Genomic DNA, 129,957 nt, shown 5'->3' on the forward strand with positions numbered 1-129,957 from the left:
GTAATATATTTAAAAACTGTGTCTTTTCTTCTGTTAATCTGTCTTCTGTCAATTTAATTCACACACTCCCAGGAACTGAACATAACAGGGTAGAGGAAGGTTTCTCCTTAACAAATATAACACTTAACAATAAACAGTGAATATAACATAATTTCACAACTCTTCTCTCATCCTAAAACATGGCCCCCAAATCCTCTAAACATTCCCACTGAACGTCCCTAAAAAGCTACCATTCCTTTTCCCTTTCATATCAACCTTCTAATTATTTTTTTGTTTTGTTTTATTTATTTTTGAGAGACAGAGAGAGGCAGTGTAAACAGAGGAGGGTCAGAGAGAGAGGGAGACAGAATCTGAAGACAGGCTCCAGGCTCTGAGCTAGCTGTCAGCATGGAGCCCGACGCGGGGCTCAAACCCATGAACCACGAGATAATGACCTGAGCTGAAGCCGGCCGCTTAGCCAACTGACTCACCCAGGCACCTCTCAACCTTCTAATTATTTTAAATGTTTTAAAATTTTATTGTAATTTCAGTAAAGTTCATGTACAACTTTATTTTGCTTGGCATTATAGTCTCCATGGATCCATCTGTGTTGTTGCAAATGGCAAGATACTATTCTTTTGTATTGCTGACTAATACTGCATTTGTGTGTGTGTGTATGTACACACACAGACACACTACTTCTTTATCCATTCATCAGTTGATGGACACTTGGGCTGTTTTCATAATTGGCCAGTCGTTGGTAATGTTGTGATAAACATAAGGGTGTATACATCCTTTTGAATTAGCATTTTTGTATTTTGGAAGTAGTAGTGTGATTACTGGATTGTAGGGTAGTCCTATTTCTCCTATCCAAGTACTAACCAGGCCCGACCCTACTTAACTTCTGAGGTCAGACAAGATTGATGCATTCAGTGTGGTATGGCTGTAGACAGGGTAGTTCTATTTCTAATTTTTTGAAAAACCATACTGTCTTCCACAGTGTTTGCACCAGTTTGCAATCCCACCAACCATGCACAAAGGTTCCTTTTTCTTCACATCCTTGCTAACACTTGTTTCTTGTGTTTTTGATTTGAGCCATTCTGACAGGTGTGAGGTGATATCTCACTGTTGTGATCGGCATTCTCTTAATGATGAGTGATGTTGAGCATCTTTTCCAGTGTCGGTTGGCCATCTGGATGTCTTTGGAGAAATGTCTGTTCATGTCTTCTGCCCACTTTGAAATTGGATTCTTTGGGGGTTTTTTGGTATTGAGTTATTTAAGTTTTTTACATATTTTGGATACTAACCTTTTATTGGATATTATTTGTATCTTCTATTGTGTAGATAGTCTTTTGGTTATGTTGAGTTTCCTTTACTGTGCAGAAGTGTTTTACTTTAATGTAGTCCCAATAGTTTATTTTTGCTTTTGTATTCCTTGACTGAGGTGATATATCTAGAAAAATGTTACAGTATATGTCACAGAAATTATTGCCTATGCTCTCTCCTAGGAGTTTTATGGTTTCAGGTGTCACATTTAGGTACTTAATCCATCTTGAGTTTATTTTGTGTGTGGTGTAAGATATTGGTCCAGTTTCATTCTTTTGCATGTCCAGTTTTCCTGACACCATTTGTTGAAGAGACTTTTTCCCTTTGCATATTCTTGCCTCTTTCTCGAAGAGCGACCATATAATCATGGGTTTATTTCTGGGTTTTCTATTCTGTTCCATTGATCAATGTGTATTTTGTGCCAATACCATCACTGTTTTGATTGCTATAGCTTTGTAGTATAAGTTGAAATCTGGAATTGTGATACCTCCAGCTTTGTTTTTCTTTTTCAAGATTGCTTTGGCTATTCAGGGTCTTTTGTGGTTCTATACAAATTTCAGGATTGTTCTAGTTCTGAGATAAATGCCATTAATATTTTGATAGGGATTGCATTAAATTTGTAAATTGCTCTGTGTAACATGGACACTTTGACACTCTTTGTTCTTCCAATCCACGACTGTGGAATATCCTTCCATTTGTTCCTGTCATCTTCAATTTCTTTCATCAATGTTTGATAGTTTTCAGAGTATAGATCTTTCACCTCTTTGGTTAAGTTTTTCCTGGGTATTTTATTATTTTTGGTGTGACTGTAAATGGGATTGGTTTCTTAATTTCTCTTTCTGATGCTTTATTATTAGTATATAGAGATGCAATGAATTTCTGTACATCGATTTTGTATCCTGCAACCTTACTGAATTTATTTATCAGTTCTAGTAGGGTTTTTTGGTGGAGTCTTTGGAGTTTTCAATAGATAATATTATGACAGCTACAATTGGTGAAAGTTTTACTTCTTCCTTACCAGTTTGGATGACTTTTATTCCTTTTTCTTGTCTGGTTGCTGTGGCTGGAATTTCCACTACTATGTTGAATAAAAGTGATGAGAGTGGACATTCTAACTTTAGGGGAAAAGCTCTGTTTTTCACCATTAAGTATGATGTTGGCTATGGGTTTTTCATACATAGCATTTATTATGTTGTGGTATATTCCCTCTAAACCTACTTTGTTGTGGGTTTTTATCATGAATGGATGTTGTACTTTGTCAAATGCTTTTTACACATCAGTCGAAATGATCACATGTTTTTTATTGATGATCAAATCACATTGATTGATTTGGGAATATTGAACCATCCTTGCATCCCAGGAATAAGTCACACTTGATCATGGTGAATGATTTTTTTAGTGTATTGTTGGATTTGGTTTGCTGGTATTTTGTTGAGGATTTTTGCATCTATGTTTGTCAGAGATATTGGCCTGTAGTTGTTTTATTTTGTTTTGTTTCTATAGTGTCTTTATCTGGTTTTGGCATCAGGGTAATGCTGCCTCATATAATTTATTTGGAAGCTTTCCTTCCTCTTCTACTTTTTGAAATAGTTTGAGAAGAATAGGTATTAACTCTTTAAATGTTTGGTAGAATCCACTTGTGAAGCTGTATGGTTCTGGACTTTTGTTTCTTGGGAGGTTTGTGTTTTTTTGTTTTTTTGTATGTAGACTGCACATCCAACATGGGGCCTAACTCATGACTCTGAGATCAGTAGTCACATGCTCTGCTGACTGAGCCAGCCAGGCACCCCTTTTGGGAGTTTTTTGATTACTGACTTAATTCCATAGCTGGTAATTGGTCTGTTCAAATTTTCTATTTCTTTTCTGATTCAGTTTTGGGAGGTTATATGTTCCTAGGAATTTATCCATTTCTTTTAGGTTGCCCAGTTTTTGACATATAATTTTTCATAATAATTCTCTTACAATCCTTTGTATTTCTGTGGTGGTGGTGTTATTTCTCCTGTTTCATTTCTGTTTTTAAAAATTGTTTTATTTATTTTGAGAAAGAGCAGAGTGCAAATAGAAAGGAGCAGAGAGAGAGAGAGAGAGAGAGAAAGGGAGGGAGAGAGAGAGAGAGGAGAGAGACAGAGAGAGAGAATCAGAAGCAGGTCTCATGCATTGTTAGCATGGAGCCCAGTGTGGGGTTCGAGCTCATGAACATCAAGATCATGACCTGAGGTGAAATCAAGAGTCTGCTGCTTAACCAACTGAGCCACCCAGGTGCTCTTCTTCTTATTTTTTATTTATTGAGGTGCCTGGGTGACCCATTTGGTTGATCATCCATCTTCAGTTCAGGTCATGATCTTGTGGTTAGTGAGTTTGAGTGCTGCATTGGGCTTGCTGCTGTCAGCCTGGCAGCATAGAGCCTGCCTTGGACCTTCTGTCCCCCTCTCTCTGCCCCTCCCCTGCTCTCGTGCGCGCTCTCTCTCTCAAAAATAAATAAACATTGGGGCACCTGTGTGGCTCAGTTGGTTAAGTGTCCAAATTCAGCTCAGGTCATGATATCAGTCGTGGGTTTGAGCCCCATGTCATGCTCTGTGCTAACAGTTCAGAATATTTTATAATTTTTTTATTTTAAAATGTATTTATTTATTTATTTGTTTGTTTGTTTAGAGAGTGAGCAGGGGAGGGCCAGAGAGTGAGGAAGAGAAAGAGAATCCCAAGCAGGCTCTGCAATGTTAGTGCAGAGCCTGACATGGTGCTCAGTCCCATGAACTGTGAGATCAAGGCCTGAGCTGAAATCAAGAGTCAGACAATCAACTGAGCCATCCAGGTACCCCTCTCATCTTTCATTTCTGATTTTGTTTATTTGAGTCATCTCTCTTTTTTTGATGAGCCTGGCTAAAGGTTTATCAATTTTGTTGATCTTTTCATAGACTCCTGCTCTTGGTTTCACTGATGTGTTCTATTGGGTTTGTTTTTTTTTTAAGTTTCTATTTCATTTATTTCTGCTATAATCTTTATTATTTCTTCCCTTAGAATGGTTTTAGGTTTTGTTTGTTCTTTTTTCCTGGCTCCTTTAGGTGTAACATCAGGTTGTTTATGTGAGATTTTTCTTGCTTCTTGAGGTCGGCTTGCATAGCTATAATCATCCCATTTAGACATCTTTTGCTGCATCCTAAATAAAGCTTTTGGACCCTTGTGTTTTCATTTCCATTTGTATCTATGTATTTTTTTTTATTTCCTCTTTGATTACTTGGTTGACCCCATTCATTGTTTAGTAGATGTTATTTACCTCCTGGTATTTATCTTCTTTCCAGATTTTTTCTTGTGGTTGATATCTAATTTCATAGTGTTGTGGTCAGAAAAGATGCCTGGTATGACTTCAGTCTTAAATTTGTTCAGGCTTGTTTTGTGGCATAAGATGTGTGATCCATTCTAGAGAGTGTTCCATGTAGTTGAAAAGAATGTGTATTCTGCGGTTTTAGGATGGAGTGTTCTGAATATATCTGTTAAATCCATCTGGTCCTTGTTGATTTTCTGTTCAGATGACCTATTAATGTAAGTGCAATTTTTTAAATGTTTATTTATTTTTTTATTTTTGAGAGAAAAAGAGAGAGGTAAGAGCAGAGAGAATGGGAGACAGAGAATCCAAGCAGGCTCTGCACTGTTAGCACAGAGCCTGATGTAGTGCTCAAACTCACAAACAGTGAGATCATGACCTGAGCCAAGATCAGGAATCATATGCTTAACTGACGGAGCCACCCAGGAGCCCCTGTAAGTGCAGTGTTAAAGCCCCTACTAACATTGTATTACTCTCAATTACTTCCTTTATGTTTCTTATTAACTGCCTTCTGTATTTGAGTGCATAAATGTGTATAACTTTTATACCTTCTTGTTGTAGTGTTTTGTTTATGATTAAATATTGCTACCCTTTTCATGTCGTTTTTTTTTTTTTCATTTCTAGTTTCTTTTCACTTCTAGTTGCATAACAAATGCTTCTCCATCCCTTTGTTTTCAATGTGCCTGTGCCTTTAGGTCTGAAATGAGTTTTGTAGGCAGCATATAGATAGGTCTTATTTTTTTTAATCTAATTATGTCTTTTGATTGGAGCCTTTAGTCCATTTACATTCAAAGTAATTATTGATAGGTGTGTATTGCCATTTTTGTTACTTGTTTTATGGCTATTTTTGTAGTTCTTCTCTAGCCCTTTCTTCAGTTGCTCTCTTCTCATGATTAGTTGGCTTTCTTTAATGATATACTTGGATTGATTTCTCTTATTTTTTGCATATCTATAACTGGGTTTTAGTCTTTTTAATTTTTTAACATTTATTGATTTTTGAGAGACAGAGACAGAGCATGAGTGGGAGAGGGGCAGAGAGACAGGGAGACACAGAATCTGAAGCAGGTTCCAGGCTCGGAGCTGTCAGCACAGAGCCCCTTTCGAGACTCGAACCCACAGACTGTGAGATCATGACCTAAGCTGAAGTCGGATGCTTAATCTACTGAGCCACCCAGGTGCCCCTATAACTGGGTTTTTGATTGATTAGATTTATATGTAACATCTTCTGCACAGAGCAGTCTATATTAAGTTGATGGTAGCTTCAGTTTGAACTCATTTTTTACTCCTCTCCCTCCTTCCCACCTTTCAGATATATGGTGTCATATTCTACATACTTTTATTTTGTGATTCCCTTGATTGATTTTTATGGATATACTAATTTTTACTGCTTTTGTTCTTCCTACTTATCTTTTACTTATGGTCCTTCCTTTCCACTCAAAGAGTCCCCTTTAATATTTCTTGTAGGGCTAGTTTAGTGGTCCTGAATTCCTTTAATATTTCTTTCTCTGGAAAACTCTTTATCTCTCCTTCTATGTGAATGATAGCCTTGCTGAATACAGTATTCTTGGCTGCAGATTTTTTTTTTTTTTTGAGAGAGAAAGCATGAGTCAGGGAGGGAGGGAGAGAGGGAGAGAGAGAGAGAGAGAGGAAGAAAGAATCCCAAGCAGGCCCTGTAATGTCAGCACAGAGCCCAATTTGGGGCTGGAACTCACAAACCATGAGATCATGACCCAAGCCAAAATTAAGAGTAGGACACTGAATTGACTGAGTCAGCCAGGTACCCTTTGGCTGCAGATGTTTTTTCTTTCAGCACTTTGAATGTATCATGTCACCCCTTCTGGCCTGCAAATTTTCTGCTGAAAACTCAACTGACAGCCTTATGGAGCATGTATGTAACTGTTTTCTTTTGCTGCTTTTTAATGTTTATTTATTTGGGAGAGAGAATGAAGAACGAGCAGGGGAGGGGCAGAGAGAGGGGAACAGAGGATTCAAAGTGGGCTTTCTGCTAACAGCAGAGAGCCTGATGTGGGGCTCAAACCCATAAACTGTGAGATCATGACCTCAGCAAAAGTGGGACACTTAACCAACTGAACCACCTAGGTGCCCCTGCTCTTGCTGCTTTTAAAAGGCTCAGTCGGTTAAGAAGCCAACTTCGACTCAGGTCATGACCTCACAGTTCCTGAGTTTGAGCTCAGCGTTGGGCTCTGTGCTGGCAGCTCAAAACCTGGAGCCTGCTTCAGATTCTGTGTCTCCTTCTCTCTCTGCCTGTGCCGAAGTCGGACGCTCAACCGACTGAGCCACCCAGGCACCCCTCCACTCTTTTCTTAAATCCAGTGAGGATCTTTACTCCAGTGAGTATCTTTATGATCTTTGCTTTATATTCTCTATCAGGCATTATTATTTGTTTTCATTTCACTTAGGTCTCTTGCTGTGATTTTGTACTGTTTTTTCATTTGAGATATATACCTCTGTGTCCTCATTTGTATAACTCTCTGTGTCTGTTTCCTATCAAACTTTTTAAAAGATTTTATTTTTAAGTAATCTCTACACCAAATGGGGCTTGAACTCACAACTCCAAGATCAAGAGTCTCATGCTCTTCTGACTGAGCCAGCCACACAACCCCATCAAACTTCATAAAAGTAACTAGCACATCTTGCTTTCAGAATGAACTCTTCAATCCATAGAGCTTCTGTTCTCCACATCAAGTAACCAAAGAGCTTTCTCCAAAACCAGTGACTTCTTTGGGTCCTTTGCCCGCGCTTAAATTGAGTTATTTATCTTTTTTTAAAATAATTATATATCTTCTTTTTTAATGCTTATTTATTTTTGAGGGAGAGAGACAGAGTGTGAGCAGGGTAGGGGCAGAGGTAGAGGTACACACAGAATCTGAAGCAGGCTCCAGGCTCTGAGCTGTTAGCACAGAGCCTGACATGGGGCTTGAACTCATGAGCAGTGAGATCATGACCTGAGTTGAAGTCAAATACTTACCTGACTGAGCCACCCAGGCGCCCTGAGTTATTTATCTTTTTATTATTGAGATGAAGATTTCTTTATATATTCTGGATACAAATCCCGTCACATCTATGATTTGCAAATGTTTTCTCAGAAGAACATTTAGAAAACATGAAGAGATGCTCAGTATCGTTAGTCATTAGAGGAATAAAAATCTAAACCACAATAAGATACCTTTCTTTTTGGAACCACAAAATGTTCTAAAATTAGATTGTGGTGATGGTTATACAATCCCTGCTAACAAATCATATACTTTATTGTTATTTTTTAAATAGGTTCCACACACAGTGTGGGGCTTGAACTCATGATCCTGATATCGAGAGTCATATGCTCCAGGGGCGCCTGGGTGGCTCAGTTGGTTGAGCTGCCGACTTCGGCTCAGGTCATGATCTTGCAGTTTACTGATTTGAGCCCCACAATAGCGGATTGCATGGCTATACCATGTTTTATTTATTCATTCATCACTGCTCTGAAGCAGTCTCCCTCTCTGCCCCTCCCCTGCTTGCACTCTGTCTCTCTCTCTCAAAAATAAATAAACACAGGGGCGCCTGGGTGGCTGAGTCAGTTATTTTTAAAAAATAAATAAATAAACATAAATTTTTTTGAAGTCACATGCTACAATGACTGTGCCAACCAGGCACCCCCTTTTTAAAAAAAATTCTTTTTTAACATTTATTCATTTTTGAGAGACCGAGAGCGAGCTGGGGAGGAGCAGAGAGGGAGACACAGAATCCGAAGCAGGCTCCAGGCTCTGAGCTGTTAGCAAAGAGCCTGATGTGGGGCTGAAACTCACTGACCTTGAGATCCTGACCTGAGCTGAAGATGGATGCTTAACCAACTGAGTCACCCGGGTGCCCCATTCTTTTTTTTTTTTTAAGTTTATCTTTTTTATTAGTCTCTACACAATCAAATCAAGGGTCCATGCTCTTTGGATGAGGGAGCCAGGGGTCTGTATATACTTTAATAGTTTTATTACTATTATTTTTAGTTTATTCATTTATTTTGACAGAGAGTGCACATGCCACTGGGGGAGGGGCAGAGAGAATGAGAGAGAGAAAATCCCAAGCAGGTTCTGCACTATCAGTGTAGAGCCTGATGTGGGGCTCAAACTCACAAACCGTGAGATCATGACCTCAGCTGAAATCGAGTCAGACACTCAACTTACTGGGCCACCCAGGCACCCCTCCAACAAAGCTGTTTTCAAAAAAAGATTCTTTAATACCCAACTCCAAGGACCCTATTATTCCTCCTGTCATTCAAACTGCAGCTTCTGACATAGTTGACAGCACTTTACTTATTGTCATTTTTCAATAACAAAGTAATACAACCACAAAAAGTATTGAAAACTAGAGTAGTGACAAAACTAGTATTGAATATGAATTTCCCATGGATATATTACAGAAAATTGAATTAACAATAATAATTCACTTTTAAGGTTAAAGCACCTTAACATGTATGCGCTTTTCTATACTTGGTTGTTTTAAAATCGTAATTATATTTGCAACTACATGGATGGAACTAGAGGGTATCCTACTAAGCGAAATTATTCAAAGAAAGACAAATATCATATGACTTCACTCATATGAGGAATTTAGGATACAAAACAGATGAACATAAGGGAAAGGAAGCAAAAATAACACAAAAACAGGGAAGGGGACAAAAACATAAGAGCCTTTTAAATATATGGAACAAATAGAAGGTTACTGGAGGTTTGTGGGAGGGCAGATGAGCTAAATGAATAAGGGGCATTAAACAATCTACTTTCAAAATCACTGTTGTACTATAAGCTAACTAACTTGGAAATAAACTTTAAAAAATTAATTAAAAAATCATAATTATTTCTTTAATGAGCCTCTTTTTTAGTACATATGCTTTTTTACTCAACACTGACTCTGCTTGTAAAAAGGTAATAGTCATTTATTGTGAATTTGGAAAATATATGAGAAAATTAAAAAGACCATTTTGGGGGAATGATTTTTTTGTACCCTACCAGTCACATCATGTCTTCCAGTTATATTTTTGTAAAAGTCTTCTTGCCAGTTATTTTTAGAAATGCATAATTTCCTATGTAGGACTGGAAAACATGAAATTTCTGTAAGATGCAACTATTTGACATAACTTTAGAAATTTATCATAAATATTGTTGGAGAGAAGGAAATTAATTCCTTTATTCTCAGAAGTTCTTCTGGTTGGATTAATAATTGACATAGATTAACAGAAGGGGAAAAAAAACCAAAATTCAATTACATGGGCACAGAATTTCAAGAATAAAATTGAGACCAAAAGAAATGACAAATGTATGTAGTGTGTCTACATTTTAGACAAATATAAATCTGTGAGGAATTGACAGGACAAAGGAAACATGTTTGGGAGTTTCAATTAGTAAGGAATTCAAACCAGTATTTGGGCTGGGGTAGTAAATTAGTAAAAATGACAAGATTTGTTTATATAGGTTTCTTCAGCCCTGAATTTCCACATCTGGTGATAAAGATGCTTCTCTCAGTCTCCAGGTGAAGTGGAGGGCACCTTTCACATGGGCCATTTATTTCCTGCATTCAGGGAGATAATGGATCAAGAGGCTCTTCTTGCATTGCTGCTTTTTGAGTAACTTCAATTTAAAGCAATAAACATTCCAGTCTGGCATATCTTGGGCCAGACTGCACTCAGGTCCAACGTTGAATCTATCCACATGGCTTTATAAACAACAACAACAACAACAACAACAACAACAACAACAACAACAAAGATGCTCTTGGGGCACCTGGGTGGCTCAGTTGGTTAAGCGTCTGACTTCGGCTCAGGTCATGATCTCACAGTTCATGGGTTCAAACCCTGTGTCGGGCTCTGGGCTGACAGCTAGCTCAGAGCCTGGAGCTGGCTTCGGATTCTGTGTCTCCTCTCCTCTCTCTGACCCTTCCCTACTTGCAGTTTCTCAAAATAAGTAATAAACATTAAAAACAAGATAAAAAAATAAAAAGATGCTCTTAAGACAAACTCTTAGACAAATTCATTACAAGCACACATCAAAGTTTTATTTCAAGCTTGTGTTTAAACAGGTTAATTTAAAGGACCCACTTCTCGGGGCACCTGGCAGGCTCAGTTGGAAGAGCTGAAACTCTTGATCTCAGGGTTGTGAGTTTGGGCTCCATGTTGGGTATAGAGGTTACTGAAAAAACTAAAGGATCCTCTTCTCAAAGACATTTTGTAGGGGGTGTCTGGGTGGTTCAGTTGGTTAAACATTTAACTTTGGCTCAAGTCATGATCTCTCAGTCTGTTGGTTCGAGCCCCATGTCTGGCTCTATGCTGTCAGTGCAGGGCATGCTTCGGATCCTCTGTCCCCCTTTCTCTCTGAACCTCCCCTGCTTGTGTGCTCTTCTCTCTCTCTCTCAAAAATAAATAAACATTAAGAAAAAAGACTTTTAAGGAAAAAGCATGCTAGGATCATTGTTATTAGCCTGGATACAAAGTAAAGCATCATTAGATATCTTTTATGTCTTGTTAAAGGTCACTGTCCTCTGCAAGGCTGATAGTCCTCTAGAGGAATTTTCTGGACTTTATGCCCAGTATAGTCTCTCAGAAATGGTTATAATATGTGCCTGGGTGGATCAGTCAACTGAGCATCCAACCTCAGCTCAGGTTATGATCTCACAGTTCATGAATTCAAGCCCCACATTGGGCTCTGTGCTGACAGTGCAGACCTTTCTTGGGATTCTTTGTCTTTCTCTCACTCTGCTCTACCAAACTCTCTCACTTTCTCTCTCAAAATAAATAAATACACTTAAAAAAGAAAAAAGAAATGGTAATAATGTCTCAAAAGGAATAGCTAATGACATCAGACTACAAAACTCAGGATTCAATCACATTTTCTTCCACAGAACAAAAGGATATTCAGAAAAAGTCCTGATTCCTGCTGCTGGCAGAGCTCCCCCTGCCCGAAAGCAACCACCATGGTGATGGCCTTTAGAAGGCTCACACTTTGGAAATCCATCTTGATTAGCATGCTGCTTTGCCCCTAGACTGTACAAATAGTCTGAAATGGGACTTTAGCTCAAAATCTAGAGTGGATTTTTTTCGTTCTTTTTCATCTTTAAAGACCATACAAAAATCCATTGCCCTCGCCTAGATTAACCAAAACCCCCTTACCTCAGGCCTTCTTCCCACCCTGTAAGCTGCCTTTTTTTTTTTTTTAAGTAATCTCTACACCCAACTCAACCTCTTGACCTGGAGATCAAGAGTCCCACACTCTGCTGACTGAATCAGCCAGATGCCCCTCTTTCTTAAACTGCCTTGAAAAACTTATTTCTCATTAACACTCCAGTGTTTCAAAAACACTCCATTACCTTAAATTGTCCTCTAGTGTGCGTCTAGGTCCTAACTCTCTAGACAGATCAGGGCAAATTTGGGCATTCTCTTTATTTTTAGAATTAGTAGACTCGTTTGATAAATAATTCAGTGAATAAGAGATAGGTATAGTCTGGGTGAGGGGAAATGTGATCAAAAACAGTATAAATGCTGTTTATACAAAATATTACAAAGTATTTTCAAAGCTATTACCTCCTTTAATCCTCACATCAACCCTGGAAGTGGATATTATTACCATGCTGCCTCTCTCTTAACTATTTAGATCTTGAACTAGGAAAGGGGAGAGATGAGATGACACTCAAAGCCAAGTTATCATATAGAGGTAGTTATTGTGATCCACAACTCATTGATCCATTGATGTAACTCATTGATGCAAACATTTCTTGCATACCCAATAGGTGCCAGGCCTTATGGCACACAGACGGTTAAGCATACAGTATCTGGAGCAAGACAGAACTCTGTACCAGCTCTGTAAACTTGGACAAGATACTTCACATTGCCATGTTTCCATTTCTTCATTGTAAAATAAGAATAACAATAGTACCTAATACCTAGCATTTCAAAGAGTAAAACGGTTAACACATGTACAAATAAGGAAAACACCTTAGAGTGAATGCTGATGAACATTAGCCATTATCATTAACTATAAATACACAGTGGTGTCCTTTCCAGGTGTTTAGCAAAAGAGGTGAGCAGGTAATTCTAAAACAACACAGCAAATATTGTTATGATATGAATAAGGTGGTACTCCGGAAGGTAATACAACTGACTACACCTGCGGAAACTGGGCAGGTTTGACTCAGGAGACATTTGGGAACGAAGACAGACTACACAAAGGGCAGGAAAGGGCCATTCTGGAATAGAGAGACAAGTTGATGTTGGAGCCACAACCCTTGAAAGGTATGGGGAATTTAATTATTATTTTTAAGTAAGCTCTATGTACAATGTGGGACTTGAACTCGGGACCCTGAGGTCAAGAGTCTCGGGCTCTACAGGCTGTGCCAGCCAGGCACCTGGGAAAAGGAATTTATTGGCCCAAATCACAGAGCCAGGGTGAGAGGCAGGGAGCACTGGAGGCTATGGGAGATGTAAGTCTGTGGGAAAATTAGTCAGCAGAGGATCCAAACTTTCTCTGCTTCCCAAGGTATTGAATTTTAATAGTAGGCCACTGGTTTCAGAACTGTTTGTCAGGAATACCCAAAGAGGTTTTTAAAAAGATCCCAAGACCCCACCTTTATAAATTCCAAGCTTTTGTATGTGGGTGTGGCCCAGGTATACCTTTAAAAAGCCCGTGGGGTAATTCTGTAGTTAAGAGTTGGGGCTGCTTCCTTGGGTCAAGAATGAGCCAAACAGGAGAGTGGGATACCTTTCCTGAGGCAGGTAACTGTGCAGGATGCGTCTTGGTCTCCTTCAGGTCTTTGCTCAACATTAAAAATAATTCACCCTGGGGTGCCTGGGTGGCTCAGTAGGGTGAGCCTCTGACTCCGGCTCAGGTCATGATCTTGTGGTTGGTGGGTTTGAGCCCCATATCCGGCTCTGTGCTGACAGCACGTGTGCTCTCTCTCTCTCAAGAATAAATAAGCATTAAAATAGACTTATAAAATAAAATAAAAAGTTTCACCCTTTATTTTTCACCTCAACAGTTATCTTCTGACAAATTTCTTACTATAAATTTACTTAGTATATCATTTGAATTCATTCATGAGGATGCAAACCGAACAAAGGCAGTGGTTTTTCTCTTTCCATTTCTAGTGATCCTCGGATTCTAGATGAGGCTAGGACATAGAAGGCCACAAAAATATGTTTTTGAATGAATGAATCAATCAAGGAGTAAGGAGAAAGAATTTAGCTAGTACAGAACAATAAGGAGGTTGTGGAAGAAATCTGTAATCTTGATGTTGGCAGTTTGCTTAAAAAGGAAAAGAGAGACGGGGAAAGAGGGGTGCAGTTTTATTTTTTTAATTCCAGTATAAAACCAGGGTTAACGTACAGTGTTATGTTAGTTACAAGTGTACAATATAGTGATTCAACTATTCTAAACATTACTTACTCTCTGCTTAGAGAGGGGTGCAGTTTTTTTTTAAATGTACTAGGATGGGAAGAAAGGCTAGTTTTCCTTATTCTCAAGTTTCTTTCTGATTTCACTCATACTTCCGGGTGCATAATAAACTCAAAATAGCCAAAGCTCCCCACTTGGCCGCCTTCACCAGCGATCCCAGCGGTCCATTCACCTGGATTCTTTGAGGATGCAGCAAACGAAATCTCCGCGACCTGAAATCTTTTAAGGATGGCTGTCTGCCAGGGTCGGTGCGCGACCTAGGCTCAAGCATGCGCAGTAGACAGAGTTACCAGCGTGCGGGGGAAGCTGGGCCGCGTCGGTTTATGATTGGTTGCCGCAGCAGACTCCCACCCACCGAAACGCAGCGTTCGGTGCTGATTGGGTGACTCCGCAGAGGCCGGACGTCGCACAGGAGGGAGGGAAGGGAGGCGGGAAACAGCTTACGGGGTGCGGGGTCGCGCTGTTTTTTCAGGCAGGCGGTGGAGAGGTTCCGAAATGGCGGTGCTGCCGAAGGAGACGCTGCAGCTGGAGAGCGCGGCCGAGGTCGGCTTCGTGCGCTTTTTCCAGGCCATGCCGGAGAAGCCGACCACCACGGTGCGCCTCTTCGACCGGGGCGACTTCTACACGGCGCACCACGAGGACGCGCTGCTGGCCGCCCGAGAAGTGTTCAAGACCCAGGGGGTGGTCAAGTACATAGGGCCGGCAGGTGAGGGCGGGGAAGGCGAGGGCTCCGGGATACCCCGCGTAGTGGGCTCCCCTTAGGCAGGGGGCGGCGTGCGACTCGGGCGAGGAGGCACCGGGGCGGAGACGTCGGTGCCTCTCGGGGATGGCGCTTTCTCCCCCGCCCTCTGGCCAAGTGGGGCGCCATCCGCCCCTGCCCTGCCCTGCCTCCGCCTTAAGTCTGTCCCTCTGCAGCGGCCCCAGACCTGAAGTAACAACGGACACGGCTGCCAGGCGTTGGACGAGGCGTTTTAATACATTTTTCTTTCTTAATGCCCAGCAGTCGCGTGGGTGTCTGCCCCGCCTTGGCCCTGTGGATTTCCCCGCAACTCCCGACCAGGAGTGAGATTTAAAATAGAACGTGGTTTGGCAAACCGTTTTATGTCACCAGTGTGATTTTGCCCACACTCCACTTGTACCTCTGGTTCAGTGCAGGGATTTGAAATGGGTTACTGTTGATGGGCACTAACTGTTGCCAAGAGGTCAGAACCTTGGCGTCGAGCCTGATTGCCTGCATTCAAGTCGCAACTCCTCCACTTTAGTAGCTGTGTGACCTTGAGCTAGTCACTTATGTCTGTGTCTCTGCTCGTCATTCTGTGTCCTCTGTTAATCCAGTCCCATCTCTCCAGCATCAGGCTACAAACTCTCCCTTTAAGGCTACAAACTTCCCACCCTATATGAGCTAGATGTTCTAGATGTTGTATGTTGATCTTTACTACCTGACTCCATTCTAATGATGGAAAGAGGATTCCGGGAGGGGTGAGGAGTCGTAGCTTCTAGTGCTGCCTTTGCCACATGCAGATGGGGGGAAAAAAAGAATGTTTCGTTTTTCGGACAAAAATGTATCCAGTGCTGCTGTATCAGGCAGGGTTATGGACCCTGGGAAAAACAGTATCCCTGCCTTTACAGAGCTCTCTCTAGTGGTGAGCAAAGCAGAAATAATAAATAATTCAAGGTGAAAAATTGTAGAGGTGTGTTCCATAGCAAGTTGTTGAGGAGGCAGGGAGGCAGGAATGCCAAAGATGGGAGACCTCAGAAGAAGCACTGCATGAGAAGTTAAATTCCACTTGAGTCTGGAAGGACTGGGTGTTTGCAGCCGAGAGGACCTGAAAAGAGGCAGCTTGCTATTGCTGGAGCCCTGAGAAGGTGGCCCAGGGGATGGGATCAGATGGTGAAAGAAGGGCTTTTTATGTTGTGCCGAGTTGTTGGAATTTTCTGCTGTAGGCTCTGAGAGCTTGGATGACTTAAGTAAAAGTGAAGAGGTGTGTTGGATCATTTGGCTGTAGGGTGGGGGTTGTTAGAAGGCACGAGAGAGTAGAGGTATTGGAATCAATGAAGACGAGCCGGAGATCATTATGGATGGCTTCATAGTTAAGGGCGGTCTCAGTTGCTTTCCAGTTTTAAAGTTATTCGAGGCTAGTGCACTTAACTCTCTTATTTTTGTGTTATGCAATGTAGAGTAGTTTAAGCATTTAAAATGATGTGAAAAGTTCTAAATGTGCTTGCATGTTTGTGTAAACTGAATTACTGATTTTTCTAAGCACCTGTTAAAGATTCTAATGCTTTCATTTTTCTATTTTAGATTATAAAGGAATAATGGATGCTAAGCACTACACCATTTATTGGGAAGAACATTTAGTACAAATATCCAGGAATCTTTTATACTGGAATTAGACTTTTAAAAAACAGAAATTTCCCTTTCATTCCTCTTGAAGGTTGAAATGCGTTTATTGGGCGCATTTGAATAGAGTAACCTAGACTGTCACCTCCTCTTAGTCACGTTGAGAATGGCAGTAAAGGTGAATTTAACTTGGGGTGCCTGGGTGGCTCAGTTGGTTAAGCATGTGACTCTTGGTTTCTACTCAGGTCATGATCCCTTGGGTTCATGGGATCAAGCCCGGGTCTGGTTCTGCACTGACAGCATGCAGCCTCTCTCTCTCTCTCTCTTTTTTTTTTTTTCTTAAAAATTTTTAATGTTTTTATTTATTTTTGATAGAGAGACAGAGCACGAGAGGGGGAGGGGCAGAGAGAGAAGGAGACACAGAACCGGAAGCAGGCTCCAGGCGCTGAGCTAGCTGTCAGCACAGAGCCTGATGCGGGGCTCAAACCCATGAACGTGAGATCTGACCTGAGCCAAAGTCGGAGCCTTAACCGACTGAGCCACCCAGGCGCCCCTCTCTCTGACCTTTCTGATTGTGTGCAGGCGCGTGGTGTCTCTCTCTCTCTCTCTCTTTCAAAGTAAATAAACTAAAAAAAAAAAAAAAAAAAGTAAACTTTTCAGAGATTAGTAAATGTGAATTATTCCTAAGGATATAGTTCTTATGTTAGAAATTTATGCCAAATACACATTTTAGGTAAAAGATTGTCCTAATATATGTTTGGGTAGGCTAATAATCTTTATAAAAAGATGGATTTGTTACTAGAAATGGGCTGAAATAACTGAAAGAGGTAGAGACTTAAAAGCAAAAATGTACTGTAGATCTCTACAGCTGGTATCTTGCAGTTTTCACTGTGCCACGTTAAGTGTAACTCAAGATCTTTTTTAAATAAGGTTTCATTTTTTATCAATTTTTTAAAATGTTTATTTATTTTTGAGAGAATGAGACAGAACATGAGCAGGGGAGGGGCAGAGAGAGAGGGAGACAGAATCCAAAGCAGGCTCTAGGCTCTGAGCTGTCAGCACAGAGCCCAGTGCAGGGCTTGAACCCATGAACCATGAGATCATGACCTGAGCTGAAGTCAGATGCTTAGCCGGCTGAGCCACCCAGACGCCCCTATTAATTTTTTTTTGAAGTTTATGTTTATTTTGAGAGACCCAGAGACCGAGCAAGGGAGGGGCAGAGAAAGAGAGAATCCTAAGGAGGCTCTGTACTGTCAGCCAGAACCCAGAGTGGGACTCAGACTCATGAACCATGAGTTCATGACCTGCGCCGAAACCAAGAGTCAGATGCTTAACCAACTGAACCACCCAGGCACCCCTTAATTCTTTTTTAAGTTTATTTATTTATTTTGAGAGAGAGAGAATGTGCATGCAAGCCAGGGAGGGGCAGAGAGAGGAGAGAGAATCCCAAGCAGGCTCCGTGCTGCCAGCACAGAGCCTGATGCGGGGCTCAAACTCAGGAACTGTGAGATCATGACCTGAGCCAAAATCAAGAGTCAGATGCTTAACCGATTGAGCCATCCAGGAGTACCAGTAATGTGTCAGTGTTGGTGTAAGACTGCCAATTCTTGTTCCTTGGGAGGAATTTTCCTTCATTTTAATATTTTGCCATAACGGTAAATAAAGGGTTAATAAAACCTTTTCCTTTGCTTCTCTCTTCCACCTAGAAACCTGATCAAGTTAACGTTAGGTATGTTTCTAGGCAGCATTGCTTGTTTCAGAAATAACCCTAGATTGGTAAATTATATCTGGCCTGTAACGCATGATGAGGACCCTGTGTTTTGCACTCTATGCAAATCTTGGACCCTGTGACCTTTTCCCACATTATTTAGCAGTTGAACTTGCCTCTGACTAGAGAAAATAGAAATCATTAGAAGAGAAGTCCCTCAATTTGCTGCCCATAAACCTATATTTTAAGTAAAACAGATTTGTTGAGATATTAATCATAGACAATATGATTCACACATTTAAAGCATACAGTTTGTTTTTTTTTTTTTTTACAAATCAGTGGTTTTTAGTATAATTACAAAGTTAAGCAACCATCACCATAGCACATTTTATTTATTTATTTATACTTTCCAAAGTAATTTCTATACCCAACATGGGGCTCGAACTCAAGACCCTGAAATCACTAGTCATATGCTTTACTGACTGAGCCAGCTATGTGCTCCCACAGTAAATTAAAAAAATTTTTTTTTAACATTTATTTATTTTTGAGAGACAAAGAGACAGATCATGAGCAGGGGAGGAGCAGAGAGAGAAGGAGACCTAGAATCCAAAGCAGGCTCCAGGCTTTGAGCTGTCAGCACAGAGCCCAAAGCAGGAATCGGACCCACGAACTGTGAGATCATGACCTGAGCTGAAGTTGGACGCTCAACCGACTGAGCCACCCAGGCGCCCCCTCTTTCCCCCCTACAGTAAATTTAAAACTTTTTTTTGTCAGCCCCCCAAAGAAACCCTGTACCTATTATCAGTCGCTTCGCCTCCTTCCACCCTCTCCAGTTCTCCCGAACCTAGGCAAGTAACATGCCTTCTCTCTAGATTTGCTTATTCTGGACATTTCATAAAAATGGCACCGTAAAATATATGGTCTTTCATGACTGGCTTCTTTCCCCTAGCAATATTTTCAAGATTTATCACTGCTATCAGTACTTAATTCCTTTTTATTGCCAAATAATAACCCATTGTATGGACATATATCTTATTTTTATCCATTTGCTAGTTTACAACATTTGGGTTATTTCCTGAACCTATACTTTTTTATTTTTAAGTTTATTTAATTTTGAGAGAGCGAGAGCGAGAGAGCATGCGCATGTGAGTGAGGGAGGTGCAGAGAGAGGGAGACAGAATCCCATGGGCTCAGACCCTTGAACCACAAGATCGTGACTTGAATCAAGTTGCTTAACCGACTGAGCCACCCAGGCATCCCTTGAACCTATTCTTATTAATCTGTACCCATTCTTTCCTTTCCTGTTGTGTCAGTGAGCAGGTGAGCCTTTTACTGTGGTCTGGATCCCAGCCCCTCTTCTCAGAGGTGGCTTTCTGTTGATCTTTTCTTCTCTCTTCTATCTGGTTCATTCTATTAGCATTTAGACTTATTTGCATCTTCTTAGCTACTTTTAATCTTCAACATCTAGAGATAGTATTATTGTAATAAAGCCCTATGAGATGGGTTAGTACCTAGCTCCAATTTGTAGATAAGGAATCTGAATTACTGAAAAAGTTACTTAAACTTTTGCCTCTTTTGCTGTCATATCTCAGTTTAGAAAGCATCTCCTTTTGGAAGGGTTTCTTGATTCCCATGTTAAGACTGCCTGGTTAGCTGTGCCTCTTAGGTGTTCCCTGCCCTGGTACCGTCTCCCTACCCTAGACAGCGTTTATTCTACCCTGTGGCCCATCTATCCCAGTAGACCAAAAGCTCCTAGAGGGGAGGAACTTTGTTGTAACCAATGTCTGCCTCTGAAGCACAGCACTTGGCACAGTGCCCACCTGTAGCAAACATGTGGTAATTGTCAGCTGAATGAGGTTGGGGCTTCAATTTATTCTTGAAGAGAAGAATCTTGTATGAATATGAGGCTATTCCTTTTGCTGTATCTCAGGTGGAAACAGAGCGGCTTTCTGTTCCTGTACCCTTATTTCATATTAGGAGATCAGTTTTACTTCCCACTGGTTAGACAAAGGATACAATGCCAGTCTCTTCATTGGGAACATAGAGTTAGCTGTATTTATTTTTTCCAATGTTTGTTTATTTAGAGAGAGACAAACAGTGAATGGAGGAGGGGTAGAGAGAGAGAGGGAGCTGCAGAATCTGAAGCAGGCTCAAGGCTCTGAGCTGTCAGTACAGAGCCTGACATGGGACTTGAACTCGAACCCGTGAGATCGTGACCTCAGCTGAAGTCAGATGTTTAACTGACTGAGTTACCCAGGTGCCCCAAGTAGCTGTATTTCAGATGCCTGTCAGTAAATAAGACTTAAAGTGCACTGCCACCCAGTATGTCACACAAACTCCTTTGAGAGAAATAGTATTTTTGGAGGATAACCTTGGCAGTTGGGCAGCCTGTCCATGCCTTAGCTATGGAAGTAGGGGAGGCCATGAGGGGAGGGGAATTACCTCATTTGTCTCTTCACCCCACCCGCTCTTAAGAAATCACCACTGTTGTGAACCTGTGTTCTGTTGAATTTGTCAGCTGAAAGACAACCAGACTGCTCTGGATCCCTCTATCCAGAATCAAGTAGATAACATTGATGTGCAAAGTAGCTGGTAATAGGGAGCGGTGGGGCTTGTGGGTCTGAGAGTGCTTGTTCATTCAATTCAATTCAGTGCTTGATAGCATTCAATTTCAGATACTTTAAAAACCCTGTACTGGGCAGACAGTTCTGCTGGCACCTGTACTGGATTGATATTTAAGAGCTGTTTCAGAATTTTGCCAGACTAATGTTTTTTCCTCTCTTAGAATTGTTTTTGCTGAGTTAGACTTTACATTTTGCCTTCTAAAATTTAAAGGATGAGGGGCGCCTGGATGGCTCAGTTGGTTAAGCGTCTGGCTTCGGCTCAGGTCATGATCTCACAGTTTGTGGGTTCAAGCCCCGTATTGGGCTCTGGGCTGACAGCTAGCTCAGAACCTGGAGCCTGCTTGAGATTCTGTGTCTCCCTCTCTCTCTGACCCTCCCCTGCTTGTTCTGTCTCTATCTGTCTCTCAAAAATAAATAAAAAACATTAAAAAAATTTGTTTTGAAATTCTTTGTTGTGTTCATTGGAAGTTGCTGATAATCTTCACAGTGGCGTTATAAGTGGCTTTGGAAGAGATTCCTCTCTGATTTTTGTATCAGTACTTTCCTTGAGCAAGTTTTTTTCTTTTTTTTCTTTTACTTTTGAGAGACAGAGTGCAAGCAGGGAGGGGCAGAGAGAAAGAGAGAGAGACCAATCTGAAGTAGGCTCTAGGCTCTGAGCTGTCCCTGTAGAGCCTGACGCAGGGCTTGAATTCATGGACTGTGAGATCATGACCTGAGCCGACATCAGATACCCAACCAACTGAGCCACCCAGGCGCCCCGTTTTTCTTATTTTTATATGTATGATGTTTTATCATATGAATGTTACTCATGCAGAATTCAGCTGGATAGGTTGGTAGGGTGACCAGTCATTCTAGTTTTCTTGGGATTGAGAGGGTTCCTGGAACAGGAACTTTTAGTATTAAGAAAGAGAGAGGGGACATCAGAGATCAGGTCATGATCTCTTGCTTGGTGGGATTGAGCTCCATGCTGTCAGCACAGAGCCTGCTTGGGATTCTCTTGCTCTCACTCTTGCTCTCAAAATAAATAAGCAAACTTAAGAAAACCCAGAGAGTCTTAGGCAGAGTGGGATGAGTGCTAGGCAAAACCAGGAAATAAGTTAAATGGGACCTACCATTCCACTCTGAGGTTCTCACGGTGAGCCAGTGTTCGTTGGGAGATAGGAGTCTATTGCAGGCTGGAGGCCTCGGTTCTGGAGCATGCCTCTGAGCAATCTGAGTACAGGGCTTGTTGAATGGGAGTCTAGAGTAAACAGTTTTCATGCAGCTTGCTTTCTAAACACAAAGCTAAAGAAATAGCAATTTATTCAAGTCTGTAAGAAAATGTGACTGAGTTGAAGACTGGTGGCCTAAATAGTGTTTTACTCTAAGTTTAAACTGATTGCCTGTATTTTAAACATTGGGAGATTTCATGAAAAAAAAATTCATTCTTGAGCTGCTTTTGAAAAGTCTACACAGTTGAAAACTGGGCATGAATATCCCCACAATTCAGCAGTGGGTTCAGAGCTGAGCAGCTGCTCTTTGTGTAGTCTAGGTTCGTCCTTTACCCTGATAGGCTTTCCTTGTTTTGTCACTGTTCCCACCACTCAGTGGTCTCTTTTGAAGCCACCTGTCCTGTCAGCTCTGTTGTTCTCTTCCTTTGCTCATTTGATACCTGGTCTGGTCCTTGTAGATACTTGTCAGTCCTGGGTGAGATCGTGAGGAATGTTCTAGGGAAGAACCTTAGGCAAGATTTGAGCCCTTTTTCAGGGTGTCAGACAGTGGGGATTCTTGTTAGTACTTATAACTAATGAAGGAATATTGGAAGTACCAGCTCTGTTTAGTTGTATAAAACAATTGAACTGTCATTTAATCTTCATGCTGATTTATATTTAATATTTATACTTGACATGATCTGTTATTTGAAAGAATTTTTTAAAATATATGTTTATTTTTGAGAGAGTATGAGTATGAGCTGAGGAGGGGCAGGGAGAGAGAGGGAGGCACAGAATTTGAAACAGACTCTAGGCTCTGAGATGTCAGCACAGAGCCCAACGTGGGGCTTGAACCCACAAACTATGAGATCATGACCTCAGCTGAAGTCAGAGACTTAACTGACTGAGCCACCCCATTATTTTTGAAAATATTTATTTTTAAGAGAGAGAGAGGGAGGGAGAGCACAAGTGGAAGGATGCAGAGAGAAAGAGAGACAGATCTGAAGTGGGCTCTTTGCTAAGAACTAAGTGCTAGATGCAGGGCTTGAACTAAAAGGTGAGATCATGACCTGAGCCTAAATCAAGAGTTTGGATGCTCAGCTGACTGAGCCACCCAGGCATCCCTATTCTGCATTACTTATTTTTTTATTTGAGAGAGAGAGTGTGTGAGCAAGGGAGGGAGCAGAGGGAGAGAATTTTAAGCAGGCTCCATGCTCAGTGTGGAGCTTAATGCAGGGCTTGATCCCAAGCCACTGGGATCATGACCTGAGCTGGAATCAAGAATCAGTTGCTCAACTGACTAAGCCACCCAAGGGGCCTCGTAAATACCTTTAGGTGAATAACTGGTATTACCTATTATTATATGAAAATTGAATTTTTATTCCATTTGGTGTGAGGGGTTTTATTAATTTTGTAAGAAATTTATAATTGCAAATCAGAACTTAAGGTGAGACACTGTTTTCTAGTAAGAGTTCTTACTCTTGGCAGTGTTGATATTTTAGACTGAGTAATTTGTTGTTGTGAGAGACTCTCCATCCTGTGCATGTTAAACAGCATCCCTGCCTTACCCATTAGCTTCCATCAGTACTCCACTATCCTCCCTCCCCCAGTTTACAACCCAAATGTCTGCAGGCATTGACAAATGGCTGCTAGAGAAGCAAGGTTGTTCCCAGTTCATACCCAGTAAACTAAGATGAAGTCTAGAAAGTTTGAAAACTCTGTGTTAATTGGATAGGGGAAATAATGGCACTCATACTTTATAGACGATAGTGTTAATTTGCATAGCCAACCAAGGGGAATAGTCTGGCAATATTTAGCACAATCGCTGTATTCTTCGATACAATCAGTTTTGGGACTTTATCTTATAGATGTACTCATATTTGGAGAATGAAGCATGTACAAGATTATTCATGCAGCGTTGTAATAACAGAGACTGGAAACAACCTGCATGTTCATCAGTAAGAGACTAATTAAATTATAGTACATCCTCAGTTGTTGGAATGTTTGTAGCTGTCAACATAAAGAATGATTATGTACTGATGAAACAATCTCCAAAATATATTAAAGTCAAAAAAAAAAAAGCGAAGATACAGAACAGTGTCTGTAGTAAGCAACCATTGATGTAAGAGAGGAACAAAGTAATGTTTGTGTGTGCAGAGCCTGTGTTTGGAAATATATTTTAAAAAATTTGTTTATTTTTGAGAGAGAGACAGAATGTGAACGGGGGAGGGGCAGAGAGAGATGGAGACACAGAATCCAAAGCAGGCTCCAGGCTCTGAGCTGTCAGCACAGAGCCTGATGCGGGGCTCGAACCCATGAACCATGAGATCATGACCTGAGCCGAAGTCAGATGCTTATCTGACTGAGCCACCCAGGCGCCCTGGAAATATATTTTATAAACTGATAGTACTTGTCTGGTGAACTTGATGTAGAGGGGATCAGTGTGAAAGAGAAGTCTCCTTTTTGCTGTGCTTTTTTAAAAAATTTCAAACCAAATTAGTTAACATAGTATAATAATGATTTCAGGAATAGAATTTACTGATTCATCACTTATATATAACACTCAGTGCTCATCCCAGCAAATGCCCTTTTTAATGCCCATTTAGACCATCCCCTCACCCAATACCCTTCCAGCAGCCCTCAGTTTGTTCTCTGTATTTAAGAGTCTCTTGTGGTTTGTCTCCCTCTCTGTTTTTATATTATTTTTGCCTCCCTTCTCTTACGTTCATCTGTTTTGTATTTTAAATTTCACATATTAGTGAAATCATCTATTTGTCTTTCTCTGACTGGCTTATTTCACTTACCATAGCTCTCTAGTTCCATCCACATTGTTGCAAATGGCAAGATTTCATCCTTTTCGATTGCTGTGTAATACTTCATTGTATATGTATACCACATTGTTTTTGTCCATTCATCAGTCGATGGCCATTGGGCTCTTTCCATACTTTGGTTATTGTTGATAGTGCTGCTATAAACATTGGGGGTGCACGTGCCCCTTTGAATCAGCATTCCTTCCTTATCCTTTGGATACATGCCTAGTAGTGCAATTATTGGGTCAAAAAGTAGTTCTAATTTTTTGAGGAACCTCCATACTGTTTTCCAGAGTGGCTGCACCAGTTTGCATTCCCACCTTGTACTTTTTTGAACCTTTGAATTTTGATCTATGTTGTCTAGAATATTTTGCAATGAATAGTGACTAATTTGTTTTTGTGGACCTTTTTGGGAAAAGTTTAATTTCATACAAATACTATGTAGTTATAAGACTTTTTAAAAAAATGTTTATTTATTTTGAGAGAAAGAGCTAGTGGGAGAGGGACACACAGAGGGAGACTCCCATGTAGGCTCTGCACAATCAGCACACAGAGCACAACATGGGGCTCAACCCCACAGACCACAAGACCATGATCTGAGTTGAAACCAAGAATTGTCTGCTCAACCGATTGTGCCACCCAGGCGCCCCATATAATTAGCTATAAGACTTTATTCAGACTAATGAGAAACTAATTTTAAGAAAGGACAAGTGGGGCACCTGGGTGGCTCAGTCAGTTAAGCCTCTGACTTCGGCTCAGGTCATGATCTCACATTTGTGGGTTTGAGCCCTGCGTTGGGCTCTGTGCTGACAGCTAGGAGCCTGGAGCCTGCTTCGGATTCTGTGTCTCCCTCTCTCTCTACCCCTCCCCGCTCATGCTCTGTCTCTCTGTCTCAAAAATAAATTAAAAAAAAAAACATTAAAAAAAAAAGGACAAGTAAGTTTAGCTATAAATGTATTTACTTATTCTTTTTTCTTTCTTCTTAATTTTTTATTTTGATATGTAGGTTCCATAGAAGCAGGGAGGCTATATCTGTTCATTTTATGCCCTTCATCCACCAAAGTCCTTGGGACATGTAATAAGTGCTTGATAAACAGTTTATTAAAGGGATGAATTACTGAGAGAAGAATGTAGCTTGGGGGGACCATTCTGTTAAGTACTTGAACCTTACTACTTTAAACCCTCAAATCTGTAACATGTATTTATATATATTTTTTTTTTTAGGAACAAAGACGCTGGAGAGTGTTGTGCTTAGTAAAATGAACTTTGAGTCTTTTGTAAAAGATCTTCTTCTAGTTCGTCAGTATAGAGTTGAAGTTTATAAGAATAGAGCTGGAAATAAGGCCTCGAAGGAGAATGATTGGTATTTGGCATTTAAGGTAATTATCTTCCTTTTTAATTTGGTTATTTATTTAAGAGTAGAAAAAATAAAGATGTGAGGGAATTCTGTGTGTTTAATATTTTAACCAGGTTGTGGCAATAAAATACTTTGAGAAACTATTCTTTCTTTAGCATATGGTTATTTTAAATCATAGTTTAATAGCGACTTTGAAATTCACTAAATCCTTATTATGAGTTTGCATACTCTGAGCTTTGTCAGTATCCCTGAAACCTAAATAATAACATAGACTTTACATAAAGTTGAATGCCAGCATTAGACAGAGATTTGATTTTACTGTTTTTAAAGCAATATTACACAGATTTACTGTATCCCAAATATCTCATTTAGACACATTGTAGTATGATTGTATCTTTGTACATGGCTTTCTCTTCCATTGAATTTATAACTTTTCAAAAGTCAGGTACTTGGTTTAATGGTGATCATTCCTTGGTGTCCCTAGAAAGGCTTATTGACATGCATGCGTCTGTGCCTTCTTGGAGATAGGAGCGCTGTTTTATTTTATATGATGACGTCTTCATTGCCAGTCTGTAACGTCCTGTTTTGGCTTGTTCGACTGCAGTGCCTGTAGAGTAGGTTCTCAGTAAATACTGGAATAAATGAATGGCTGAAGTGTTGTTGGGGAGTTGTAATTTATTCTTGAAAGGGAGTAAATGTGTGGTAAGGGAGACGATGTTCTGGGCTTGTTCTCAGCATATTTCTTTTCTTTTTTCCTCTGTCCCTCTGGATGTCCTTGGTGAATTTCCCAACCTTCTCCTCTATCTGTTTCTCTGTAAACAGTAAAATTAGAAGGTTTTTAATGGTTTCCAACATGAGAGTCCTGTGAGTTTTTCCTTGTGAGGTTTCTTAGAATATCTAAACATTTATTTGATCCTCATACTACCCCAGATATAATATTCAGTCTTTGTTCCATATTGTGTCCTCCTTCCCCCAACTGCCTTTGTAAATAGAGTTACTGAAGATTATATCTGGGAGAATTTAGCATTCTACCTTGATGGAGTTTACTGGGAATTTTCATTGGTGGTTTACTGAGAAAAGTGGGGCAGTTACTAAGAATTTTAGCCTGTGTCTTGAAAGATTTTGGTAGAAAATTGAGGCACCACCAAGTGATGTTTTCTATCTCATTTTCACGGAACTCAATTAATAACACCGAAATGTGAAATCCTGTTTAAGAGATGACCATGATTATCATCATGTCTTATGTGTCTAATCAGAATCCTTCAATATGAATTCACTTTAACTCCTACCTTTTAAGTAAGGGGGAAATTTTTTCAAATATATATCTTTATAAGGTTAAAAAGGTGCTATCTTAATCCTTACATTTTAAGAAGTTCAGATCTAAAATTGTAAAAACTGATATATCATGACATTTTTAAGCTTATTGATTCTGTTGTAAAGTATTAGTGATATTTAAAGTAGTTTCTATGATTGATTTCTTTTCTGTGTTCTCAATGGTATGTGCAAAATGGGAAAGGATCTTGGATACAATCTAGTTCACAGATCACCAATCTTAATCATTTTCAAGGACCCTTAAGAACCCAATTTTATTAGCTACTGTTCCCCTAAAGTTGAAAGGTGTGCTTCGTAATCTGTATGTGCAAATATAAAAAATATATGTAAAAGTATGACGTTTACATGTGCAATTGAATCAGTGCTTTTAAAATTTGAGTGCAAGATAATACTGTTTTTCCATTTCATTTTTTAAAAATTTAAACATTTTAAGTAATCTCTACACCCAGTATGGGGCTCAAACCACATTCCTAAGATCAAGAGTCACATGCTCTACTCACTGAGCTAGCAGGCACCACCCCTCCATTTCATTTTTTTAAATTATTTTTTTTATTTTAGAGAGAGAGAGCACTAGCAGGGGAGGGGGCAGGGAGAGAGAGAGAGAGAGAGAGAGAATGAATTCCAAGCAGGGTCCGCGCTCAGCATGGATCCCAACATGAGGCTAGATACCACTACCTTGTAATCATGACCTATGCCAAAATCAAGGGTCAGATGTTCAACTGACTGAGCTGCCGAGATATCCCCTTTCTTTTCAATTTTGATCCAGATTTTAATCAACAATCCATAGTTATAGGATATTCAGGATCATATTACAAAAAAAAATGATTATCATGATTATGATGCTAAAATCCTTCAAAAACTATTGGGGCACCTGGGTGGCTCACTTGGTTGGGTGTCTGACTTTGGCTCAGGTTATGACCTCATGGTCCTTGAGTTCGAGTCCCACATCAGGCTCTCTGCTGACAGCTCAGGCTGGAACCTGCTTCAGATCCTGTGTCTCCTCCTCTGCCCCTCCTCCACTCATGCTCTGTCTCTCAAAAATGAATACATGTTAAAAGAAAAAAAAACTATTGAACTACTGATGGTTATTAGTTCCTTAAGTTTGGCTATCACTGTGGTCATTTGGACTATTTGTGACTCTGCTGGTTCCTGGTTCATACCATGGGTGGTCAGTTGTATCAGAAAATATCTCATGTTAACTGCTTCCTATCAGCTTCTGATCCGGTTGAAATATGTATTGTCACCCACTGACTTGACACCAGTCCAGTCAAAAGTGAGGAAACTTGACCCTTTAGTTGACTTGTGTAGTCTTACGGAGAGATTTCTAATCTTTTTGAAATATTGAAAATAGGTCAAGGACCCTTTATTTGTAAATGACTGACGTAAAGCAGTTTCTGCATTTTACAGATAAATATATTGATAGAGAATTGACTTTCCAAGGTCAGCATTTTTAGCTAATAATACTGCTCTCCTATGTTGTATAGCTAGTCAGCGAAAATACACTATACAGCCAATAGGTCCGTGTTTTGACAGGATGTAGAAATTTAAGCATACCATTGACAAGATTGTCATTTTGGATACTTTAATGATTGTGTGTGTATAAATCCAGCTGCCACATTTCAAGTAGGCTTCATGCCTGGTGCAGAGCCCAGCATGGGGCTTGAACTCAACCACCCTGAGCTCAAGACCTCAGCAGAAATCAAGAGTTGGATGCCTAACTGACTGAGCCACTCAGGTGCCCCTCCAGCTGCTAGATTTCAAATTGAAAATAATTGGAAAAATAGGGAAGGGAGTTTATAGAAAATAAGGTAATAGTAATTGGAATATATTGTTATAAACAATTTTTTTGGGTAATTCTTGTTTGCTATTAAAATTTTAAAGTGCATTGAACAATTCTTAAAATTTTTGTTTATTTTTGTTAAGGCTTCTCCAGGTAATCTTTCTCAGTTTGAAGACATTCTCTTTGGTAACAACGATATGTCAGCTTCCATTGGTGTTGTGGGTGTTAAAATATCTATAGTCGACGGCCAAAGACAGGTCGGTGTTGGGTATGTTGACTCCATACAGAGGAAGCTAGGACTTTGTGAGTTCCCCGATAATGATCAGTTCTCCAATCTGGAGGCTCTTCTAATTCAGATTGGACCAAAGGAATGTGTTTTACCAGGAGGAGAGACTGCTGGAGACATGGGAAAACTGAGGCAGGTAAGGGAATCAAGTCTAGTGATGGAGAACCTAAGCCTAGGCAAGGTTCTAACTACCATGCTGTTGTTTTATTTAAGGAGAAAAATAGTTTAAAAGTTAAATTTTTTGTATTTAATTACAGTAATTTTTTATTTTGAGGATTATCTTGATGTTTATCTTTCACAGAAACTTTGTATCTTTAAGAGGACTATAGAACAAGCTGTTTCTTATTCTTATTTCTTATTCTACTTCAGATCCCTCCCTCCCTCTCTCCTTCCTTCCTTCCGTCCTTTTTTCCTTCTTTCCTTCCTAAAAGTTTAACAGAATGCCATCTTAAAGGGACCACAGCTAATGAAAGGAATGCTTTCACAGTTGTGAGGGGAGATAATTTAGGTCCATTAAAGACAAACAGTTTATTACTCTATTTAGCATGGATTTATCAAGTAAATAAGATGTAGATCTTCAGTTTAAGATAGTGTAAGTGGGACCTTTAGCCTCTTATTTCATTGAGTCTTTTTAAAAAATTCTGTTTATACTGTTTGATTATATCGTTTGTGTAAGTGTATGGTTTATTTAGGTATTTAAGGGATGTTGTAGCCCTTAAGGATTCTTCTTGTGGGCTTCAGATACCGTAAGAATGGCTTTGGGAAGTAGCAAATCTGTAATGGGCATTGTTAGCAGAGATAGTATCTAAGCAACTTTCCACAGTATTATTCTGTTAAGTTTATTTTTAGGGGAGCTCTTTTTAAAAACCTTTATATGAAGATACTTTTAAATTTCCAGGAAAACAGTTTATATAGATCTGAAAAATATGTGTTAGTATGTATATCTCCCCAATGTCTTACACATTATGTAAAAGTTTAATGTAGGTTAATAATATGTTGTTCTTACTATACTTGTCAGTGAAATAATTTTTTTTCACTTTTTTTCATTCCTTTTCTCAAAGTAATTTAAATTACTTCTTATAAAATAGGTTATTCAGAGAGGAGGAATTCTGATCACGGAAAGGAAAAGGGCTGACTTTTTTACAAAAGATATTTATCAGGACCTCAACCGGTTGTTGAAAGGCAAAAAGGGAGAGCAAATGAATAGTGCTGTCTTGCCGGAAATGGAGAATCAGGTATGTAGATGATAATGTGAATTTACTCTTAAATTATAATCATGGATTTGGGAAAGCTACTTCTTCCATATCTCTCAAAAGTCTAAATTGTGGATCACTGATATTAATTAAGCTTATTTTTACTGTAAAAGTACTTTTATGGGATAGCTTGAGCTGTATTTTACTGTGCTAAAACTTGTGAAAAACTTAAGGAAATGAGTAGGAAAACTGAAACATAACCTTAAATATAATTGCATTATATTTACACAACAAATATCCTTGGGGCAAGAAGGAGTTTCATTGATTTCACAGGAAAGAGCCTGATTAATGTCACTTAAGTGGATGAGAAAGCATAGCAGATGTAGGGTGGAAAAAAGATGTTTCAGAGCTTTATAATGTACAAGTTGCAGAGTCTTTTATAAATTACTTCATCTTTCTGAGAGGCAATTTCATTATTTGTTAAATAGATGATCTTGAAGGATTGTTGGGGAGATCAGAAAGTAAGAAGAGTAAAAGTATATATATACATCTCACTACTTTTAAACAGTTTGGCTAAAAAATTGGCATTGATTATGTATGTGTAGTGATAAAAGTGAATATAGAAACAATGTAGATTTTTATGGGATTTTTTCAGTGGTTGAAGTGTTTCTTTGTTCAAATCTTTGAGGTCGGTATGGCTTGAGCTGTATTTTTATGGTAAAATATTGGAAGCTCTTGACAGGATATTTGTGGGTCACTGATCAGTAAAATGGAAAATTCTGTGGTATACTTAAAAAGACAGGAGACGCTGTATACCTTAGAATTCTCAAAGTAGATTTCAAAGTAGAATGGGACTATTATATGACTGTCATGATTTTGCGGTCATTGCTTATCATGTAATAGTTTGATTCTTATAAACTACATAATTGTTTTACTTTTTGTGTGTTTAACATAATCAAAAGCAAGTGTGTATGAACAGTAATGCTAATATTAGAAACTTACCTCTTGAAAATGTGAAGAAGCTTTTAGGGCTACTAAAAAGTTTTTCTCTGTGCTTCATGATGACAACTGCAGGAAGTTTTTATGACAACCTTATATGTGAATTGGAGTTTGGCAGGGACAGGTAGATGACTGTTTTCAGTTAGGGAAAACAGGTACAATTCACAAGGAAACTAGTCTAGTCTCAAGTAGATTTTTAATATGTAGGATTTGTCATTGGGTTGTTGGTTTGATGTCCTGAACTACTATAATAGTAATAACATAGATTATTTAAACTTTTTATTATTTAAATGTACACGTAGGAAAGTGCATATATCCTAAGTGTATAACTGAATTTTCATGAATTGTAGATCCCCAAGTAACCAGCATCTGTGAAGCAGTATAGTATCAAGGCCTCAGACCTTTTTTTTTTCTCACCCCATCAAGAGTAACCATGGTTCTTACCTCTTGCTAGCATAGACTTGTTTGGCTTATATTAGTGGAATCATATAGTTTATACTCTCTTGTGCCTGCTTTCTTTTGTTCAGTATTGTTTATAAGACTTATCCATATTATCATATGTTACTGTGGGTCGTTTGTGCTTACATCTTTGGTTGGGTAGTATTCCCTAGGGTGAACATACCAAACTTCATTCATTTTACTCTTGGTAGGTATTTTGGTCATTTCCACTTTTGGCTATTATAAATAACACTACTCTAACAGTAAATTTTCACTTTCTAAAACTATTTTATTATTTATTTATTTATTTTTTAATGTTTTATTTATTTTTGAGAGACAGAGGCAGAGCATGAGCAAGGGAGGGGCAGAGAAAGAGAAAGACACAGAATCTGAAGCAGGCTCCAGGCTCTGAGCTCAAACCCACAGACTATGAGATCATGACCTGAGCTGAAGTCGGACGCTCAACTGACTGAGCCACCCAGGCACCCCTAAAACTAATTTTTTAATCTTAAGAGATTTATTTAAACTTTATCTGATTTTCTTGGTTTGGATTGGGAAGGAATACCGAGGAAAATTATAATGTTCAGAATTTATTTTCATTTTGCCATTTGTTTTTTAAATACCTCTCATGATAGAATCTTTAATTTTTTTCAAAAGTTTGTTTATTTTTGAGAGGGAGGGAAGAAGGGGCAGAGAGAGGGAGACAGAATCCAAGGTAGGTTCCAGGCTCTAAGCTGTCAGCACAGAGCCCGATGTGAGGCTCAAACCCACAAACCATGAGATCATGACCTAAGCTGAAGTTGGATGCTCAACCAGCTTCGCCCCTAGAATCTTTAATAAAAAAAAATTTTTTATTTTTAATCTTAGGTTGCAGCTTCATCATTGTCTGCAGTAATCAAGTTTTTAGAACTCTTATCAGATGAGTCAAACTTTGGACAGTTTGAACTGACTACTTTTGACTTCAGCCAGTACATGAGGTTGGATATTGCAGCAGTCAGAGCCCTTAACCTTTTCCAGGTAAAAAATAACATGTATTAAAAAGACTTAATGGTTAAATAATGTTTCTTTTGTTCTATACTGAAAAATATTATTAAGGAGCTTAAATATTTTGAAATATTATGCTGAGATATGCAGCTTTAAATTACTATATTTTTCTAGTTGCAAGGTATATAAATAGTATTTGTCCTGGCTTTATGAAAAATTTTATTATATAACAGCAGTTTTTAAAAACTTAATTTTGAAAAGTTTTATGTCTAAAACTACAGTAATTATAAAGTGATTTTGGTTTGGGGAAAAATACATAGCAGAAAATCTAGATTAACAGATTGAAAGTTTGATTTTAGGAGGAGGAAGTTTTTTATAAGAAAAAATTTTTTTATTTCTTTATACACATTTTACTTAAAAAATAACAAAAAATATATTTTTAAGTTTATTTATTTTGAAAGAGAGAGCATAAGTGGGGGCAGAGAAAGAGAGAGCAGGGAGAGAGAATCCCAAGCAAGCTCTGCACTATGCAGAGCCTGATGCAGGGCTGTAATCCATGAACCATGAGATCATGACCTGATGCTAAACCAAGAGTTGGGCTTAACTGATTGAGCCCCCCAAGTGCTCCCCAGAAACTTTTTTTTAATAGCTTATTGTCAGGTTGGTTTCCATATAACACCCAGTGCTCATCCCCACAATTGCTCTCCTCCATGGCCATCCCCTTCCCCTTTCCCCCTCCCCCTTCAGCCCTCAGTTTGTTTTCAGTATTGAAGAGTCTCTCGTGATTTGTCTCCCTCCCTCTCCCCAACTTTCTCCCCTTACCCTCCCCCATGGTCCTCTGTTAAGTTTCTCCTGTTACACTTATGAGTGAAAACATAAGGTATCTGTCCTTCTCTGCCTGACTTATTTCTTTTTTTTTTTTTTTAATTTTTTTTAATGTTTTATTTATTTTTGAGACAGAGACAGCATGAGCGGGCAGGGGCAGAGAGAGAGGGAGGTACAGAATCCGAAGCAGGCTCCAGTCTCTGAGCTAGCTGTCAGCACAGAGCCCGACGCGGGGCTCGAACCCACAAACGTGAGATCTGACCTGAGCCGAAGTTGGACACTCAACCGACTGAGCCACCCAGGCGCCCCTCTGCCTGACTTATTTCACTTAGCATAACACCTTTGAGTTCCGTCCATGTTGCCACAACTGGCCAGATGTCATTCTTTCTCATTGCCATGTAATATTCCATTGCAGATTTAAACCACATCTTCTTGATCCATTCATCAGTTGATGGACATTTAGGCTCTTTCCATGATTTGGCTATTGTTGAAAGTGCTGCTATGAACATTGGGGTACATGTGCCCCTCCCTGTGCATCAGGACTTCTGTATCCCTTGGGTAAATCCCCAGCAGTGGTATTGCTGGGTCATAGGAGAGTTCTATTGTTACCCAGAAACTTTTTTTTTTTAAGTTTATTTATTTTGAGAGAACATATGCAAATGGGGAGGAGGAGAGACGGAGAGTGAGGGAATCCCAAGCAGGCTCTGCACCGTTAGTGTGGAGCCCAATATGGGGCTCAGACTTACGAACCGTGAGGTTATGACCTGAGCTGAAACCCAGAGTCAGATGCCCAACTAACTGGGCCATCCACACACTCTTACACTTTTTACTTTAATAGCCACCGAAACAGTGGTTTCATTTCCTCTATTTCATGTGCAGATGATCACTGGTTTGCTTTACTCAAAACTTTCCATGGGTTAGTCTGGCCATTAGTCCCAGTTCCCCAGAGTGGAGTGAGGATGACAAAATGGGTCACCACACTTTGGATATCATAAAAGAATGGAAATAAGGGTTGCTAGGCTAACCGTGAGATGGCATCTTGGAGGCCTCCATTTTGACCACATGGATTCAAAATACCCAGGTGCTGTAGTGTAGACTGACACCCAGCCTGACAGTGAGCCAGCTGAGGAAGAGGAACTTCTGTGCAAATATCTCATTTAATATCTGAAGAATATTAAGTGTTCTTGTTCCCAGAATTATTTAATTATTTTTCCTAGCATAGTAAAGGTTTCACTAATAAGCATGCTCTTCTTCCTTTTTCTTTTTTGTTTACTAGGGTTCTGTTGAAGATACCACTGGCTCTCAGTCTCTGGCTGCACTGCTGAATAAATGCAAAACCCCTCAGGGACAAAGACTGGTTAACCAGTGGATTAAGCAGCCTCTCATGGATAAGAACAGAATAGAAGAAAGGTATATTACTAATGTACACTTCTGTAAACTTTGAGTAGCTTCTAATTACTCCACAGCATTATGCCGTTTACTCTTATATGCACATTTGCTCCTGTATTTTAGCATCTGACTGCACAGAGAGCTAGCTACATAGTGATAGAGTAGTAATGATTTATATTTTATTTATTTATTAAAAATTTTTTTTAATGTTTTATTTATTTTTGAGAAACAGTGTGAGCAGGGGAGGTCGGAGAGAAAGGGAGACAGAATCTGAAGACAGGCTCCAGGCTCTGAGCTAGCTGTCAGCACAGAGCCTGACGTGGGGCTCGAACCCAGGAGCTGTGAGATCCAGACCTGAGCCAAAGTCAGATGCTTAACTGACTGAGCCACCCAGGCGCCCTGAGAGTAGTAATGATTTAGATTGATTTGATAACTTACTTTATTAATAATTATTTTTTTCCACTGTAAAGAAGTAAAGTTCTGTCAGAGAGATGGATGGTGTCAGAACATAAACTTAGGAGCCTGAGTACCTTGGTGCAAATTACATCTCTAGCACTTATTAGCTGTGTTATCTTGGGATAGTTACTCAACCTCTGTGTTGCAGTTTCTTCCCTTTTAAAATGACAGTAATGACACACCTATTTTGTTGAGTTGTGAAGATTGGATAATTTAGTATATATAAAGTACTTTGATGAAGGTCTGGCACATAGGAAGCACTTCCTATTAATTATTTTAGAAAGGGTTTAAGGCAGCCTAAACATATATTTCAGAAAAATCACTATAATTGAGAAAAAGAAGAAAGGTTTTATAATTTTGCTACTTGAATATGCTTAACATTTGGGTAATTTTATTTCTATCTTTTGTTTTAGATAAGGGTTTTAAGACTTTTAAAAGAAGTATACATAAGAACATAAATGCTAAGTGTGCCCCTTGGTGGATTTTCACAGTGAACACATCAATGTAACAACAGTCTAATCAAGAAACAACATAAGTAACATCCTAGTAACTCTCCTGGAATCTCCTGTTAGTTACTACCCTCCTTCTTCAAAGTAACCACTGTCCTTCTAACATCATAGATTAGTTTTGACTGTTTTTGAACTTTATATAAATGGAGTAATCTTAAATGACTAATTTTTTTAATGTTTGTTTTTTGAGAGAGAGACAGAGTGCAACTGGGGTCTGGGGGCAGAGAGAGGCAAACACTGAATCTGAAGCAGGCTCCAGCCTCAGAGCTGTCCACTTACAGCCCGTTGGGAAGTTTGAACTCCCAAACCGTGAGATCATGACCTCAGCTGAAGTTGGATACTTAACCAACTGAGCCACCCAGGTTCCCCTAAATATGTTATTCTAGATGGTGCACTCTTATATTACTCTTTTTTTTTTTAACATAGTTGTATATCTTAATATAGTTATGTGCCTCAATTTTTTCCCACTTACACTTAAATTATCATAAGTATTTTATACTGTTGCTGTTTTATCTTCTCGTTCAACATTTTCTTTTTTGAAGTTTATTTGAGAGAGAGTGTGAGTGGAGGAGGGGCAGAGAGAGCAGGAGAGAGCATTCAAAGCAGGCTTATAGCATTAGTGCATAGCCAGATACTGGGCTAGATCTCCTGAACTGTGAGATCTACCTGAGCCGAGACCATGAGTCGGTAGCTTAACTAACTGAGCCACCCAGGCATCCCTAAGTACACAATATTTCACGTTTCTCAGTAATAAGGTTCTTTTTTGTGTAACGCACTTATTTTTATTTTTTGAGAGAGAGTGAGCAAGCTGGGAATCGGTGCGGGGCGGGGGGGGGAGGGGCGGTGGGAAGAGTGAGAGAGCGAGAGCGAGAGCCACTCAAGCAGGCTCCATGCTCATCACAGAGCCTGAGCCTGATGCAGGGCTGATCCCATCACCGTGGGATCATGACCTGAGACGAAATCAAGAGTTAGATGCTCAACCGACTGGGCCATCCAGGTGTCCCAATAATTAGGTTATTTCTAATGGCCTTACTTTGTTCCTAATGTTTTCTATTTGGCAAATTAAGTGACATTGCCAGAATAGGTAAAAGATTCAGTATTTTTGTGGCTATGATGTCAGATCTTTAAGAATTTGTTGAATACCTATTGAATGCTGATGATATACAAAAGTATAATGATCTTTTGACTATTTGGTACATTGCCAGGCATACATAAAACAGTTGGTCAGTATGATAAGACACCCTGTAAATAATTACCAAACTGAATGTTAATCTGTCCGGTCTAGCTAGTTAGTCGTCGCAGGTCCTGAGAGGGGGGTGGTGAGAATAGGCAGGGCAGGGAGCACAGAGAGTGGAAGGCAAGACAAGTGTTTCTGATCAAGCCTCTTTTTATTGAGAAAATACCGCCTCTTATAAAGGGTTCGAGGCGGGAAAACTAGGCAGCTGACCTAGGTCGGTTGCTAGGAAACAGAGTTAAGAGATTAAGGCTGGAGTAAAGGTGGAACCAAACTAAGGTTTTTAGCACAGCGCCTGAGGGGCTGACACTACCCTGCCGCAGGCGGTTGATCTTTGATCTTCTGGCTTCTCCTGACCGGGAGTGGCGCTTCCCTGCCTATAGGCGGCTAATTTCCGTTTTTCTGGCTCCCCACATTAATCCTGTAGATTCAAAGAGCCTTATAATAAAAATAACTCAAGAGGTTAGTGGTTTGTGGATGTCCTGGTATTTTATTGAAAATGCCGAAGTTGAGGGACGTCTGGGTGGCTCAGTCGGTTGAGCGTCTGGCTTTGGCTCAGGTCATGATCTCATGGTTCATGGGTTTGAGCCCCATGTCGGGCTCTGTGCTGACAGCTAGCTCAGAGCCTGGAGCCTGCTTCGGATTCTGTGTCTCCCTCTCTCTCTGACCCTCTCCTGCTCACACTCTGTCTCTCTCTCAAAAATAAATAAACATTAAAAAAAAGTGTAAATTATGTTGCTGTTGGGTGAATTCTGTTACGGAAAGCAAAAATTTCTCTTGTTCTTTTTTCATTAGAGAAGAGGTAGGGACGGATGTGACTAGATCTTTGAGTTTGGTGCTCATATCTTATCGAGGACAGTAGCCCAGTCGATAGGTTCAGGAATAATGAAAGGGGGATTATTTTTAGATTATTGCCAAGCTGTCAGGAGGAGGAGTAGGATAAGGCTAGTGTCTGCTTTGTGCCTGGCGCTTTGTTAATAAGCATCTCCCATTCATCAGCTCTGTTGTGGTGGGGACTGGATTTAAAGGCAGGCTGGCCTGACTCCACAGCCCTTGCCCTGAATTGCTGCACTGTATTTATTGCTTCTATCAATGGTGCTTAATTTGATCCAAATTGGATTTTTAACATCAAAAATGAAACATCTCATTTTGGCTTTTATTCAAGCTATAGCCATGGAATCGCTTTATATGTTGTCATACTCATGATTTCATTCACTAAAACCTACTTGTACAGAGACTACAAATATTTTCATTTTCAGCTAATGGGTAAGTTAAGGTAATAACTTCTCATTGGAATATCTAGGAGTATCTAGGTATTTCTCCTTTTTTGTACTTATCTAACAAATTAGGAATTATAATAACTCTGCCACCTTTTGCCTTGTTGCTTCTGAGAGAGCAAGAGGGATCATTCTACTGGAGTCATCTAAAAAACAAATTGGCCAGGGGTGCCAAGCAGGCTCAGTCGGTAGAGTATTTGACTCTTGATCTTAGGGTAGTGAGTTCTAGCCCCACATTGGGGATAGAGTTTACTTAAACACACACACACACACACACACACACACACACAAAAGTATATATATATATAGAAAAAATTCAGCCAGGATTCTCATCCTTGCCACACTTGCATAAACCATCATGGTCTGATACCACCAGAAATAGGGCCTCAATATGTGTCATTAGTGTTTCCATCAGTATGTAAAGGATATGGGCCTCATGAAGTTGGATTAAGTGAACTTCCTTTAGTGGGTCATCCAAGGGACCTATCTTACCACAGATGTCCAGGATATACACCTACCCTAGTGCTAGCTCGCTTTTTGTGCGTAATTTAAAAATACTTGAATTTAAAAAAAGAACTAGTCATATTGTTATTTTTTCACTTGTTCTCTCTTTTTTTTAAGTTTATTTATTAGAGAGAAAGAGTGCAGGGGAGGGACAGAGAGAGAGAGGGAGAGGGAGAATCCTAAGCAGGCTTTGTACTGTCAGCGCAGAGCCTAACGGGGGGCTCAGCCTCAAGAACAGTGAGATCATGGTCTGAGCCAAGATCCGAAGTACGGTGCTTCACCTACTGAGCCACCCAGGTACCCCATCACTTGTTTTCTGATATGTCCCAAAAGGAGTCCTCATCTTTGCTCAGATACAAGGACTGTTGCTTATAATCTTGTAGGTTTTTGTTTTTTGTCTTTCCATAGATTTGTATGAAGCCTTGGTAATTTTAAAGTTATAATTCTCTGAAGAACATTAACTACATGATAGTGAGCATATGAAATAGTTCACTCCTAAGAAATTGCTGATTGGGGAGCCTGGGTGGCTCACTCCGTTGAGCTTCCAACTGTTGGTTTCAGTTCACATCATGATCTCACAGTTAATGAGTTCTAGCCCTGCATTGGCCTCCACACTGATGGTGGAGAGCCTGCTTGGGATTCTCTTTCTCTACTCTTCACCTGCTTGTGCTCTTTTCTCTCTCAAATAAACTTTAAAACAATTTTAAAGACCTTGCTGGTGAAGTATTTTGTTTATATTGACTTTGGTATTCTTACTGCCTTCTAGTTTAAAATTGAATTATTTCTTTTTTACATGAATTTAGTATGATTAATGTAACAGTCTTATTTGAAACCTAAGTCTGTAGGGGCGCCTGGGTGCCTCAATCAGTTAGGCATTCGACTTTGGCTCAAGTTATGATCTCGTGGTCTGTGGGTTCAAGCCCTGTGTCGAGCTCTATCGTGACAGCTCAGAGCCTGATGCTGCTTCAGATTCTGTGTCTCCCTCTCTCTCCGCTCTTCCTCTGCTTACGCTGTGTCTCTCACTGTCTCAAAAATAAATATTAAAAAAGAAATTAGAAACCTAAGTCTCTGAATAAAAGTATTGGTCCTGTAAGTTTAGGTAAACCATGCTGATGCTTAGGTGATAGTATGTCCTGCTTTTTGAGGCGGTGTACTCCTAGGCTCCCTAGACTTCTTTCCAGGTTATATTATCTTTTTGTGCAAAAGCAACTTTAGTTAATAGCGCGTATTTTGTGGAAACAGTGGTTTGGAGGTCATACAGTGAGTGTAGTTTCTTCATGATTGTGAAGCATTGCTCTAACCATTGAAGAGCCAGAGGGCTTGCACTCCATTGCTTTCCCACTATTATTTTCTCTGCTTCTAAATCAAATTTAGTGGCAACGCTTTATTCTACTCTGAGCTCATCTGCTTGGCCCTTTGAAGTTCATTTGTCTCCTGTCCAGCCTGCACCACAAAGGCAACTGCATTTCCAGTGCTTTCATAAGGACTGTAGAATTTCTTGTGCTCTGTTGGCCCTGTGTCATACTGGCCTCTCTCCTTAGATACCTTTCTCGATTAAGAGTTGCTGGCTTTCATTGCTACTCAATTCTTACTTTTTTTTTTTCCTAAACAACCAGATTTATTAAACATATCAAAATTCTGTGTACAAAGTGACCTTGGACCTCCTGCTTCAAAACATCCTTTCTTACTAATATTTTGATAAGTCAGTCCATTGAGTGTCAAAAAGCAGCTTAAAATTCTAAAATTAATAGAAAAATGTCTAATATACACCAAATGATCTAGCATTAATATAGGTAGGATTGAGCCCCTATGACAGGCTGTTGGAGAACTGATTTGAGATGTCAAGAGGCTATTTTGTGCACTGCCACTGTGATCCTGTCATGTTTTTGGATCATAATGTTCCTATTACCTGATTCTAGACATACCACAAGAACATCAGTGGGGTCTGAGGTTAGCTTGCTTCTTGTTGCGCTAAAACAGCACCCCAGCATGTTCATCTGACAGGGTCCCACGCAGCCCAGATTAAGTCCTTGTGAATCTGCAGAGAACTCTGTACAGTGGATGGATTCTTCATTGTGTCCTTCAAGTGCTGCTCCAAGGTCACCTCCATCTCATCCACAGTCTTGTGTCCTTCAAGTGCTGCTCCAAGGTCACCTCCATCTCATCCACAGTCTATCTGGCCCAGGGTCCTGCAGCACATTGCATTGTCCTCTGCCCCAGGCCTGGAGCATGTCTCCTCTTATTTTATTACATGAAAGTTACAGTGACCAACTCAGAATTTTTTACTTTTCCTTGAAAGCCTTCAGTTGCCTCCTGCCTCTGAGCAGATGATCTCCTCCTTAATCCTTATAATCTCAATATATCTATATTTTCAGTCTTTTACTCCATGGCTCTTAGATGTTGCTTTTTCATTTCCAAAGCCAACCTTTTCATTTTACCTCTGGACATAGTTTTTTCCTGTTCCTTCTTTGCTTCAATTTTCCGGTGCATCCTGTACTTTTCTCCCTTCAAGTCTCTGCTATGGCTTCTTATCCCTAGTAGTCTTCCCCAAGTGTTATCTCTGTCAATCCCACTGTTTAAAATATAGGCAAATAAAATACCCCAGAGTCAAGTTTCCTAGCTCCCATAGGAATCCTTACTTATCCACATCACATTTCATTGCATTTTGTATCTCAGTTGCTCAGCACTAACTGTAAGGTAGAGCATGTCCTTCTCTACCAGATTGAATATTCCTTAAAAGCATTTTCCTCTCTTTATATCTTGCCATACTTTTTCTTTTTTAGTCTTCTCAGGCCGACCAGAATATGCATCAGATGAGTGGCTCTGGCTGCATTTAACCATACCAAATTTGTTCTCAGCCATATAAATATGCTGTCATGAAATTCTAGTCAACTATTTTTACAACGAGAGATCAAAATTGCTAGTTTTAAAGAAAAGACAGAATGTGGATTTTAAAAAACCAAACATTTCATGATTTATTTCATGATTTAGCCTGTCTCAATTTTAGAGATGAACTGACCCTAAAAAATTATCTTTATTCCAGTCAGTTTGCAAATTAATGTATTTAAAGCTGAGTAATTTTATTGAGGATAAACAGATATACAATGTCATGTCAACAGTAACTTTGGATCTTCTAAAATTGTGATTCTCTATGAGTGGCATTGTCATAGAAACAGCAGAGCAATCCTTTTTGAAAACTTTATTAGGCAGAACATAAACTGACACTGTAATTATTTCTGAAATGTTGGACTGAGCAGACTGTAAAACTAGTAATTTATTGGGCTTCTATGATACCTGGGCCAGAGACTGAGGGGCCAGTGAATATTGCCTTGTCCTATGTGTTTTAGAAGCTGTTTCATTCCTGTTCTGTTTAACTTCTTAATTCTCTTACTGAAACTTTATGTTCTTAAATAGTGTTAATTATTTATTTTTTAAGGATGCAAAGTTTGCTTCAAATATTTCTTTGGAGGAGGGGATACCACACTTCTATACAACGAAGAGAAGCATTTTTACAGTCTAGAGGTCTTTATTTATTAATTTTTTACTTTTCTCATGCCATGAATTCATAGGGAATGGGTTCCAGCAGTTCAGGCTCTTTCCCATTAGTTCATTCAAAGCATGCTTTTCTGTGTGCAGCAGGCTGGTGCTTCATTTGGACCCTCGTATCTTTTTTTTGGCTTTCTTTTTTTTTTCCTCTATCATTTTATTTCATGGGCTTCAGAAAGCTCAGTGCTTAGTATGCACAGTATGTGCGCTAGTTCTTTTGGCAAGAGTCTTGCCCTTGTTTGTTCACAGCATTGCTAACAGCATGCTGGGTAACATGCGAGACTCTTCCAATCTTGCCATGATAACGTTTGGGGGTATTCCTTTTTGAACAGCGCCATTCCCTTGATGTCTACAGTGTCGTCATCTTATAAATGTGCATGTATGTGGCTAAAGGACCATCTCTCTGTTTTCCAAAAGGCCTAGAGAACATAGCAGGTACCCCTCTTGCTCTTGGTGTTGGTCATTTGGGCGGATTACTGGAAGATGGTGGTATGGGCCAAAAGGTGGTGTTGATGACTTAAGACCCATTCCCTGGTCAGTTTGAGAGGAAACAGTGATAAAATAGTTGAAATAGGGAAGAAGCATGGGAAGATTTTTTTTTAACTGTTTCTTTATTTTTGAGAGAGAGAGAGAAGAGATAGTGAGCAGGTGAGGGGTGGAGAGAGAGAGAGACACAGAATCTGAGGCAGGCTCCAGGCTCTTGAATTGTCAGCACAGAGCCCGACATGGGGCTTGAACTCATGAACCGTGAGATCATGATCTGAGCTGAAATCTGTCGCTTAATTGACCGAACCACAGAGGTGCCTCAGCATGAGAGAATTTTTAGTCAGAAATACCTTCGCTATGGATTCGTAACATTTATGTGAGAGTCTTGGGAAAACAAGAGAAAGAGAAAGATGAGTTGGTCAGCCAAGCATCAGGTTTCTTTCATCCTTTCCTCACCGCTTTATACTGCTTTCACTGCTTTTATCATGAGAACTCAAGGATTTCTTGTGACTTAGGACCAAAGCTTTATCAACATGTTGGTGCATAAGAAGCTCATAGAAATTTCACAGCTGAGTTGCAGCCCCAAGAATATTATACTGTCCACCTCCAAGTGATTTCCATGCTGGTGATCTTAGACCAACCTTGGAGATGCCCAGTTAGAGCCAGAGGCTTAGGTAGGAAGGCCCACATTTGCTTTATTGGATTATGGGACTTGACTGGATCTGTTCAAGTTCTGGTTTGTCTTTAAAAAATTTTTTTAATGTTTTTTATTTATTTTTGAGAGACAGAGAGAGACAGCATGAGCAGGGGAGGGTCAGAGAAAGAGGGAGACACAGAATCCGAAGCAGGCTCCAGGCTCTGAGCTAGCTGTCAGCACAGAGCCCGACATGGGGCTCGAACCCACGAACCGTGAGATCATGACCTGAGCAAAAGCCAGAAGCCGGACACTTAACCTACTGAGCCACCTAGGTGCCCTTGGTTTGTCTTTTAAATTTAGAGTACAGCAGTAGAAGTCTTTTCTGGAGTAGTAAGTGCTTATAGCCCAGTGATGAGTACACAGTACAATACCAGGTTGGTAGCAGATTCCCCCCCGCCCCCGTCTGCCATTTGCCGTACCACATATATCTACTGCCAGCTGCTTAGATATTATCTTGACAGTCTATAGAATTTTAGTTATTTTTCTCTTAATTTTCATCTTTTTTTTAATGTTTTATTTATTTTTAATACAGAGAGAGACAGAGCATGAGAGGGGGAGGGGCAGAGAGAGAAGGAGACACAGAACCAGAAGCAGGCTCCAGGCTCTGAGCTAGCTGTCAGCACAGAGCCTGACGCGGGGCTCGAACCCACGAACGTGAGATCTGACCTGGGCCGAAGTTGGAGGCTTAACCGACTGAGCCACCTAGGCGCCCTCATCTTTTAAAAAGTGAATTTTTACTCAAGTTTCTTTAAACCAGTGGTCCTTAACCTGGAACACTTTCCCACAAGGGAACATATGGCAGTGCCTGGAGACATTTTGGGTTGTCACTGGAGAGTGCAGTGTGTAGAACTCAGAAATGCTATTAAAGATCTCAGAAGAACTCTCTCACAACGAGGAATTGTCTAGCCTAAATGTCAGTATTGTTAGGTTCAGAAATCTTTAAATATAGATGGGCTTCGTGTGATTGCTGTAGGGGCAGCATAATTTTCCTCTCATATCATACACTGGATGAACATTTTGGTGATAGAGGCATTGTAAATGCTGATGAAGAGCTAAGTAAATACCTAAGAAACTTAGAAAGCGGATTTGTTTCCTTCCTCTGTCCTTATGTAATTTGAGAACTAATTACTGCTCTTATAGTTTACAAATATAAGGAAAACGGTTGCTCATCCATAGCCTTCTGAACATAGGACCATCTGCCGTGCCCGTGGCTATTTTCCTTAATGTTTTTTATTTTTTTAAGTAGGCTCCACATCCAATGTGGGGCCTGAATTCACCACCTTGAGATCAAGAATTGCATGCTCTACTAACTGAGCCAGCCAGGTGCCCCTTCTCTACTTTTGATTACTAAAATTTACCTTTCGGCTGTACTGAAATATATGTCGTTGCAATAATCTCTACCACACAGTTTTTCAAACTGCAAGTTGTGACCTGGTGGTGGGTTATGAAATTATGAAATTTCACCAGGTTAAAACTAGTATTTTTTACAAGTCCAATATGAGAGAAAAATAAGAGTCCCTTACATATAGTAAGTATTGTTTGTAAAACCTATTTTATTTATTTTAAAAAGTTTATTTATTTAAATTTTTTAATGTTTATTTTTTGAGAAAGAGGGAGGGAGACAGTGTGAGCAGATGACAGAGAAAGAGGGAGGCTTATTTTATTTTTGAGAGAGAGAGAGAGAGAGGGAGAGAGACCGTGCAATCAGGGGAGGGTCAGAGAGGGAGAAACAGAATCTGAAGCAGGCTCCAGGCTCTGAGCTAGCTGTCAGCACAGAGCCCGATGCGGGGCTCAAACTCATGAACCGTGAGATCATGAACTGAGCTGAAGCCAGATGCTTAACTGACTGAGCCACACAGGTGCCCCTATTTGTTTTTAAGAGAGACAGAGACAGTGTGAGCAGTGGAGGGGCAGATAGAGAATCCCAATCAGGCTCCATGCCCGTTAGTACAGAGTCTGATGTGGGGCTCTAACTTACGAAACCGTGAGATCATGACCTGAGCCGAAACCAAGAGTTGGACCTTTAACCAACTGAGCCACCCAGGTGTGCCTATTTATTTGTTTATTTTAATATTTATTTATTTGAGAGAGAGAGAACCAAAGAGTGCGAGTAGGGGAGAGGCAGAGAGCAAGAGGGACACAGAATCTGAAGCAGGCTCCAGGCTCTGAGCCGTCAGCACAGAGGCCAATGTGGGTCTCGAACTCATGAACTACGAGATCATGACCTAAGCCAAAGTCAAACACTTACCTGACTGAGCCACCCAGGAGTCCCAAACCTATTGTAATTATATATTATAGGGGAAGAAAAATTTCTTTTTTCTTACTACCCCCTAGGTTCTCTAATTGAGACCCTATAAATTAGACTGACAAAACAGATTAACAAGAGAAAAACAAACTGGAGTTTATGCTTATATGCAGGAGCACTCAGATGAGTGACTCTGGGAGGTGATTAGAACTTAGACACATATAGCATCTTAGCAAAGGAACAATACATTTTCAGAGAAGAGACAAAACAAAGGCGAAGGGTTTTGAGTTCTTAGGGCTACAGGTGATGGGAAACTAGTGGTAGAGAAAGACTAGTTAGTAAAATTTGGTGTGTGGATCCCTCTGGTACCATTTCCAGGCTGATGAGAGTCTAAAGTGTGGTTAACCTCTGTCCTGTCTGGTAAGAGACAAGAGAGGACTTCTGTAAATTTATGTCTTGCTTTTCGGCAAATGGGAAGAAGGCAGAGAGCTTTCTTTCTGCTTCTTAATTGTCAGCTCAAAATAGTCCTTAAGGACACTGAAGTAGCATGGTTTGAGGTGGCGTATTATGCCTCCTACGATATGCATGCATATGCTGGATCATGATGTAAAAACATCTCTTGCTGTGAGTTATGAGGAAGAAAATGGAAAACCATGGGTTACAATAAATTGCAAAAGCAATATGAGCTGTATGTTTTATGGTTCTTAGAACAGACCAAGATTTTATTTATTGACCTAGGGAGGCAATACAGTTATTTGTTTTTTAATTAGAAATTTTGGGCTTTGTACTGTCAAAAGGTAATTTTAGACTGCATTCTGAAAATTTATAAGACCTTCTGACAGAGTAAGTATTGGATTTGGCAACATTCTTGAATTGTAATTCTGTTTTATTGAAGATCATTGTTTACATGTGCACTCGTGTCAGTAACAACAATATCCCAATAATGAAATTCTTCTACCTAAAAAATGGCAATTTGATGAAAGGCAAGTGAAGTGGGTATATGTCATATCTTCCGATACTACTACTTAACTAAACATTAATTTGGTTATTAACTAATCAGAAACTGTTTACATCACAGTATTATGGAGCTTTCCATCCTAAGAAGCTTACATTTCAGAATAGATTCACGCTTCCTGCATGGAATTTCTGAGTTTAATTGATTCTTATGTACCTGGTAGACAGATTTTAATTTTATGCCAAAATATTTTAGATTAATTCTAATGTAATTTATTTCAGACTAAATTTAGTGGAAGCTTTTGTAGAAGATGCAGAATTGAGGCAGAGTTTACAAGAAGATTTACTTCGTCGATTTCCAGATCTTAATCGACTTGCCAAGAAATTTCAAAGACAGGCAGCAAACTTACAAGATTGTTATCGACTCTATCAGGGTATAAATCAACTCCCTAATGTTATTCGGGCTCTGGAAAAATATGAAGGTAACAATGATTTTGTTTTTGTTTTCCTTCACTCTCAGTATACTTACAAGGCAAATGTACTATCCTTATAAAGTTGGGTCTGGTAACTCCAAGTTTTTTAATAACAGGTTTGTATTGACCTATAGCTATATTGTAGAAGTCTGGAATCATGAGACAACTTAGAAGTTCTGGTTTTTAGAAGTGTGTGTCAGGGTAATTGGGTTTATTGCCCTAACAGTGGCAGTTGAACAGGGTTTCGTTGCTAAAGAAGACTCACAGGGCCCAAAATGACATTGCTTTCAAATCTGTATTTTCTTGAAGGAAAGGGGTGCAGTCTAGCAGCAGCAGTAACATAAGGATAATGTATCACAGCCAAAGTTCCACAGCAGGGGTCCAGGGAGATGAGGGTAGGCTTCTGTTGTCCTTCCTTTCGAAAGGTCCTTGGCGAGTGCACTTGTCTCTCACATTAGGGACCACCAATGTGTACAAACACCTTAGAAGTAAGGAGCTTAAAATGGGGTTTTGCTAGACTTTTCTTCTTTTTTTTTATTTTTTTAATTAAAAAATTTTTTTTTTATTTTGAGAGAGATACAGTACAAGTAAGGGAGGGACAGACAGAGAGGGAGAATCTCAAGCAGCTCCACACTGTCAGTGCAGAGCCATATGCAGGGCTCACACTCATTAAACAGATCATGACCTGAGCTGAAACCAAGAGCCAGGTTACCTCTGCTGGACTTTTCATATATTTTGCTGATCTTGTGGGCATTTTCCTGTTCTGTAACTAGCCTGTGTAGCAGAACCTTCTAGTGCAAGGAGGCCTCATTGAGACTCGTGCAAATCATCAATCACAAACCGTGTTGACAATCTGAACAAACAATCCTGAATTTCCTCAGATCCATGAATACAAAACAACATTGTACGTTTGATGCCTTGACCAGGGAACATTGCCATAAAGGAACTTGAAGAAAACTGTTCAGGCTAATTCCAGGCTTGCCAGAGTGAACCTTTCCAGTACACCTATAAAAACAAGTTAAGACAAAGGGTTTTGATGATCTCTAACAGTTGACGTCACAGTGGAGTTACCAGAAAGACGTGAACAAAGTTACATATTAATATAGGATGGATAAAATCAGCTTGCTCTTATAAGTGTAGTTTTTAACTTTTAAGTGAATCCTAAGTTTCTACAGTAGTTCAGTGGTTAAGAAGTTATAGGTGTCATACATAAAGCATTTTAAGTTTGAGAGTTAAAAATCATCCTTTAGAACTATTAAATTGTTCACTATTATGAGAAAGCTTTTTCTGCAGACAGCCTTAAAAAACCCAACTCTATGATGACAGGATATAAAATAAGCGTAGATTTAATTTAAATTTCATGATAACCTTATCCCTTAAAGTGTAGAAGGTACCTAAGTGCTTAAAGTACCACAGTGGAAGACGTATTCTGATTCTAGCCAAGGCTCCTCTGCAGACTGATGAAATTTAAATGCCCTTGCGTTTTGTTCCACTAATGTGGAATTAAAGAAAATGGGTCTTTATCTTTCCTGTTACTACATTCCTTTAGTGTGGCTTAGACAGCCATTTACCTTCCCTGTGCTTCAGTTTCCTCATCCAATAAAAGAATATCTTTTATAGTGTTGTGCTTTTCCGATTCCATATCCTCTGGCCCCATTCCAACAGGATCGATCGGAAGCAGAAGGGGATTGACCAGGATTAAGGCTATAATAATCAGATTATCATGGAGATAGGCTCTCTAAACAATTAATTCACTCTTAACCACTTATATCATCTGTTTTGAACCTTATATCTCTTCCTTCTCATAGTAAAAAAATAAAAAGCGTCCTTATTCCTGTTTTCTTCCTGTACCTACACCTCTTTTTTGCTTTCTGTTCTTAGTCAAGATTCTGAAAACCTACATTTCTGTCTTCCATTTTTCTCAACTGCCTTCCAACCCTGACCACAGCGCTGAAATGGCATTTGCTAAATTACTTACTGTTGCTAAATCCAGCCAGCACAGTCCAGTCCTTATCACACCAGCTTTAAGTGCTGAGTTGGACCATTTTTTTCTTTCTAGTTTATTGAGCTCTAACTGACATATAATACTGTATAGGTTTAGGTGTGCAACATAATTTGATACATGTATGTACTGGAAAGTAGTTACCACAGTAAGTTTAGTTAACATCTGCCACCTCACATAGTTAAATTTTTTTCTTGTGATGAGAACTTTTAAGATCTTATCTCTTAGCTTTCAAACATACAGTACCGTATTTTTAACTGTAAGTCACTGTGTTGTACATTACATTCCCAGAACTTAAATCTTATAACTGGAAGTTTGTACCTTTAAACCAACTTCGCCCTTTTCCCCACCCCCAGTTGTTGGCAACCACTATTCTTTTCTTTCTTTTATGTTTATTATTTATTTATTTATTTTTGAAGGAGAGAGAGACAGAGCATGAGTGGGGAAGGGGCAGAGAGAAAGGGAGACACAGAACTGAAGCAGGCTTCAGGCTCTCAGCTGTCAGCACAGAACCCGATGGGGAGCTCAAACCCACGAGATCATGACCTGAGCCGAAGCTGAACGCTTAACCCATTGAGACACCCAGGCACCCCTCTTTCTTCTATTTTTAAATGTTTATTTTTGAGAGAGAAGGAGCGCATGAGAGTTGGGACAGAAGATATGAAGAGGGCTCAGTGCTGATAACAGACAGTCTGATGCAGGGCTTGAACTCATGAACCATGAGATCATAACCTAAGCTGAAGTCAGTCAGATGCTTAACTGACTAAGACACTCAGATGCCCCTCTTTTTTTTTTTTTTTAAAGTTTATTTTATTTTGAGAGAGAGAGAGTGTAGGGGAGGGGCAAAGAGAGTGGGAGAAAGAGAATCCCTGGTGCTGTGCTGTAGTGCCGAGCCCAACGCAGGGGTTGATCTCATGGTCAAGAGATCATGACCTAAGCTTCAACCAAGAGTCAGACACCTCCGTTCTTTTGTTTCTGTGAGTTCAGTTTTATTAGATTCCACATATAAGTGAGATCCTACAGTACCTGGGTTTCTCTATCTGACTGACTTCACTTAGAATAATGCCCACCATGTTATAAGTGTCAGGATTTCTTTTATTTTTTTAAATTATTAAAACATTTTAAAGGTGTTTTAATTTATTTTGAGAGAATGTGCATGAGCAGGGTGGGGCAGAGAGGAAAGGGGAGAGAGAAAATCCCAAGCAGGCTCTGCACTGTCAGCATGGAGCCCAGTGTGGGCTTGAACTCATGAACTGTGAGATCGTGACCTGAGCTGAAATCAAGTCAGTCGCTTAACCAACTCAGCCACCCAGGCATCCCAGTATTTCCTTTTTTTTTGTTATGGCTGAGTAATATTCCATTGTATATATACACATTTTCTTTATCCATTAAAATTTTTTTTTTTTTTTTTGGCAGGGGGGGCGCCTGGGTGGCTCAGTCAGTTGAACATCCAGCTTTGGCTCAGGTCAGGATCTCACATCTTTTGAGTTCGAGCCCTGCGTTGGGCTCTGTGCTGGCAGCTCAGAGCCTGGAGCCTGCTTCGGATTCTGTGTCTCCCTTTCTCTCTGACCCTCCCCTATTCATGCTGTCACTCTCTCTCTCTCTCAAAAATAAATAAAACTTTTAAAAAATTAAAAAAAATTTTTTTAATGTTTATCCATTTTTGAGAGATACAGAGAAAGGCAGAGTGTAAGTGGGCGAGGGGAAGAGAGAGGGAGACACACAATCTGAAGCAGGCTCCAGGCTCTGAGCTGTCAGCCTGGAGCCTGACATGGGGCTCGAACTCACGGCGAGATCATGACCTGAGCTGAAGTCAGATGCTTAATCAACTGAGCCACCTAAGGCGCTCTGTTCTTTATCCATTTATCCCTCGGTGGGCACTTACATTGTTTCTGTGTCTTGGCAGTTGTAAGTCTACTGCAGTGAACAAGGAAGTGCAGATATCTCTTTCAGATATGATTTTATTTCTTTTGGATATATACCTACCCAGAATTAGAATTGCTGGATCCTTCTATATTTTGCCTTTGTTTTAAGAGTCTCCCACCACAGTTCGGTTTTTGACACTTTTTTTATTCAATACCAGGAACTTTTTTTTTCCCCCAATTTTTTTTTAATGTTTTATTTATTTTTGAGACAGAGAGAGATAGAGCATGAGAGGGAGAAAGGCAGAGAGAGAAGGAGACACAGAACCGGAAGCAGGCTCCAGGCTCTGAGCTAACTGTCAGCACAGAGCCTGACGCGGGGCTCGAACCCACAAACGTGAGATCTGACCTGAGCCGAAGTCAGAGGCTTAACCGACTGAGCCACCCAGGTGCCCCAATACCAGGAACTTTTAAAGGGTGGGAGTTTTGAAGGAGTTCTTAGGAGTGTCTTGACATTTCATACAAGATTTTGTGTATGTATGTCTCTCTTCTGGTGAAAGATCTGTAATTTTCATCAGATATTCAAAAGCATATGTAAACTACCCCTCCCATCCAAGAGAAAGGGTAAGAAATAACTGTTGTGCTCATTCTTTGGGGATTCTTTTCCACTGCCTGGGATAAGCACAGAAGTTAGGAATTGGGCTTGAGAGTAGCGAGGGTCTCTTCTTCCGGCATATATGGGGCTTAATGTACTCGGGAGTTTTGCAACAGGTCAGTAATTTCCTGCTGTTTTGAGGGTGACACTTAAATTATATAGATCTTTGAAAGATCATAACACTATCTAAATCAAATGCTTCACATTATCCACTTGGGTAGCTGATGTTTACTTTAAGTTATTTAAGTCACCCAGCCTAGAGAATATTAGGGGAGGAAGATACTGTTACAGGTATTGTGGTGTGAAAGGCCACGTTCTTTTCTTTCTGTAACGTGGAAACTTGGAGACTCCAGGTGTGCTCTAGTCATTAGGAACCTAACTGGTCTGAGTTTTTTCTTAAAAAAACAAAACAAAACAAACAAACAACTCAACAGAATGGAGGTGCCTGGCTGTCTCAGTCAGTGGGGCACGCAACTGTTGTTCTCTGGTTTATGAGTTTGAGCTCATTGTTGGGTATAGAGATTGATTAAAAATAAAATCTTGCAAAACAAAACAGAATGACATTTTGCTGAGTTTAACATAGCTCCTAGTCTACTGATTTCACGGAGAGAGTCAAAACTGAGGCCAACTTAATGAGAAAAATAAACCAAATGCACTATCATTAAGACTTAAAAAATTTTTTTTAGTATATGAGTATGTTGCTAGAAATTATGTTTCTGACGACCTTGTGATGTTTTGGTTTTTGATTAAATCTATGTTTCAAGTTACATTGATGTTATTCCTAAAAACATAAAAAGTAAATTCAGAGACAGCAGAGGGCAGCAACAATCTAGAAAGCAGACTTGGGTTGAGTGAGCTCTACGCTAAATCGTCTTTTTCATCTAAGAAATAGTTATTTGAAACTTTACTTGGCTTCCCTTCTTCCTTGTATCTTTTTTTTTTTTTTTAATGTTTAAATTTTGAGAGAGACAGAATGTGAGCAGGGGAGGGGCAGAGAGAGAGGGAAACACAGAACCTGAAAAAGACTCCAGGCTCTGAGTGCTCAGCATAGAGCCCAACATGGGGCTCGAACTCACGAACCATGAGATCATGACCTGAGCTGATGTCAGACAATAACCGACTGAGCCACTCAGGTGCCCCCTTGTATCTTTTAAAATTAAAAAGTTGAGGCAAAACCTAAAATAATGGTACTGTGCATTTAGGGCAAATTCCTGGATAGTGGTTAAAGTACCTCGTATAAGTATCCAGATGATTTCATTGATAAATTTTATTGTAACAGCTATCATGCTGAGGTACCTAACTTTTCCCTCTTCCTGTAATCAGTTAATGATCTGTTTCTGTTTATTATACTTCTTAAAATTTTCACATTTGCTATTTTTCCTCCCCTGTTCTGTGCATCCTGTTCAATGAAACCATAGTAATCTTTCCTAGATCATCTGATCATGTCATTTCTTCCCCTTCGCTTGAGAACATGCTAGTTGCTTCCCGTAACCTATTAGAAGAAGTCCCCTGGTCTGCATTTTAACAGCAAGTAATTCTATAGTGACAATTACTTTTCCAAGAAGGTTACACTCATTTATAGTTCCCGGTCACGGGATTTATAAGAAAACTTCTTTGCATCATTGCCAACATCATTTGGTTTTTCTTATGGTGATTAGTTAGTATATTTTAGTGGTCAGTCACTAAATTCTGTTGCAAATGTTTAGTGAGAGTTGGGTGTAAGTCATTTGATGGAGGGACAGAGATGCAGGGATAATATGACTTTTCACCCAAGAATAGGTACCAACAGATAAAATGAGAAAATTGCCATAATAAGTGATGAGTGAAAGAAAGGGAAAATAATCTTATGAAGTTGGGACTGGAAAGGAAAACTCCGTTTTTCTCATGAGTCTTTGTCCTAGATCTCTCCTTTGCTCTCATACAGAACACTGCACTTCTAGTCACCAGATGTGCGGAACGTTTCCTTCCACACCAAACACTATCCTGTGATACCACCTGGGTGTCCTACAGCGTAACTTGAGCTCTGATATTGTCTCCCTGGAAACAGCACCAGGTTCCACAGGTTAAGGGCATAGGCCCACAAGACACCAGGCTAACTGGCTATAGATTGAAGGCTCCTATGGTAACCTCCTTGGATTTTTTTTAATGTTCATTTATTTTTGAGAGCGTGAGTACAAACAAGTGTGCGAGGGGCAGAGAGAGGGAGACAGAGGATCCAAAGTGGGCTCCCTCTGACAGAAGGGGGCCTGATGGCAGGGCTCGAACTCACGAACCGTGAGATCATGACCTGGGCCAAAGTCAGACACTTAATGGACCCAGCCACCCAGGAGCTCCTAATTTGCTGGACCAGCACACAGAAACCAGGGAATTTACCAGGGATTTACCAGTTTTATTATAGGATACAGATGAACATCCAGAGCTTCTGGTCATGGTTTGGTCTTTGTGGTGACCAGCCCCCATCCAGGAGCCCACCTTTATGTTTATTTTTTTTTTAAGTAAACTCTACCCAAATGTGAGGCTCAACTTATGACCCTGATAGTCAGGTGCCCCTGGAGTCACCCATTTAGAACAAGAGATGCTCCTAGTGCTCTTAACACTTAGGGAATTATGGGACGCCTGGGTGACTTTGTCGATTAAGCCTTTGACTCTTGGTTTTGCTCCATGTCATGATCTCATGGTTTGTGAGTTTAAGCCTGAATGGGATTCTGTCTCCCTCTCTCTCCACCTCCCTCCCTCCCTCTCTCTCTCTCTCTCTCTCAAAAATAAATAAACATTAAAGAAAAACACTTAGGAAATTACAAGGTCTATAGGAGCTCTATGCCAGGAACTGGGGGCAGAGACAAATCTGTTTCCTTTTGTCTCACAGGGACTAGCACAAGTATAAAATTATACTCATAAATAATCCGTGGAATCAGAAGAAAAAGTCAATATGGGAAAGAGAGGTACTATTTTGTCAAAATGACAGTAGTTACAAAGGAGAATGAGGATGGTATCAGTGAAAGTATTACTTGGCATGTGGCGGGGACCAAGGCAGGTGGCTGTGCTTAAACAGAAGGGATGCCCTGGCTGGAGAAGGTGAGGGAGGGAAGGGGGTGGGGCATGCGGGCGGGTGAGAGGCCCTCACTGCAGGGTGCTGGCCGCAGTGAAGGAAGAGAGGGGATGGCCACGCTCCAGAGGGCATCAGTCAGCATTGTCTGATTATTTAGACATTTTACCGTGATTCACCTACCCTTCTCTTTCTGTTGTCTTCTTTGTTTAATTTGGTAATTTACTGGCTCCGGCCTCATATCTGTGTGAATATTTAAACTTATATTAGCAGTATCATACCAGTATTTATTCCACTTACCTGGACTTTTAAATCCATTTCATAAATCTATTAAAGGGGTCAGATAGAGTTTAATTATGCTTAATAAAACTTCTAGATTGGAATTGATAATCCAAAGAATTTGTATACAGTTAGTCAAGGGAATGTAGGCATAGGATAAATTGTTTAAATCTTTGTTAATTAAAACTCAGGTCTTTTTATTACCTTTTACCAAAGTATTTAATAGAATAAAATGTTAATATCAACTTCATAATTAATTTCGACTTTAGGTTGAGTTTCTCAGTCATGGACTATTTTGAACAGTCTGATTTAGCAGACCTGTGACTAGTGCCGGGCGTTGGATCTGAGATTCGTGTCCCTAAGGCATGTGTGAGGAGGTACATCCTCTGTCTAGAACTGTCCAGTCGTTTGTTTGATTTTAGTGTTACTTGCTCATTTAACTTAGGATTGGACAGTCTTTTTTTTTCACTTAAAAAAATTTGTTTTGAGTGTAGTTGACACACAATGTTACGAGTTTCAGGTATACAGCATAGTAATTCAGCCTCTCTATATTTTATGCTATACTCAAAAGTGTAGTTTCTGCCTTTCACCATAAACACTAATATAATCCTGTTGACTGTATTCCATATGCTGTACGTTTCATCCCTGTGACTTATACATTCCATAACTGGAAGTCTGTGTCTCCTAATCCCTTTCACCCATTTTACTCATTTCCCTGCCCCTTACCTTCTGGTATCCACCAGTTTGTTCTCTGTATTTATGTGTCTGTTTCTACTTTTTGCTTGTTTATTCATTTGTTTTGTTTTTTTCCAAATATAAGTGAAATCATACAATACTTGTTTTTCTCAGTCTGACTTATTTCACTTAACACCCACTAGATCCATCCATGTTATCACAAATGGCAAGATCTCAACCTTTTTTTTTTTAATGGTTGAGTGATAGTCCAATGTGTATATGTGTATTTGTGTGTGTGTGTGTGTGTGTGTGTGTGTGTGTGTGTGCATACATACCACATCTTCATTCATTCATCTATCAGCAGACACTTAACATTGCTTCCATATCTTGGCTATTGTAAATAATGCTGTAAGGGTGCCTGGGTTACTCAGTTGGTTTAGTGTTCTTCGGCTCAGGTCATGATCTCATATTTCGTGAGTTTATTAAGCCTTACATCATACTCGGTGCTGATAGCTGGGAGCCAGGACCCTGCTTCTGATTCTGTCTCCCCCCCTCCCCCCTCCCCCCCGGCTTGTTCTCGCGCGCTCTCTCTCTCTCTCTCTAGTAAATAAAGAAACTTAAAAAAGAATAATGTTGCAATAAACATAGGTGGGCGTATGTCTTTTCAAATTAGTGTTTTCGTTTTCTTTGGATAAAAAATAATCAGTAGTGGAATTACTGAACCATACAATATTTCTATTTTTAATTTTTTAAGGAGTCTTCATACTGTTTTTCACAGCGGCTATACTAGTCTGCATTCCTGTCAATAGTGCATGAAGGTTCCTTTTTTCCCATATCCTTGCCAACATTTATTTTTTCTTATCTTTTTTATTCTAACTATTCAGCAGATAAAAAGGTTATTTCTTTTTTTTAATTAGTTTTTTTAAAAATTAACTTTATTTTTTAAATTTACATCCAAGTTAGTTAACATATAGTGCAACCATGATTTCAGGAGTAGATTCCTTAATATCTCTTACCCATTTAGCCCATCCCCCCTCCCACAACCCCTCCACTAACCCTGTTTGTTCTCCATATTGAAGAGGCTCTTATGTTTTGTCCCCCTCTATGTTTTTATATTATTTTTGCTTCCTTTATGTTCATCTGCTGTGTATCTTAAATTCCTCATATGAGTGAAGTCATATATTTGTCTTTCTCTGTCTGACTTATTTTGCTTAGCATAATACCCTCTAGTTCCATCCACATAGTTGCAAATGGAAAGATTTCATTCTTTGTGATGGCTGAGTAATACTCCATTGTGTATATATACCACATCTTCTTTATCCATTCATCTGTCGATGGACATTTGGGCTACTTTGGCTATTGTTGGTAGTCCTGCTATAAACATCGGGGTGCATGTGCCCCTTGGAAACAGCACACCTGTATCCCTTGGATAAATACTTAGTAGTGCAATTGCTGGGTCATAGGATAGATACGTTTTTAATTTTCTGAGGAACCTTCATACTATTTTCCAGAGTGGCTGCACCAGTTTGCATTCCCACCAGCGGTGCAAAAGAGATCCTCACCAACATCTGTTGTTGCGTGAGTTGTTAATGTTAGCCATTCTGACAGGTGTGAGGTGGTATCTCAGTGTGGTTTTGATTTGCATTTCCTTGATGATGAGTGATGATGAGCATTTTTTCATGTGTCGGTTGGCCATCTGGGTGTCTTCTTTGGAGAAGCATCTATTCATATCTTTTGGCCCATTTCTTCACTCGATTATTTGTTTGTTGGGTGTTGAGTTTGAGAAGTTCTTTGTAGATTTTAGATATTAATGCTTTATCCAATATGTCATTTGCAAATATCTTCTCACATTCTGTCGGTTGCCTTTTAGTTTTGTTGATGGTTTCCTTCCTGTGCAGAAGCTTTTTATTTTGATGAGGTCCCAGTAGTTCATTTCTGCTTTGTTTCCCTTGCCTCTAGAGACATGTTGAGTAAGAAGGTGCTGTGGCCAAGGTCAAAGAGGTTTTTGCCTGCTTTCTCTGCTAGGATTTAGATGGCTTCCTGTCTTATGTTTAGTTCTTTCATCCATTTTGAATCTGTTTTTGTGTATGGTGTAAGAAAGTGGTCCAGGTTCATTTTTGTGCATGTCGCTGTCTAGTTTTTCCAGCACCATTTGCTGAAGAGACTGTCTTTATTCCATTGGATATTCTTTCCTGCTTTGTCAAAAATGAGTTGGCCATAAGTTTGTGGGTCCATTTCTGGGTTCTCTGTTTTGATCCATGGATCTGAGTGTCTGTTTTTGTGCCAGTACCATACTGTCTTGATGATTATAGCTTTGTAGTACAGCTTAATTCTGGGATTGTGATGCCTCCAGCTTTGGTTTTCTTTTTCAAGATTGCTTTGGCTATTCAGGGTCTTTCCTGGTTCCATACAAATTTTAGGATTGTTCTAGCTCTGTGAAGAATGCTGGTGTTATTTTGATAGGGATTGTTTCTCTGCCCAATTTTATTTGATTGTTTATTTGGTCTTGAGTTGTTTAAGTTCTTTATGTATTTCGCATACTAACCCCTTAACAAATATATCATTTGCAGATATTTTCTCCCATTCAGTAGGTTGCCATTTTGTTTTGTTGATGGTTTTCTTTACTGCAAAAGCATTTTATTTTGGCATAATCCCTGTATTTGATTTTTGCTTTTGTTTCCCTTGCCTTAGAAGACATATCTAGGAAAAAGTTGCTCAGTCCATGTCACAGAAATTACTGCCTATGTTTTCTTCTAGGAGTTTTCTTGTTCCATGTCTCACAGTTAAGTCTTTCATCCATTTTGAGTTTATATTTGTGTATGGTGTCAGCAACTTCAAGAAATTATAATCTTTTAGCGACTGGCAGCAAATCTAGAGATCCCACAGAAATTATTTGATGATTTGATTACTTAAATATTTCACATTTTGGTGTACTTATGAAGCTAACAATTATTTCTTTGTGTCATCTCTGGTGTCCTTGCTAGATGAGTGTTGTGTGTGTCAGAACTAATGACCAGGGGCCTAGGTATCTCCTTTGGTTAACCGTCTGATTCTTGGTTTTGGCTCAGGTCATGGTCTTGTGGTTTGTGAGTTTGAGCCCCATGTGGGGCTCTGCACCGTCAGTACGGAGCCTACTTCGGATTCTGTTTCTCTTCCTCTCTTTCTGCCCCTCCCATGCTCTAAATGAATAAATAAATAACCAGTGATTGATTGCTTTATCAGCCCTTTGGTTCCTTCAGTAAGTCATTCAATCAACAGTTAATTTGTGCCAGGCCTTGTTCTAGGAGGTACAGTAGTAGATGTGGCAGATAAGGTCCCTGTTCTTATGGAAGTCAGTAATAGTGGAAGAGTAGAGGGAGACAGACAATAAACAAATCAATGAGTAAGAATTTAAATAGTAATTAAATACAATAAAGAAAACATAATATATTGATAGGATAGAGTGACTTGGCTAGAGCCAGGGAAACACTAGGACTGTTGGTCAAGGATGGCCTCTCTTGATGAATTGCTGTCTGTGGTGGAACTTGAATGATGAGAAGTTGCCAGCTGGTAAGATCTGGGGGAAGGCTAGTGGGTCCAGCCAGTGCACATGCCTAAGGCTTGAATTGTTGAAGGAGGGAAGGAGGGCTAGAGTGGTCAAGCATAGAGGCAGAGAGGTAAGGCCTAGCTGAGGTTTCTAACTTTTTTTGTGCTGTGAACCCTAAATAAAATCTAAGAACCCTTCTTCAGAATAATGTTTTTATTTTTCAATTTTATTTATTTATTTTAATGTTTTTTATTTACTTTTGAGAGACAGAGAGAGACAGCGTGAGCAGGGAGGGTCAGAGAGAGAGGGAGATACAGAATCTCAAGCAGGCTCCAGGCTCTGAGCTAGCTGTCAGCACAGAGCCTGATGGCAGGGCTTGAACCCACAAACCGTGAGATCATGACCTGAGCCAAAGCCGGACGCTTAATCGACTGAGCCACCCAGGCGCCCGTAGAATAATGTTTTTAAATGCATTAAATAAAACATAGAGTTGAAAAAGAAACCAATTATATTGAAATATACTCATCCAAATATAAAACACAATTTTTAAATTTATTTTGAGAGCTAGAATAGGAGAGAGCATGGATGAGCAAGCACGAGTGAGGAGGGAGCAGAGAAGAGAGAGAGAATCCTGTCCTGAGCAGGCTGTGCACTGTCAGCACAGAGCCAAATGCAGGGCTCAGTTCATGAGATCATGCATGACCCAAGCCGAAATCAAGAGTCGGTTGCTTAACAACTGAGCCAGCTAGGCGCCCGTAAAACAAATCCTTGATGAAGAAATAGTCATTTTTATTAATGCATTAAATAACATGATTGGAGTGAAGTTCTAATAACATCTTTCATTTTGAACTGGTCATGAGTTTAAATGGTTCTGAAAATTATCTCCAAAAACTAGATATGAAAATATATCTGGGCTGTTGATTTATGACAAAGACATAGGTACTGGGGATATTACTGTGGTTTATTGCCTACCTTAACAATGGAAGGTAATGCCAGATTCCAGTTAGAAGTTAGAAAAAGTAAAGGTGGAATTTATTTCTTTTTTGTGTTTATGTAGTACTTTGATTTCAAGCGTTCATAGTCTTTGTGTCTGGAATATTGCATAGGGTTTTCTAGGCTGTGGTAACTAGTGAAAAATGGAGTTTATAAAAAACCAGTTGGTGCCCATCACTAGATGAACGGATAAATAAAACATGCTATATTTATGTAATGGAACATATTTGTCAATAAAAAGGAATGAAGTATTGATGCATGGTGCAACATAGATGAACCTTGAAAACTAAGTGAAAAAAGGCAGTCACAATATCATATCCATTTATGTTAAATACCCAGACTAGGCATATCTATATACAGAAAGTGGATTAGAGGTTGCCTGGACTTGGAGGAGTGGCATGAGATTGGGAGGATTTGAAAGTTACTGCTAATGGGTACCGGTTCCCAGTGTTTTGGGGGACAGTGACAGCATTCAGACATTGACTGTGGCAGTGGTTGCACAAATCTGTGAATGAACTAAATAAAAACCATTGAATTATATACTTTAAGATGGAGAATTACATGCTATGTGAATTATATCTCAGTAAATTTAATAACTTAATTTAAAATAACCATAACCAATTGGGGGGGAAAAACCTGGTTGAAAATCAGTTATTGGAACTCAATACAAAATATAGGTAGGGGAAAGAATTCAAGATGTTAGTGAAAGTTTGCAGATAGGGAGCCAGGAAGTTTAGAAGGGGCCTGTTAACTCTGAGAAGAGGTGCAGCAAGGTGGGCCTATATGTTTGAGTGACTGGAGGACATGTGGAGGATGACTGGTTCTGAAATGTATACGGGTATTTCTGTAATAATACCACGTGTTTATTCTTGGCATATTTTACTTTCTTCAGAGTCATCTTAGAAAGTATAACAAAACTTGGGGTGCCTAGGTGGCTCAGTCAAGCGTCCAGATTCAGCTCAGGTCATGATCTCATGGTTTGTGGGGTTGAGCCCCGCCTCGGGCTCTGTGCTGACAGCTGAGAGCATGGAGCCTGTTTCAGATTCTGTATCTCCCTCTCTCTCTGACCCTCCCCTGCTAATGCTGTCTCTCTCTGTCTCTCAAACAAAACAAAACAAAACAAACAAAAAAAACCCAACACATTAAAAAAAGAAAATGTAACAAAACTTACAGAAAAAAATTCTGAGTTAAGGTAGGCCTCAAAATAAATGAAAGAGAGAGAAGGAGACACAGAACCAGAAGCAGGCTCCAGGCTCTGAGTTAGCTGTCAGCACAGAGCCTGACGCGGGGCTTGAACCCACGAACATGAGATCTGACCTGAGCTGAAGTCGGAGGCTTAACCAACTGAGCCACCCAGGTGCCCCTAATGTTTTATTTTTGATACAGAGAGAGACAGATCATGGGAGGGGGAGGGCCAGAGAGAGAGGGGAGACGCAGAATCTGAAGCAAGCTCCAGGCTCTGAGCTAGCTGTCAGCACAGAGCCCGACGCAGGGCTCGAACCCACAAACGTGAGATCATGGCCTGAGCCAAAGGCAGAGAGAGGCTTAACCAACTGAGCCACCCAGGTGCTCCTAGTGTTGGAGTCTTGAATATGGCTCAGGTCATGACCTTGTGGCTCTGGGATAGAGCCCTGCATCAGGCTTTGCAGTGACTGCGTGGAGCCTGCTTGGCATTGGGCATTCTCCCTCTCCCTGTTTCCTGCCCCTTCCTGGCTTGTGCACATGCACACTCAAATAAATAAACATAAAAATATTATTAACAAAAGCAATAGGAAACTTTAATAAAACAGTTTCCTGCGTAAGTTTCCATTACATTTGCACCCAGCACCAGCATCATGTGACTCTTTGCACCCTTAAAGTCTAGGGTTCTTGTTTCCTCCTTTGAGATGCCCTGTGAGGGCATTTGCTTCTAATAAAGGTCATTTTCACAAAAGTGAAAAATCTTAACCAAGGTGAAGAATTGAGTTAAAAAAATATATTCTAGTAAACACCAGCAGATGTTTTTGTGCTTTTCATCTCTACTTTGCTTTTCTGTGTATCTTATTAGCATAGTGAGAAGTACACTGGCCATTAAGCCAGCGACTCTGAGATCTTCATATATTGCTGAGTTTATTCTTTAATTGTGTGAAGCTTGCCCTGATCGCTTCAAAACATTAATGGGATAGAAAAAAGGATCATTTGTGAACTAGTGCCACCTCCACGCTTTGCTTCCATCATTCCCCTATTTACCAATAGCATATGAGCTAATTCAGAATAAAGAACCAGGCGTTGAAGCACAACAGACATTATGTGGGCAAAGTGTTGGTTATAGACTGTCTAAATAATATTTCACACATAGGTACTATTTTCTAAATATGTGTAGATGCTGTTGTGATTAATAAAACATGAATTCTTAAAACAATTTTCCTGACTTCATAGTAGCTTTTCATCATTTTCTCAATCAAGAGCTACTGATATTTCTAGAAAAGGTTGGGAACAATTGCTTTGAAGCAAAATGCAGTATGCTAGAGATCACTTACAGAATTCTTGTAAAAGAGTTTATTGCAGATCAGAAAAAAAAATCCTTGCAAGGTAACCAATTATAGTACATGGTAACTATAGCTGAGCTTCTCTTCAGTGTCAAGCATTCTATTAAGTGTTGTGTAGTGTTCTCTCATTTATTCTTCTTCTGGGTGGTTGTTGTCATTACTTCTATCGTAATAGACAAGGGGAAGGGCTCGAAGAACATGCTGTAGATGACAGAGCCAGTAGATAACAGAGTTGGGATTGGCAGCCACGTCTGTACTCAGGCCTTTCACACTATGCACTCGGTTGCTTCACTTCTCATGTAGTTCCCCAGCATGTGCTCTTAAATAGCATCAAGTAAAGTGCCAGTGTAAATACTTGGCTTGATGTAACCTCTGTTAATTGGAACACTGTATTATTAATGGAAATTAAGGATGTTAGTTAATTTAGAGGCATTTTATTTTAAAGACTTTGACTTTGGGTTATTAAATCTATGAAGAAATGCAATTCATTTAGTTATAATTTAAATCGTGTTTCTGCATCTCTAGTGCTCTTTTGACGTACTCTTTTGACGAAGGAGATTGCAGACAGGCAGGGGAGGTAGTATTTTATTAGTAGGAAGCATTGAGAGCCAGATCGTTTCCCTTTCTACAGAATAAATACTTAACACATTTGAATTAAAATACAGGAGTAAATAGTAACTTTGGAGACCACTATTTGTGCTTTTTGGATCAAATGCTGTTTGTTATTTTAGAAGAATTTTTAAAAAATTTTAAATGTTTTTTATTTATTTTTGAGAGACACAGGGAGACAGTGGGAGCAGGGAAGGGTCAGAGAGAGAGGGAGGTACTGAATCCAAAGCAGGCTCCAGGCTCTGAGCTAGCTGTCAGCACAGACCCTGACGCGGGGCTCGAGCCCAGGAACCATGAGATCATGACCTGAACTGAAGCCAGACGCTTAACTGACTGAGTCACCCAGGCGCCCCTAGAAGAATTTTTAAAAATAGGATCATTTTGGGGCGCCTGGGTGGCTCAGTCAGTTAACCGTCCAACTTCAGCTCAGGTCATAATTTCACAGTTGGTGGGTTCTAGCCATGTGTTGGACTCTACTGACAGCTCAGCCTGGAGCCTGCTTTGGATTCTGTGTCTCCCTCATTCTTTCAAAAATAAATAAACATTTAAAAATATTTTAAATAAGACCGTTTTATTATTTTTTGCTTTCTTTTAGGAAAACACCAGCGGTTACTGTTGGCAGTTTTTGTGACTCCTCTTATTGATCTTCGTTCTGATTTCTCCAAGTTTCAGGAAATGATAGAAACAACATTAGATATGGATCAGGTATGTAATGTACTCTTTTTTTTTTTTAATGTTTGTTTATTTTTGAAGGAGAAGGAGACAGAGTGTGAGTGGGAGAGAGGCAGAGAGAGGGTAGGAGACACAGAATATGAAGCAGGCTCCAGGTTCTAAGCTGTCAGCACAGAGCCTGATGCAGGCCTTGAACTCACAAGCTGTGAGATCATGACCTGAGCCAAAGTTGGATGCTTAACCGACTGAGCCACCCAGGTGCCCTTGTAATGTACTCTTTAATTTCAGGCAGCAGCAGAATATTTTTGAAATGCCACCAGAAGCCTTTGCAGATTTTTTTTTTTTTTTTTGCATTTTTGTGAGGCACCTTTGAGACGGTGGATGTAAGATTAAGTGAAGGGGAAAGTTTTTTGTTTGTTTGAAGAATTATTTTAGTGGCTAAAGGAAGATTAACAGAGGAAATGAGTATTGGGCATACCTGGCCTTGTTAAAGGAAATCTCACATGAAAGATTTCACATATGCAATCTGAATTTTGTTTTAATTTCAAGAGAAAAGGAAAATAGTAGTCACTGGAAAAGAGAAGAGAATAAAGGTAAATGTCGAACATTAACAAAACAAGAAAACTTCTCTTTTGTCTGTTTTCCATATAGGAATTTCTTTGGGAGAAGAGGTTAGATTAGGTGTGTGTCTCCTAAGTAGTTGTTGCTAAAACTAAAAAGTTAACCGTAGTCTAAATACTGTTTAGTTACAAATTTCTTATTAGTTGAGAAGAGCTTTTAGGTTATAAGCAGTTTGTACTTTGGGTCTTTAACTATATTAAATAGTAATTTATATATATAAATATTAGGTTGGAATAGTTTCTGAGGTAGTTGAAGATGTCCTTTTATGGGGGCGCCTGGGTAGCTCAGTCGGTTGAGCGTCCGACTTCGGCTCAGGTCATGATCTCGCAGTTCGTGGTTCGAGCCCTGCATCAGGCTCTGTGCTGACAGCTAGCTCAGAGCCTGGAGCCTGCTTGAGATTCTGTATCTCCCTCTCTCTCTAACCCTCCCCTGCTCATGCTCTCTCTCTCTCTCTCTCTCAAAAATAAATAAAAAATTAAAAATAAGATGTCCTTTTATGAAAACGAATTTGAAAGAAAATTTTATGAAATGGTAATTTTTATTTTGTTAAAAGCTTGTTTATAGAAAAAATTTATGATTGGCCACTGAATTAGTGTTTTCCAATTTTGTGACATTGAAAATAATATCTAAAATATTTTCTACACTAAATTTTCTGTCATAAATGATCATGCAGAGAATATGTGCTCTGATATTATTCATATTAAGGTAACAGTTTGGTTTGCAAATTGTTAGATTCTTTGCATTCTTCTTAATAACTGGATTTCAGTTAATGTTTGCCCTCTATGATGTTAATTTAGTTTGTTTTTACTGGATTGTTAACTGAGGTTTAAAGAAGTTAAACCTCATTTACTCTGTGCTCTTTGGATTTTAGAAGTGCATGAATATGTATATATAGGTGTAAATGCTTCACTCTGGTCCTGTTTTGTCAGTGATGGCCCTAAACAGCCGAAAGACTGGCATTGTTGACCCCTCATTTGGGAGAATTTGCATTTTAGCTATTGTTACTTCTGTAACATTTCTATGAGTGGAATGATTTAAGGTGGGCAACTTTCAGATCAATGGGAGGCAGAAGTATTATTCAGAAACATCTAATTCTGAAATACCACTGCCCACCAAGAGCAGAAGATGTGGCCTTCCCGGTGATTGGGCAAGGTTGGATATTTGTACACGGTCTTTAAATGAAAGCCTGTAGAGGCATAGTTCTTGGAGGTTAACAAAAACACCTACTAGCGTAGGGAGGTAGGAAGGCAGAAATCTAGATGCCTCATTGTCACCACAGCTTAGCTCTGCTGAAATGCTGCCATTGATTTTGCTCTGTGTGGCCAACTTTACTCTTCTACAAGTTGCCATGCTTTAATATTGTGGGTCTCAAACTTATCATGTATCAGAACCACTTGGTGGGCTTGTTGCAACAGATTGCAGAGCTCCATCCCCAGAATCAGATTCTTTTGGTCTGGGGCAGAGTGAGAAAATTCGAATTTCTTTTTTATTTTTTCTCTTTCCCTTTTTTTGTCTTTCTCTTCTCTTCTCTTTTTCCAAATCCAAGTTAGTTAATATATAGTGTAGTAATGGTTTCATGAATAGAATTTAGTGATTGTCACATATAACACCCAGTGCTCATCCCAACAGGTGCCCTCCTTAATGCCCATCACCCATTTAACCTGTCCCCCCACCCACATCCCTTCTGCAACCCTCAGTTTGTTCTCTATATTTAAGAGTCTCTTATGATTTGCCTCCTTCTCTGGTTTTATCTTGATTTTCCTATGTTTCCTACTCCTGTGTTTGTCTGTTTTTCATAAATTCCACATATGAGAGAAATCCGACTGACTTTGCTTAGCATAATACACTCTATTTCCATCCACATTGTTGCAAATGGAAGATTTTGTTCTTTAAAAAAAATTTTTTTTAGGGGTGCCTGGGTGGCTCAGTCAGTTAAGCCTCCGACTTCGACTCAGGTCAGATCTCACCTTTGTGGGTTCGAGCCCCGCATCTAACCGCTGGCTCAGAGCCTGGAGCCTGTTTCCGGTTCTGTGTCTCCTTCTCTCTCTGCGCCTCCCACTCTCATGCTCTGTCTCTCTCTCTATCAAAAATAAATAAAACATTAAATAAATAAATAAAATTTTTTTTTAATGTTTATTTTTGAGAGAGAGAGAGACACTGAGACACTGTGTGAGTGGGGGAGGGGCAGAGAGAGAGAAAGGAAGACACAGAATCTGAAGCAGGCTCAGGCTCTGATATGTCAGCACAGAGCCTGATGCAGGGCTGGAATTCGCAGGCTGTGAGATCATGACCTGAGCCAAAGTCTGGTGCTTAACTAATTGAGACACCCAGGTGCCCCAAGATTTCATTTCTTTTTTACGGCTAAGTAGTATTCTAGTGTATATACATACCACATCATCTTTACCATTCATCAGTGGATGGACATTTGGGCTCTTTCCATAATCTAGCTATTGTTGATAGTGCTGCTATAAAAATTGGGGTATATGTGCCCCTTAAAGTCTGCATTTTTGTATCCTTTGGATAAGTATCTAATAGTGCAATTGCTGGGTCATATGGTAGCTCTATTTTTAATTTTTTTTGAGGAAACTCTATATAGTTCTTCAGAGTAGCTGCACCAGTATTGCATTCCTAAAAATTTGCACTTCTAACATGTACCCAAATGATGCTGCTTGTCTGGGGATCACAGTTTGAGAACTACATGCTAATAAAACAAGTTACTTCTAATGAAGTAACTTTATTAGTAACATTTGCCTACTGCAAATGCCATGCTCTTGGGCATTATCTGGCCAAAAGTTGGTGTGTATAAATTGAGACTGCTCAAGAGTTTCTTAAAATTTGTAGCCCCTCTGTCAGTGTACAGATCTTCTACTGAACACCCTGTGTAGCTCTCTTTTTATCTGGGTCATCACATTCACAGCCTGTCCAGTAGATGTGGAGACCCGCATTTTAGGGCCTCTCTTCCTCTCCTGCTCTTGGACAGTAACAGCTGTCTCTGGCAATAAGCAGATTGTTTCCTTATACATAAGAAATGAGCCACTACTATGATAATTATAAGAAGCAGCAGGATGATAAAATGTTGGGATTCTTTTGGGGCACCTGGGTGGCTCAGTCAGTTGAGTGTCTAACTTTGGCTCAGGTCATGATCTTGCTGTTAGTGAGTTTGAGCCCCACGTCGGGCTCTGTGCTGACAGCAGAGAGCTTGGAGCCTGCTTTGGATTCTGTGTCTTCCTCTGTCTCTCTTCCGCCCCTGCTCGTGCTCTGTCTCTCAAAAATGAATAAATGTTCTAAAAAAATTTTTTTTAAGTGTTAGGATACTTTTGCTTCATATTTTACCTTTTGGTTTATTCCCTCCCTCCCCTCTTTCCTGCCCTCCTTCCCTCCTTTCATAAAATATTCTGACTGCATAGATTCAGCCCTTGGGATACCTAGCTGCTTAACAGCAAATAAGCCAAAAGATTCTGTCACAAATGATGATGTACCAAAATACAAAAATGTAAATTTTTAAAGTATTTTCTTTATTTGAAGCTTTTCTACTTAATAAAGGTAACACATCTGTTAGGTGAATCAGGGGCTCCTGTGTGGCTGAGTTGGTTAAGTGTCCCAATTCTTGATTTCGCGCAGGTCGTGATCTCAGAGTTAGTGAGATCAAGCCCTGAGTCGGGCTCTGTGCTAGGCAGGGAGACTGCTTAGGATTCTCTGCCATTCTCTCCATCTCCCTCCCTCCCCCCCTCAAAAAAACCCAAAAACCCAAAAACACGTGAAACAAAACAGTACAAAAGTATAGAGGCAAAAGTGACCATTATTCCCTCTTCAGGATGAACATTGTTTATGGCCTAATATGCTTCTTCAAGCTTCTTCCTCCTTATTATGAGTTAAGATTTACTTTATCTGAAATACTTGACATATATCTGTTAAACTAGACTTTACTGTGATTGTAAAATAGTTTTAATGTTTTTTTTCTAAGAATTTTTTTTTGAGAGAGAGCGAGAGGGAGAGAGATGGAGCCGTTGAATAAGGGAGAGGGGTAGAGGGAGAAAGAACCTTACGGAAATACTCAGGGCTCAGTCCCACGACCCTGGGATCATGACCTAAGCCAAATTAAGAGTCAGACCCTGAACTGGCTGGACCACCCAGGTGCCCCTTTTTTGTGTCAATTTTTGAATGATGCTATTGGATTAGAATGTTGTAAGATTTTGTGTCTGGGTAGAGTAGATTTTAGGAAGGCAAGCAGTGTAATTATATGGATAAAGACTGGAAAAGGAGAGGTCCTTTATCCTAATTTTATTGCTGTCACTTAAGATTATGACAAAACTTGATTTCTTAATCTGAAAGTAGTTAATTTAATAGGGAAGAAAAAACTTTTTTTTGCTCTCTTCAGTTCATTGTTTGGAGGTCTAATTCAACTGATAAACAGATTAGCAACAGAACAGACAGATTTTTGGGTTCACAGAAAAATGTGACTCAAGGAGGTTATTAAAATTTGGGGCTTATATATTATCTTAGTAGGGGAATGGGAGAGGGAGAAAGGGCACTTCCAGGGAAACAAAGGACTTTTACAAGTGATTAATGAGCCCTTTGGAGAATAGATTGAGGATATGATAATTTTTACTTCCTTGGTTATGAAACTCCCTAGGAAGGGATTTACAATAACTGAGTTCTTTGGGGAAGCTCTGCTTTTAGGGAGATAAGAGAGTTCAGAAACAAAATCTATTCTCAGATGCTTTCATCTTGGAATAATTTTTACGCCACTATAACATATTCTGAACTCCTCTTCACTGTTAAGTACTGTGTCAGTAAGATGTGAGCTCTGGATTTCCTCCCCCCCACCCTGTAGATTATCTGAGGTTCAAGTAGAAGTTAGGACTCTCTGTTTTGCACATAACCTAAAACTCAGTGCACCCCGGCTCATGAAATTAAAAGTCTAGAGATAGGGTAGGCTTTAATTTAGAGTTGCTTAATACACCAGCTCAAGAATACTATGCAAAGGACCTAATTTCTTTTATTTTTTTTTTGTAAAAAAAATTTTTATTTTTTACATTTATTTATTTTTGAGAGACAGACAGAGACAGAGCATGAACAGGGGAGGGGCATAGAGAGAAAGAGACACAGAATCTGAAGCAGACTCCAGGCTCTGAGCTAGCATCCAGCACAGAGCCTGATGCGGGACTCAAACCCACAAACCATGAGATCATGACCTGAGCCAAAGTCGGATGCTCAACTGACTGAGCCACCCAGGCGCCCCAAAGGACGTAATTTCTTGATGTCATCTATCTTTCATTATTTTAAGTCCAGCCTCGTGCTAGTTTCTCTTTGGGCCGTAGGTTGAGTATTTACCAGTAGTAATTCATGCAGCATTCCTAGGAAGAGTTCTGCAGTTTGTTTTGATAGGACCACTAAAGCAGTGATTGTGGCCAGAGATCTAGAATGTGATGATGGGCCCAGGATAAGATAGCTAGGGGTGGGTTATTCCACTGTTGGAAGTAAACAAAATTTAGAGCTCTACTGGGAAGGAGGAAGGAGGGAGTGAATGACTGTTATGTAGTCTACCAGCCTTGTCTGCTAAGATGGGGTCTTATAACTGAAGGCTTTCTTGTTTTATAGTGTGATGCTGTCTTTTAAATAAATACAATTCCTACTTAAAACCTGCTCTGGATTCTCTAGGGAATTGACCAGATACAATACCTTCTTTATTCTCAGTTATAAACCTTTAAACTTACCTCGGGGTTATAAAGTGAATTCAACCCTTCACTGTCATTGTAGATATTTGTAATGAATTTAGGAATTTAAATTACATGACTCAGAACTACTTTGAGCAAACCTCAGAGGGTAGCAATCATTTCATGTACGATTCCTGAAAGCTTTCCTCATGTTTTCCAGCTGTGCACTTAGGAGCTCATGTGATGAAGGGAGCAGTTATGAGTGGTTGGGTTATGTCTTTTTTTTCTAGGCTTAGCTTCATATATAATGCTTAAGGTATTTTTGTGTCTACTTTCCATACTTATGGAAAGATTTTCTGTTTCTGAAGTACATATAAATGTAGATCTCTACCACCCCCAGGGCAAGGTTCAAAATGGCAATGATTTTTCACAAAAAAGTAAATTTCAGTTAGATTGGATGATTCAGTGCGATGTATTAAATTTTAAAATCATTCTGTACTGTATTTGAGCATTTCATCTTTGAATATTTGCTTTTTTTTTTTTCTTTTTGTAAAATATAATTGTCAAGTTAGCTAACATAAAGAGTGTGCAGTGTGCTCTTGGCTTTTGGAGTAGATTCCCATGATTCATCACTTACAACACCCAGTGCTCATCCCAACACATACCCTCCTCAATGCCCATCACCCATTTCCCCCTCCCCACTATGTCCCCCCCACCCCCAATCAACCCTCAGTTTGTTTTCTTTATGTACGGGTCTCTTATGGTTTGTCTCTCTCTCTGTTTGTAACTGTTGTTTTTCCTTCCTCTCCCCCATGGTGGTCTGTTAAGTTTCTCAAATTCCACATATAAATGAAAACATGATGTCTGTCTTTCTCTGACTGACTTATTTCACTTAGCATAACACCCTCCAGTTGCATCCACATTGCAAATGGCAAGATTTCATTCTTTTTCATTGTTGAGTAGTATTCCATTGTTTATCTATACCATATCTTTATCCATTTATCAGTTGATGGACATTTGGGCTCTTTCCATAATTTCCACATTCCATTATTTATATGTACCACATCTTTTTTTTTTTTCCACATTTATTTATTATTGAGAGAGAGAGAGAGCATGAGCAGGGGAGGGGCAGAGAGGGAGACACAGAATCCAAAGCAGGCTCCAGGCTCTGAGCTACCAGCACAGAGCCCGACGAGGGGCTGGAACTCAAAAGCTGTGAGATCCTGACCTCACAGCTGCGAGAGCTGAAGTCGACCACTTAACTGACTGAGCCACCCATGTGCCCCATACCACATCTTCTTTATCCATTCATCAGTTGATGGGTATTTGGGCTCTTTCCATCCATTCCATAATTGATAGTGGTACTATCAACATTGGGGTACATGTGCCCTGTGATTTAGCACTCCTGTATCCTTTGGATAAATTCCTAGTAGTGCTTTTGCTGGGTCATAGGGCAATTCGATTTTTAATTCTTTGAGGAACCTCCACACTGTTTCCCAGAATGGCTGCACCAATTTACATTCCTACCAACAGTGCAAGAGGTTTTCACTTTCTCCACATCCTCGTGGACATCTGTAGTTTCCTGGGTTGTTAATTTTAGCCACTCTGACCAGTGTGAGGTGGTATCTCAGTGTGGTTTTGATTTATGTTTCTCTGATGATGAGCGATGTTGAGTGGCTTTTCATGTGTCTGTTTAGCCATCTGGATGTCTTTTGAAAAGTGTCTATTCATGTCCTCTGCCCATTTCTTCACTGCATTAGTTTTTTGGTGTTAAGTTTGGTAAGTTCTTTATGGATTTTAGATACTAATCCTTTATCCAATATGTCATTTGCAAATATCTTCTCCTATTCCATTGGTTTTGGGAATTGTTGATTGTTTCCTTTACAGTGCAGAAGGTTTTTATCTTGATGAGGTCCTAATAGTTAATTTTTGCTTTGATTTCTCTTGCTTTCAGAGACATGCTTTTATTTCCCTTGCTTTCTGGCATTTGCTGTGGCCAAGGTCAAAGAGGTTGTTGCCTGTTTTTTCCTCTAGGATTTTGATGGTTCCCTACCTCACATTTAGGTATTTTATCCATTTTAAGTTTATTTTTGTGTATGCTGTAAGAAAGTGGTCAGTTTCATTCTTCATAATGTTGTTGTCCAGTTCTCTCTGCACCATTTGCTAAAGAGACTTTTTTTCATTGGATGTTCTTTCCTGCTTTGTCAAAGATTAGTTGTCTATACATTTGTATGTGGGCCCAATTCTGGGTTCTGTATTCTGGTCCATTGGCCTATGTGTCTGTTTTTGTGCTAGTACCATACTGTCTTGATGACAGCTTTGTAGTACAAGCTGAAGTCCTGGATTGTGATGCCTCTAACTTTGGTTTTCTTCTTCAATATTACTTTGGCTATTCGGGTCTTTTGTGTTTCCATACAGATTTTAGGATTGTCTGTTCTAGCTCTGAGAAGAATGTTGGTACTATTTTGATTAGTATTTCATTGAATGTGTAGATTGCTTTGGGTAATATCAACATTTTTAACAATATTTGTTCTTCCAATCCATGAGCATGGAATGTTTTTCCATTTCCTTGTATCTTCCTTAATTTCTTTCATAGTTGTCTATAGTTTTCAACATACAGATCTTCTTTGGTTAGGTTTATTCCTAGGTATTTTAAGGTTTTCGGTACAATTGTAAATGGGATCGATTCCTTGATACCTCTTTATGTTGCTTTATTATTGGTGTATAGAAATGCAACCAGTTTCTGTATATTGACTTTATATCCTACAACTTTGCTGAATTCATGTATCAGTTCTAGCAGTTTATTGATGGAATCTTTCAGGTTTTCCACATAGAGTATTATGTCATCTGTGAAAAGTAAAGGTTTTGACTTCTTTGCCAGTTTGGATGCCTTTTATTTCATTTTCTTTGATTGCTGAGATTAGGACTTCCAAAACTGTGTTGAACAACAGTGGTGAGATGTGAATATTAGTTTTCACATACACTTATTATTAATATTTCCTCTATTATTGGAAAAGTAATAATATTAGGTAAAATTTTTAAAAATTTAATGTTTTATTTATTTTTGATACAGAGAGAGACAGAGCATGAGAGGGGGAGGGGCAGAGAGAGAAGGAGACACAGAACCGGAAGCAGGCTCCAGGCTCTGAGCTAGCTGTCAGCACAGAGCCCGACGCGGGGCTTGAACCCATGAACGTGAGATCTGACCTGAGCCGAAGTCAGAGGCTTAACCAACTGAGCCACCCAGGCGTCCCAGATAAAAATTTTTAAATGTATTTATTGTGAGAGGAGAATCCCAAGCAGGCTGTGTGCTGCCAGTGCAGAGCCTGACATGTGGCTCAAACTCCTGAACCATGAGATCATGACCTGAGCTGAAATCAAGAGTCAGATGCTTAACTGACTGACCCACCCTGGCACCCCTAGATGAATTTTTATTGACAATACCGGGACAGAAAAAATTGAAAGAGTTTTTTAAAAGCCCCTGTTTCATGATCCTACTATACCTATATCGCTATTGTATGAGTATATGTAAGCTGTAAAGATACTGTAGGATGTAAGTGCTTCAGTATTTTTGTTCTTGGAAATCATATATATTTTATTTTATGGTTAAAGTATAGTTGACACACTTTGTGAATATTAATTTCAAGCATACAACTCAGTGGGTAATGCTATGCTCACCATACAGTGCTTTTATAATACCATTGACTGTATTTCCTAAGCTGTACTTTTTATCCCTGTGACCTAATTGTACCATAACTGGAAGCCTGTACCTCCCACTCCCCTCCACTCATTTTGCTCATCCCATATACCCCTCCTTTCTGGCAGTTATCAGTTCTTTGTATTTACGGGTCTGTTTCTGCTTTTTGTTTGTTGGTAGACCTTTAAGTTGTTTTTAACTCTTGGCTATTATGATTAAGACTTTTATGAGTAGTCATGTACAAGTATTTAAGTTCCTGTTTTCAGTTCTTTTAGGTATATATTTAGGAATGGAATTGCTGGGTCATATGTTAATTTTATGTTTAACTTTTTGGGGAAATCACTAAATTGTTTTCCAAAATATCTGCACCATTTAACATTCCCACCAGCAATATAGGAGGACTCCAGTTTCTTCACATTGCTGCTAATAGTTACTATTTTCTGTTTTTTGGTGGTGTTTTTCATAATAGCCAAACTAGTGGGTATGAAGTGATACTTAATTATATTTAAAAAAAATTTTTTAATAAACAACCCAATTTTATTATTATTATTTTTTTAGCATTTATTTATTTTTGAGAGATAAACATGAGTAGGGGAGGGGTAGAGAGAGAGAGAGGGACACACAGAGTCGGAAACAGGCTCCAGGCTCTGAGCTGTCAGCACAGAGCCCAACGCGGGGCTTGAACCCACAAACCATGAGATCATGACCTGAGCCGAAGTCGGACACTCAACCGACTAAGCCACCCAGGCACCCCTAAAAAAAGTTTTTTTAAATGTTTATTTATTTGAGAGAGAGAGAGAGAGAGAGAGCGAGAGCTCGTGCAAGCGTATGAGCAGGGGAGGGGCAGAGAGAGAGGAAGACATGGAATCCAAAGCAGGGTCAGGCTCTGAACTGTGTCAGCACAGAGCCCGATGCAGGGTTTGAAGCCATGAACCAAGAGATCATGACCTGAGGTGAAGTCAGACACTCAACCACTGAGCCACCTAGGCACCCCCGTTATGGTTTTGATTTGCACGTCGCCAGTGGCTGATGATGTCTGGTATCTTTTTTTATGTTTGGTGCCCATTTATTTGTAATCTTTGGAGAAATGTCTGTTCAGATCCTTTGCTCATTTTAAAATTGGGTTGTCTTTTTGTGGTTGAGTTGTAAGAGTTCTATATATATTCTGGATACTAGACCCTTTTTCTAGGAAATAAATACTTCTTTCTGGGTTTTCCACTTGCCACAATTTGTTCGTAGTGATTTGCTTATTATGCTTTAAAAACATCGCTGCATTTGCAGATATATTCCCTGCTTATTTTTAATATAATCTGTGCCTCCCCCAGCATTTCCTCCTTTACATAGTTTTATCTGTTTTTTAATCAGATATCATCTTGTGACTTTTAATTTTTATTTTGTATTAATTCTGTTAAGTAGTCTTCACTCCCAGTGTATAGCCCAACGAAGGGCTTGAACTCATGACCCTGAGATCAAGACCTGCTCCAAAATCAAGAATCTGCCTCTTAACTGACTGAACCACTGAAGTGCCTCAACTGTGATTTTTTTTTTTTTGAATCCTCTTTTGTATTTTTGCTTTTTTATTTCATTAATACCAGGTCTTATGTATTTTTCCATCTTTTTTTAAACTTCTTTAGTTAAGTTTTCACTATTTTTCCAGCCTTTTTCAGTAAACATTTCAGGTTACATTTTTTTTTCTATACGTTGCTTTAGCTGAATGTATCCCATAAGTTTTATAGGTAAAATCTCTTAGTTTTAAGAGTTTTATTCCCATTATCATTTATTTAGAAATATATGTTTTTTAATTTCTAAGCTTTTAGTACATGTCAGTTTCATAAAAGTTCTTAGTGTACTGGAGGATCACTTGTGCTCCCTAGTTTTGTTGCAGTTTTCTATATGTCCATTAGATTAGATAGGGCTTTAGTTGTTTTGTTCACATTGTCTGTATGCTTGCTAATTTTTGATCTGCTGAGTTACTGAGAGAAGTGTGGATTTCTTATACAGTTCATTTCATTTTTCTTCATATGTTTTTAAGGCACAGAGCTATAGTTTCTTTGGTGAACTGAACCTTCATCATTCTTTAGGGACAGCATTTCATAATGCTTTTTGCCTTAGATATATTTTGTCTGATAGTACGAGGGCCATGACAGAGTCCTTTTTTTTATTTTTTTTACATTATCTAGACTTTTCTGTCCTTTGTGAGTCTTTATGGTAAGAAAGCTTATAGCTGGATTTTATTTATTTTACATTTATTTTCATTATCTTTAAAAATTTTTTAATGTTAATTTATTTTTGAGGGAGAGACTAGAGCATGAGGGAGGGTGGGGCAGAGAGAGAGGGAGACAGAATTCAAAGCAACCTCCAAGCTCTGAGCTGTCAGCACAGAACCTGATGTGGGGCTCGAACTCACAAACTGCGAAGTCATGACCTACGCTTAAGTTGGACGCTCAACCAACTGAGCCACCTAGGCACCCCTTTCATAATCTTTTTAAGTGGCAATTTGGATTTATTTCTGCATAATTTTGTGATTCCTATTCTTCCTGGTTTCCCTTACTTGAAAGTTCTGTGTTTCTTGTATATTAATTGGGTTTTTAAAATTCTATTTTGCCTTTCCTTTTTGTTTAAACATAAGATCTTTTTTTGTTGTTATTTTTTTTAATGTTTATTTACTTTTGAGAGAGAGAGAGAGAGAGAGACTGCATGAGCAGGGGGAAGGGCAGAGAAGAGGGGGAGACCCAGAACTGGAAGCAGGCTCTGGTCTCTGAGCTGTCAGCACAGAGCCCGACACGGGGCTCGAACTCATGAACCATGAAATCATGACCTGAGCTGAAGTCAGATGCTTAACCAACTGAGCCACCCAGGTGCCCCTATTTTTTGCTTTCCTTATAGCTCCTCCCCCATCCTATTATACATGCACTTGTTTGGAATTTATTTACAAATTTTTATAAAATATGTATACATAACTCATTAAAATCAAAGTCTGTCAGTATCTTCTCACTTAGCCCCCAAAATACTAAGACCTTCGAATATCTGAGATCATAATACATTTCTACATTATTGGCTGGTATTTTAGTTCTTTTTTCCCCCTTAAATTTCCATTCTATACAGTCAGTGTTAAATTTAGATTTGCCCATATGCTTACGAATTTCTTGCTATTCATTACTTCTTCCTGAATATTCTTTAGGAGTTCTTTTATTGGCAGTCTGTTAGTCAGGTTTTGTTTGTTTGAAATGTGTTTTTCACCCATGTTCCTGAAGGATTTTTGTGGGTGTATAATCCAGATTGGAGATTGACAGTTATTTTTCCTTAATATCTATGATATTGTATTGTGCTGTTTGTTGGTTTGCATTATTATTGTTCAGAAGTCTTTGTTCCAGATACTGATTCGATTTACTGCTGAGTCCAAAAGTGAATTTCTTTTTCTTTTTCTTGTTTGGATTTACTGTGTTTTCTTAATCAGGGAATTCATGGCTTTTATCAATTATCAATCATTACCTCTTCGAATGTTGTGCTCCTTCATTCTCTTCTTCTAAAACTGTGTTTGGACATATGTTTACACTGTCACATTTCTTTTCTGCCAAGTGTCTGTGCTGCTCTCTTTGTGATTACTTCAGATGTTCTAGTTCACTGAGCATCTCTTCAGCTCTGATACGTCGTTTAACCAGTCTATAGGGTTTTTTTTCCCCAATGATTATATTTTTTATTATAAAAGTTACTTGGTTCATTTCTAACTCTGCCTAGTCTTTTTTTTTTAAAGTAATATCTTGTTCTTTGCTCATATGTTCCATTCTCTTTTATATTACTTTAAACATTTTATTATACTTAACATTCCATATCTCGAATTTCTTGGTTTAAATCGCTTCTTGTTTCTGCAGAGTTGTTGTTTTGTTTTGTTTTTTTATGCTTACTGTTGGCTCCTTTCCTTGTTTGTTATGTTTATTTATTTTAAATGTTTATTCATTTAGAAAGAGTAGGGGAGGGGCAGAGAGAGAGAAAAGAGAGAGAATATCAAGCAGGCTCAGTGCTGTCAGCGTAGAGCCTAGCGTAGGGCTTGCTCCCCTGAGCCTCAAGATCATGACCTGAGCTTAAATCGAGTCAGACACTTAGCTGACTGAGCCACCCCAGTGCCCCTGTTATGTACATTTAGATTACGAATTCTCATCTTTTGGGTTATGTCTGTGCAGATCATACATCACCCCCCAGATAAAATTTGCTTTTGCTTTTGTCATATATCCCATAATGTAATTAAGCCAGAAATACTTTTACTTTTCAAGTGTATTTATTAATTTTGAGAGAGTGCAAGCAGGGGAGGCACAGAGAGGGAGAATCCCACATAGACCGTGACATGGGGCTCAATCTCATGAACTGTGATCATGACCTGAGCCAAAATCAAGAGTTGAACGCTTAAGCTATGGAGCCACGCAGGCATCCTGTGGCCAGGAACACTTTGAATGGAATTTCCTAGCCTGGAGCGTTTTTGATTTGTTGGAGCAGAGATTTAGCTGCTTAAAAAAAAGCCCCAAATAAATAAATGATGGCTCAAGTACTCGAGTCTGAATATGGGTTTAATTTTCTGTCAGAGTAGTGTGAGCATAGCAGCACAGGGCTGCAGGGTAGCCCTGCAGTGTCTGTGACCTGGCTCTTTCCTTGTTGCTCCAGAAAGGTCCAAGTTGGCTTACTACCTTGCCTTTATTCCAGCAAGTAAGAGGACAAAAGTGGAAGAGGAGGAGACATTCTAGAAATGGTACACATCATTTCTGCTCACATTCTGTTGGCCAGAATTTAGTCCTGTCTGCACACCTAGCTGCAAGGGAAGCTGGAAATGCATTCTTTGTTCATAGTAGTTATGTATTCTGTGAAAAATTGCCAGTTCTATTAGTGTAGAAGGAAGGAATAATAGAAATGGCAACAAAGCACCTTTTCCCACTGCCATCAAAAATAGCAAACATTTGAAATCCCAACCCCAGTGAGGCCAGGCTTTTAGCCACACTGGCGTGGTTCTTTGCTGGTAACTCTCTACTTTGCAGGGACTCTGACCTCTAGTTTTTTCTTTAAAATTTTAAAATGTTTTTAATATGTTTTTTAATTTATTATTTTTATTTTTTATTTTTAGAGAGAGAGCATGAGCAGGAGAGATGGGTAGAGGGAGGGAGGAAGGAAGGGGGGAGACAGGGAGAAAGAGAGAACGAGAACCTCAAGCAGGCTGCACACTCAGTGCAGAGCCTGATGGGGGGGTTCAACCCTGCAAGGCTGGGATCGTGACCTGAGCTGAAATCAAGAGTCACATGCTCATCTGACAGAGCCACCCAGGAGCCCCATACCTGTAGTTTTTCAAACTCACCTCTACATTTATTTCAAAAAATGATTATAATATTTATTATTTCTAGGGTAGTGGAGTACTTTTTTGCTTGTTTTAAGATTTCTAGCATCTTCCATATTTTCTACTCTGTAGTTACTTAAGTCTGTCTTTCATGTGGTTTCTCTCATTAGAGCAAGTTTTTCTACTCTATTAGTACAGGTAATTTTATTTTAATGTTTATTTTGAGAAATAGAGAATAGGGGAAGGGTAGAGAGATGGAGAGACCCAGAATCCCAAGCAGGCTCCATGTTGTCAGCATAGAGCCCGACACTGGACTCAAAACTCATGAACGGTAAGATCATGACCTGAACTGAAATCTAAGACTCAGATTCTTCACAGATTCTTAACCGGCTGAGCCACCCAGGTGCCCCTGATACAGGTAATTTGATTCAACGGTGTCTCTTCTCTGGTATATTGTTTATTCATACTTAAATGATAGTGTTAGGACCTAATTTCTTTCTTTGTTCTTTTATCTTGTTTCTGAATTTCATCTTCCCATTTTGGAGTTCCAAGCCTGGGATCCTTTTCCTCAGTCTTCTTTGTGTAGTCTAATGTAATGAGTGTGTGTGTGTCTCTGGTGATAGGTGGGTGATGTTGTTGGAAAGACAGCTAGACATTAAAGGTCATATGTCTCAGTTCTAGGTTAGAATACGGAGTTGGATGGTATATTTTAATATCCCAGATTGTTTGGGAGGAGTGATGTCTTGCTGAAGGGTAGGTACCCTGTTCGGAGTGTGGGCATTATTTTAGTGCATTAGGACCCAGTCATTCACTTTCCCGGTTTCCAGTCTCCTCAGCAGTACTTTCACGAAGAAAGGAAAATGAAAGGATACCCGTTCAACGTTCTTCCCTCCAGATTTGGGATTCATAGTGAAGATTCTCAGAGTTTTGTTAATTTACCAATGGGCTTCTGGAAGGTGAGGGGTGGTCAGGAAAGGAACATGAACTGGCTCTGTCTCACTTTAAGTTCATTGGAAGAGGCAAATTCTTTAGCAGTGTCACTCAACTATTGTAGCATTATTTTCCCTGAAGTTATCCTAATTCTTGGTTCTTGTTTCTACATCATCTTCACTGTCTGAATAAACTCTATAGTATTACTGAGGTACCATTGTGCAAATATTGTGATGTTTCAACATTTCTGGGTTTTGCTGTAACAGATAAATCTGCAGAGATCTTATTCATCCCTGTGTGTCTTTGCATCTGTTGCATTACTCCTGAAATTGAATTCCTGGGAGTAGCATTGCTGTGTCAAAGGGTATAACAAATATCCCTGAATCTTGTCGAATATTGCTTTTTTTTTTTTAAGGTTGTAACAACTTAGATATCCCCCAGAAATGAATGAGTACACTAATTTCGCTGCAGCCTCGTTAGTATTTGGTGGTATGGTTTCTTTTTCTTTAAAAAAAAAAAAAGCTATCGAATAATATTTTAAGGTTGCTTAAATAGTCATATCTTTTACTGTTGAGCTTTAGAATTTTCCTGTGGGTTAGTTTACTACTTATTTTACTACTTATTTTCTCATTTGTGAGTTATATGTCTTTATATTTGTCCATTGAATGACAAAATGTCCTTGATATTTTTCTCATACATGCAAACCAAGTTCCTTTACAAAAGAAGATGTTAACCTTTCTTATTTCTACATTTTATAAAGCTATTTTTACAAATCTTTGTTTTTTTAATTAGGTTTATTTTTAAATTTTTAATTTCATTATAATTAAATCTCATCAATTTAAACTGAGAAATTTATGTGATAAATATTTTATTCTCTTTTTGTTATCTTTTAAAGTAGAAAGTAATTGGAAAAAAATTATATTAATCCTTTGTACTAAGGTGTTTTGTTTTTGTTTTTGTTTTTCTTAGAGTGCAGGGAAGAGGATCAGTGGGAAAGAGAGAAAATCTTAAGCAGGCTTTACACTTTGTGCTGATCCCGACAACCCAGGGCTCTGATCCCAACCACGCTGCGATCATGACCTGAGCCAAAATCAGGAGTTGGTTGCTCAACCGAGCCCCCCAGACACCCCTATTTGTTTGCTAAGTTAAAAAAAAATCTCCCTGGGGCACCTGGGTGACTCAGTCGGTTAAGCCACCAACTCTTGATTTCGTTTCCTGTCATGCTCTCACGGTTCATGAGTTGTAGCCCTGCATCAGGCTTGGCGCTGAGCTCCGAGCCTGCTTTGGATCTCCTGGCTCCCTCTCTCTGCCACTCCCCCATGTGTGTGCCACTGCCGTCTCTCAAAAATAAATAAATGTTTAAAAAAAAAAAAAAACCTCTTTGTCTTAGAAAACTAACTCTCATATGTTATGCTTTTATACATAAATTTTTTTTAAATAGCTTTTTTTTTAAAAGTAGGCTCTGCACCCAGCATGGGGCTTGAATATGAGTTGCATGCTCTACTGACCAAGCCAGTCAGGCACCCTTATCTTTTTTTTTTTAAGATTTTATTTTTAAGTCATCTCTATACCTAACATGGGGCTGAAATGTACAACCCCAAGATCAAGAGTTGCATGCTCCCCCAACTGAGCCAGCCATACACTCTTCCCCTAATTCTTTTAATCATTTTTAATGTTTATAAGGATATGCTTCATTCATTTTTAAAAATATTCTTTCCTAATTTTGTCTGGTTTTTAGTCATTTTGTTTCAGAAAGAGATTCCCATTAGACATTCACTAGGAATTAGTAGATGTTAATGTTTGATTTAGTTTTTGTAGTTTACGTTTTTGCTTACCAGTTGTTTTAAATACTCCAATAAGCAGTTATTTTTTTATACAAGTCTAATTATATAGTGATGTGCCTGGGTGGCACAGTTGGTTAAGCGTACAACTTTTGATTTTGGTTCAGGTCCTGTTCTCAAGGTTCATGGGTTTGGGCCCCATGTCAGGCCCTGCACTGATTGTGCGAGGTCTGATTGGGATTCTCTCCTCTCCCTCTCTCTCTCTCTCTCTCTCTCTCTCTCTCTCTCTCTCTCTCTCTCTCCTATCTCTCTCTCTCTCCCTCTCCCTCCCTCCCCTTTCACTCTCTCTCTTACAGCTAAATAAATAAAAATAAAAGTCCTATATAGGGCGCCTGGGTGGCTCAGTCCATTGAGTGTTGGACTCTTGATTTCAACTCAGGTCATGATCTTACAGTTGAGATCCCAGCCTGGAGTCAGGCTCTGTGCTGTGTGTGGAGCCTGCTTAAGATTCTCTCTCCCCCTGCCCTTTCCCCACTCGTGAATCTGCATGGATGTGCTTTCTCTCTCTCGCTTGCTCTCTCTCAAAAATGTATGAATAAATAAATTGTGAGGTCTACCAAAATTCAAACGAGAAGAGATAGAAAATCTGAACAGACCGATAACTGGTGAAGAAATTAAATTAGTTATCAAAAATCTCCCAGTGAATAAGAGCCCAGGACCAGATGGCTTCCCTGGGGAATTCTACCAGACATTTAAAGGAGAGTTAATACCCATTCTTCTCAAGCTATTCCAAAAAATAGAAATAGAAGGAAAACTTCTGGACTCATTGTACGAAGCCAGCATCACTTTGAATCCCAAACCAGAGACACAACAAAAAAGAGAACTACAGGCCATTATCTTTGATGAATATGGATGCAAAAATCCTCCACAAGATCCTAGCAAATCGAATTCAATAGCATATAAAAAGAATTATCCACCCTTATCAAGTGGGATTCATTCCCGAGTTACAGGGTTGGTTCAGTATTAGCAAATTCATCAATTTGATACATCACATTAACAAAAGAAAAGATAAAAACCATATGATCCTGCTGATAGATGCAGAAAAAGCATTTGACAAAATACAGCATCCTTTCTTAATAAAGACCCTTGAGAAAGTCAGGATAGAAGAAACTTACTTAACCATTATAAAACCCATTTTTGAGAAGCCCACAGCTAATAACATCCTTAATGGGGAAGAACTGAGAGGTCTCCCCCTGAGATCAGGAACATGACAGAAATGTCTACTTTCACCACTGTTGTTTAACATAGTGCTGGAAGTCCTAGCATCAGCAATCAGACAACATAAGGAAATAAAGGGCATCAGAATTGGCAAAGATGAAGTCAAACTTTCACTTTTTGCAGATGACATGATATTCTACATGGAAAACCCGACAGACTACACCAGAAGCCTACTAGAACTGATCCATGAATTCAGCAAAGTGGCAGGGTACAAAATCAACATTACAGAAATCAGTTGCATTTTTATATACCAATAATGAAATCAAGAAACTGATCCCATTCATAGTTGCACGAAAAACCATAAAATACCTAGGAATAAACCTAACCAAAGATGTAAAAGATCTATATGATGAAAACTATAGAAAACTTTGAAAGAAACTGAAGAAGATACAAAGAAATGGAAAAACATTCTGTGCTCATGGATCGGAAGAATAAACATTGTTAAACTGTCATTATTACCCAAGCAATATACATATTCAATGCAATCCTAATCAAAATTGCACCAGCATTCTTCTCAAAGCTAGAACAAACTATCCTAAAATTTATATGGAACCACAAAAGACCATGAATAGCCAAAGTAATATTGAATAAGAAAACCAAAACGGGAAGCATCACAATCTCAAACTTTAGCCTCTCCTACAAAGCTGTCATCATTAAGACACTCTGGTATTGGCACAAAAACAGACACATGGCAAATGGAATAGAATAGAGAGCCCAGAACTGGACCCACAAATGTGTGGCCAGTTAATCTTTGACAAAACAGGAAAGCGTATCCAATGGAAAAAGACAGCCTCTTTAACAGATGGTGCTGGGAGAACTGGACAGCAACATGCAGAAGAATGAAACTAGACCACTTTCTTACAGCGTACACAAAAATAAAACTCAAAATGGATGAAGGACCTGAATGTGAGACAGGAAACCATCAAAACCCTAGAGGAGAAAGCAGGAAACAACCTCCTTGACCTCCATTGCAGCAGTTTCCTACTCGACACATCCCCAAAGGCAAAGGAATCAAGAGCAAACATGAACTATTGGGACCTCATCAAGATAAAAAGCTTCTGCATGGCAAAGGAAACAATCAAGAAAACTAATAGGCAGCTGATGGAATGGGAATAGATAGTTGTAAATGACATATCAGATAAAGGGCTAGTATCCAAAAATCTATAAGGAACCCACCAAACTCCACACCCAAAAAACAAACAATCCAATGAAGAAATGGGCAGAAGACATGAATAGACACTTCTCCAAAGAGGACATCCAGATGGCCAACAGACACATGAAGCGATGCTCAATGTCACTCATCATCAGGGAAAGACAAATCAAAACCACACTGAGATAGCACTTCGCACCGGGTAGAATGGCTAAAATGAACAAATCACGAGACTATAGATGCTGGCGAGGATGTGGAGAAACAGGTACCCTCCTACACTGTTGGTGGGAATGTAAATTGGTGCAGCCACTCTGGAAAACAATGTGGAGGTTTCTCAGAAAATTAACAATAAAACTCCCCTGTGACCCAGCAATAGCACTGCTTAGGAATTTATCCAAGGGATACAGGAGTGCTGATGCATAGGGGGCACATGTACTCCAATGTTCATAGCAGCACTTTCAACAATAGACAAATCATGGAAAGAGCCTACATGTCCATCAACTGATGAATGGATCAAGAAGATGTGATTTATATATACAATGGAATACTACATGGCAACGAGAAAGAATGAAATCTGGCCATTTGTAGCGATGTGGATGGAACTTGAGGGTGTCATGCTAAGTGAAATAAGTCAGGCAGAGAAGGACAGATACCATATGTTTTCACTCATAAGTGTAACAGGAAAAACTTAACAGAGGACCATGGGGGAGGGGAAAGGGGGAAGAATAGTTGGGGAGAGGGAGGGAGGGAGGCAAACCATGAGAGACTTTTGAATACTTAGAACAAACTGAAGGCTAATGGGGAGGGGGAGAGGGGAAGAAGGGTGATGGGGATGAGCACTGGGTGTTATATGGAAACCAACTTGGCAATAAACTATAAAAAAATAAATTGTAAGGTTAAAATCAAACTCCTATATAATTGAGACCTTGTTTCTAAATATCTTGTGTATGCATTTGCCATTGTAAATGAGATCTGTCTTTCATTATGATTTCTTGCTGGCTATTGATAAGAATTTAGGAAGAAAAAGTACTTCAGAGATATTTTGATGAACTTACCATTTGAAGAAATAAAATTCTGTAGTATTTTTTTAAACTTTGAAATCCTAAGATGCATCCTTGGTTTGGGTAAAAACTACACATTTTTTATAAGCTGTGAACACTGAACATTGTTTAGTAATGTTTAGGAAAAATATAGTGAACATTATTTAGGAGGAACTATAAATAAAAATACTGAATGCTGCTAGTGACAGAAGCCCTGCATTTTTTCATCCAAGTTATTTTCAGTCATCTAGAGCACTAAGCTCCTTATAAACAGGGTTTTACATCTCCTAATAAGTAGAAACTCTTTAAAGTATTGGCTGAGTAACTTAAAACAGAAGTTTAACTCAAAACTCAAGTGAAATTTAAATGAAAGAAAAGAAAATTGTGATTTTTATCTCTACCCATCATTTATAAAATGTAGCTATTCTTGGGGTTCCTGGGTGGCTTAGTTGGTTGATTAAGCTCCGACTTCAGCTCATTTCATGATCCCGCCAGCCCAGTGGCGGGAACCTGCTTCAGATTCTGTGTCTCCTCTGTCTGTCTCTCCCCTACTCATGCGCGCTCGCACTCTCTCGATCTCTCTTTCAAAGAAAAAAAATTTTTAAAATGCAGTTATTCTTTGTTCTCTCGGTAGGTGGAAAACCATGAATTCCTTGTAAAACCTTCATTTGATCCTAATCTGAGCGAATTAAGAGAAATAATGGATGACTTGGAAAAGAAGATGCAGTCAACGTTAGTAAGTGCAGCAAGAGATCTAGGTAAGAAGGGTTCATTGGAGGTTTTTGTCTATAGAGTAACTACACTGGTGCCAGAATTACTTTCCAGGAAGATACAGTGGATCATGCCACTTCCTTGTTTAAAGTGCCAGGCTTTTCTTATACACAGTAAAATTACAAACACTTCAAGTTAACATACAGGAATACTTTGCATTTGGAGCCTCATCCTCTTTCAGACTCATCTCTTACTCTCTTAATCCATGGATGATCTCACATTCCACAATTCAACCAAGATGCAGTTGCATCGTTTCCTTTATACAGGATCTGTATTAAGTGTCACCTCCACTATAAGCCTAATTCTACTAGGAGTAGTTTGCCGATATGGCTCTGAGGTTCCTGAGCACTTCATTAACATCAGCTTTTCTTTTTAATGTTTGCCTTCCATACCAGATTATTAATTCTCCCAATTAGTCTCATACTGTTTACACAGATTTGTTCTGATTTGTAAACCTCTTTGTTTTGAGCATCGCTCACATCTATATTACATGAATAAATAAATCTTAGAATATTAGAAGACCCCTTGAGCAGTACTACTTAATTAAACTTTCGGAGAATCTGATGAAAGTTGTGAAGGCCTCTTCCCTGAAATATGTACATACCTATGTATACAAAAAGTTTTACAATAGTTTCCGTTGAGAATCCATGTATGAACTAGACCCTAGGTAAAGAATCTTTGCTTTACTTTACCCTTCTCATTTCATCTCTCTCTCTACCTTCTTTTTACAGTCTCTTTCCTCCCTAATGCAGTGATTTCCTCCCCAGTCCAGTGAGGTCTGTCTTAATTGTTTGCCGCTACTAATATTTCTTAGCCATGCTTTAGTAATTAAATTTGTCGATACGCTCTCTCTTCTGGTTTGTACTCTAAAGACCACAACGAGGTGATGAGGACGGACTTTAAAATATTCAAAAATCTTAGGTATACAATGTCTAGCTGATTGATGATTGCTTACTTTGTGAAGTTTCCTACACTTACTTAACAGAAAATACATGTCCTAGTTTTTCTAGAGTTTCATTATCAGAGTTTTGAGCTTTTGTTTAGAAAATGTATTTGTTCACTTTAATCATACTCTATAATAGTTCCAGAGAAATGCTTCTGTGAACCCTGGTGCAGAACTCTCTAGTGGCAGAGGCCATATGTTAATCCATCCTCATGTCCCTAGCCCACTGCTTTGCTCTGCAGACTCAGATGCCTATACCCAGAAAGAGCTTCTACCTCAGAAGCTAACATTAATACAGGAGTTTAAGGATTTTATAGATAGCTTTCATTTATGTAGTTTTTGAATGAAGTAGAGTTTAAATCTTTCCCAGTTAGATAATCTTCATAATTTCCACTACACTGTCCTATTGTAAAAGTATGTTTTTAACCATTTAGAGTTAATTATTTTAAACATTTTTATTGAAAAATGGCTGTAGACCTCTGTGACCTACTTCTTCTTTATTTTGTTGTCATGAAGGCTTGGATCCTGGCAAACAAATTAAACTGGATTCCAGTACGCAGTTTGGTTATTACTTTCGAGTAACATGTAAGGAAGAAAAAGTCCTTCGTAACAATAAAAACTTCAGTACAGTAGATATCCAGAAGAATGGGGTTAAATTTACCAACAGGTTTGTAAGTTTACATTATAGTGTTAAGTCTTCAGCAATGCCATGGAACTGAATTATTCTCGGATATGTGAATGTTCTATGATAAGGAAGTTTTACTTTGCTTATTAATTGATATAAGGCATAAGGTAAGACTGAAGCTTTATTTTCTTATAAGAGCCCTAGTCAGGTGTTCCAACACCCCCTTGGTAAATAACTCTTCTCTTTCTTATTGACTGAAGTGACACTTTGAATCTGTTTTTAAGATTTATTCTTTCACATATCTGTCCCACCATTCTTTTGCCAATATGAAATAGATTATATTATAGTTATTTATATTATACTTCCATATTTGTTAGAGTTAGTTCTTCCTCATATCTCTGCTTTATAGTTATTTCCATATATGTTTTTTCTAAGAAAGCTTTGTTATCATTTATCAATTAAAAAACATTCTGCCATATCAGTTGGATCTATAAATTAGGGAGATGGCTACCAGCCTTAGCAAGGCCACTCATTAGATTATTGCTTTTTAAAAAATTTCTCTTTCTGGGGGTGCCTGGGTAGCTCAGTCTATTAAGCATCTGACTTTGGCTCAGGTCATGATCTCGCGGTTAGTGGGTTCGAGCCCCGCATTGGGCTCTGTGCTGACAGCTAGCTCAGAGCCTGGAGCCTGTCTTCAGATTCTGTGTCTCCCTCTCTCTCTGACCCTCCCCTGTTCATGCTCGCTCGCTCTCTCTCTCTCTCTCTCTCAAATAAATAAAAACAGTAAAAATAAAAATAAAAAAAGACTTTGTGAGTTTTTATTTTCCTTCACTGATATTTTCTGAGGCAAATTATTTATAGGTGAAAAAAGAATTGTTTTAAAATAAATCTTCTGGGGCGCCTGGGTGGCTCAGTTGGTTAAGCATCCAACTTTGGCTCAGGTCATGATCTCATAGTCCATGGGTTTGAGCCCCATGTCGGGCTCTGTGCTGACAGCTCAGAGCCTGGAGCCTGCTCAGATTCTGGGTGTCCCTCTCTCTGCGCCCCACCCCCACTCACCTCTGCTCTATGTCTCAAAAATAAAATAAAGACATTAAAAAAAACATTAAAAAATAAAATAAATCCTCTGTGGGGCACCCGAGAGGATCAGTCAGTTAAGTGCCTGACTCTTGATTTCAGCCCAGGTCATGATCCTCACGGTGTGAGTTCAAGCCCCATGTGGGGCTCTGCGCTGACAGTGGGCAGCTGCTTAGGATTCTCTCGGTCTCCCTCTTTCTCTGCCTGTCAGCCATTCACTCTCTGTGTGTCTCTCAAAAATAAACTTAAAAGATTTTTTTGATAAATGTTTATGACTTGGATGGGGACGTTTATCTTTTTCCTTCTGTAGTATATTAGAATTAATAGCCTTACACCCGCCCCTCAATATTCCCTGTGCTTTATAGGTAGTTTCTGTATATGTGATCCCCTTTTATCCATTTATTTAGCAAGTCTGAGTGCCTCTTATTTATGTGCAGACATAATTCTAGGTGTTCAGACACCCCAGGAATGAAAACCATCCATCTGTTTGTTTTCTCATTACAATTCTGAAATAAATAGGTTTATTTCTGTCATTTTTTTTTACATGAAACTGAAACTCCCAATTCCCCAGGATTAGACATATATATATATTTTCACATATATATATTTTCATATATATATATACATCAGCTTAGCTAAGACAACTTGTAGGGTGTTATAACCATCTTTGAAGCACACCATTGGTTAATTATATATGTAAAAAAGATTAAACTGATTGACCATATTTATTCCAAAAGTTGTAGAAAATTTATTAATTCATTTCTGCCAACAAATGAAATGTTTGGTGTGTATCTGAGTCTTTGATCATATAATTTTCCTTCTTCCTTTTTTTTTCTAAATGTTTATTTTTGAGAGAGTGGAAGTGGGAGAGGTCAGAGAAAGGGAGACAGGATCTGAAGCCGGCTCTGTGCTGACAACTCAAAAACCACAAGATCGTGACCTGAGTCGAAGTTAGATGCTCAACCGTCTGAGCCAGGTGCCCCTATAATTTTCCTTCTTAAAAAACCTCCAGTATCTGTCTGCCATCCTGAAAAACCTGGAATCTTTATTGTAACCTGTACAATCTGGTCCCTGTCCCCCTCCACTTTCCTCTATTGCTGCTCTTTCTTTACATAGTGGGGACACACACACACACACACACACATACCCCTACCTACCTACCTACTTTGTCTCTTGCTTTTCTTCCTTTAATTCTTTCAGTTTGCCTGTTTCATAGTTTGCCTTTTCTGCTACTCCTTGCCCGTATACTGTTCTTTAGCTCTATATGTGTATTATGCCATTGGCTAATCCATCAATTTCACTATTATTGCCTTGGTGGATGCCTTCCTCCACCTAATGAATGCTTCCCCCTCTTTGTCTTCTCTGTGTCCCCCATCTTGTCTTTTTGTATTTATTTTTGTTTTGAGAGAGACAGAGGCAGCAAGAGAGAGAGAGAAAGAGAGAAAATCCCAAGCAGGCTCTGCACTGTCAGCACAGAGGCCAATGTGGGGCTCGAACTTATAAAACCATGAAATTATGACTTAAGCCAAAACTGTGAGTCAGATGCTTAACCCACTAAGCCCCCCAGGCACCCCATTGTCTTTTTGTTTTTAATTTCCTTCCCTTCCTTTGATATTAGTGAATATTTTTCTTTCATTTTATTAACTTTCTTCACTTTTTATTTCAACCTATAGTTTCATTTTTTCTTAACTCAGTAATATTTGGTTTTCAAAACCTTTTCCTTACTTTGTCAGCCTTCAGTATCAAAGGAAAGGCTCTTCTAAACAGCATAAGTGTTAATATAGTGAAGTTCAGCCACATCTCCCTCTAATGAGTTTCCCATTTTCATTTTAATTATTGTTTTGGTTCTTTAGAGGATAGATACTCTGTATATATTTTTGTGGCATATATTACCTCCAGTAGATGTTTTGATATTTTTAATAATACCATTATCTTGATTTATAGTAAACTGACTTCTCTCAATGAAGAATATACCAAAAATAAAACTGAGTATGAGGAAGCCCAGGATGCAATTGTTAAAGAAATAGTCAATATTTCTTCAGGTAAGTTGAACAGACCCATACATTAACTATTCTGAATATAACCTGGTTTTTAGTAATAGAAACATCCGGATGTTTGACATGGAAAAAGCCTAAATGTCCATCACCTGATGAGTGGATCAAGAAGATGTGGTATATATACACAACGGAGTACTACATGGCAATGAGAAAGAATGAAATATGGCCATTTGTAGGAAAGTGGATGGACCTCGAGGGTGTCATGCTAAGCGAAATAAGTCAGGCAGAGAAGGACAGATACCATATGTTTGCACTCATAGGTCTAACAGGAAAACAGGAGAAACCTAATGGAGGACCAGGGGGAGGGGAAGAGGGAAAGAGAGTTGGGGGGAGAGAGGGACGCAAAACTTGAGAGACTATTGAATACTGAAAACAAACTGAGGGTTGAAGGGAAAGGGGAAGGGGGGAAAAGAGGTGGTGGTGATGGAGGAGGGCACTTGTGGGGAAGAGCACTGGGTGTTATATGGAAACCAATTTGACAATAAACTATTAAAAAAAATCAGGATGTTTGAAAAGTGGTTTTTTTAAAAAGCTGTTAAACATTATGACTATTCATTATGTTAAGCTACCTTTAAGTACTTTATAGGTATTGTGGTGGGACAAATAACAGGAAGTTACTCTCGTAAGTAGAAAGATAAGTTAATGCAGGCTAAGGAGTGGAATGGGAACAGCCTGAAAAACAGACATGCATAAAATCACAAATTTATTGTTTTGTTTGTTTTGTTTTTGAAGCACAAATTTATTGTAACAAGGAAAATAAACAATGAGGGCCACAAGGTGCTCGTAATGTGAGGTTTTCTGTGGGTTCATACTCTAAGTTTTGGGAATATATGTCACTGAGAAACAAATAGAAATTATACATGAGGCAAGAAGCCTTATTTTGGGTTTTGTGTGCCATTTTGCAGATTTTCAGAGTTTGTTCTCGAGGGTACTGTTAGAGAAGATCGCATGACGTGACACTATGGTGTTGCCGTTAGCACAGAATGAACGTATGGTTAGCACAGGGTGGGGCTGGTGTGTTAAACTGGAAGGCCTATTATCACGGACACCTTTATTGTGTCTTTCAAGAAGATACGAAAGAACTGCTTCAAGCAAGTTATCAAAGTTGGCATCATCAGTAATGAGACATATGACATCATATATATGCTCTCTGATGTGATGTAGAGGGAGGAACACGGTACTGCTCATGTGATTTTCTTGACAGAAATGTCAAGATTATCAACGAGAAGGGAAAAGCTTAGGTAAATTTAGATTTGTGAGACATTATTTTTAAGGCCTTTATTCTTTATTTTTTTTAAATGTTTTATTTATTTTTGATACAGAGAGAGACAGGCATGAGAGGGGGAGGGGCAGAGAGAGAAGGAGACACAGAACCGGAAGCAGGCTCCAGGCTCTGAGCTAGCTGTCAGCACAGAGCCTGACACAGGGCTCGAACCCACGAACGTGAGATCTGACCTGAGCAGAAGCCGGAGGCTTAACCGACTGAGCCACCCAGGCGCCCCAAGGCCTTTATTCTTTAAAAATGTCTGTGTTATGGAAGCAAAAAAGGAATGGTCAGGATCTGTTCTAGGTTAAAGAGACTTGAAGAGACATGGCAAGCAAATGCAGTAGACAATTCTTGATTGGATCCAGGACTAGGAGTTGGAGGTAGGGAATAGCTATCAAGGACACTTGGGATAAATTGGCAAAGTTTAACAGGAAATAATATGGCATTGGTGTCCTGTTTCTTGGGTGTGTATTGTGAGTAAGCAGGAGGATGTCCTTGTTTCTAAGATATTCATGCTGCATTATTTAGGAGCAAAGAGTCATTTAAAAACGATGTGCTTATATAATTCTGTAAATTATTTTACTATTATGAATTTTCATAGTAAATCAGAAATATAAAACTTACAGGGTTCTATTATACTTTATACATTGGTGTTGAGGTGAATAAGATTAGTAAAGATTACATTTTTACTTGGTGGTATCAGATAACCTGTGGCATGACAGTCTCTTAGTTGAATTATGTTCCTCAGTCTAGATTGCATTTTTAAGGGCCCTATAAATACTATATATTCGAACTTCCTCAAAAAAAATTTTACTAATTTCTATTCATCTAGCACCTACTAGGTTAAAGCTGCTAGCTTTAAACATTTAAATGGAAAGGTTTTTTTATTTAGAATTACCTTGAATTTAAATGAAACCTTTTCTTGTCTAATATATGCATTATTTTTATTTTAAAATGTAAGGGATCATTTTTGTAGTTTTATATCTTGGCTATTAAACCAGAAAAGGTAATGCTGTTAAGAGCCAGATGATGTGAGATACCAAGTATAGACTTAAATAAGAGGCTTTGGTTTTCCTTTTTTAAAGTAATTACATTAAGTACTCCATTAATATTTAAGTAATTTCACAGGTTCTTGTTCCTACACGATAGAGTAGTGTGAACTGTTTCTTTTTTTAAAAGGATTACATGTTAGGTAAGACATGAATAAATTTGAAAGTGATGAAACAGTAAGATAATTATTTGTATTCGACCATTCATAAGTTAATTTTTATTTTTAAAACATTTTATCACTTTCATGGGGAATAAGGAATCAAAGATCAATCATATATTCTGCCATTTGGTTACATTCATAACCGTTTTTCTAAAACTATTTTCTTGAATGTCCTTTGAAGCTTTTGACACACTGGTGCCCATGTGATAATTCTACTTAATGTGTGTGTATATGTTACACCAACCCCTTCAAGCTATTAAAATTTAGAATCTAGTCTGTAAATTTTGACCACTTTTATTGCTTAAACATGCATTGCCTGGCATGTGTCAGAGACTTTTTAGTGTACATAAAAGCTTTTAAGTGTTAGTGTTCTTGGCAGAGTAGAATCTCATTGAAAGTATTTTTAAGTGACAGGATCTAAACTATGCTAAATTTCAGCTGCGTGTGGTACTGATGGGGGAAAAAACCCAAAGTAACAGTTGTATGGTCAAGTTTGTACATGCACAGGCCTTAATGGTCATATTATTATATCTTAAACCTAGTATTTGTATGTTTCTTAAGATAAGCAGCTGTTTGCTTTTTAATTTTAATGGATTTTGGTAAGGGCGGGCATCACACTCTTTCTGTTTTTGAAATCTGTTCATAGTAGGGGAAGATGTAGTAAGACATTTTAACCTCGTGAGGTTTTAGGTGTTCCTTTCAAGTTTAGGTATGGCAAACTTCTGTTAATATCTTAAGTATATAAACTAGAAAATGGATTTTAAATTCCCAAATAGGGAAGTTAAACTTCTTCCTATAGCTGTTTATACATATTTTTTTTCCAGTATTCCTATGCACATTTCCTATTTTTAAACAGGTTATGTAGAGCCAATGCAGACACTCAACGATGTGTTAGCTCAGCTCGATGCTGTTGTCAGCTTTGCTCATGTGTCAAATGGAGCACCTGTTCCATATGTACGACCGGTCATTTTGGAGAAAGGACAAGGAAGAATTACATTGAAAGCATCCAGACATGCTTGTGTTGAAGTTCAAGATGAAGTTGCATTTATTCCTAATGATGTTCACTTTGAAAAAGATAAACAGATGTTCCACATCATTACTGGTAAAGAAATGTAATTTATGGGGTTTTGGGCGGGGGTGGTAATGTTTTCCTTTTTTTATTTTGGAGTGGAAATATTTAAAACTGATGAGCAAATTCTAGTCCTTGACCTTAGGAAAAGAACATGTTATTCATACTAGTCAGTAATATGTTCACATTTGAGTTAGAGGGAAGATTTCGAAGGAGGGGGGAGGCCCTTGAGAGCCTGTCATCTCTATATGAAACTTCTGCTCCAGGGGGTTTATTAGTGCATTTAAAAATGAATTATCTGGGGTGCCCAGGTGTCTCAGTCATTAAAGTGTCTGACTCTTGATCTCACAGTTAGGAGGTCAAGCCCCACATTAGGCTCCATGAAGCCTATTTAAAAAAGAAAAAAAGAAGAAGAAAAGAAAATCCCTTCACCCTCAAAAATTACCTTTTAGCTAGATTTTTCAATAGTGAGGTCATTGAAGGTCAAGTAGAGTGGATTGCTGGAATGATCTCAGCTTAAGGTACTTTTAAAGACATGAGACTATATTCACATGAAATTTGAAAAAAGCTTGCTTATAGGCTAATGTAGCATGTCTCAAACTAAAGTGTTTTTAGGTTTTAACCAGATTCTAGGAAGTTAAAATGGAGGGTGGGTGGGAGTCTTTAGACAGATGTATTGGGGGAATAGTCAGTGATTATATTCTAGTTCCCCAAACAATTTTCAGGTTGTTCATATATAACCTAACCAAAACAAAGACATTGTACTTTTGCAGAAAACAGGGTTATGTCTTATGGCTTCAGTGTGGAGTTTAAGTGATTTGAAGGATTTGACCATACTTACCCATTCACTAGTAGCCTCATTTATCAATGAGTTACACTGTTCAGTTAATTAATCATTTAGGTGTGTACTACTTTTCTGAATGACATAAAATTATGTAGGCGGCTCTGTGAGCTGTGGGAAAATTACGGTTTTTCTAGGCAAATTACAGGTAAGGTATATTTTTCATGGGTCCTCTTGGTGAAGGGTGCAGGGTAGGTTTGCCTGAAGAGAAAATACCATTACTTAGGCATTTGGTGGTTCTGCTGCTTATATGCCATATCATATGATGTGGCAATTGAGGACTAAAAATTTATTAGTAGCAGAAATAAACTTAATGATCTCGCTTTTTGATGTGATTTATTTTATAGGCCCTAATATGGGAGGCAAATCAACATATATTCGCCAAACAGGGGTGATCGTCCTCATGGCCCAAATTGGGTGTTTTGTGCCATGTGAGTCAGCAGAAGTGTCCATTGTGGACTGCATCTTAGCCCGAGTAGGGGCCGGCGACAGCCAGTTGAAAGGAGTCTCCACATTCATGGCCGAAATGCTAGAAACGGCTTCTATTCTCAGGTGATGGAATTGCCCAGTCCCCTCAAAATGAAAATGAATATCCCTGTCCTGTGAGAAGTGCATCTGCAGATTCATCTATAAAACATCTGCGAACCTTTACCTAGTTTAATAGTTTTCTTCTGAACTTTATATACTTTATATTGTCTTTAAAGGGTGATTGCTAATAGTTGGGGAAAGCTTCTTTGATTCTTAAATTTGTCTTCTTACGGTTTCTGGTGGTTCACCTTACAACCTCCGCCACTCCCATGCTTTTGCTTGTACTATTCACACTTCCATAGAACATTTACCGATGTCCTTTTGTCTTAAAAGGCCTTAGTGACAGACATTCTACTTCTCTGATGTCTTTCCTTGTCACTAAGCCTCAAGTCATGGATACTTCTTCTGTGAACTCTTCAACATGCATGTAATTTTATTAGGTTTTTTTATTTTAGAGATTACTAAAGTCTCTTTCACTTTTAGGTGCTTCTTTAAAGGTAGGGAAGCTGTGCCTTCTGTTTCTTAGTATCTTCTAAAATACATCACATATAGTAGATCCCTAGTAAATTAGTATTGATGATTAGAGAGGTGGTACAAATATTTGGTACAGTAATTAGTCAACAAGCTAATATTCATAATTTAAACATTAAAGAAATAAGCAAAAGATGTTAGTGGCAATTCACAGAAAAATAAATGGTCAGTCAGCACATGAGGAACTGTTGCATTCTCTAATTGAGAAAAAAAATTCCCCTTCTTACATTTGGTGACAAACGAGAAAAGAAGGAATGCTAATGTCTGACTGGTAGGGCTGCAGCAGACATAGGAATTTACATGATCACCAGCTGTGTATGCGCACAGGCGTCCACATGCTGACAGCTTTGTCCCATCTTCTCTGGTATTAATCTCTAATTTTGGCTGATTTGATTGGCCAGAAATGAATGATAGCTTATTTATTTGGAAATTCTTTGATTACTGATAGTGAGATTGGTAAAAAAAGATTATTCACTGTTTGTTTTCTTTCCCATCAGTTGTTTATTTATGGCCATGCTCATTTTCCTAAGTTTCAGTGCTTTTTATTGACTTAAAATTTTTATATATTAAGATAATTAATTTGTTATGTTAGTGGCACATCTTTCCTATTTTATTGCCTTAATTTTGTTTTTTTGCATTACTGTGTATTATATAATGGGGAGTTTTCATTTAATGTACGTCTTTCAGGTCTGCAACCAAAGATTCTTTAATAATCATAGATGAACTGGGAAGAGGAACCTCTACCTATGATGGATTTGGATTAGCATGGGCTATATCAGAGTACATTGCAACAAAAATTGGTGCTTTTTGCATGTTTGCAACACATTTTCATGAACTTACTGCTTTGGCCAATCAGATACCAACTGTTAATAATCTACATGTCACAGCACTAACTACTGAAGAGACCTTAACAATGCTATATCAGGTGAAAAAAGGTGAGTGTATACTGCTGGTGTACTATAAATTCGTGTGACAGTGAGAAATTTACTACCTTTGATATCGGTAATTGCCTTATTCTAAATTAGTATGAATTGTTGATATTTGTACAGAACTCATTTACCTTTTAATTTATAATCTGGGTACGGGGATATGGTACATTTCTGTGTCTCATAGTAGGGACCATTCATTATAACACAGTTGCAGAAAGAATAACTCTTCAACAGTATCACAGAGGCTTTTGTAACTATCTCTACCATGGCAGCATGATTTCTCGTCAGATTACCTACTGGCTAATAACAATAACAAACTTTTTTACAAACTGTTTATTGTAATTACTTAATTGTATTTTTTGAAGTTTATTCATTTTGAGAGACGGGGGAGGGGGAGGAACAGAGAGGGAGGAGAATCCCAAGCAGGCTCTGCACTGTCAGCGCAGAGCCCGATATGGGGCTCAGTCTCACCAACTGTGAGATCGTGACCTGAGCTGAGATTAAACATTAGATGCTTAATCAGCTGAGCCACCCAGGCACCCATAAAGGGTGTATTACATTGACAGGTTCATTTAAAGGTAGGGTTTCCACAAATTCTGAAATTGTTAGTAGTTCTCACATAGAGAATGACATATCTGTTAGCATTTCATCACTTCAGAAAAGTTTGCCATTTGTGGGTCTGCAGCGAACGAGTTTGCAGAGTTGATGAGATTAACATGCTGTGAAGTTTTTGTTGCCTAAACATTTCACCAATCATTGGGATAGTTTTTTCAGATGGCTTTCTGATTTTCCATGAACCCATTGTCCTGCATCAGTGGATTGCACATAAGTGAGATACTATTTTGGGTTCTTTTATTCTTTGTTTCTTATGCTTCAGTGGGAATCCTTTTGAGTTACTATTGATATAAAATAAAGATACTTTTAGTTGGACCTGGAATTTAGCATGAAGTTGAGGTTTTGTTTTGTGTTTTGTGTGATAAAGAAATGGGTTCAGAATTTTAAAAGATCAGATGATGTGAGATGATATGAATAAATTCATCCGTCACTGTGGATGTTTGTCAGACATTGCTTCTGTTTTATTTTTGTTTGTTTCTCTTAGTTATGCAAATAATCCAGCCCCAGAATGCAAGGGATACATAACTAGGCCAGAAAAATTTTATTGTTGATACATAGTTGAGGCAAAAATGGAAGCTCCATGATAATTTTCTGCAAACATCACTAGTATTAAATGTCTGGAGTCAGTTTATTTTCTGCAAATGGGGATGAAGATAAGCTACCTAGTCTACAAATTTACTAGTGATTTGGGTCAGAAATTCTATTGTCATGTGTTTGCACTAGTTTAGAATCAGAATAAGATTATGTAGAAATGGTAAGTAACTTTTCTAAGACCACTATTGTAAATATTTGTATCTGTCCAATTTTCTGAAGTCACTATCTTTAGAAAATGATGAAGGGCAGATCTAGAGGACCCCCTAGAGGGTAATAAGTCTGTGTATTTTGAATTAAATGCTCTTAATTAGTGACACACATTTATCTTGGTTTTTTTTTTCTTACTACTTTATTTAGTTCCTCCCTTATGAAATGAGAAGACCTCAGGAATAATTGAATTGATTAATTTTTCTTCGTAATCTGATATTTGCCTAGAACCCTTGAGGATTCTCTATCAACTTTTTTTTCTGATGTTTTTCCTGTTGTATTTGTCAAGGATAGAGTACGACACTTTGTGGCAAGTCCTAATTACTTTCCATTAAGACCTAATTAAAATTCCTTCATCTGAGTTACTCTGAAACATTTGGCTAATATATCTGCAATACAAAACTAATTATAAGCTTCCTAATTATAAGGTGAGATGGATAAGATCTACTTACATAAATTGCTATCTCTTTCTACCCTGTTCCTCACGACCCCCAAATTTCATATAGGTGTCTGTGACCAAAGTTTCGGGATTCATGTTGCAGAGCTTGCAAATTTCCCTAGGCATGTAATAGAGTGTGCTAAACAAAAAGCCTTGGAACTAGAGGAGTTTCAGAATATTGGAAAATCACAGGACTGTGGTGAAATGGAACCAGCAGCAAAGAGGTGCTATCTGGAAAGAGAGGTTTGTCAGATTTTTTTTTGTAATTACTTAATCCTATATTATATCTGTCAGGTCACCAAGATGAGTTATTTCTTCCATATGTGATTCTGATATTTACTTGTAGACCATTCCTTGCTGGCTTTTACTTAGCTTTCTTTGCGTGGCCAAGACTTCATCTCTGTTATTTTTATTTCTACACTATGTACATGACCAAAAGAGAGCATTTCAAAATACCAGATTTAAAACCCAGGAAAATAGGAATATTAGTCTAGATGTGTGTTTGTTTTGGAGAGAGAGAGAGAGAGTGCATGTGCAATCATGAGCTGGAGAGGGGCAGAGGGAGAGAGAGAGCCTTAAGCAGGCCCTAGCCCAGTGTGTAGCCAGCCCAACATGGGTGGGATCTCAGGACCATGAGATCATAACCTGAGCAGAAATCAAGAGTCAGATGCTTAACAAGTCTCACATGCACCTTTTAAAAGTTGGTTTGGTTTGGTTCAGTTCGGTTCGGTTCAGTGTGTGTGTGTGTGTGTGTGTTATTTGCTTGAACTTATCAACCCTGAGATTAAGACCTGAGCTGAGATCAAGAGTTGGAGGCTTAACCAACTGAGCCACCCCTAGTCTAGATTTAAAGTAAGTAATTAAAAGGAATTGAAGATGTCCAAGCACTTATTTGATTACTTCATAAACAAATTGATCAAATCCAGTTATTTGCATATTTACTCAGTGCTTAGTTAAGATGATAACAAAGAAATAGAGCGGACACCCAGGACTCCAAGATGGCGTCACTGTACCAGTGAAGAAGAAGCTCATGGATGTGAAGCTAGGAGAGCTGCCGGGCTGGAAACTGATGCGGGATTTCATCCCTAAAGGCATTGCTGGTGCATTTCAAAGAGGTTACTACCAGTACTACAATAAGTATGTCAGTGTGAAGAAAGGGAGCGTCCCTGGGATTTCTGTGGTGCTGGCAGCTTATGTGCTCTTCAACTACTGTCAGTGTTACAAGGAACTCAAACATGAGCGGCTACGCAAGTACCACTGAAGAGGGCCCAGTGTGGAGGCACATTCGGCATTCCTGACCGTGACCTTTGAATCCTTTCATAGCCTGATACAGAATTAACCTCTAATAAAAGATGACTGATACTCAAAAACAAACAAACAAACCAAAGAAATAAACATAGTTCCTGCCTTCTGATTACTTAGAATCTAGTTGGGGAGATAAGAATAATGAATATGTCATAGGGTTTCTGGCCTGCTCAGTTGGTAGAGAATGTGAGTCTTGATTTCAGCGTTGTAAGTTCAGACCCTGTGTTTGGTGTAGAGATTATCTAAAAATAAAATCTTAGGGCCACCCAGGTGGCTCAGTCAGTTTAGCATCCGGCTTCAGCTCAGGTCATGATCTCACGGTTTGTGGGGTTGAGCCCCACATTGGGCTCTGTGCTGACAGCTAGAGCCTGGAGCCTGCTTCAGATTCTGTGTCTCCCTCTCTCTCTGCCCCTCCCCCACTCACGTTCTGTCTCTCAAATATAAACACGAAAAAAGAATTTTTTAATCTTAAAAAAGAATAACAAATATGTCATAGAGAATATAAAGTGGTATATGACACATGTTTACTCTGGAAAGCTCTTTGTGGGCAGAATGTTTCAGTTTGCATGGGAGAAGTTCATCTTAAGTTAGTCCTTATCTCTAAGCGATGGGTGAAATTTAGATATTCGCACAGAAAGGTACAAGCATACAACCATTGAATTTTTTAGAAGTTAAGGGATCATTCTCTGCAGTAATAAAAATAAAAGAATCTTAATTCAGTTCTGGGTCCTGGCAACATTTACTGTAGTTATACATTGTGAACTTCTTGTCATGTTTTTAGCTTTCACCAGTGAATTTTTGATGTTGTTCTTTATTGAATGATAGATAATTATTACAGTAATAGATGATTGTTTATGACTTTTAAGCTGAAAAGGTATAGATTCATCCATTGTAACTATACTGGCAGGAGAAACGTATTTTATCTTGTTACTAGTTTTAAGTTTGGAAGGTTGCTGTGAAATGTTCTTGATATCACCACTGCAGCTAGTGGTCATCTGGGGTTAAGTAGGCTCCTTTATGTAATTCTTGGCTTCCAATTAGAACAGAAACCATGTACTTTTGGTAATATTAATTACACTGTATTTTGAAAAAAAAAATTAATGAAGATGCTCAGTCTAGATTTTATCTTTATTTGAAAAAGTGCACTTGTTATTTAATAGAGAAATATTTCTTCTTTTCTTACCATTTGAATATCTGCCTTTCGACCTTTAAGGTACTTATCACCAACTAGCTCCCCGTATGAAAAGTAGACTTTTTAGTTCTGCTTCATGTGTGATGATAAACATTTACATAGTGCTTACCCTTTGCCAGACATTGTTCTAAGCACTTCTAAGCACGCATATGCACTCTCTAGTTCTCCCAACAGCCCTGTGGAGGTTGGTAATATTATCATCCCATTTTATGGATGAGAAATGTGGGTTAAGGGATTTGCCTACAAATGACATGGCAAGTAACAGCCATGATTTTTAGAATGGCAATAACTGGCCAGTAAAAGAATATTAATTTCAAAATTCTTTGTATGAGTTCTGAATTTCATTGACTGTTTATGCTTTACAGTATTTATAAACCTTGAGTTCTTTTTCTCCCAGAAGACTTTATATATCATTTACAAAAGGTGAGGGATTTGAAACTATTAAAATATTCAGCCCTTTTATTAGCAGCTGAAAAGATATTTATAAATATCTTTTAATAACTTGCAATGAAGAAATATGGCCAACTCAGGCCTTTATATAAATTCTAAATAATGCACACTTGTAAAGAATATTCTTTGAATATTGGGTGGTGTGTTTAGATTGAAATTTAAAGAAATAGTTCATTACAATTTAATGTGACTTTTTAAAAATGACATTTTAAAGACTAATGGAGTATTCCTATGTCTTTCAGCAAGGTGAAAAAATCATTCAAGAATTTTTATCCAAGGTGAAGCAAGTGCCTTTTACTGAAATGTCAGAAGAAAACATCACAAAAAAGTTAAAACAGCTGAAAGCTGAGGTAATAGCAAAGAATAATAGTTTTGTAAATGAAATCATTTCACGAATCAAAGTTACTACATGAGGAAATCCCATAAAAGAAATGAAGATAATATTGATAAGCTATTACCTGTATGCTTTTGCATTGTTTTTATATTAACCCTTTTTTCATAGTGTTGGCAATTTGATGCCCATGGGATATCACCTTAATAAAATATTTAGTGATACTTGGAGTACATTTTCAAAGCTCTTTATTTTGAAGAATGGGAGCTGTAACTGAGGAATACTTAAGGGGACATGGGCAGTAGTGATCAGCGTGTGGAATTTTATAAATAAAATCATGTAGTTTGTGGAATTTGATATGTGTTACATTTCTTTGTAATAAGACTTTTAAAAAAATATTTATTTATTATTTAGAGAGAGAGAGTGTGTGTGGGAGGGTCAGAGAGAGAGACCCAAGCAGGCTCCACACTGGCAGCGCAGAGTCCAACATGGGGCTCGAACTCACAAACTGTGAGACCATGACCTGAGCCAAGATCAAGAGTTGGATGTTTAACCAACAGAGCCACCCCGGCACCACTGTGATAGGACTTCTATATGTGTTTATTCCCAAATGGTATGGAAGGAACAAGTAGCACCCAAAGTCTTTCTGAAATAAAGGATCTTAAAACTAGAAGGAACCATAGAAATTATTTCCATTGATTCCCAGACTATCTACTTGTTAGCAGGAGCCAGGGTATTAGCTGAGGAATTTATTATGAACCCAGAGTCCCAGTGTGGTCTTCTGCCATTCTCCCATGCCTGTCTGTGGGGAGACTTAGAAATCTGGAGTTTAATAAAACCTTTTAGATTGGGAACCCTGATTTAGTGTACTTCTCTTATTTTACAGGAAAGAGATGGAGTGGTTAAGAGTTAGTGGCTGGCTCTGCTGAATATGGACGGCAGGGCAGGGTGGGGACCATCTTTTAATAAATAGTGATGGGATGATGGGGTATCCATATAAAGAACCAAATGAAATTGGATCCCTATTCCATATATAAAAATAAACTTCAGTGAATTTTTTATCTAAATGTACAAGCAAAACTGCAGAACTTTTAGTGTTTAGTTTTGTAGTTCTATAGCAAATAATACAGGGAATTATATTTTCATGATGTTGGCTTTGGGAAAGATTCCTTTAGTCACAACACCACCCACTCAGCTATATTGAAACTAAGCACTTCTTTTCATTAAAAGTCATCATAAAGTGAAAAGACTTAGATCCAGGATGGGAGAATATGTTGGTACTACATAAGACATCAAAAGATTTATTACCAGAATATATAAAGCACTACTATATTTTAAAGTCTATAAAGTCCTAAGAACATGAGCACTTAAGAGTCTTATTACAGGTTCAGTCATGTGGGAGCTGTCACTCTTGCAGATCGGGCCTTTAGGCTGGTGGCCTGCGGGGAAGAAAGATGGCGGCAGCGATGGTGGCCGGTGGGGCCCCTGGGCTGCCGGGTCCACTGGCATAAGAACTGAAGGAGGCATTGGTGGATACGCCCACCTGGATCCTATCCCTGATGCAGAAGGTACAGATTAAGTTGCTCGAAGTGACAGGGATAGCATAAGCACTGTCACCTGCAAAGGGAGTTCCTCAAGGACTCAGACACTTCACATATTGGGCACTGAGCCACACTCAGACGAAGGCTGGTGGTGGAGTTTTCTTTTCTCCTTTCAGCTATGGTTTTTGTGGTGCTTACCAACCCCCATGAGAAAATAGGGGCTTCTCCAGAACTCAGAACTACCTCCATTCCCAACCAAGTTCTATTCACAGTTCTCCCTGGTAGTAGTTTCCATGACTATCAAAGCACTGCCTAGTCTCCTGCCTCTCTAGTAGATGCTTAAGAGAGTACCATGTTTCTTAACTTACCCTTTGTTCTCCTTTTTCTCCTTTGGATCTTAACCTGCTAAGCCAGGTTTTGGATAGGTAGTTTTTTTTGGCTAGTGGGGTGAAAGAGAAAGGAGAGCAAGGATAATGAGAGGAGTAAAGGGCTAAAACACCAGAGAATGAGTTAGGGAAGGAAGGCAAAATTTTCTTAGAAAGGAAGTCAGAAGATACCATTTTGGGCTGGGTAATGGTATACTCAAGAATCTATAGTCAGGGTGAAAACCCAGATTGACAGAAAGCGTCTGCCTTCACCTAAAAAAATCTTAATATATCTTATAACAAAAAGATAATCCAGTTAAAAGCCAAAGAATCTGAAGAGATAGTTTACCAACTAGGATCTGCACATGGCCAATAAGCACATGAAAAGATGCCGGATATCATCAGGAAAATGCAAGTCAAAGCCACAATGAGCTACCACTTCACACCCATTAGGATAGCTAAAATCAAAAGTCCTACAACACATTGATGAGGAAGTAGAATTCTCACACACTGAGAAATGTAAATGGTGCAGTCCCTTTGGAAAACAGTCTGGCGTTTTCTCAGTTATCCTATGACTCAGCATTTCCATCTCTAGGTATATATCCAATAGAAATAAACATGTCCACACAAAAACTTGTACACAAAAGTTTATCATCAGGGATTGTTCATAATAGCCCAAAAGTAGAAGCACCCCAATTGGCCAAGGCCAATTGATGAATTAACATACAAAATGTATCTATACAGTGGATGAATTAATGAACATACAAAATGTATCTATACAGTGGAATATTATCTGATCATAAAAGGAATGAAAGAGTGATACATGCTACAACTTGGATGATGCTTGGGTAGTCTAGAATACCATGGAAAGAGGAGTTAGCAGTTACGCATGGCTGGTGTGCAGAAAATGAGTAGCTAGAGAGGTAATATGAAAGCTAAAGGGTATAGTTTCCTTTTGAGGTGAAAATGTTCTAAAATTGGTGATGTTTGTACCTACCTGAATATACCAAAAAGCCACTGAATCGTATACTGCAAATGGGTGCATTGTATGCTTTGTGAATTTTATCTCCATAAAACTTGGTTTAAAAAAAATTTTCAGGCATTTTACCCAAGAGAAATCTGAATGGTCCATACATGAAAGAGTCTTCAGTCACTATTGAGAAAAATAAAAACTGTATTCCCCCTTCCTCCCTACCAGATTCACAGTCATTTGAAGTGTGAGTGCCAAGTGTTGGTGAGGATGTGGGACAACACTGTCAGTGGGAATAATTCTCTAGTACAGCTGAGACTATGCATATGACCCGGCAGTTCTCTTCCTAGGTTCATACACTAGAAATGTTTGTGCATGTACTGTGATGAGTGTACAAGAATGTTGGTGATAGACCCTAACTGGAAACAACCCAGCTATGGAAATGAGCTATAGTTCTACAAAATAACCCAGATGGAATCTTAACAGTAAGCAAAAACAAATGGGAGATAAGGAATAATAGTTTTTTTCCCATTCACATGAAGTTGAAGGATAGGTAAAACACTGTTGTGGTGGTGCATTCATGGAGGCTGAGAACATTGACTGTGTAAGTGGGGAGAGTAGTGGTCTCTGGAGACCCGGTGCCAATGGGGAGGCAGCTCCTCTAGGCCTTCCGGAGTCCTGCAACGTTCTGTCTTCTGACCTGGTTGGGGGTTGTGCAGACGCTTTGTCGTTCTGGTTAGACTGCCGTTATGTTTGGCGTGAGAACAAATGAAAATTTAAGGCCAATGGGCAAATGCTCTTTTTTATCATCGATAGTTTACAATGAGTTATATTGGGTTTTTTTTTCCCCCCTGGATACCAAAAGCTTGGAAAGAAGGTGAACTTACAGAGGAAAAATTTACACGTGTAAATTTTTATTGGTGACAAAATCATTTAGTCACTTCCAAGTGGAAGACTTTTATATAATTCAAAAGCAATTTAAGATTCCAGTGAAATATTTCATCCCGTAGTTAGCCCTGAAAATGTTTTTATGTTGCTACACGGAAGCATGCATAAAATGGAAATCTGCCCATGGTTTTAGTTGTTAGCCCTGCAGGAAATGGCGGGGAGGGGGGGTGTTGATGCTACGAAAACGGAGTCTATTGAGCTCTGATAAATCAGGCTGCTTTCATTTCTCTAAAAGAGACTTAGTGTTTAGTTGTAAGATGTCTTTGAAAATGAAAAACATGTAATAGAGCCCTTTAAGGTATTTCAGACCTCAGCCATGCTTATTACACGAATATGCTAATGAAGTAACCAGGCCTTCTATTAGAGTCCCCTTCCTTTTGGAATGGTGGATGTAAAGCAAAAGAGAGTTGCATTAAAAAATTTTAATTGTAATGTGGTTTGATTTTTCCTTATTCAGACATGAACTTGGATAATACCAGAGTAAAGTCAAATATATATTTTCTAAGATTTAGAACCCAGCCATACTGTTACCATGAAATCTGTTGGCCACATAACCACATTTCTGAGAAAATCCATGATTTTTGCATTTTTTAAAAGTTAGCACTAAGAATCCATCCAAGATGCAATTGTTTTTGTAATTAATTTGATTTCTTTCCCTAAAATACTGTTTTGAGGATAAAAATTGTAACAGAACAGAAGAAAGATGTTTTAGGATAGATATATTTAAAGAATAACTTTTTCTCCATAAAATCTCAATGTTCCACATTACTAAGCACATCCTGTTAGACTCCTTAAGTATTAAATGCATCTTCTATCCTTGGTCTTTCTGCATTTAGCTTTTTTGGGAAGTATGTTTTTACCCATGGCATATGGTATGAGCTGCTGATTCAGTATTGAGTGGCTCTTTAAGCTCGTTAGCTACATTCTGTTGATCAAAATGGTGTGCTGAACAGTCAGAAGAAAAACCAGTTCCTGATCTGAAATAAATTAAACACCGTTAATCAGCTTATGAAGAAGAAGAAATGAGTAAAAGAAAATTTTTGTAAGGAAATGTATCATTGCCTTCCTAGGCGCAGTGTGTTTGGGTTCAGGGGATAGGGTGTGGCTGGGGATGGGGATGAAAATGCCCAGAATGGTACATAGTGTTTTAGGCTAAAACTGGAAGTGGAGCCCAAATTAAAATAATAGTTTTCTGCCTGATATTCTCCCCACTCCAGTTTTCCTTGACAGAGCTAGTGCTTTCTCTTAATTCTGCTTCAGAATTTACCCATTTTGCCTTCTGATGCCTGTGACAATTCTGCTGCTTGGATGTCACAGAGAAAGTCGTCCCTTGTAGAAAACCTCTCCTTGCTGGTAGTGATGCCTCCCTTTCTCTGAAGAGGGAAATGGGGAGCCCTCGCCTTGCCTTTGACACAACAGCTTCCCCGCATCCCTGGAAGCAGTGTTTTATGGTGTCAGACAACATTCAGAACATGGTCCAAATTCAATGTATGTTAGCGTATTTTTGCTTTGGCTTGTGGTTTGTCCAACAGAAGTGCCCACACACATCTTTCATCCAGCTATGTGGGAAATTCAGCAGTGGCATGAACAGTATGCGATGTTGGGCAGCCTTCACTGGACCATCCTGATCTTATTTCTGGGTGGGTAGAAGACCTGCTGTTGCCATTGGTTCACCTCAAAGAGGTAAAGAGAAATTATAAACTCCTTTAAATGGTTACATATGGAAGTAAGGAAAATTCTGTCAGCAGATGATTCATTAGTTCTGAGGAAAGAACAATGGCAATGAATTTCTTGGTGTTCAGAACCAACCAGTATATATAACTATAGCAATTAACCTGTATTATCACACTATTGTGTTTATTGCCTAGAATTTTGGCAACATAAAATCTAGCAGTTAGATTTTACAAATAGTCTTGAATGGAGTGGCTTAAAACCAAATAGTTAAATCTAAGACGGTGCTCAGCCACTAATTTGAAAATTTAATATGTACCGTCTAACCAGCAAGATGTATTTTATCCATCCTCTCTTCACATAGTGATCAGGACTTCCTCTTTAGTACCAATTTTCATGGGATATTTTATCGTTAAACATTGTGTGGCTCAGCCAAATCAATCATGAAAATTACACTGCACATTGGATCCTTAATATTACAACATGGATGAACAATTTGGCCACATTAAATACTTGGTGAGCACCTGAAAAGGACAAGGTACTGTGCTGGGTTCCTCCCAAAGCTCTGAAAGGTAGACTTTTCCATCTGTGCTTCACAGATGACATCTAGGCTCGGAGATACGGTGACTTGCCTGGGTCACACAGCCAGTAAGTGGCAGAGCTGGGATTGGCACCCCAGAAACGTGTCTCCAAAATCTCTACTTTTTTCTCTTCCATTTAGAGCCTTAAGATATAGTTAGGAATCTGAAAGGCACACATGTGATAAATTTAATCTTTCTAAATATTATTTAGTGTCAAAATGAGTGGTGTAGGCAATGGAACAGGAGTGAAAGAAAATAGAGGGGAGGTGTGGTACAGATGTTCGTTATTTCTAATTCTGTTGTGGAAGCTGGCATTCCCGTGAAAGGCTTCTCTCTGGGCTTCTGCAGGCACAGCGAGAGGTGTCCGGGCACCGAGGCCCCACTGCCCACCTGGTTTCTGGCTACTACAAGGTGGCTCTTGGGGGCTTCTTAACCCGAAGGACACCGACCAAGCAGCTAAGAAGCTACATTCTTTCAGAAGTTTATCAATCCCGAAATACATCTAATCAAGTGATTGTACTGTGGACAAAAGACGATGTTTAAGTGAAACGAGATGATTGGCCAGAAGCTTACAAAATGGGAGGATGAAAAGAAAGGTCCGCGGTGTTTCTGGCATGACCCTGAAGCTGGTCCCCTCAGATATTCTGATCACTTGACTTGGAGGTCATGTATGTTCCTTCTTGAACCTGGAATGTTTTATCCCGCCTGTGGGGAATAACCCTGGAGGTTCTCTCAACCGCTGTGCTCTAAATAGGTTCCTAGTGAGTAAACTGATGACTAAGCCTGCACAGGCCAGGACACGCAGCTGAGTTAAAGTGAGTGGCAATGTGGTATATCCGGAAGGGTGTTTGGGTTGCTTAGTCCCTGCTTCGCCACTTAGCTGCCTCTCCTTGGATTTTTCTCCCCATCTTCTGTAATTTAAAGGGGTTGGATTCTTGAAGGGCCAGGCAGGTGCGGGGTATGGAGGGTAGGGGGTAAGGGTGAACGCCCAACCTGAAAGCATTCAAAAGCTTAGAAACATTGCTGGCCAAGAGAATGTGTATGTAGGTCTGACTTTGTCCAAGGACCACTAGTTGGGAGGATACACTGAGCATATCCTCTAGGGTAGTCTAATATTTGCTGATGATATGATTTTTGCAGACCTGCTAAAGAAGGACTCAAGCCTCTATTGCAACTTGTTTGTGCCAACCTCCAAATAGCTGCCCTGAGGTGGTCCTTGTCCTCATCCCTCTCCCCAAGCACCATGCCTCCAATCTGGCTGGCCATGCTCTCATCTGCAGCAACACTCTTGGCTGCTTTATTTTCTATGATTAGCTGTGATCTTAACATCCAAGTATGTCGAGGAGAAATGTTCATTGATAATGCTTTTCTCTGAAACTCTTCTGGAGGCCCCTTCACTAGAATTGGACGTGAAGAAAAAAGACCCAGTAAATTCCAAGCAGATAGAATGGTTACCTGCGAAAGGAAAGGCTAGGTGGTTGGATCAAAACAGCACTTCCAAGCCTCCTTGAGCTTAAGTCCAGGTTTTGGGGAGAGTGGGGGTGAGGAGACAAAGCAGGCTGTAACCTTTGGAATTGGCTCTGACCTTTAATTAAACTTCATGATTGAGAAATAGTAGCTTGAGGTGTGTGTCAGTGGCTCAGTCGGTCAAGCGTCTGACCCAGGTCATGATCTCACAGTTCATGAGTTTGAGCCCCACGTCGGCCTCTGTGTTGACAGCAAGGAGCCCACTTTGGATTCTATGTCTGTCTCTCTCTCTCTCTCTCAAAAATAAATAAAAATATTAAAAGAAAAAAATAGTAGCTTGAAGCAAATCTAGACTCCAGCCAGCTAGGCGACATGAATCCCTGGAAGGGTGGACCTGCTTAGTTTGAGTATAGTGGAAGAGTATGGGGTTTAATTAATAATAGTTACAAAGAAAAGAAGAAAGGCAGCTTGGATTATTAACTCCAGAGACATCAAGACTCAATTTTTTAAAAGTAAATATGATGGAATACTGCCCACTTCAACTATGAATTTTGCTCACCTATAATAAACACCAAGTAATATAAGAAAAATAGTAAAAATAATAAACCCATATATTTTAAGAGAGTAAATCTGCCACTCTTTCTGCAAGATAATGTCTAAAGTTGCAAAATTGAGAAGTAGCAGTGTAAGCATGTTATAAAATGTGAAGACAAATGCCACAGGATTCCAAGAGCTGAGAGTGGCTACCCCTGGACAGTGAGCAGGGCAGCACTGAGGAAGGGACTGCGGTTTTCTATTATGAACCTCAGGATAATACAATTTCATTTTAAGAAACTGTATTTCTTTCATGTAAAAGAAATCCAGTGGTAGGAAGTCTGGGTAAACGTAGGTGGTTCTGGAAGCATCAGAGACCCTTGTTTCTCCACTGTGTGGCTTCTCTTCTCAAGGTCCCCTCACGGCCCAAGAGATGATCAGGGCTCTAGCCAATGCACCTGCATTTCAAGTGGCAGGAAGGAAGAGCTTGCAAGGGTGTTCTTCCTCGCTTTAAGGAAACATGGAAGTTGTACACTTGCTGCTTCTCAGCTGGAACTGAGTCACATGCCCACGCTAAGGACACTGGGAAATGCCGTCTTTTAGCTATTTGCACCCACCCCCTCAATGGGCAAATGAGCAAATTAATTTTGTAAACAATTTGGGGCATGGCAAGGGATTTTTAATTTGGTGTTTATGTTTCTGCTTTTGGGGTGCCTGGGTGGCTCAGTTGGTTGAGCGTCCGACTTCAGCTCAGGTCATGATCTCACTGTTCATGGGTTCGAGCCCCACATCCAGCTCTGTACTGACCGCTAGCTCAGAGCCTGGAGCCTGTCTTCAGATTCTGAGTCTCCCTCTGTCTCTGAACCTCCCCTGCTCATGCTGTCTCTCTCTCTCTCTCTAAAAAATAAATTAAAACAGTAAAAAAAAATTGTTTTTAAATGTTTCCGCTTTTGCCCACCATCTTCAAAGCCCCACCTTGAACATTTATTTCCTCTCAAAGCATCATTTGGCTTCAGTTCTTTCCTTCTCTTTCCCATGTAATAACTTATTTGGACTCAACCCTATTCTGTAATCCTGTTTCCACTGAATCCAACTAACCTACAAACTCAGGACCTTGTCTGTCTTGCCCACAGTTCTGAACACAGTAGGCATAGAGTAAGTTCTCAGGAAACACCTGTGCACCGAGTGTGAGCTCCAGGGGGACCTGGATTATCATTGCTGCCTCTGAGGATGGACTCTGGCGTGCCCCAGTGTATGAACCTCTCCCTTTGGGCTGTCATGAAGGGTTGTGGAGGACTTGGACATGGGCTTGGCTGGAACAAAGTGACCCTGCACAGAGAGTGTTGAAACCAGCATGCAGAGTTGGGGTGATGGGCCTGGGTCTCAAGGCTGGTTGGTGGCCGAGCTTCCTGGATGGTGCGCCTCCTGGCCCTCAGGCACCTCCTCCCACTACAGAACTCCATCAAACACTGAATTCAAGGCAAAGCCTCATCCCAACGGGGTCATTAAGGAAACAGAAATGGATAATAAATTTTTATGTATTCAGAAATTGTTTCTCTCCTCCACTCCTCTTGGGATTAACTTAGTTGGATATAATACACCTGAACTGATTTTTTGAGCACCAGATCTAAGTGGTAATTACTGTTCTTGTACCTTGTTTATAGACTTTTGAAAGACAATAATATTATTAAGATTATCCTTTTTTCTCCCCCACACCCCCACCAGTTTTTCCCTTGGTGTTGAGAACTGAGGAGCCAGAACATAAATGAGCTGGAAGAAATTACAGTTTCTTTTTTCTAGGAGTTGTGTCATATTTCTAAAGGGCAGTGCTGTAAATACCGTCCTCCCCTTGGGGGAGAAATCGTGCTTCAAGGACACCTCACAGGAGAGCAAACTCCAGGGGAAGAATGGCCGGTTTGGGATTTACAGTCATTGGCCAAATTTCTACCTTCCCAGAATCGTGCTGAGAGAAGCCCAGGGTCACCTTATAGGGTATTTTGTTGTTGTTGTGTTTTGTGCTTTTTGTTTTTGAAACCATTTTTTTTCTTCTGATTTTTCTCAGTAGATATTTGTGGCTTTCTTGAGGACTTTATCTTTCAGACTACTTGAAAGCAACCCGGGCGTGTCTCTTGGTTCCTCCTTATATGAAGTAGACTCCTATTAGTCCTCAGCCGGCCTCCTGGTTTCAGAGGCAGTGCTCCCTTCGAGTCTCTGACGGGTTAAGAGAGCAATTCCATTTACATGGGGGGAACACTTGGTGGGCTTGCTAGGGCACCCTCCCCACCCCCGCTGGAGCTAGTCCCCTGGTGACTCCTGCCCAGATTCTGTAGTCACACTTGGTGAGGTCCCAGGTGACAGCTCAGAGGAGGCACCACCTCCTGGGAACCCTGGGGACTCAATTTCTTATTAGCTTTAAGACACCCTCGTGTATGTCTCACCTGGGCCCTGGCAGCCCAATGGCCAAGTAAGAAAAGTCCCAACCTCCTTGGCCTGAAGCTGAGTTGCTTCCACTCCCCATGGAGGTTTTACCCTCTCTGGTTCCTCTCATGGAGCTCCCAGATCTCTGCTGTTCTGGCCTCAAATGTTCCCTACTCATCCAGGCAGCTGAAGGACTGAGTTCCTAGAGCACTTCCACCACTTTGAATGTCTCAGGCTGGTTCTCCTTACTACAAGTGATTCAATCTTACCTTTGTGCCCAGGCCTAGCTGCTTCCTGCTCTCGGCTCTGCCTGGGCTGGATCCTGCTGTCTGGCTTCACCCTTTTCCCTACCTAGGGGAGGACAGGTTCCCTAGAGGAAATGGCAAGCATGTTGGCCCAAAGGAGTAAAGAAGAGGTGCTGGGCTGAGAACAGCATATCCACACACTTCCTTATAGGAGGCAAGGATTTGAAGAGATACAGCAGGGGAAAAACTGAGCAGTGTCTGCTGCTCACCAGCAGTGGTGGTGGTGGTGGTGGCGGTGGCGGTGGCCACTGCAGCGAGGAGGAGGAGAGAGGGGAGGAGGAGCAGATGGCAGGAACAGGAGCAGGGCTCTGCTGTGCTCTGTGCCTTGCATCAGGGTGGCCAGCTGGTGGCCGAGTGGGAAGTATGCCAGCCTTGGCTGCACTGTATGCCCTGGCCCAGGCTTTGTCTGCTCAGAGGGCCGCCTCCTTCTCATTCCCACAAAGGCCCTGTATGAGCTGCGATGGCCTCTAAGGGAAAAAGATGTCTTTGTGTTGAGGCACAAAGAGCTAAAATCCCTGAACTCACAAAGACCAGAGCTGGAAAAATGATTCTAAAATTGTGTAAAGGAATGCTGAATGGGAGCATGAATTTCTGGCTGGTGGTGTAGTGAAATGAGGAAGGGTTTGGGAAAATCGCTTTCTAGAAGCCAAAAGCTACTGAGCCTGTGTTGGATTCCAAGTGGAAATCAGCCTAAGGCTTCAGAGGTGTTACTCAAGGCCTTAGCTGGGGGACCCAGGGAGACCCTGTCCTAGGTTGAGGGGAACCGAGTGTGGACAGCAAAGGTCTGGGGGAAGGGAACTAAAGTCAACGAGCACCCAGTCTGCACACAAGCCTGCAGTCGATGCAGATGCAGAAATGGAGGCTCCAAAAAGGGAAGTTACTTGCTGGAGGTCACTGAGCCGAGTGATGGAAGGATGGCTGCCCCCCACACCTCCTGCCCTGTGAAGCGCTCACCGAGAGAGAGCACTGTCAGAATGAACGGGCCACTGCACTCCCCCTGCACCAAGCAGGACATGGAGATTCGAGAGCTGGAGGACTTTGCCCAAACTTGACTTTGCCCTCCTTGGCTGGCAGGGTGGGCGGCCACACTGGCTCCTCAGCGTCTTTGTAGAGAGCTTGTGGTCAGATCCCGCCTGCAGGGTGAGTAGTGGTCTGCTGAGATATCCGAGTGTTTCATTTATCATGTTGATGGAACCTTCTTTCTCACTGTGGCAACAACATTTGTCACATTTTCCTCTTTCATGTTTGAGAAATGTATCTCCAGGCACTTTTATAGCAAGAGACTTTCTCCCTAATTCTTCCTGGGGTTGACTTAGGTGTGGGCCAGACTCCCTTTGTGGGGAGAGGTGTCTAAGGGGTGGAGGTTGGCTGCTGATGCCGAGCCGCCCTTCACCTGCGCGCTGCTGTGGAGGGACTATCAGGCCCGAGGCAGCTGTCTTTAACGTATCCATCATCTTCTCATTTAGCTCATTTTGCTGGTTTCAAAATCCCTCATGAAGGGTCCAATTAAAATCTTGGAAGGAATCTGGGCTCTGTACATTGTCCTCAGTGGAGCAACTAAGAGCTGAAAAGACTAGAATGAAAAGCGAGACAAAGCCATTGCTCAGTCTAGGATAATTAGAATTCGAGGCTTCTTTCTTGTGTAGAAGGGAAAAAGCCCCTCCTGGTGGTCTCCATTAGAGAAAGAAATGGCCTATTAAATAATATGTAATCCTGCCAGTTGCTTTCTATTGCAGCTTGAAGAGAGGCCTGGGAATATTTCATCTCCCAGTACTTTTTCTGTACCTCCCTCATGACACTCTTCCCTTTCTGCCAAGTTATTTATGTCTGGTCTTAATGTTTAATTTTTGCCTCTAGACGGTACATCCCTATATTTACTTCTGTGGCAACTTGCAGTGGTTTATAGGAAGATGTTCAATACATGATGTAATATAAGTACATGGTGGGTGAGTGGATGGATGGATGGCCCCTTTCCTACAGGAAAAGTAGATTAAGGAGAGGACCTGATATCCATTGTATGTCTCTGTCCTTGCTAGACACTGCATTTGTCACTTTATAACCATTTCGGTTCCTTCCACCACGGCAGTCAGATGGGTTTGTTTTCTCGTTTCAAGGTGTTTGATGCTCAGAGGATTACAGAATTTCCTTAATGGGACCCTCACCTAGACCAGTCTGAATGGAAAACCCACCACACTTTAAAAGTCAACACACACAGCACCAAGTGGGCACCAAAACTTGACCTTTACGATGTTGTTTGGCCAGTACACTGACCCTGAAATTATGTGAATGTGGATTAATGTAGAGTGGGTTTGGGCGTGACTGAGGGTCCACTGTGAGGGATGAGGGTGACAATGGCCTCCCCAAGCCCGGGTGACTCAAGTGTCAGCCCCAGAAGACTGCTCCCCTCTTTGGTTCCAAAGGATTCAGGACAGATGTGGCCATGTCCTCAGCATGCCTGTCCTACAATGCTGTGTGCTGGGACAGGTGGCCTTCTCCCCTCCCGTGTCCCCCAGCCCTGCCTTCCCCGCTAAGCAGCAGACCGTACGCTTCTCAGTGCCTACTGTGGAGTGTAAAAGCTGAGAGCAATGTCACCTGAATGGCAGGCCTCAGAGGAGGAGACACAGAGGAGGCCTCATTCCAGAAGCCAGGGCTGTCCCAGAACAGGTTGGCCAGCCCTGGCTCAAGCTGATGCTATTATCAAAGAAGACAAGGCTGGGAGCCAACAGGCAGCAGGGTTTGGGAGCCTACACTGTGGGTTTTGTTCTAGAGATTGAATCCTCTCTGTAACTTCCCCGCATGATGGCGGTCTGCCCTGAGGGAGCATCCTGGTTCCAAAGCCGATCCCCACCAGATAGAGGGGGCCCATCCCTCACAGATGCCCTGTCTTGTGGGGTGGGGGGCAAGGCTCCCCTCAGCAGGTCCACCCCTGATGGAATGAATTGCCCTGATTGCTCTGTCCTCTTCGAGGTGGGGCTTCTAAGCTTCCGACAAACTATGAAGCTACTCAACTTTTGTGAACTCCCCACACCCCCTCTCCCCACCCCCTTGAGGTACCAGTGAGGCCTACTATTTCTTCCTTAAGCTTTGCCATGAACCACCCTCTGCAAGGCTCCTGTTATCAGTCAGTTATTGGTATGGAACTCTAAGTAGACACCACAATATCTTGTTTCTCCCTGGTTATTTACACTTCAAGTCATATTGTGGAGAAAAAAGTTTGTCAGTCAAAAAATACTAATCATTTTTATTCATATGGCCTTTAGTAATAGACATTATTTTTTCACATATGTTGTCTTTTTGGGTTATTATAACCTGCTTTATTTGCATCCCTGGGGGGACTCCTTTGCTTACCTGATAGCTCTGGCAGGCCCAGGCTGTACTGGTCCATATTGTACGAGGACCCTCAGGAGGCCTGTGGCCTTTGGAGTGGGTGCTTGGCTCCTGGAACACATCCCCCAAGTGGATGTAGAGATCGCCCCCTCCCATCCACTAGGGATTTGAGAAGAAAGTCCCCGTGAAGTTGAAAAGACTGGAGGCCCTTGTGCTGGACCTGGTAATTCTGTGAGGTGAGGCACTTTTGGGTAGGAGTCTAGGTAGGATCCTCAGGGTGCCCTTTAACCCTGCTTGTCCCTGGCTCCTTGAGCACCAGGGCTATAGGAAAAAGAGTCAGCCAGGCCACTTTTGAAGACATTCTTAGGAACTGTAACATTGGTTGGGAGAGAACCCCTAACCCCCAAGAGGGTAGAAGATGAGATGTGTGAGAAAGCAATACAGTGGAGGGGTGTCAACAGTGGCCATGGGTGAGATGTGTGTCAGTCCCCCACTCACTGTGGGACATCAGCAGGTAGAAGGGACAAGACATAGGCTTCCACAGGGTAGTGAAGGTCACCATTGAAGGACACAGGGGGCACAATTTGAATGGCCACCAAGGAGACCAAATCAGCCCCTCAGGTCCCTGTTCAGGAGAAAGAGTCTTTGGTGTTGGGGTCTGGGCTGATTCTGCTCAGACAGGAATAGAGCCAACAGCAGCTTCCACTGTTATCCTTGCCCACTTTGGCCACTGGCCTCTGCTGGCATGACCCAGAGAGGCAGAGGTTGCCTACCAATGAGCAGCTGGACCTGAGCACAGGTGTGTGCAGGAGAGGGTCAACCAGCACGCTTGGGGTGCTTGTACCATACACATACTGAAGAACTGGCCCTTGACCTGCTCCTGGGAAATAATATCTGAGCCCTCAGAAGAGCTTGCCTTACAGAAGTGTCCTTGTACAACTGAGCACTTGTGTTATGACAGATAGTGCATGCTCACAACATGATTCATGGTCAACTCCTGTCTGTTCACCTGGGGCCCTGGCCAGCCAGTGCTGTATCATTTTGGTCTCTGGAGGGGCTGAAGAGTGAGTAGCTACAGTCAGTCATGCGGGTGCTCCATGACCAGGACCCCCTGCCCCAAAAAAAACCCTAGATGTCAAGGTTCGGGGGAACTTCCCTTGCTGGCAAGACTTCGTACATGTCACATGTCATTACTGGGAGAATAAGTGCCATCCGTGTGATTCCCACTGGGGAGGGCCGCTGGCTGCTTACAGTTGCTTTCTCCAGGATCCTGCTCTCTGCTTCTTTCTTTTGCTGACTTTAATCTATACCCTTTCTCTGTAATAAAGCCACAACTGTGAGTCCTTCATTGAACCTGAGGGTGGTCTTAAGGACCCCCAACAAAAGGTGCCTGGACCTGAGCCCCATGTTTCTTTCAAAGGCCCTAGAGCAGGTGGTCTTACTGATGCTCAGCTTCCAAGAAGCTGGTGGGGAGTGTTATTTTTCTTTAAGTGGTGAATGAGGGAGAGATGTCCTGAAATCTCATCTCAGAGGCAGATCTGCTTCTGTTCTAGGCTCCTCCCACGTACAACCAGGAGGCCTGGGCAAGTCCCTTCCCTTCTCCAGCCAGCCTCCTGATGCACAACCCAGGAGGGCAGGCCAAACCGTGGCTAAGGGTGGCCAGTGCAGCCTCCCTAGTTTGGGGGTAGTTCTTGTAGCTCCCTCTTCCTTGTGTCACTGGCTTCCCAGTGAGTGAGCTGGAGCGTGGAATGAGATGCCCTCTGTGACCAGGTGGCTTATGTCAGCACTGCTTTTGAGGGGATCCTGGGGTCTGGTTTCCTCAGCAGGAGTGAAGCTCCTAAATCACACTGGTGGTGGAACAGCCGGATGTGAGCCCAGCCTGGAGTCCACACACAGGCCCCGCTGGCTTGGTGCTGAGAGGACGGGGTGCTCACCGCGTTGAGGCTGTGCGAGGGGCAAGGCTTTGATGCCGTCAGGGGATGGGGCTGTGGGGCTGTGACACCCAGGAAAAAGCTGCATGCTAAGACCTCTCCAGGTCAGAAGGCTTGCTTCCACCTCCAGTGCTTTTGCATTATTCCTGTTAGCTTGTTTAGAAAAAATAAGAGTGCCATAATAACCCCCCCCCTTTAATTATTTTGACTTTTAACCAATGGAAGGAGCAATCCCTTACTGGGGAGGGTGAGGTGAGGATAAAGTGGGCTGTGGAGGGACAAAAGTTCCCAGTTTCTGGAACAGAGGTGCTCTCTAGCCAGTAGAAGTCTCCCTCCAGCCCTCTTGCCCCAGGCTCTGGAGGCTCAGGAGAGAATCTAGAGAAGTTGGAACATGGAAGAGAGAGACTGACTGAGAGACTCTTGTGAATCTTGGAGCATTTGGTAAATAGTATGAGAAGCTGGGCTGGCAGAGACCCTGTCACATAAGTCAATGCTGGAGATAGCATTTGTTAGAAATGTAATGAGGAACAGCTGGAAATCTGTCTTTCACTTTTTTTTTTCTTTTTTGAGAGAGCATGAAGGGGGAGGGCAGAGGGAGAGAGAAAAACCTAGGCAGGCTCTGTGCTATCAGCACAGAACCTTGACGCGGGGCTCAAACTCACAACCATGAGATCATGACCTGAGCCAAAATCAAGAGTCATGTGCTTGGGGACACCTGGGTGGGTCAGTCGGGTAAGCATCCAAATAAGGCTCAGGTCATGATCTCATGGTTTGTGAGTTTGAGTCCCACGTCAGGCTCTGAGCTGTCAGCCTGCTCTGGATTCTATGTCTCCCTCTCTCTTTACCCCTCCCCCACTTGCACTCTGTCTCTCTCTCTCTCTCTCTCAAAAATAAATAAACATTAAAAAAAGAAAGAGATGCTTAACCAACAGAGCCACCCAGGTACTTCCAGAAATTTGCGTTTTAAGGGAAGGAATGTCAGTTAGGGCATACATTCAGCTTTAGTCCTCTGAAGCCCAAAGTCAGCAAGGTGGATTCATGATCTCAAATGGCCTTTACAGTGGCCTTTATCTGATTAGTAGGATTCCCTTCTCCATCTGCCAGGAGCCAAGGCTTTCCCCTCCTTCTGCTCCATCAGAACCTGGTTTTGGAAGAGACTCCACTGCCAGTCATTCACACTTTAGTGTGAATATGTCATTCTACTCCTCCCAGAGATGTCTGTCTTCCAAGACTGAACTCCGTGCGTGAGCAAGGAAAGACTTATCCTAGGTATAGGGACAAAGTTAGCTCACATTTTTTCAGTTGCAGCATAACCAAACTCAGTCTGTAGACAAAGGGGGAAATTATTCGCTTGCCCTCATAGGAAGAAAGCTGAGAAGGCTCCCAGATTTGGAGGAAGAACTGCAGGCACCAGCCTTGGGGAACACAGCTAGGCTAGGGCAGGCCTGCCTCTGGTTCCCTTTGCATAGTGGTTTTCTGCTCTCTCCTGCAGGGAAGGAGGACAATTACCTCCTGGCCACCCCTGCAGGCAGGCTGCCGTAGACGCACTCAGCACCTATCCACCCTTCTTCTAGAGGGCTGTCCTGTCCTGCAGAGCCTAGAAGGTGGAAAACTATATTCCTAAGACTCTCTTGCAGCTACCAATTGGATGAGGTATGGATTTTGCATGTTAGATGCCCTTGGACAAGATTTGAAAGGCAGGTTGGAGGTTGAGCCTAGGCTTCTGCTGTTGGCTGCTGGGAAGTGGGTGTGTTTGAGTTTCCTGGAGTGACTTCTTCATCATGGTAGCCTTTATAAAAACCAGTTGCTTCCCAGTTGTAAGAGAGGTAGCAACCCCCTTTGTGCCCTGGCTCTCTGGATGTGTGTCTCTTGAGAGTCAGTCCTGAGAGCTTCACCTGGAGTCTTTTTGGCTTTCTCAGTGATGTACAGGCTACTCGCTAGCTGAGGTTAAATACAAAGTAAAGCCCATCAGAGACCAAAAATAGAATGAAAAAGTTTTACAGCCAAGCAGAAAACCTGATTGAAGACAGGGTCTGGGAAGGCTGTTCAGATGAGGTTTGGGGAGGAGAAATAGAGCAGGTCTTTTTAAAAGATTGCAAATTCTCTGTGTCCCACTGCAGAAAAGCAAAGTCTCCCAGTGATGCTGACTGGGTCTGCCAGTTGTATAAGCCTGGGAGACTGGCCGGCGGCTTGCGATGCCCGTCTTAGGATTACAGTGCTGAGATGTCTTTCCCAAGCACATAAGACCCTGCCTGGGGACTAGGGCATCAGTGCCCTGCAGCCTCACTCGGTCAGGCTATCAGTGTCAGCGACCTAGGTGGCCAGGTCAGAGTTTATCACCTGTAATAAATCTATACTTAAACCAGCTGGACTGGATTCTATTGCATTAACTTTGCCTTTACTGGTGCACTGGGCCTGGCTTGTAATCTAAAGGAAGAAAGGGCCACTCCATCACATCTGATCTTTGTAAGGCCAATGGGGTGTTCTCCTGGCCTGCGTGGGCCCTCCCTTAGACAAGTGAGGATGTGGAACCATGGCTGATCCAGCCTAGAGGGAGGATGCCAGGCCCAGTATGTAGGTGGACTCACTCCTTACCATCCGAAGGCTCTCACCCTCACTGTGCTCTTGTAGAGAGGATTGTTCTGGGCCCTGGCCTCCCTCGTAGGGGATGGAACCATGTGACACTCTTCTGGTTAATGAGATGCCAGCAGAAAGTCCCCAGGGAGACCTGGGCAAAGCAGGTCTGCCTTCTGCTGGTAACAGACGTGAGACTTGGAGGTCTGGCTGCCTCTGGCACCTGAGGTAACCAGCATGAGGACCAAAGCCAACATGGGAAGAGAAGGCGAGCTGGCCTTACTGCCTTATGACAGCACCTGTTTTCAGACCTCTGGCAAACGTCAAATAAAACCCTGCTTCTGTTTCTTTAAGCTCCTCTGTTGGATTTTCTATTCATTGCAGCCGAACACATTCCTAACTAACACAGGAGGTGCCCTGTGATCGACAGGTCTCCTAGACAGGGAGATGGGGTGGATTTTCCAAGAGGACAAGACACGGATATTGGTCCCAGAAGAAAGGGACAGGAGAGCGTCGTGGGCAGAGAAAAGGAAAGAGAAAGGGAAAGGCTCCACAATCTACTTTGATGGGCCTTCTCAACACCCCTAAACCCTCCCAGGCAGGCGGCACTCAAACCGTGGGTATGACTGACTATCAGTGATTTGTGCTTACTGACTGAAACTCAGCAGGATTGTGACCCGAGTATGAGCAGAAGCACTTAAAAATTTTTTTTTGATCTGGAATAATCTGAGGTGGAGAAACAGAGAGGATGGAGTCTAGGTAGAAAAGGTCTATAAACTGGCGTGTTAATTGGCTGCTGAGATTTTGATAAATAATACCACCATTCCCAGGGTGGCCCTGTAGTTCAAGCTTTCTGACCCCAGCGTGCCCTAGGGTTGTCCTGTGTAATAGGTCTTGCTGCAGTGACAGAAATGGTTTTTATCTGTGATGTCCAATATGGTAGCTCTTAGCCACATGTGGGTATTGAACACTTGAAATGTGGTTCCTGCAAGTGAAGAGCTGAATTTGTAATTTAGTTAAAATTTAATTTTAAATTCATTTAAGTTAAATAGCTGTGTGTGGCTAGTGGGCACTGCCCTGGACAGCACAACCCTAGAGAATGATCCTTTATTTGTGCTGGAGGAAGCCAAGACACATGGGAACGGTGACCTGGAGCTCACAGAGGTTCTCACAGGGGTGGGGATGTGCGTGGAAGCTGCAGCTTTTGGCAGGAAGCTGGCCAGCCCTCAGTGGGCACATTTCCTTCCACCCAGCATCCTGATGGCCAGTCCTGCTTAGCGCAGTCCATGGAGAAAGAGCTGGCGTAAATTGTCCATGTTGGGTTAGCCACTTGGCAGATGTTTGCTCAGTATGGTTCCTGGAATCCCCAGGGACACTTGCATTTCTTCCCTCCTCCCCTCTTCTTTTGAGCCTCAGAGCGACAGAGCCCAAGGGCCACCCCTCACTTTACTGATGTGGAAGAGGAGCCTCAGTGAGAGGAAGAGGCCGGCTGGCCGTCAGCCAGAGAGGCAGCAACAGGGCAGAAAGGAGTGCTCTTTGCCTCTGGTTAAGTGATTCCACTGACATCCCTCCTGTGAGGGTTTCTCTCAAAATGGAGTAGGAAGGGGCCAGGGATGTAATTTGCTTTGCCCACACTCCAGTTCTGCTGGCCAAGAGATCACTCCCCCTACTTCCCCTCCCTGGTCCCCTCACTTGCCACTCCCCCTTCCGGGTCACTTCCTGCTTCCCATCAGCTCGCTGGCCTTGGCCACTCTGCCCCTGAGGGCCTTCTCTGCCTGCACAGAGGGCTGGTTGCTTTCCCCTGGCCACTCCCACAGCCTGGACTGCCCAGTGGACGTGGGGCCCCGTACTGAAGGGCCTGGTCTCCCAGACGGTGAGGGCGGTGCTGTCCTTTTCACCCTTGTCTCTCCATCCCCTAACCCGAGGAGGCAGGGGCTGGCCCTAAACTAGACAAGTTAACTTAACCCTCTGACCCAGGACAATGTGGGGGAAAGTACCAAATTCTCAGGGGAGGTAAGGGATAGTGAGATAAATATGCAGGGACCTGGGTTGGTAAATGTAAGCTCCTTTATTTTATCTTCTTAGGTGAACAGAAAGGTGACTGACCATAGAAGGGAGAGGGTTGGCAGTCCATTGGGCATGGTGGCTGGGGGTCTAAAACGTCAGAGAAATCATATGCCTCCAACTTGGAAGGAAGGCAAGGACCCCTTTGTGCAGCTAAGAGTGGGTTTGTGCCTTTGCGCCTGCCTGAGTGGATTATACAGCTGGGGCATGGGGCCCAGAGAGAGAGGAGGCTTGCTGGGCCTCCGCGACCACAGCTAGCTAATGGGTCTTAGCTGGAAGCAGGGTGAGAGGAAGCTTTCATTCCAGACACACCGTAGGCCAGTGTTTTTCAAACTGCTGAGTGTGATTCATCAGGAAATCGATGTAATAGCTTCGACCAGCATTAAAACAAAACACAACAGAGTAGAAAACAGTACACTGTGTCACTACAGTCTGTGAAACCTTTGGGGTCGGAGGAGAGAGAGCAATTTTGTAGTTTGGGGGGGCATCCTTGAGAGACCTGTCAACTACTTCCCATCTCTAGGGAGGGCACCCTGAGGGAAAAGGACAAGCTGGGGAAGGGCTGTGGAGTTCGCACTAATGTGGTGATTAAGGCCGTGCCAAAAAGGAGAGGTTTGCGGAGGCCAGAAGCAATCATCTAGATGGAACCTTCTTCCCCAGCTGGCACCGCAGAAGCAGTGGGGACTGCCTGGTCCCTCTCAGGGTGACACTTTACATTTGTGGAGTTTCCAGCCTCTTGTTGACTTTTTATAAGACTCCTGAGAGGTGGTGGGGGGAGGGGTACAATATCATTATCCCATTTTAGAGATGGGGAAACTGAGGATCTGAGCCAGCATGGTGACTGTCTGATGCAGAACTAGAATTCAGACGTCCTAGCTTCCAAGTGAGGGTGCTTTCCTCACCATGACGAGAGTGCTCTGTGTTTAGAATGTGGGTTCAGGGCCCTGGCTGCCCATTCGGAGCACCTGGGCAGCTTCCAAAAAATTCTAGTGCCTGCCTGAAGGAATCTTGGGGGCGAGGGGATGAGAGGTGGGGAGCAGAGGTGGGGTGGGTCCTGGGCATTAGTATCTTCTCAAGTTTCCTTTGGAGAACCTGGTGCACCACCAGGGTTGAAAGCCCTTGCTCCCGTGGGGCCCATGTCTTCTGTGCCTGTCTTCCTTCCAGGCCTGGCCCTTAGAAGCTGGCCCAATTCAGCCAAGCTGTCTGTGAGATCCTTTGGTGCCCCCCACCCCCCAGGTGGGTGTCACTGTTGTTTTGCTGAGTGATTTCCCCAGGGAGCTGCTGCTGGGGCCCGATCCAAGAAGCTGAGATCTCCTGGGGCCCCCTGAGAAGAGATGCGATCAGGGAGGTGGGGAGGCAGGAGCCTCTGACAGACAGACAGCAAACAGCTCAAAGGGGTGGCAGGCTGCATTTTATTCATCGTTAATTTAAACACCCTTCAACTCCTGTCTTGGAGTTACTGCTCAGAAAAATAAATGTATTATTTAAGAAACCCTGCAGACTCGCCCCGCATGCTCTAACCCCCTCCTGAGAGAACACAGTAGCATAGAAAATGATTTGTAAAGCAAGGGGGAGCTTCCCTAGGGAGGGGAGAAAGGAGGAAGAGGCCAAATGAGAGGGGAAGAGGGTCTTGGGCCAGGTTAGTACAGAAATCTCATCGCTTCTCAGCGCTTAACGAGGTGCCTGAAAGTGCCAGGGCTGCCCCAGGGGCAAGAGTCCAGGCCCCGAGTCCATGCCGAGGAGCCCGCCCTGGGTCAGGAGTGGTTCCAGCAGCCCTTCCCCCACCTCCCCTCTCCCCCCCATCCCCCACAGAGTGTGCAGCCTTCAGCTGCACCCAACCCCTGCGACAGAGAAGCCCAGCGCCTCTTCTAGACTCAGAAAGGCCCTAAGCAGTCTGTCTGGATGTGCTTTCCAGACAGTGTGCATGTGGAATTGTGCTTTTTGTTAAGAAAGTAAAAAGTTACAGTAAGACGGAACTGCCTGGCCCACGGCTCCCATGGTCTCCACCTCTGTGGGCTTCCATCAGCCTCAGTTCCCCAGAAGCTACTCCTTTGGCTGTGAGGACTCAGCCACCCTCACCCCCAAAGCACACAGGAAGAGGGCATCTGCTAGGAGGCCACAGGGATGGAGGAGCCTGCTGTAAATTTAGCAGCTATTTTCCAGGGTTTGGCTTGGGTTTGGACGCTGGCTTCTATGTAAAACACAAATTCAAATTCATGCAAAGTGTACGTGAAACTCCCCCAAGGTGGAGAGGAATTTTCCAGGCCCTAGTAGATCTCCAGGGAGTTAAAAGTGGGAAGTCTTTCTTCTCAACATGATCGAGACTAAGATGTTTCCTTAGGGAAAGGGGCAAGTAGCTCTTTGTAAGGCTGATGTGTGTGTGTGCATGTAGGTGCATGTGATGTGTGAAGCTCCTGGGCAAATGCCCAGGACTGTCTGGCATTTCCCACAAGCTGAGGGCATGACACCTGAGCCTCTGAATCCTTCTCCAGGCCTGGAGGCTCTAGCTTCAATCAAAGGACAGAGGAGCCTGACCACCTGGCCTTATTAGCAGGCAAGGACATCAAGGGTGGCTTCTTATCTGCCTGCTCATCTCTGAGAAGTCTGCACTGCTCACTAAGACCCTGGCCTCTGTGTGGCCACAGTGGGTGGCAAGGGCTGCTTAGGGCCCCATAGCCCCAGGCTGGGAGAGGTGGGTAGGGGCTTAGGTGAAGCAGCAACCTGAGGGGCTGGGGACAGTTGCAGCCTGCAGGGAGCTACCACTTTGGGTCAACCTGGAGAGCCCTGCATGGTGGGACAGGCCACAGCATCTAAGAGAATGAGGAGCCCTTTCTTATGGAGCCTGAGATTCAGAAGAACCTGCACCAAAGAAAGGGGTCCCTATCAATGTCATTATTCCTGAAATAATGGTAGGACCCCTGTTCTGGTTCTCAATGCTTGCCCTCAAGCAGGAAGCCACAGAAGTCTTTAGGTATGGGTCTAGACTCCATCAATCCCCCTAACTTTGGGAACCCAGCTTTTGCAGAGAAGCAGCACCTGGCACCTGGAGCCCTGAGCCCTCTGGCCCAAAGTGAAGGACAGTAATGTACTGAACTTGGGTGGGAGACTAGGGGAACATGGACAAAAATACAAGCATGCCCCCGGATCCTGAGCTACCCCAGTATGCTAGAGGGCTGGTGTTTCTCTGGAGGGTTGATGAGAGGGAAGGCTCTCTTCCCTGCCGCCATGAGCCATGCTTAGGGATCCTTCAGAAGCTTGCTCAGGCTGCTTACAATGGTCTCCTTCCAAAAGCAGAACATAGGAGAAGAAGTGAAAACAGCTAAGGCTGCAGCATGAGCAATTTAGGATAGACTTTAGGAAGCACTCCTGACAGAGAAGACTGCCAAGGAAGGTTTTGAGTTCTTCCTCTCTGCAGGCAAGTCCTGCTCCCTCCCGCAGAAACACAGTTCTGCGCAGTCCTGAGCACTGTCAGGGGGATCACTGGGACATGTCTTTGGCCTGTCTAGCTCCATGAACCTCGATAGCTAGGTCTTCAGATTCCTGTGCTGTTTCTGGGGCTCACTTCTTCTGGGTTGGCTGCTATTTTGTCTGCTATTAAGTCCTCGTGATCTAGATGCCTCTATCATGGGGATCTCTCACCCCCTCTGTATGCTTCAGATCCCCAAGTTATTGCTTGTTGCCTGGGTGACACCTCTAATTGGATGCCTTTTCAGCTTTCCTTAATTTGGAGAGATAAACATGACACTTTATTCCTAGGTCCTGTGAGGGGGCCTAGGCCTAGAGTACTTGTGCCGCTGAGTGTGCAGTCACGGCAGTGTGACTGAAGCCATGGCTCAGGCAGGGCAAGGGTGGGGTGCTCACCGGATGGCCTGAGTGACAGTCATGGTGAATCCTCTCTGGAAGCCTAGCTTTAGGATTTAGCAAGATGACCTTTCTGCTGGCTGTTCTTCATCACTGGCTTTACCCTCAGATTAGGGCCTGTGTTTAAATTCCAATCCTAACTTGAGTTAGAAATTATCCAAAGTAGCTACAGAATCATTCAGATCCCAATGCATTTTTCTCTTCTTGCCATGAACTGGAAGGAGAAAGGGGAGGCTGACATTCATGTATGACTCCTAATGGTGTATGTGTGTGTGCACATGTATGTGCATAAGTATGTGTGTGTTTCAGGCACATATGCCTCCTTGGCGGCCAGGGGGCCCAGATATCATGGCTTTCCATTCCTCTCAGGCGGACAATGTGAGGCGCCCTGGTGCTTTAGAAATCTTAGGGGGCACCTGGGTGGCTCAGTTGGTTATGCGCCTGGCTTAGGCTCAGGTCATGATCTCGCAGTTTGTGGGTTCGAGCCCCGCATCGGGCTCTGTGCTGACGGCTAGCTCAGAGCCTGGAGCCTGCTTTGGATTCTGTATCTCTCTCTCTCTCTCTCTCTCTCTCTGACCCTCCCCTGCTTGCGCTGTCTCTCTCTCTCTCTCAAAAATAAATAAAAAACATTTAAAAAAAAAAGAAATCTTAGAAATAAGACTTCCTATTAGAAACTGTATATATTAGTGGGTCACATTGTATCTGTTGCATTTGTCCTAGGGAACTTTTTTTCAGGATGAGGAAAATGGGCCAAAAGAGCATTGCTCATTTACAGTCCAAGACCCCCAGGCTTTCAATGAAGGCAGCATCTGACCCTCCTTCAGTTCAGTGACCCCTATGCAGCAGAGGGTGGAGAACCAGTCCCTCAGTTTAAGGATCATCCCAAGTAAAACTTTAAAACCGTTTCCATCCACCCATTCCGTCAGCTCCCTCCCTCCTGCCTTCCTCCACCTCCAGTATAGACTGTGCGTGGAGAAAACAAACCCATTTGATTGTCAGTGGGGGCCAAATAGGGTTTAGAATGGGATCTGCCCCCCAAACATTATGGGTGGAGCCAAATTCTCTGACATTTGCATGATGGCTGCTTTGGGTTCCTGGTGTGTGTGGCAGAGCCCTGACTCAGAGAAGAGAAGGGACTTCTGGAGGTTGCACTCTGCACCCTTAGGCTTTCTAAAAGGGGAAAAATGAACTGCTTCACGGGAGTTAAGAAACAAAATCCACACCAACAAAACAAGATCTTGTCTGAGAAGACTTAGGCGTTCCTGGTTAGTAATGAACCATTCCTAAGGACAATGCTGGTGAAAGAAAGGAGGGTTGTGGGATTCTGAGATGTGCCCAGAGCCTCAAAGATCAGCTGGCTGAAGCAAGCAGGGCTCCTGCAGCCTGTGTGCTCCCCTCCCTGCCGGCCACTCTGGGTTTCCGGCAGTAAAAGTAGCTGCCCTGTGTGCTGTGCTAAGTGTGCTAACTCCAGGCTGAGAAAGGCCAGCTGAGCCCCTTACCATCCCAATTTCCAAATCTCGGGGAAATGCCACAGTCCGCAAGTTGGTGCTATGTTTCATCTCATTGCATAATACTACACCATTCTCCGTGTGTAGAGGCTGTTCTATTTATATACATCGGTAGGCAACATATGGCTCTCCCCACCCCCACCTGTCAAAACTGTGACTACATCACTTCTGACGACCAGAAGGAAGCTGCTAGGCTGGGCCAGGATTCTAAATGCTGCGGAGGTAATTCAGAGCCAGGAGAAGTTGCACCATATGCTTTGGGGTTACCGGCTGCTTATGTGCACGGGGACAGGGTTCAGTGCCAGTCCGCAAAACCTAGGGATGGCCCTCTCCTGGCTGTGGTACGCACCGGGTGACGCTCTGGGGTGCCGCTTTCTCCCTGAAGGAGAATCTGCTGGGGGTGGGGTGGGGGGCACGGTTCTTCAAGAGGGGACCCACGAGGAAAACAGGCTCCCCCGAAACCTGTCCTGGATAACATCAGGCCTGGCCAAATATTATTTCTTTAAAAAAAATTTTTTTTTGGTTTGATTTTATTGGATAAAGATTAAGAAAGCGCCAGCGTCTGAGAAGGAAAGCAAACCACAGCCGGCAGCACGCCAGCCCGCGGAGGGTCCGTGGCGCGGCCGCGCGGTCTACCTGGAGGCGCTGGTCTCGGCCAGCCTGTTGTTCATGATGCCCAGCGCGCCCACGCCGCCCGAGAAGCCGTTCTGGCGCGTGTTGACGCACACGCTGCGCGGGTAGCCGTTGGCCGTCTCGGACAGCTGCTTCTGCAGCAGCGCCAGGGACACCTTGTTGGAGGCCGTGAGGTCGCGCATGGAGATGAGCTCGCCCGACAGGCGGCGGCCCTCGGCGTCGCTGTCGCGGGCCGCGGGGTCGGCGCCGAGCGCGGCCAGGC

General features: G+C 40.8%; 2 protein-coding genes and 1 pseudogene across 2 annotated transcripts in view; 2 read left to right on the top strand and 1 right to left on the bottom strand.

The window, feature by feature from the left end:
• The first annotated feature begins 14,484 nt into the window (after positions 1-14,484).
• On the top strand, positions 14,485-103,352 carry MSH2 (mutS homolog 2). Its single transcript, XM_029937314.1, has 16 exons — positions 14,485-14,767; positions 25,959-26,113; positions 29,347-29,625; positions 30,578-30,724; positions 32,987-33,136; positions 35,205-35,338; positions 47,508-47,707; positions 64,469-64,578; positions 86,651-86,774; positions 88,247-88,397; positions 91,377-91,474; positions 94,823-95,068; positions 96,224-96,428; positions 97,623-97,870; positions 99,787-99,962; positions 102,909-103,352. The coding sequence occupies exons 1-16, from the start codon at positions 14,557-14,559 to the stop codon at positions 103,077-103,079; spliced, it is 2,805 nt and encodes a 934-aa protein (XP_029793174.1). The 5' UTR covers positions 14,485-14,556; the 3' UTR covers positions 103,080-103,352.
• Positions 100,332-101,067, top strand: LOC115290382 (annotated as a pseudogene).
• A 26,207-nt stretch (positions 103,353-129,559) lies between the features above and the next one.
• Positions 129,560-129,957, bottom strand: part of KCNK12 (potassium two pore domain channel subfamily K member 12) — a gene marked incomplete at its 5' end in the record, with an annotated part of 47,150 nt that continues 46,752 nt past the window's right edge. Inside the window, one exon of the mRNA XM_029938507.1 lies at positions 129,560-129,957. Coding sequence (XP_029794367.1) covers positions 129,695-129,957 — 263 coding nt within the window.

The sequence above is a fragment of the Suricata suricatta genome, chromosome 4, assembly GCF_006229205.1.
Source record: "Suricata suricatta isolate VVHF042 chromosome 4, meerkat_22Aug2017_6uvM2_HiC, whole genome shotgun sequence".
Taxonomy (NCBI): domain Eukaryota; kingdom Metazoa; phylum Chordata; class Mammalia; order Carnivora; family Herpestidae; genus Suricata; species Suricata suricatta.

Excerpts from the sequence above, each read along its gene's own strand:
- MSH2 (XM_029937314.1), top strand. The coding sequence starts at position 14,557 with ATGGCGGTGCTGCCGAAGGAGACGCTGCAGCTGGAGAGCGCGGCCGAG. Across the intron at positions 47,708-64,468 it reads GGCTCTGGAAAAATATGAAG|GAAAACACCAGCGGTTACTG; the intron begins GTAACAATGATT and ends GCTTTCTTTTAG. Across the intron at positions 96,429-97,622 it reads GAAACGGCTTCTATTCTCAG|GTCTGCAACCAAAGATTCTT; the intron begins GTGATGGAATTG and ends TACGTCTTTCAG.